The 126,194-nt window shown below is 27.9% G+C and overlaps 5 protein-coding genes and 1 non-coding gene across 6 annotated transcripts; 3 read left to right on the top strand and 3 right to left on the bottom strand.

The window, feature by feature from the left end:
• Window positions 1-6,611: 6,611 nt before the first annotated feature.
• On the bottom strand, window positions 6,612-18,850 carry LOC113367660. Its single transcript, XM_026609247.1, has 2 exons — window positions 18,730-18,850; window positions 6,612-7,400 (listed from the first exon to the last, which is right to left on the bottom strand). Exon 2 carries the CDS (start codon window positions 7,362-7,364, stop codon window positions 6,612-6,614), a length of 753 nt encoding a protein of 250 aa, XP_026465032.1. The 5' UTR covers window positions 7,365-7,400; window positions 18,730-18,850.
• Window positions 18,851-30,114: 11,264 nt separating this feature from the next.
• LOC113366437 (katanin p80 WD40 repeat-containing subunit B1-like) lies at window positions 30,115-52,868 on the bottom strand. The gene is given in 16 exon segments (XM_026608036.1): window positions 30,115-30,280; window positions 30,661-30,857; window positions 33,507-33,581; window positions 33,656-33,882; window positions 35,740-35,865; window positions 35,868-35,903; window positions 37,834-38,000; window positions 40,331-40,564; window positions 42,069-42,110; window positions 43,827-44,166; window positions 46,158-46,507; window positions 50,073-50,197; window positions 50,282-50,490; window positions 52,331-52,461; window positions 52,535-52,572; window positions 52,754-52,868. Coding segments are annotated over 15 exon segments (2,352 nt in total). The 5' UTR covers window positions 52,569-52,572; window positions 52,754-52,868; the 3' UTR covers window positions 30,115-30,221.
• A 3,920-nt stretch (window positions 52,869-56,788) lies between these two features.
• LOC113367659 (exonuclease 1-like) lies at window positions 56,789-68,595 on the top strand. Its single transcript, XM_026609246.1, has 13 exons — window positions 56,789-56,949; window positions 57,020-57,139; window positions 58,890-59,151; window positions 59,241-59,456; window positions 60,548-60,707; window positions 60,769-60,899; window positions 63,311-63,432; window positions 63,557-63,663; window positions 63,731-63,799; window positions 64,212-64,298; window positions 64,363-64,446; window positions 66,441-66,673; window positions 68,371-68,595. Exons 1-13 carry the CDS (start codon window positions 56,789-56,791, stop codon window positions 68,593-68,595), a joined length of 1,977 nt encoding a protein of 658 aa, XP_026465031.1.
• A 3,261-nt stretch (window positions 68,596-71,856) lies between these two features.
• On the bottom strand, window positions 71,857-71,928 carry Trnad-guc. The gene has a single exon. It is a non-coding gene; the product is annotated as a tRNA-Asp (tRNA).
• A 3,004-nt stretch (window positions 71,929-74,932) lies between these two features.
• On the top strand, window positions 74,933-99,255 carry LOC113367928. The gene is made up of 5 exons (XM_026609499.1): window positions 74,933-75,111; window positions 90,462-90,705; window positions 92,769-92,884; window positions 96,160-96,418; window positions 99,028-99,255. The coding sequence occupies exons 2-4, from the start codon at window positions 90,472-90,474 to the stop codon at window positions 96,407-96,409; spliced, it is 600 nt and encodes a 199-aa protein (XP_026465284.1). The 5' UTR covers window positions 74,933-75,111; window positions 90,462-90,471; the 3' UTR covers window positions 96,410-96,418; window positions 99,028-99,255.
• An 8,206-nt stretch (window positions 99,256-107,461) lies between these two features.
• Window positions 107,462-120,142, top strand: LOC113367658 (uncharacterized transporter slc-17.2-like). Its single transcript, XM_026609244.1, has 9 exons — window positions 107,462-107,523; window positions 107,710-107,878; window positions 111,476-111,706; window positions 112,150-112,333; window positions 113,555-113,682; window positions 114,293-114,442; window positions 114,501-114,633; window positions 116,776-117,020; window positions 120,014-120,142. Exons 1-9 carry the CDS (start codon window positions 107,462-107,464, stop codon window positions 120,140-120,142), a joined length of 1,431 nt encoding a protein of 476 aa, XP_026465029.1.
• Window positions 120,143-126,194: the final 6,052 nt, after the last annotated feature.

Raw genomic sequence — 126,194 nt, 5'->3', positions numbered from 1 at the left:
AAACAAAAATCAATACACGGAGACGTGAAATAGGTCACAGATTCGTTAGTTATTCAATATATATCTTCGGGACAGATAAAAGTTTAACAGGGGAAAAGATAATGAAAATTTATATTTATATATATATATATATATATATATATATATATATATATATATATATATGGTGATAGTTTTGTCGACGTTGATACATATTTGTAATATTTTTGCAGCCCAATCGTCAAATTAAAAAAAGATTAAATAACAAAATAATTTATTCCATTAAACGTTTCGACACTTGATGTGTGTCATCATTCAGTAATCTAAAAAACATAACATAAATACAAAGTCGATAATAAATATAAAAAAGAAGAAAATTATACATACTAAACCAGGAAAAACAACAGAAAAAATTAATTATGATGTAAAATTGATTGTACACTGAATTTGTTAAATATTAACAAACGAGAAATTGAAGGAGCACATATTGCCCTCCTATATTTTATGTTATTGATAGCGGTGCATTGTGGGCACTGATCAAGGTTACAAAGCAAGTGTAATGAAGGAGTGGGAGCGGGTTGTGAGAAACGAAAGGGGAAAGAAAAACAGAGAAGAAATATAACGAACGAAAGATTCTAAAACTGTATAGAATTACTTTTCATGAAATTAATGATGACTTTGTAACTGTCATGTAAGAGATGAGAAGAATTACGTTTGTTTACCCAAGAAGCAGGGATGTAAGTAAAGACTCAACTATCTTTCTAAGGTCACTTTTTTTTTCAATGTAAAGGATGGAAGGATTCGACATGTTAAAAGTGTGGTCAAGTTTATTATATGTTCTGAAAGCATTGTTTTGAATAGATTTGCATTTCTAGAATTATATATATGTTGATTTACCCTTTTGTATATATATTAGGAACTTTCACCAATGTAACAACTATCGCAATCATTGCAGTCCAACCTGTGTATATATATATATATATATATATATATATATATATAATTATTTTTCTATTTTCTTATTGCTCAATTCGATTTTAATAATTTATTAACGTTTGTTCTATTTTCCAACAGACGTCGCCGTATTGATTTCAAACAAAAGGTCACTCAAAATGAACCAATTGATGTGTAATATAAAATTAATTATGGTTACGAAAGGTTGACAAGGGACTAAGGGACAGAAATCGATATTTAGAGATCATCATCGTATTGTTATACGGTAGTTATAGAGATGAGAATTGAAGTCATATGACATAATCATAAGTCATAATTTAGACTAAAGTTAGCAAATAAATTATATATAATTTCTATGTATGTATGTACACGTAATATATTTCTTACTGATTAAAATTATCTGAATTTATTATCTTTTCTATGTCTATTTGTGCAATGGAAGTGTAGACTACACAAAGTACTAAATAAACATGAATATATATTTCATTTTATTCTGCTAATGAAATTAAACACCACATCAGAAATATCAAATAGTTAATTGCGTAAATAAAAAAACGATTAGATTTTTATTAGTTTATATAAAGACTAAAATTTCTTAACAAATTTTCCAGTTTGTAAAACAATTAAAATTTGATAAAATTATATTACTATAAGAATTTCAACAAACTCCTGAAGATTGCACAAACTTTCAAAAGTTGTTTAATTTTTTGTTTGGTCAATCTTTTTGATACCATATTTACGTTTGTTTCGGAGATTGCAACAATTTTTTCGGCGATAATGGCATTTTCTTTCGAAGATTACAGCATTATTTCGACAATTACGCATTTCAACATTTTTTCGACAGTTTCAACAATTTTTCGACAACCTGAACATTTTTTTCCCAGGATTATTATTTTTATCATTTTTTCTTTAAATCTTTTCGACCAATTTAGTATATTTTTGTAACATCTTTTCGACGATCTGAACATTTTTTTCCAACATTTCTTACGGCAATTCGAAAAAATTTCTCCAACTTTTCTTTCCGCGATTCCTGCATTTTTTTTTAAATATATTTTCCGACTACTTTTTTCCGTTCCTTTCGAAAATTACATTTTTTTCGATGACCTGAATATTTTTTAAATAACATAACCTGAACATTTTTTCGACGAATTGTAATTTTTTTCCTTAGTTTTTGACTATATAGAATTTTTTTCCAACGTAGTTTTCAACAATCTGAACATTTTTTCCCAAAATTTTTATCCAACATTTATTCGACAAATAGTTCATTTTTTCCTAATTTTTAACTTCCCGTATGGTAAGTTATTGTAATGGGCCGAAAATCGGAATTGAAAATTTTTACATTTCTCGACGTTTTGAAGGTTTCTGAACATTTTGGCATACCTCGTGTGTGTATGTGTGTGTATGTATGTGTGGATACAAATTTTCGCCTACGTTTTCGGGCGTACGGATCAACCGATTTGAATGGTTCAAAAAACATTCGATTCCTATTGATAGGGAAAAGAGCTGATTAGTTTTTGGCAAAGGCAGGTCCAGCCGTTTCGGAGATACGGAGCAAAGAGTGCAGAAAATAAAAATCGAATTTTTGAGAGAACAGAGTATCCGATTTGAATGATCTAAAAAACATTCAATTAGTAATGATTCAGAGAAGTGTTTATTAGTTTTTGGCAAAGGCAGGCCCAGCCATTTTGAAGATACGGAGCTAAATATGTAAAAAATGGCAATTTTTGAGAGAACTAAGCGTCCGATTTAAATGATTCAAAGAACTTTCTGCTTGTCTTAACAAAATAATTGATTTTGGAAAAAAAATTTGTTTCAATTTTTTTTTTTTTTTATATCGAAAATATTTCAGATTTTATTACTTTACAAATAATTTCAACTCTGCAATTCAGTTTATATAATTCTTATAAATATTAGACAATGTTACAATATTCATAATAATCTATTTGAAAACATTCAGTATTCCACGAACATTTCGTTACGGTATGGGAAGTTCCAGCAATTTGCCTTAAGGCACGATGCCATAATTGCCTCAAGACAGAATTCCACTTACAGCTAGTTTTTTTACTATTTAGAATTATTTTCCAACATTTTTTGCAACAATCTGAACATTTTTCCCAACATTTTCTTCGGCGATCTAATTTTTTTTCAACTTTCCTTACTGCAATTCGAATATTTTTTCCAACATTTCTTAAGGCAATTCGAACACCTTTATCCAACATTTTTTCCAAGGATCTAAACATTTTTTCAAAACATTTTTTTTGGCGATCTGAACACTTTTTCCAGCATTTCTTACGGCATTTCGAACATTTTTTCCCCCAATTTAAACATTTTTTATCCAACGGCCATTTAAATATTTTTTTGACGATTTGAGCATTTTTTTTCAACATTTTTCGAGGATCTAAACTTTTTTCCCAACATTTCTTTCAGCGATTTCAACATTTCTTCAACAACATTTCTTTCCGCAATTTGAACACTTTTTCCCCAACATTTCTTTCAACGATTCGAACATTTTTCCCCAACATTTTTACCGACCATTAAAAATTATTTTACGACTATTACAACTTCATTTTTCCATTTTTTTCGACGATTGCATTTTTCTTCTCGATTTTTGCTCAAAATTTTAATTTTTCCTAATTCTTTTCGACGATTTGAATATTTGTTTTCCAACATTTTTCTTGACAATTTGATACATATTTTTTTAACATTTTCGATTATTAGAACTTTTTTGCCAACATTTCTTTTAACAATTTAAATATTTCTCGAAGAATTAAAACTAATCTCATATTACTGTATGAAATTTTTCAAATTTATCAAAATTTACATCGTATCAAATTTTTATAAAATTTAACAAATTTTCATTAAATTTTCAACGATATTGATATCATGGTCTTAACTTACTGAAATATTACGGCCTTACGACAAGTAGTTTAATTTTAAAAATTCATCAAAGTTTGAGAAAATATGTAGTTTTGTTGACGTTTGTTAAAATTAAAATTAGACGATTTACTTGGTATAACGATAGAGTACTTGGTCTTAATAAACATACTAAGCCATTAAAGTCCTACGGAAACTGGTTCAATTATAAAAATTATTGATTTTTGAAAATTTGCTTTTAGAAAATACTCCGGGTTAACGTGTTCGTTCGTTTTCAATTATGTGTAATAAATCCACTCATGAATTAATTTATTTTTTATTGATCAAGCCGATTATTTGCACATATCGGGAAGTTCATGTAACTTGCCTCAAGGCAAAATACCAAGACCAACTAGTTAAATATTGAATTAGAAAAGTTATAAAAAAATATAGATGAAATATATGTTTTCCATTGAAATTAGCTTAAATGCATTTTGGGCACTGCGGTGTGAAATGGCAATGGAAAATCTCTCACAATATTCTTCCCTCGGGAATGGAGTTGGAGTTTGACTCAGTTCAAGGACTATCTATTAATATTATTATTGCTAATAATATACCAAATAGTAGTAGTTTAATATTTTTATTCTTTTATCTATATCTATGCCATAAATCTATATCTGTCCAATTTTAAAATCGTTCCCGACCGCCAAATTGAAAATACGACCACCGAGATCTAGTTCACGGCTATAGGCTACAAATACAGCTATAGTTTTGGCTATCCCACTATACTAATTGTGGGCTATTTCTATTTTCGCTCAGACAATGTTTTCAATGTTGTCTAAACACTATTACACTAATGTAATTAAACACTACATCAAGGAAATTGACGAATTAATTAGCTCGTCTTAATTAAATGGCACGGTTTGGATACGTACTGAGAAAGACAAATATTAAGAATAAATAAATGAAACTAGTGGTGTATGGCATCGTGCCTTAAGGCAAATTGCTGGAACTTCCCGTACCAGAATACAATATTCTAGGGGAATTCAATAAATATTGATCAATGAATGATTGATAACTATTAATAACTTCCGTAGGGTTTTGCATTTCTCGACGTTTTGAAGGTTTCTGAACATTTTACTGGCATACCTCAGAAACTAAATGGATGTGTGTGTGTACCAAAAAAATTTTTTTCTCAAAATTACCCAGGCTAAGCACAGTCTAAGCGCCACTCGGATACAAATGCATTACCCAAGTGCGTTTAGACTGTTTATGTACTGGAGCACTTTTCCAATTTTGTGAAAAACGATTGAAAAATGTGAAAATGCCGCCAAGCTAAGCACAGTACAAGTAAAAATGTCGCACAGGATAATTTGCAAATGCGTTTAGACTGTGACTATACAGGAGCACTTTTTTTAATTTTGTGTAAATTAGGCAACTTTTTTTTGAAATTGAATTCGAAATGAAATGACGATTGTTAACGTTCTTTCTGGATATAAATAAAAAGATAAAAACTAAATAAATTATGTATATAAAATAATACATTAACAAAATATTTTTTCCAAATTGAATCAGAAGTCATTTTAATGCTCAATTAAATTTATTTTGACAAAATTATGCAAAAAATACAAATCCATCTTTATCTTTTAAGAAAATTATTTTCAAGTAAAAAAAATGTTAGAAAAACAGGCTTTTAGTTCAAAAAAATAAATTGTTTATTAATAAAAAATATTTTTGTAACAGAAAGCTTTTCTCTAAATTTAATCTGTTGAAATTTTAGTGTCATATATAATTAATTTTCAAGTCAAAATTTTGCAAAAATTTCATATTATTATTTTTAGAACGACACTATTAGGTACTAAAAATTACAAAAATTGTGAAAAAATCAAAATTGAATTGAATTTATTTATTGCAAAGTAATAAAATTAAATAAAATGTTTATTTCAACAGTTTCTGAAGAAGGAGACAATCTTTATCTTCAAAACGTAGAAATAATTGTAAAAAAAAATATAATAAATTTGAACACCAGAGGCTTTTTATGTAATTAATACATATTACTTATATTATGTAATTAAATAAATATAATTCATTAACAAAAAAATTCTAATTTAATCAATTGTCATTTCCAAATTTAATAAGTAAATTAATTTTATTTTTATTATTATTTGCTTTTATTTTATATCAAATCATCATACTACGGATGTTATTTTAATGTAAGTTGTATCCTTTGCACTCTTATTTATTTAAATTTATGTTATTGCTAGATGTTAATTATCTAACAGTTGTAATAAATAATGTAATTAAAAAAAATTAAGTAAACAAATTTTGTTAACAAAAAATTTAAATATATATTTCTTATCAACATTTTCAAAAAAAAAGCATTTTTAGTAATAAAAATTACTGTAAATTTCAAAGAACTAAGATTAAGCAAAATATGCATCACCATGGTAATAGATAGATCCTCCTTCGATTTTTCTTCATGACAATGCAAAGATCAAAAATAGAAATAAGTAGAAATAATTACAAAAAAAAATATAATAAATTTGAATACCAGAGGCTTTGTTATGTAATTAGTACATATTACTTATATTGTGTTATTAAATAAATATAATTTTCTATCCAAAAAAATTCCTGATTTAATATCTATTGTCATTTCAAAAATTAAGTTAATTTTGTGGAAAAAAAATTAAAATATATATTCCATATCAAAGTACTTTCAAAAAAACATTTTTAGTAATAAAATTATTATAAATTTAACAAAACTAAGGTTAAACAAAATATGCATCACCACAACAATAGATAGCACTAGTATTTTCTTAAATCCATTATTCCTCCTTCGATTTTTTTTCATAACAATGCAAAGAACAAAAATACAATCCATCCCCCTTCTTATAAATCCCTGGATTTTGACAATTTTCACATTCATTATACTTTTCCAAACCGTTAAACTCAAAAGTTTGTGAAATCTCACCATCCATCAACTCCGAAATTTTTTTCTGGTGCTCCAAAATTCTTTTACCCAAATTTTTAGGCTTCAAATCCTTGGCCAACTTGGTAATAAATTTATTATAAGAATTAGGGTCATTTTGGTGGTAAAATTTTGATTTCATAAAAGCTGATGTATGGTTGGAGACTATTGATGGTAAATTGCGTTCGGGTACCTTTGGTGGTAATTCAGGAATTGACACGTCGTCGACTGGTTTTGCTGTCTGGTTTTGTTCAGAAAATTTTACTACCATGTCAAAAGGTTTTTTTAAATGTAATCCATGTATAGCAGCAGCTGCACAGTCCAGGTGCTCGTAAACCACAAAACCAAATCGGGAATTTGTGTTGGTTTTTATACAAGCTTCTAGAACTTCGCCGTAACTTTGAAAGATGTTCCTCAAGCCTTTTTCGGTGAGTTCTCGCGGTATATTGGCGATGAAGAGTTTTATTTTTTCCTCGGTTTTGTATTTGTGCAAGTCCCCGATGTTGCCACTTGGTCCTGGTTCGAAGGAGTTGGCTTGGGAGTAGTAGTGCTCCGACATTGGGTCAAAAAAATCCGAAGGACATTCGGGCAGGTGTTGTGGTTTTTCCATTTTTAAATGGTTTTTAGATGGAATTGGTGGTTTAGTCTGGAAAAAATATAGAATAGTTTGATGGATATATCAAAGTTGGATTGTTGGTAAGTTTGGTTTGCATTTTTAAGAGTACTGGGTTCAGAATTGTTATGGTGGAAATTATTTTTAGGTTCTTGATTTTCTAGATGCCAAATTTGACCAATTTAGTCTAGTGTCAGTATTTTGGGAATACTGGATTAAAATTTAGAACTGGTGGTGTTTTTCAATAGATTTAAGTAAGTAAAGATTTTGTCGATTTTTACATGGATTAAAATACTGGTTTAAAATGCTGGAAATAAGTTTAATTTGAATAGTCAAATTTAGTCAAAAAGTCAAAAATTAGTTCTAGCAAGCATTTTGTCTTGTAGCAAGTTACAGGAACATTGAGATATGTGTGAATATTTGATAATATGATAAACAACAAATTATTAGATTTGTTTATAATCAAAATGTTTTTCTGTTTTCCTGCTTACCCGCCTATCTTAATCTAACTTAAATTTTAGAAAAAGCCAGTTGTTTCTTAAAAAAATGAAAAGTTGTTTCTCAAAAAAGTCAGATTTTTGAAAAAAAGAGCAACTGTTTCTAAAAAAAGAAATCGACGTTTCTAAAAAAATTGGCGTTTCTAAACAAAAAAAGTCAAAGAATGTTTAAAAAAACGTCGAAGATTCTTAAAAAAAATCGAAATTGGCAGTTCTTTCTAAAAAATATAAACAGTATTTTCATAAAATAATAAGTGTTTTGAAATATATAAAGTAGTTTCTAAAAATATATAAAGTTGTTTCTAAAAATATATTAAGTTGTTTCTAAAAATATATAAAGTCGTTTCTAAAAATATATAAAGTTGTTTCTTTTTAAAAAAGACAGTTGTTTTTAAAAAAATAGTGTTATTGTTTCTAATAAAAATAGTGTTATTGTTTCTAATAAAAATGGAGAGTTATTTCTAATAAAAATATAAAGTCGTTTCTAAAAAAATAGAAAGTCGTTTCTAAAAAAAGGAAGTCGTTTCTAAAAAAATAGAAAGTCGTTTTAAAAAAATAGAAAGTCGTTTTTAAAAAAATAGAAAGTCGTTTCTAAAAAAATAGAAATAGAAATTATGTCGAAAAATAGAAAGTTGTGTCGAAAAATAGAAAGTTGTTTCTTAGAAAAATAGAAAGTTGTTTCTAAAAATATACAAAGCCGTTTCTAAAAATATACAAAGCCGTTTCTGAAAATATACAAAGTCGTTTCTGAAAATATACAAAGTCGTTTCTAGAAAAATAAACAGTGTTTCTAAAAAATAAAAAGTTGTAAAAGACTAGAAATAACAACAAGCCTATGGTTTCTAAAAACAAAAACAAGACTGAAGTTTCTAGAAAAAAATAAGTCGACTTTTTTAGGATAAAAAAAATGAGTCAGTTGTTCCTAGCAAAAATAGTCGTTTCTGGAAAAAATAGTCAGTTGTTTCTAAAAATAAATAAAATTAGATTCCTAAAAAACGTCAGTTGTTTCTAGAAAAAAAACGAGCCTAAGAAAAACTATCATGGGGTTTTCAAAACAAAACTAATGGGGTTTCTAAAAAAAAAAGCTGGACTAGAGTTTCTAGAAAAAACAGGTCTAGAGTTTGAATAAAAAAAAGTTTAGAATTTTTAGAATAAAAAACAGGCCTATGGTTTCTAAAAACAAAAACAAGACTGAAATTTCTAGAAAAAAATAAGTCAATCTTTTAAAGAAAAAAAATGAGTCAGTTGTTTCTAGAAAAAATAGTCGTTTCTGGAAAAAATAGTCAGTTGTTTCTAGAAAAATAGTCAGTTGTTTCTAAAAATAAATTAAATTAGATTCCTAAAAAACGTCAGTTGTTTCTAGAAAAAACAAGCCTAAAAAAAACTAGCATGGGGTTTCTAAACCAAAACTAATGAGATTTCTAAAAAGAAAGCTGGACTAGAATTTCTAGAAAAAACAGGTCTAGAGTTTCAAGAAAAAAAAAGTTTAGAACTTTTAGAATAAAAAACAAGTCTAGGGTTTCCAGAAAACCAAGCCTAAGGTTTCTAAAAAACCAAGCCTAGAGTTTCTAAAAAACCAAGTCCAAAGTTTCTAAAAAAAACAAGCCAAGAGTTTCTAAAAAACCAAGTCCAGAGTTTCTAGAAAAAACAAGCCTAGAGTTTCTATAAAAAACAAGTCTAGAGTTTTTATAAAAAAATAGTCTTTCGTTTCTAGAAAAAACAGTAGTCTAGAGTTTTTAGAAAGAAAAAACAAGCCTATAGTTTCTAGAAAAAAAAAAACAAGTCTAAAGTTCCTATAAAAAATGGTCAGTCGTTTTGAGAAAAAAAAACTAGTTTCTAAAAAAAAATGGGTCACTCGTTTCTAGAATAAAGTCAGCCAGTCGTTTCTAGAAGAAAAAAAAATATCAGTCGTTTTTAGAAGAAAAAATTGTCAATCCTTTCTAGATTTAAAAAATGTCAGTCCTTTCTAGAAGAAGAACATGTCGGTAGTTTCTAAAAGAAAAAAAAATGTCAGTCGTTTCTAGAAAAAAAAATTCAGTCGTTTCTAGAAACAAAAGAAATAAATTTTTCATTATAAAAGTCTGTCGCACTAGAAAAATGAAGTTAGTTGGTGTACTAAAAAATTAGTCTGATGTACTACAAAAAATCTGTCGTTTCTAAAAAAAACCTGCGTACTTAAAAAAAGTATTGTTTCTAAAAATAAAGTGTCAGTTGTTTCTAAAAAAAAAGTCTCTCGCTTTTTTTAAAAAAGTCGGTCACATAAAACATAAATGAGTTTAAAAAAGAGGATTTAACCGTTTCGACCAATATCGAATCAGAAAATGAAAACAATTTAGGCTAAGCACTAAAACAGGGTAAAATACATTTGTTCTGGGTTTGTTGAACCCTCATGATAATCGTAAGGAAAATTTACGAAAAAAATATTTCACCTTTCCCCATTTCAAAAATTAAGTAAATTCAATACACCAACACCATTTCCACTCCATTTATTTTAAGAAAACGAATAAATTTCCTCAAAACGTGCATTCCTGTTGTCGAAATGTTTTCATTCCGTTTGCCAAAGAATTTTATTGTAAAAATTCTTAATGGAAAATTATAAATTTAGAGACGATGCGGCAAATTAAATCACATAAGAAACACATACAGAAAGTTTTTGCTGTAAAATTAAATAAAACGTCTAAACAAATATCCATTAATTTAGAAATCTCTCAGAACTTTTTCATAACTTTTATGTGTTTGATCTGTCGGTCAGCGTAAAAATGTTTTGATGGAAAAATAAATGAAAATGGCTTTGTGTTTGTTTTTCTTATGAAAAACTTTTTTATAAATTTATCAAGTGACTTGATTATATAGGTTATTTTTAGATTTTTATCCATTTTAATCGTTGCCACTTGAGATGTTTATTTCAAAGGATGTTTTTCCCTTGAAGAAGAAATATGTTTTCCTATATCGAATCAAAGGGAACAACATTTATGTTGCCCTGTTTTGCCCCAAAGCCTTTGCAATCAGATCAAAAACACACATTGGGCAGAAAATAAATATAAATATACCTTTGGATACGAATATTATATATATATATATATATATATATATATATATATATATTTATATATATATATATATATATACCCATACCAGGAGTGGTCAATCTTGTACAGGTGAAATTTAATTTATTTTAGATTGATTAATAAAAATATATTTATTTTGTTATAAACGTTAAGTAATCCAATGAAACTTAAAATTATTTAATATTAGAAATAAATTTCAGGGTGGTTTAACTAATTTTAAATTAAAATTAAAATAATATATATATATATATATATATATATACAAAATATAAATATGTTGCATCGAGGGTTAGAAAACTCAACAATTTATTTACACCCTTAAAGGAATAATTTTAAATATTGTATATCGCATATTGAAAAACATCATTTTATGAAGTTAAAACTAGTAAACATATAAAAATAAAGCACTATTAAATATAAATCTTATTACTCATTTTCTATCTATAGATAGATTGTAATTTTTATTTAATTAAAAAAAAAACATTTGTATTATATTTAATATGAAGTTAAGTATTCCTAAAAACGTTTATAACTACATTCTTAAAAATTGCATTACTGTTTTCCTTATTATTATTATTATCATTATTATTATTATTATTATTATTATTATTATTATTATTATTATTATTATTATTTTCTTTATTACATATATATTTTTTGTTGTTAAATCATAGCAAAATATATTATAGAATTATAAGTAATCTTGGTGATAAAAAATACATAAGAAATCCAAAGAATTTTTCATAATATATGTAATCATAGTATATATAATATATATGTAATATATTTTTTAGAATCTAATCTTATGATTGGAATTTTTAGATCAGTTTTAAGTATAAAGATATATTTTAATTCAGAAAATTTTATTCCGTCTTAAACGTTACCCTATGATACAGAATTAATTTAAGTTACAAAGAATTAATTTAAGTTACAAATTTTGGTAAAAGTCTGCAAAAAAGTTGACGATTTTTATGAATCTTGAAAATAAAAATCATAAAATATTATAGGCCTGAAAAAAATGGTCCAATTATAAAAAATCATCAAAGTTTAAAAGGAATGAGCCTGAAATATTTGAAAATATTGAAGAAGATCTAATTATAAGAAGCCATTGACAAATATTCCAAACCAAATATGTGGAAAAGTTCATGCAACATGCGTTAAGGCAAAATGCCACTTACAACTAGTTTGTATTTAGTTTATAAATTTAATTCCTTTTTTGTCAAAAAATGTTTCATATGTTGTCTATCCCTGATTTTAGCAAAAAAGGTCATTCTGGAAAACTGCGTTTTAGTAAACAGAGAAAAAGCAAACGAAACATCGAGTGGATAAATTTATATATATATATATATATATATATATATATATATAAATGGTATACCGTTGAAAGAACTTATTTGTTTCATAAATACAAAAATTGTGTTTGTTCAACTCGATATTTTTAGAAAGAACTACCCAAATAGAAAAGTGCTTTGCAGAATACTATTTTTAATACAGTATGATCAAAAAACCCAAAAAATTTTTCAATCTAATATTTATCATAGGACTTCACTTTTTATAAACAAATGTTATACAAAATCAACATTAATTAGATGCAACAATCAACATTAACTGGTATCTCGATTTTTGCTAAATATTGAAAATTACTGTATGTATTTTTAAAATGAAGCTTCACCTTAATTACTGTCTTTAAAAGATAGTTTGTAAGTTATATTGTAATAAAAATTTAAAAAACTCTAAGGAGATATCTCAAATTAATACTTGGAATTAAAATAATTAATTAAAATAATAAAATAAAATTATAATATAGTAGAATAATACAGATAATATAGTAGTGATTTGATGTATAAAAATCTAAAGTCCTGAGAGCAACTACCATACAAATTAGCTTTATTGATATTATTAATGAATTGAATTTTCAATTTCAAAATCGTAAAATAAAAATTTAGCTTAATTAATTTAAAACTATCAAATATAATATTAACAAACAATCGGTTGCACGTCGCATTTTTTTAGGCGATTCTTGAATAAAAACTGTTTTATGCTTTATTTATTTGTAAGTAGATGCTGGCAAACAAATATATATATATATATATATATATATATATTTTTAAAAAAGACAACACTTTTAGTAATTTTGATTTACAAAAGTTAACTATTCGGCGGAAAAATAACTCACAAATTCATTTTTTGTTTAAAAATTCTTGTTTAGTGAAAAAGTGCTAATGTATATTCAAACATACAGGTAATTAATTCAATTTTATCATTAATCTTTTCTTAAAAAAATTTTCCATAACTTTCATAAAGAATTTCTATCATTTTTAATATCCTGTTCTGATAATCCACTCATTTATTTTTATCATTTTCATTTTGATCATATTATCATATTTCTGTACATTATTATTTGTTACAATTAATTTATTATTTAAGAAAAATCTATTTTCTATTCCTAAACATATTGTTTGCTTAAATCTCATCAAGATCATGTTTCTTGACATTATGTCCTGAAGATGGAACGTACCTAGTTCCGAAACGTCGACAGTAAATAAATAAATAAATAAAGAAATTGTTTATTAAAAACTTTTCTTGTTTTTTTATTTTTTATTATTTTTGGATTCTTGTTCGAAACTACAAAATATACACAAATCCAAGATTCTACCATTCAATATATATATATATATATATATATATACATATATTTCTATATGTATGTACATTTCAAATAAATAAATATATTACAAGAAGGAAAAGGTAAAAGTACTTTATTTTCACACCTGAAAGCATTCGCGTTTTTCCCATACGCATTCTACACGCAATAAATATCTCATAAGATACTACCCTTGTAAAAATCGATATTTTCCACAAACGTCGTTTAAAATTAGACAAAGAGAAAAGTCTATTCGTGGCTTTATAGTAAAAGCTACAGCCTTGCAATAACCGATTCCTGGTATTACTTAAAGTGTCACAATTCCAATCAGACTGTATTGTCGACATTGTAAACAAATATTGGCGTTTTTGTTAAATAAAATGAAATAGTAAATAAATGAATTTTAATATACGCAGCTAACGTATAAGATACTACCCTTGTAAAAATCGATATTTTCCACAAACGTCGTTTAAAATTAGACAAAGAGAAAAGCCTATTCGTGGCTTTGTAGAAAGAGCTACGGCCTTGCGATAATGGACTCATGGTATTACTTAAAGTGTAGCAATTTTAATAAGACTTTATTGTCGACGTTGTAAACAAATATTGGCGTCTTTGTTAAATAAAATGAAATAGTAGAATAAATGAATTTTAATATACGCAGCAAACGTATAAGATACTATCCTTGTAAAAATCGATATTTTCCACAAACGTCGTTTAAAATTAGACAAAGAGAAATACCTATCCGTGGTTGTGTAGCAAGAGCTACGGCCTTGCAATAACAGACTCATGGTAATTACTTAAAGTGTAGTAATTTTAACAAGACTTAATTGTCGACGTTGTAAACAAATATTGGCGTCTTTGTTAAATAAAATGAAATAGTAGAATAAATGAATTTTAATATACGCAGCAAACGTATAAGATACTATCCTTGTAAAAATCGATATTTTCCACAAACGTCGTTTAAAATTAGACAAAGAGAAATACCTATCCGTGGTTGTGTAGCAAGAGCTACGGCCTTGCAATAACAGACTCATGGTAATTACTTAAAGTGTAGTAATTTTAACAAGACTTAATTGTCGACGTTGTAAACAAATATTGGCGTTTTTGTTAGATAAATATAAAATAGTAAAATAGATAAATTGAAAATAGTAAAATAGATAGCAAGGAAAAATGTGGAAAGAAATTGACTTTAAAAATACCAAATTTTTTGATGATTGTCAGAAATTTTGTAAATTGACAAATGTTAAAGTAATAATGATTTCTTTTATAATCTTGGATGAATTCAAAATTTTCAAAATATTCCAAAGTATATTTTCAAGAAAGCTAGATTTTTTCAGAAATTTGAAAAATCTCTTTAATCGATTTTTTCAGAGTTCTAAAAGAAAATTGAATATTATTTAAAAATTCGAATTTTTGATACGGGAAGCCTTAAAGCACGATGCCATGCACCACTAGTTTTTCAAACATCTAAAAAATGTATAATATAGTTAAATTTAATACAAAAAATCACATTGGTGACCCCGACATAATTCTTAAATCAAGCCTCATTCGAATTGGTATAAAAGTAAAAATGACCTTTGACGGGACAACCATTGGGTTGCTTTATATCAGTACCAAGTTGTAAAAAAAATTCTTCGACAGCTTGCAGATTCGTAGAAAGAGTTATTAAACAAAGAGAAAAACATGTCCGTGATTGTGTAGTAAGAGCTACGGCCTTGCAATAACAGACTCATGGTCCTATCCTTAGGAACTTGGAAATATAAATTTAAGTATTACTTAAAATGTAGTAATTCCAATCAGACTTTATTGTCGACATAGTAAACAAATATTGGTGTTTTCGTTAAAAAAAATATAATAGTAAAATAAATTTTTGTACCGGCTCTGAAATAAAAAACAAGGAAAACTGTGGGACAAAATTTACTTTAAAAATGCGAAATTTCCTGGTCATTGTCAGAGATTTTGTAAATTGGCAAATGTTAATGTAACATGAATTCAATGGATTTTCTTCTTAATATTGGATTTATTTTTAAAACATTACATTCTAAAAAATGTTTAAGATAGTTAAATTTAATTAAAAAAATCACATTGGTGACCCCGACATAATCTTTGAATCAAGTCTGATTCGAATTAGTTCAAAAGTAAAAATGACCTTTCGGGAAGTATAGACAACCACTGGGTTGCCTTATAATAATACCAAGTTGTAAAGAAATGATCCGGCATCTTACAGATTCGTAGTCAGAGTTACGTTTTTTTTAATTTATCTACCACAGGAGTGTTTTATCTTTGTATCTATTTATCTGATGGCCAAAGTATGTATATTTACTGATGATGAGACTAATGATGTTGGCAAATGCCCAAAAATAGAGCGAATTTAAATGCGTTTAAAGATCTCCCGTCGCGATTGAAACCGAAATAGACATTTTGTTTTGACACTCGCTTTGAACAAAATAAAACATATCGGATAATAGACAGGGAGTCGGTGGTACATTAAAATTATCTTCCGTATAGTACCTGGTATATTTTGAAATTATACTGGATCTGATAATTTACCTAGATTTTTATGTTTTATACTAAAAGTATATACAATTACGATTATTACTTTACCAAAAAATTACTAAAGCATGTGTATAACCAAATAATTTATTAAATAAAAATTAATGTATGACTTCTATTTCTTCGTGAGGACATTCAGTTTCGAAAAAACTACTCTAGAAGTGCCGAATAATTAAAGTTTTGGGTTTTGGTAAACAAAAAATTCGAACTAAAACAATCTTTTTGGCGCCACTTTTGGGTTAGCATGAAAAATTTAAATTAGAATTTAATAAAAGTGTTAATAAATTTTTTTTAAAGATTACACTGATGTTAAAATAAAATTTGATACCAATTTTTGAATAACAACAAATAATTTATCTTTAGATGATATAAATAAATTGAGATGCATTCAATTATTCAAGAAATAATACAGGCGTCACGAACAAAAATCTTTATAAATTAGTACTAAAAATTTAGGATTGTAATATGATTAAAAAAATCGTAATTTAATATACAATATATTGAAATGATATATAGAATCTTAGCATACAAGTATTTGTTATAGGTAGTTTCTATATTTCATTTCAATTCATTATTTTATTAAATAAATTTTATATGTTAACTTTACTTAGGTGTAATTTTTTCAACTCTTTTTTTTTACTTATTTTATAATATTTTTGTTACTTATTAAATATTTTTCTTTGTTATTTTTTCTAGTTTTGTTTCCACTGAGGAAGAGTCAAATTTGGGACCCGAAACGTATGTATGAGTGTCTGAAATATTTTTTATTTTAATATCCGTCGTTAAAAAAAAGTAGATTTATTAAAGAAATGTATATATTTTTAATAAAATTGTGTTCGTAAAGACTGATTTTTAGCAGCATTTAGAGTCTTTATGAAAGAAAACCTGAAGATGGAGAATATCTAGATCCGAAACGTCTTCAAAAAATTATTTTCATAAAATGCATAATGGATTTTTCAGTAAACATTTTTAATAAAATTTTAGTGAAATATAACCACCATTCTAATTGCAAATAATATTATCTAAGGGGTGTCCATTAATCACGTGATCAATTTTTTAGGAATTTTTAGACCCTCATTCCCCCTTGGTGATACATTGTAATATTTAAAATCAACCCCTCTCCTACCAAATATCACGATTTTTAGTTTTAGTTACGAGAAAAAAATTTTGAGAACCTTTGGTTTTTTTTAAAGAAATTCAGAAAAATTGTAAGTAATTTAAATCCCTCACTTCCCCACGTAATATTTTGTAATTTTTTGACAAACCCCCTAAAATCCTCTCGTGATTAATCGACGCCTCCTAAAAATTGTCTCAAATGTAGTTAAAAATCAAAATCATAAAACGAATTTAAATAAAAAAAATTAAATGTTCAAATAAAATTTAATAAAAATTTTAAGATGTTCAATATAAATAAATATTGTATGTACGTATGTATGAGCATCCGATTTGAATGATTCAAAGAACATTCAATTCATAATGATGGGGAGAAGTAGTGGTTAGTTTTTGTCAGAGTCAGGTCTAGCCGTTTTGGAAATACGGAGCTAAATGTGCATAAAAGGGTAGTTTTTGAGCGAAATAAGCATCCGATTTGAATGATTCAAAAAACTTTCTGCTAGAGCTGACGATTGCTTTTGGGAAAAGCAAAGAAAAATTTTTATTCATTTTTTTCTAATTTCCAAAAAAAAATTCTTTAAATATCAAAAATATTTCAGATTATCAAAAGTTTAATTCGTTACGGGAAGACCCTGAAAATTGCCTCAAGGCACGATGCCATACACGACTAGTTGTATATATTTTGTGTGTGCATGTATGTATTTTTGTGTGTGTGTGTGAATGTGTAAGTATGTGTAAGTATGTGTACGTATGTGTATGTATGCGTATTTTGTATCGTGAGTATGTATGTATGTATGTTGTGTCTGTAAGTATGTATGCATGCCTGTGTGTACAGGTATGTATGGATTTGTGTGTATATATGTATTTAAGTCTATTACATATGTATGTAGACTATGTGTGCTTTGTTGTATACGTATGTAAATGTATGTATGTATGTACACATGCTATGTGTATGTATATATGTCTATGTGTATAATATATGTTATGTAAATATGCGATAGCTTGTGAAAATTGTATTTTAGATTGCTGTTTAATAAATATTTGAAAAAAACGAAGAAAAAGTGTATAATATATGTGCGTATGTATGTCTATGTGTATAATATGCGTATGTATGCATTTTATATCTGTAAGCAAGAATGTACACATGTATGTATTGTCGTGTGTATAGGTATAATGTATGTATTTCTGTTGGTTTAAAATTATGTACGTAATATATGTAAATGTATATGAATGTGTGTATGTATGTGTGTTAATAATTTTTGCAAATTATATTGGAAAAACTATTTTTTTCCAAATACAAATTGCATATTCACTCTTCGCACTCGACATAACGGAATTATTAACTTCCCAAAAATTTGCGTAACAAAACTTGTACGAAACTAAATTTTTTATAATACACATATATATATATATATATATATATATATATATATACATACACATATATATATATATAGATATACATATATAATATATAATAACAAAACCTTTTATGCGTACAAATCCTCGCCGGTCGCCGGTTGTCTCCAACACCACTTTTTGCACAACCGAAGTAGTACTTTGATACACTTTACACAAAACACAAAAATCCAACTTTTGAGTACTTTTTAAACCACAAATAATAATCAAACTTCGTAACAATATAATAAATATATATATAACGTTTAAAACGCGCACTCACTCTTATTTAAAATTTAAATTTTAAATTGGCCCCATTGGAAAAGAAAACAATAACTAAGATACTTGGTGGTCCCAGACAATAACGAAGTTACTTGTAAATTTGATATATAAGGTAATTGATATTATGTTAATTTAATATTTTTGATATTTAAAAGTGTTCCCGGAGTGAAACCTTTTTGGTTTAAGTACAAAACACTAAATTTATCGTTAGTAAGTACAAAACACTAATTGGACCGCATGGCGTGCAAAATGTTTGAAGTCACTTCAGTCAACAATAAAACACTAAACAGCACTTTTAATTAATTTAAATGTTATTATAAATATCATATTTATATAAATATTTATTTATTTAAAGTAATTATATGCACTATGATATATTACCAATATTGGTGTTACAATCTATCCACTAATCCTGGACCACATGGTACAACTTAACTACTAGGTATTAGTATTATTATTAAATTATCTCTAGTATCTATTTTATTTTATCTATTACTATTTCTATTACCTTTTGGTCCGCGGCACCGATATGCAACAAATGTAGATAAAGTTTTTTTTTTAAATTTTTTCAATTTTTTCGTAATATTTTACTGCAAAACCCGATACGACTTGCCCGGCGCAAGCATCGTTTGGCGACTGAATTCAATTCCTCCGACAATTTCATGAAGAGAAAAGACGGTGGATGCGCGCGCATTCAAAGGTGTAGGACTATGTTTGATGATGGATTTGATGGTAAGAAGGTGGTAAGATTTTTTTTTTTATTCAACAATATATTTACAACAGTCCTACATAACTATTAAGTAAATCTTTTGGCAATTATATGTAAAAAATGACATCGATATATAAATAGTGAAAAATACACAGTTGCATTTTTCCTTTATAAGAAGTAATATAATGTGATACGAGTAATTACAAGCTAATTACATCACTAAATATAAAGGTAGTAGGATTGTTGGTGCAGAAATAGTGAAATATGTATACAGTCGACCCGCCGTTAACGCGGTTATGTGTACACGGTTTCCATACAACGCGGAGGTAAAAGTCCCATATACGTCCGATAACACGGACTTCCTATTACAAGGTTTTTGTTCATAAGTTTCTTGCGCAACCTATGAGTGATTCTAGTAACTTGATATCAAAAAGGGTATTCATGTAAGTTTTTTATCTACTTTTATATTTTAGACATGTCTGATTATATAATAGCTGTCTAAGAACACGTTTGAGCTGACTACTGCATCGCGCCAATTTTTGAATAAGGTGTCAATGTCATACATGTCATTTCGTCCGTATTACTCCTACTTCAAGTTGTATTTCTTGGTCTCCATACAGCACGATAAAATGGTGCAATTTGTACTAATTCTGAGTCTCTCATAACGCGGTTCCCATACTGCACTATATAAGTTTCCATAGAACGCACTACGAATAGCCTGAATTGTATAAGAGTTTTTTATAGCACGGTACGCACTTGCCGCGTTTAACGGAGGGTTGACTGTATATAGACATCAAAATTATAACTATAACTAGTGCCTTAAGGCAAATTGCTAGAACTTCCAGTACCACAAATAAATATTCGAGCAAAAATTAGTTGGATTGGTATTTTGCCTTGAAGCAAGTTACATGGAACTTCCCGATATGTGTAAATAATCGACTTAATCAATATAATTAATTTATGAATGATTAGAAGTATTCCGACTGAATTTATTACACATAATTGAAAACGAACGAACACGTTAGTAATCGGAGTAATTTCTAGAAGCAAATTTTCGATTTTTATATTTGGACCAGTTTCCTTAGGACTTTAATGGTTTAGTATGTTCTTTAAGACCAAGTACTCTATCGTAATACCAAGTAAATCGTCTAATTTTAATTTTAACAAACGTCAAAAAAACTACTCATTTTCTCAAACTTTGATGAATTTTTAAAATTAAACTACTTGTCGTAATTCAATAAAAATCGTCTTTATTATTTTCAACTGTTAATTACAAGAAAACGGCTCGATTTTCAACTAAAACTAATCAGTATCATTCCCAATAAATATCTTTCGAACAGTTTTTGATTTTTTAAAACCGATTCGGTAGAATGAGCTTAAATGTGGACGCAAAGTTTAACACTTTTTTCCAAATTACAAAGAAACGGCTTGGCAGATCGTAGCAGAAAACCGACAAACGCTAGTACACATCAAATAGCATTTAATTTTCTAAAATCGGTTCAAGCGTTTTTGAGAAAACGTCGATGAAAGGTCAAAAATCTGTTCACACACACACATACTTTTCCCTTAAATTTGGTCTCATTCGATTCAGAATGGCTTAAAACGTCGAGAGAACATGAATACCGAGCAAATCGGATTTTTTGATGAAAACATAAATTTCTCCTTATATAATTGAAAAATAAATTACAATACAAAATGCCTAACATATTCTTCTGTACGTTTCATCACTATATACGTGCCATCAATTCAGCAGTTCTGAAATATCGGAAAAGATGAATTATTAATATAAACTAATAATAATGCATGAATAATTTATAAAAAAATACATACCTAGCGAAATTGAACTAAAAAAATATAACATTTCATATAAACATAATTAAAAAAAATTATAGGATTAAAATATTTGTAACAAAATTATGTTTGTTAAAAGTATTCAAATTTGACTATTGCAAAAAAAAAATTAAATGCAAAAAAGTGATTAAATTAATAATATAAAAATATAGAACTCGATAATGGAACATATACGGATTCGAAACGTCTAAAACATTTACAAATATACATATGTATATGAAAAAAAAATTAAAGAAATACATACCATACCAAACGAAACTAAAAATATAGAAAAAAATTAAAAAGCAACCAAAATTTAATTCAAAAAATTAAAATTATAGTATAAAAAATATTTAATAAAATTATGTTTGTTAGAAGTACTTAAATTAGACTTTTAGAAAGAAATGATTAACTGCACAAACATGAATAAATTATTAATATAATTTTAAAAAAAACTTGATGGAACACATGAAGATCCGAAACGTCGAAAATTATAACTTATTTACATAACCAGTACAAGTATATACACTATTATGAGTAAAATACTCACTTTTTAGTAAATGATGATGTTGCAAACGTTTCGGCACTATGTTTTATCCATCACCAGTGTGTACTTGAATAAATTATTTATTTTAGCTATAAAAAGACATCAGAACTTTAAATAGTGTTTAATTCGATGAATGAACATCGAAGAAATAAAAAACATGAAAAACCTGAAGATGGAACAAATCTAGATCCAAAACGTCGATAATTAGAACTTATTTACATAACGAATACAAATATATACATTATTGCATTAACATATATTAATTGAAAAAAATACAAATAAAATACTCACTTGTTACTAAATTATGTTAATGTTGCAAACGTTTCGGCACCATGTTCCATCCATCACCAGAGTGTGTACTTGAATAAATTATTTTAGTTATCTTGAAATATTGTCTTGATGATACATCTTGAAATATACACTACACAAATAAACAAATAAAAATTAATAAACTCATTAAAATTATTAACAATAAGTTGTTATATAAAAGTATTTATTCCAGTCAAATAAAAATAAATACAAATTAAATAAAAATCATTAACAATAATTAGTTATAGTTAAAATGTTCATAAGCATATAGATACTCATACATATATTAGGGTGGTCCTTGATATGGACATTTTGGAATTTCTTTGTTCCCAAGGGCTCAAATACCTCCAAAGTAATAAAAAAATATTGTCTAAAAATGTAAGCTTTTAATATTAACATTTAGACAGTCCGCAAATCAATTTAAAGTTTCGTATATTTATTACTACAATATATCCTTAATATTTATAAAAACACTTAACTTCTAATTAAATCTATGTGGACTGTTTAACGAAATAATTATTCATCATGGCATCAAAATTAATTTTGCATCAAAATATTTATTTAATTGATGATTTTGATACTCAAGTTATCAGTAATAAATTGCCATCAAAACTACAAGTCTGCAATCACAGATGGCGCAAGAATTTACTTAATGACATATGTTAATAATGAATATACGAAACTTATAATTGAATTGCGGACTATCTAACTAAATGTTAATATTAAGAGCTAAAACTTTCAGAGAATTTTCTTTTATTAGTTTAGAAGCATTTGAGCCCTTGGGAGCAAAGAAATTCCAAAAAGTCCATATCAAGGACCACACTAATATATGTATATACATATATCTTTTACTCCGTCTTTTAGTCAGCGTCTTTTACTATTATTATTATTATTTATAATATATACAAAGTTAAAATACTTAAATCTAAAATCACAAATTATATATACATAACACGTAGATATGAATCTGCATATAAATTAATAAATTAGAGTTTTTATAATGGCAGGATAAAATAATTTCGATAGAATAAATTTAATTAATTAATTAATTAATTAATTAATACCTAATATTAGTAAAATAATTCGAAACCAGTTACAACAAATTGCAGGTACTGGTAATAAGGGACGTACAAAGGTAAAAAATATTATATCTATTATATATATATATATATATATATATATAATTAATATATATATATATATATATATATATATTTGCTCTGTGACGTCACAAACCAACTTAAAATTTTATTAATTTCAAATAATTTTCACTATTTTTTTAAAATAGAGTTTATATTTTTATCAATTTTCTTATTAAAAAAAAGAGTTTTTATTCTAATACTTGTCTTTTAATGTATTTAAATTAAAATTAATTTAGTAAAAACTTATGCCTATAATAAATATGGTTAAAAACAATTTTGTACGTCCCTGTCTTTTTTTTTCTTTAACAATTCTAAAATTCAACACAATTTTTTTTTTGAAAATTTTTGATCGACACGTTGGTAGATATGATAAGAAAATATATATTAATAATATATAATAGTAATAATTTATTATTATTATTATTATTAAAAATAACAAGTGCTCTAAAGTGTTTTTATACAAACAAAAAAGTATGAGAGCTAATAGTAAAAATACTCTTTTTATTTTGTAAATTATTAAATCAGAGATATTTATGTTCATCTGTTAAGATAAAGAATATACATTTCTTAAAAATACTCTCTGTTGTAAAATTTAACTAATAATTAAAATTTTGTTTCTAAATTTGCTATTATATTTTTAAACTCTGTATAGAATACTCTTGTTTAGTAAAATTTAAATTAAACTTAATTTCTTCATTTTGATATAAAATATAGTTAAAATACTCTTTGATTTATAAAATTAAAAGCACAATTTATATTTTTGTCTCTAATGAATATTTTTAAAATGACATTAAAAATCCTTCTTATAATGTGAAATTTAAATTATTTTATTCCTAAACACAAATCCAAAACTGTTTATATAAATTTACTAATATCAATAAAAAAATAAATTTAAAACGTTAAAAATAAAATGAACTGATTTAAATTTAAACTATTACTTTATATAATATCAAAATTAAATATGTTCATCAAAATCGATGACAAAATTTTTAAAATATTTAAGATTCTTTTTACCAAATTTCAATTTAAATAAATAATATTTAATATACTTTTTTCTTCGTTAAATCATTTAAGATTTCTATATATTATAATATTTATAATTTATTTATATATATTGAAGTTTTAAAAAAATTATTTGAATTATTTTATTTTGTCATTGAGTTTGATGAACATATTTAATTTTGATAATGTACTAAATATTATTAATTTAAATTTAAATTTACTGTTATTACATTTTTTTAAAATATTTTAATTTTTTTTTATTGATTTTAATAAATTTATACAAAAAGTTTTGGACTTGTGTTTAGGAATAAAATAGTTTTTATTCCTAATATTAAATATATATTATTTAAAAATCGCTTGAGAAGTCAAAAATATTTTGATTTCATTACTACTTCAGTAAAAATTGATTTTTTAAAGTTTTATGCACATAATTTCATTTTCAAAATTTTGCGGAGTTGGATGAATTTAAAAACTTCACAAAATATAATTTTTAAATTGTCTTGTTAAATAATTCAACACGTTTAAAATATTCTTCCAAAATTTTAGACTGGTCTGAATAAAATTAACTAACTAATAATTTTGAAAAAATCTAAAAATTTGTCTAGAATTTTTTATATAAATTTGTAAAATCATAGTTAAGAATTAAATTTAATAACACTTAAAATTTTAGCTGTCTGTTATAAAAATTGAAATGAGTTTTGAAATTATAAACAATGCAACTAAAAATAAGCACTTTTAGTCTAATTTGCAAAAAATTCTAAATATTTCCAAAAATTGGTGTAAAATGCATAATTATTAATTTAATTCAATGGCACTTAATATTATAAATAAGTTAAATTAAACAAATTTTGAATTTTAAAAGCAACGCAATCAAAAAAGAGTATTTTTAGTCGACAATATTTACACAAAAAACGTTAAAAAATGTAAAAATTAGCCTAACCAATTTTGTATAAATTTAGAAAATGCATAATTATACGTAAAATTTAATAACACTTAAAATTTTGTCTAGAAATTAGAAATACTTAAAAAAAAAAATAAAATTAAAAAATATTAGAACTAAAAAAGAGTATTTTCAGTCCAACAATATTTACACAAAAAATGGTTGAAAAATCTAAAAATTGGTCTAACAAATTTTGTAAAAAGGTAGAAAATGCATAATTATACGTTAAATTTAATAACACTTAAAATTTTTAATAGAAATTAGAAATACTTCAACAAATTTTGAATTCTCAGAAATATTGCAATGAAAAAGAGTATTTTAGTACAACAATATTTTCATAAAAATACTAAAAAAAATCGAAAAATTGGTCTAATAATTTGTGTATAAAATTGTAAAACACATAAATACGAATAAAATTTAATATAACATAATATTTTGCTCACCATTATAAATATTTTGCAAACTTTTCAATTTTCAACCAAAAATCAATATTTTCCATCTACAAACGTGTCGATCCAAAATTCCCAAAAATTTCCTTAAAATTTAAATTAAAAAAAAAATTACAACTTGTATGAAAATTGCACATTTTTGCTTACACAATTATTGCATAATTAATTAATAAAAAAATATATAAAAAAATTGTCAGTGTCATTTCAACAATTAGCAAAAATATGTATACGTCCCTGAGACGAAAAACAATTCGCAAAGGTAAAAAAATATTAATAATAATCGACTCATATTAGCCCTAAAAAAATATTATTCAAATATATATTAATAATAACCGACTCATACTAAACCTAAATTTTGTTTTCTAAATAATAAAATAATTTTATGCCCTCAGTACTATATATAGAACAGAAACACCTCTCGAATCGAAAATCGATACTACAATGTATTTTTGCACGCTTGGGGAAAAATTTTCATTCCGGAATTCAATTTAAGGGTATACCGAGTTGTCGTAGGGTGTTTTTGTATTAGACAATATTATAAATGGTTTAATTTTGTACAAATTTGTCGAATACACCAATAATTTTGCACCAAATATTTCAAAGTTATAAATAATTTCCTGAACAAACGCGCGCTTGATAAATAGTCACAGAGTACTATCAACGGTTTATATTGGAACTTTAAATCTATTCGTCTATTTTCAAATGCGATTTTAAAGTATACCGACTTGCTGTAGAAACTTGGGTTACTAGAAAAATTTGTTCATAATTTAATCTCAAACAATCTTGTCTTGTACACCATTCATGCTAAACGAATGGTTTTGGTTGTAGAAACGATTTACGTACCGCAAGCGCAACAATGCACTTTTAAAGCACCGATACCAAAAGTCTATTTTCAAATCTAATTTTAAGGTATACCGAGTTGCTGTAGAAACTTGGAATTACTAGAAAAATTTGTACATAATTTAATCTCAAACAATCTTGTCTTGTACACCATTCATGCTAAACGAATGGTTTTGGTTGTACAAACGATTTAAGACCTAAATGTACCACGAGCGCCTTTAATTTTACAATCGTTTTTAAAAGTATATAAAAATCAAAAATAATATTACTTTTACCCTAATATGAGTCCATTACATGTGCAGTCCGATTAAAACCTAATTTATGACTATCACTAATACTAATTTTATTAAAGCTTCATTATGCTTTTTTTTTTAATTTCCATATTATATTAAACCTGGGGGCTTGGACGCCACTGCTTTACTAATATTGTTATGCTAAATTGTTAATATATTAATAAAGTGCTGCTAAGTACATTTTTTAGTTCTAAGGAGACTATTGGCATAAAAAATATTTAGGTAAAAAATATTTTATTTAATTTTATACTCGGCAAGACTGGGAGAAAATATTTTTTTGTCAAAATATTTTGTTTATATAAAAAAATGTTGTTAAATTATTATTTGTATACGATGATGCTATATGAAACAATAAATATTATATAATGGGTTTATGATATATTTTTTAGTATCCATAAAATAGTTTTCCGAAATTTTTATATAACAAATGATAATTGCATCAGTTTGCTGTACGAAGTTAAAAATATTTCATAAAATTTTTAAAATTATATAATAATTTATATATATATATATATATATTTATATATATATAAATAATTATATAATCTGATATTTTTAATATATATATAATATTCAATCATGCCTATAAAATATTTTTGAAACAAATTGCAATTTCTGTACAAAGTTAGTTGTACAAAGACTATTTTTTTTACTGTGTTCTAATTTATAAGTTATTTAATGATATATAAAATATCTAAGTAGTTTCTGATATCAAAAGTCTCTCAAACAATTCAATCCACTCCCAAAATTAATTTTTATTAATTTTATTTATTAAACTTTAACTTCTCGAATAAAAATTTTGCTTGTTTTAGTAAAAGTACATTTATCCATGAAATTGTTTATAACTTTTAAACTATTCGTGCTATATGAATGGTATTTTTGGTAAATTTGTTCATAATTAAATAATATATTAGGTTTTCCACAAAAAAACGACCTTAAACAACTAGGTATACTCATAAATCAATTTTTTGGGGTATTATTTAGGATTTTAGTTTTCTGAACAAAAAATCGTCATTTTGATCGACAATTTTAAAGTGTATTTATTCCTTAAATTGTTTAAAACTTTTAAACTATTTGTGCAATATAAATGATACACCATTTATTAATTAAGTGAATTTGTTCAAAATTAAATAATATATTAGGTTTTCCACAAAAAAGACCTAAGACAACTTGGTATACACAAATAGACTTTAAATATTAATATTTTTTTGGTATTATTTAACTAGAAGTCTCCTTTTTTCCTTCAAAAAAATATTTAAGTTTTAATTTATATTTTTACGTTTCGGGGATATGGAATGTCACCTTCTTCAGGAACTATTAAAAACAAACATTTTTTTATTTATACACTACTTTTTTAATTTAAAAATAAAAAAAATGTTAAGAACGGTTAATTAGAAAATTACTCATTGAACTGCTTTGTACTATACATTGGAAATAATATTAGTTTCATTTAAAATCATATATAACAAAAGCTTTTTCATTATGTTTTTAAAAAATTAAATAATTTAGATTAATTAAAAGTAAATTCTTTCAATTTATTATTAAGAAAGTATACAGAAATATTATTCATAAATGAATCATTTATAGAAAAAAAAAAACGCTTAAAAAATTATTATATTAAATTAATTTTATATATTTAGAAAAAAAAACTTTTTACTTTTAAATTAAATATAATTTATAATTTTTTTTTTAAATAAAATGGACGCTTTTGGTACAGAAAAATATCATTGCAAAATTTAATTATTATTATTAGTAACAGTTCAAAACAAATAAATTGTTTTTATAACATTTAAACACGATTGTTTTAATTATTTGGAATTTAAGAAAGAATTCACTTTTTACCTTTGAGTTACTCAATTCTCAAATTCGAAACTAATTTATTAAAAAATATGTACAAAATAAAGATAAAACATTTATTTTTTTTAAAAAAAAAGGAGACCTAGTTCAGAAAATGCAATATTAAATTTTATTTTATTTTCATGTATTTTTATTTTAGTGTAGAGTGAATTGTTTTAGACTTTTGAAATGTAAAATTCAATATATTGTTCAATTTTGCACAAAATATTGACGCACACCGTTTATATTAATCGAATGGTTTCCAAAATTCAAAAAAAAAGAAAAGTTTAGACAATTTATTAGCAATAATACTTATAATGGCTTTTATTTTTAGAGTAAGTGAATTGTTCTAGTCATTTTGATATGAAAAAAAAAAAATAATGCATTATATTTCATTCTAGAATCAATCTTTGTTCCGGATTTTTAAAAAATTCTAATGTTCAACGTTTAATTTGAATATACTTCAACTAGAAGTATTTTTTAAACAAATAAAAAATTGATTTTGTATTTTCAAATTGACTAAAATTGACAGTCTTCGCAAAGAATATTTTATAAAAATATTATTTTATATAAATTAGAATATTTTTAAAAGCTTGCTGAATTTAATTAAATTCTTTACAAAATTTTATGTGAAAAGTATCTATTGTTCAGAACAATATAAGAAATTATGTAATCAAAAAGTTTGGCTCATTTTAAGAAACTCATTTTTCTAGATTTCTTAAATAATATTTGTTTTTTTTTTTAAATATTTTCGTAAATCATGTTTGTTATGTATAATTTTTATATAAAAAAAAACAATTAAAAAAATCATATTTAAGATGTTTAAAAACCCGTTATAAATATGGTCACCTCAGTTTTAACAAAAATTATTTTATTTTATTACAAGTTGTAGATTATTGAATTTCAAACAATATTTTATTTCTTTTAAAATATTAAAAATAGAGGCACTTTTAACACAATATAAATAACATATATATAAAAATTAATTATTAAATAATTATCCAGCTATCAATCCTTTTATATCCGATTGTTTTATATAGCAAAATCGTACAAAAAAAAAACATTTGCACCTAATAAAAACACTAACGAGCGTGTATCAAAATCTTGTACAAAAATATTTATTTAAACCGTTTAAAAAAAAAATCTTCAATAAATTACTAAAATCGTGACGGTAAAATTCATACTAATTAAGTTCATAATAATTATTATTTGATAAATCCACTTTTAGTTCATAATAATAATCATCTATCCTTGTTTTAGTTCATGATATAGGAAGTGTTCTGTTCAGGGTTGGTTTTTGTTTTGTGTTTCTGTTTTCTAACGACTAATTATTATTTGATAATATAAGTAAAAAGGCACTAATATAAATACTCATCCAGCTCCACAATTGTGTTCACCAATTTCAACTGTCGATACCCTGTAACATTGTTTGGAGCTCTCGAAATATCACACCTAAATCACCTGAAGGGATAAAAAAATATTATTAAAACTACTGAACCGATTCGGCCGCACAACAGATCAATGTTATGAAGAATTTTTCATACAAAATATTGACAAAAGCCATGTGGTTGCTGTGGAATCAGGCGTAATTTCTCACATTGTCAGATAGAAAACCTAACCTAGAAACCGCACAACGATCTTAGATAACAGGGTCTTTCTTACACAGCTTCATAACATACGAGTAACGTTGCAGTTTATGTTTAAAACGCCTGAATGCACAGCAAATACATGACATTGTGACAGTATTCAGTATGATTCAGTAGCATAATGTATGGAACATGTCCTTGCCATAACATTAGTCTGTTATATTGCACCATAAGTTAATTATTTTTATCCCTTACCTTGTAAAGTCTGTCGCTTCAGCAAAAAAGCCCTAATTTGCAAAAGGCTGTCATGACATTTGAGACATTTAGCATATCTTTCCTCCCGAGGAATGTCCACACCGTGTGAACCAACAGGTGCAGTGATATTTAGCCTGATCACAGATGAGAAGTTTCGCAAGATTAATTTCAGAGTTTCACAACCTGTTTTGACGTATCTGTAAAAGGAATTATTTTGATATAAATATTTCTTGTCAAGTTTTATTAAAACGTTTTGTTTCAATTGGTAACAAAAGAAATGATGCCGGAAAATGTTGCAAGTTTCTGAAATATGTGAAAATGTTGTAAGTCCTTTGAAAATCTACCAAGTCCTTTGAAAATCTCTCAAGTCCTTTGAAAGTCTACCAAGTCCTTTGGAAGTCTACCAAGTCCTTTGGAAGTCTACCAAGCCCTTTTAATACCTACCAAGCCCTTTGAATATCTACCAAGCCCTTTGAAAATCTACCAAGTGCTTTGAAAATCTACCAAGTCCTTTGAAAATCTACCAAGTCCTTTAAAAGTCTACCAAGTCCTTTGAAAATCTAGCAAGTACTCTGAAAATGTTGCAAAAGATCTGAAAATATTCTGCAAGTTGTCTGAGAATCTTGCCAGATATTGTAAGACATTGTCGCCAGAATTTGCCTATAATTGTCGCCAGAAATTGCCTATAATTGTCGCCAGAATTTGCCTGAAAATGTTGCCAGAAATTGCCTGAAAATGTTGTGAGATATTTTTTAAAAATCTATCAAGTCGTCAAAAAATCTAGCAAGTCGCCTAAAAATGTTACTATTCGCATGAAAATATTGCAAGTCGCCTGAAAATATTGCAAGTCGTCTGAAAATCTAGCAAGTTGTGAAAAAATCTAGCAAGTCCTTTGTAAATGGTGCAAAAGGCCTGATAATGTTTTGCAAGTCGCCGAAAAATCTGGAAAGTTACCGAAAAATCTGGAAAGTCGCCAAAAAATCTGGAAAGTCGCCAAAGTCGTCTAAAAAAATCTAGCAAGTCGTCTAAAAGTATTGCAAAGTTTCTAAAAGTGTTACATGGCAACAGAAAAATTTATCAAGTCGTCTAAAAGGGTTGCAAGTCGTCTAAAAGTCGTCTAAAAGGGTTGCAAGTCGTCTGAAAATGTTGCAAGCCGTGTGAAAATGTTGCAAGTCGTGTGAAAATCCAGCAAGTCGTCTGAAAAATCCAGCAAGTCGTCTGAAAAATCCAGCAAGTCGACTAAAAAATCTAGCAAGTCGTCTAGAAAATCTAGCAAGTCGTCTAGAAAATCTAGCAAGTCGTCTAGAAAATCTAGCAAGTCGTCTAGAATATCTAGCAAGTCGTCTAAAAAATCTAGCAAGTCGTCTAAAAAATCTAGCAAGTCGTCTAAAAAATCTAGTAAGTCGTCTAAAAAATCTAGCAAGTCGTCTAGAAAATCTAGCAAGTCGTCTAGAAAATCTAGCAAGTCGTCTAGAAAATCTAGCAAGTCGTCTAGAAAATCTAGCAAGTAATCTAAAGATCTAGCAAGTAATCTAAAAATCTACCAAGTCGTCTAAAAAATCTAGCAAGTAATCTAAAGATCTACAAGTTGTCTGAAAAGGTTAGTAATCATCTAATAACATACTAAATCGTCTGAAAATGTTACTAAGGTGTCTGAAAATATTGAAAAAAGTCATTTGAAAATGTTACTAATTGTCTAAAAGTGTTGCAAGTCGTCTGAAAATGTTACTAAGATGTCTGAGATTGTTGCAAAAGGTCTCAAAGTGTTCGAAGTTGTCTAAAAATGTCACTAGTGCTCTGAAAATATTGCAAGTCGTCTAAAAATATTGCAAAATGTCTCAAAGCATTGCAAGTCGCCAGAAAATGTTGCAAAAGGACTCAAAGTATTACTAAACGTTTGAGAATATCGCAAATCATTTGAAAATGTTGCAAGTCACTGAAAATATTTCAAAAGGTCTCAAAGTGTTACTAATCGCCTAAGAATGTCGCAAGTCGTCTGAGAATATTATCAATCGTCTGCAAATGTTGCAGTCTGTCTAAAAATGTTGCAGGTTGTCTGAAAATATTTCAAAAGGTCTCAGAGTGTTGCAAGTCATCTGAAAATGTTTCAAAAGGACTCAAAGTATTACTAAACGACTGAGAATGTCGCAAATCGTTCAAAAATGTTGCAAGTCGTCTGAAAATATTTCAAAAGGTTTCAAAGTGTTACTAATCGTCTAAGAATGTTGCAAGTCGTCTGAGAATATTATCAATCGTCTGCAAATGTTGCAGTCTGTCTAAAAACGTTGCAAGTTGTCTGAAAATATTTCAAAGGGTCTCAGAGTGTTGCAAGTCATCTGAAAATGTTTCAAAAGGACTCAAAGTGTTCCAAAAAAAAACTCGAAATGTAGCAAGTCGCCTGAAAATGTCGAAAGTCGCCTAAGAATATCGTAAGTCGTATAAGAAAATGTTACCTATTGTCTGAAAATGTTGCAAAAGGACTCAAAGTATTACTAAACATCTGAAAATGTCGCAAATCGTTTGAAAATGTTGCAAGTCATCTGAAAATATTTCAAAAGGCCTCAAAGTGTTACTAATTGTCTAAGAATGTCGCAAGCCGTCTGAGAATATCATCAATCGTCTGCAAATGTTGCAGTCTGTCTAAAAATGTTGCAAGTTGTCTGAAAATATTTCAAAGGGTCTCAGAGTGTTGCAAGTCATCTGAAAATGTTTGTCGCAATGTCGAAAGTCGCCTAAGAATATCGCAAGTCGTATGAGAAAATGTTACCTATTGTCTGAAAATGTTGCAAATGATTCGAAACCCTTACAGGTCATATCTAATTCATTAAACAAAATATTCTACTCACGTTTCATATTTGCTCTGCAGCAACTCATGAACTTTTGGCAAGAGAAGTCCGCACATTTCCAAGTCCCACATCGTTCTAAAAAAATATACACAAAATAATTAATCAAATAAATATTAACAAAACTATCAATTATCATTCATTGAACTTACGGTTTATCATTAAAAACAGATAAAAGATCCACCAACAGTGCCAAATTATCCCTGAGAGAAAACAAATATTCCATCGCTGATTTTAAATCTTTACTCCTCCACAGTTCATAGATCATATCCAAATTTCTTTCTCGGGTTTGCAAAACCGCCATCATCTTTTCGTGACCGCTCATTATCATGTTTAGAACTTCTTGCTCTGACATGTCATCGAATTTGGAGAGAGATTTCTTAAAGAAAAAAGAAAAGATACTCTAGATCAGTGATTCCCAACCTTTTTTGGGCCCCGCCCAACCTTGAGGTTTATAAAAACGTTATGCCCCCCCATACAATTTTTTTTTGTTCCTGAAAAAATGTGAATGATAACTTTTAAGATGAAATCGATATTAAATTGTTTTTAAACATCATATGTAAAATTTCGGAATAAGCCAACATACGGAAATTTCAAACTAATTTTATTACTGTTATTTTCGAAATTTATTTAATGCAATACTTAAGCTAAAATAAAGATTTTATATCAGGTTCTAGCTTACTAAGTTTTTTCTTTTTTTCAATAAATTATAGCAAATTTTTGTACATATGATTACATTTGGGCATCTGATTTCAGTTTCTTCATAAAGCAATTTCTTAACGAATATACTTAAAATTTTCTTAACTCAGAGCGGAATTATATCTTAATTTTATATATTTTTTTGTTAAATCTTTTTTAGTTATCAGATTGGCAACTAAGTAAGTGCGCATATTTTTCTAGAAATTAATAGTTATCGTTGCAACTAAGTAAGTGCGCATTTTAGTTAGAAAATCAAAGACAATTTTTGCGTGGAATTAAATAACTTTGTTATGTATACCAATCGATGGCCTTTTGTTATTTTCCAAGAAGCATCATTATCCCAAGTTTATAAAACTTCTAGTTTTTATTAGCAAAAACTAAATTAGACACAATTTGACACCATCATGATTTTTTTTTCAAATTCAAGGGTTTTAAATCAGATGGTTTGTGGTCAGGAACATTTGGTGGATGTGGAGAAAATTTTTCACCAACCCCCAATAATTTTTAAACATAGCCAAATTGTTTCTATTACCCCAATCGATTATTACTTTGATTAGTTTGTCCAAAACTTTAACTGGACAATCAGAGCAGCATTGAGTGGAAAATTAATAGAATGACATTTTCAAAACCGATTTTAACATAGCTGTTTTTTAAGGCTTTAACACCATAAACAGCACCTATTCTTTGAGATGATCGTTTTATTATTTGCGGAAATAAAAATTCAAAATTTGACTAAAATGTTTGTTTTGATATTCCATCTTTCAACAAACACTCTACATAACCAATCAAAAAAGTATTTTCTACTAAATTTCTCACTATACATTACTACCTCAACCTCAATAAACCTAAGAATCATTTGAGGCAAACTAACAATAAGAGTAAATAAAAGCCGCACTTAGTGCCGCTTTTGAAGCTTGCAATTAACTTTAGTATTAAATATAAGGTTGTCAAATATCTCCCTTCCGCCTTTTTGTATTATAAACCAGTAGCAAAAAAGCGGAAGGGAGATATTTGACAACCTAATATTACTTTTCTTGTGCATATTTCAAGTCGAATCTTGTCACTGACCTTAAAGCATTTATGTCAAGTAGTCAGAAACTTGATTTACCTATTTTTCGGTAATTTTCGTAAATTGGAATATAGAAGTTTAAAAAAAAAAGAATTGTTGCATTCCGCAACATTCTCTTTCATAATGTTTTTGTTAGATTTATATAAAGTTCATTGCATATATCATTTTCAGATTAATATCATTAATATCATTTCCGGCAGAAAAAACATAACTCCGGCACTAATAAAGCAAGGTTGAAAACTAAAATCGTGGCGGCCAAACCGGGACACCTTATTATTCTAAATCTAAGAAGCATTTTTTTTTTGTTAATGTTTTACCGATACTATACTACATTGCATTAAAATCACCAAAATTTTCAAATTGCTCCCCTGAAATTACAAATTGCCCCCCGGTTGGGCGTGCGCCCACGTTGGGAAACACTGCTCTAGATTCTATTTTAGTCATAAAATATTTTTTATTTCCACTTACTGGTAAGAATTCATCCATATCTATCCCTACAGGCCTATGAGTAGTCGTTGGTATGAGTTCAGGTTCATTTTGTACTTTTGGTGGTGCTTGAATATTTTTTGGTGGTGCAGGAGTCGTTCTGGATCTTCTTGTTCGGTTAGGTTGGATTTAGCACGTTGCATTTCCTGGAAAAAAAATTTGGTTGTGGAAACAGCAAAATTGGTAAAGGAATTATTGGCTAGGGTCACATGTCCGAGATTATACCGGGTAAGACTAAGAAAATAGCCATTTTTGACTTCCCTTAGTTATTGTAATCGTCAAAAAATCAAAAATGAAATTTTTTATATAGTTTTACGTTTCATATGTTTCTGAACATTTTGGCATACCTTAGAAAAAATCGATGTATCGATACAATTTTGGATTTTGTCAACGATCTCGTGCGCACGGATCAACCAATTTGTTGGTTAAATATGATCTTTACAACGTTGTAAATAGGTAGAAAAATAAACAGGTACAAAAGTAGATGTATAAACTGGAAGGTTTATAGATTTTTTGGACAAAACCCAAATACGATATTTACAGTTTCGAAACACACACTTTTTTAAAACTAAAAATATCTTCTTGTACGTATTTTAATTTAAACTGGATACCAAAAGTCATTTTTTTTCAAAAATTCTCAAAAATCTCATTTTTCTCTAAGTTTTTAAACAAAATCTAAAGCTTTGTAAGATTTTCAATTTTCTCTACGAGAAGTTCCAGCGATTTGCCTCAAGGCACGATGCCATACACCACTAATTTTATTTTTAAAATTGGTCGTGATATCCAAAATATGATTATTAAGGGTAGTCAGATTATCATATTTTAATCGTTATATAAAAGATAAATGCTATAGCATCCACGTCAAGTATTACTCGTCTAATTCACGCAATTTGCTTGGCCAAGGTAAAAAATATTTTAATCGTTATATACTAGATGAATGCTATAGCATCCACGTCAAGTATTACACTTTTATTGTACGCAATTTGTTTGGCCAAGGTAAAAAACATTTTAATCCTTGTATAAAAGACGAATGTTATAGCATCCACGTCAAGTATTACTCTACTATTTTACGCAATTTGGTAAAAGATATTTTAATCGTTATACAAGATATGAATGCTATAGCATCCACGACAAGTGTTACACTTCTATTTTAAGCAATTTGCTTGTCTGAGGTAAAATATATTTTAATCCTTATTTTAGAGATGAATGTTATACCATCCACGTCAAGTATCACTCCTCTATTTTACGCAATTTGCTTGGCCAAGGTAAAAAATATTTTAATCCTCATATAAGAGATAAATGCTATAGCATCCACGACAAGTATTACGCTTCTATTTTACGCCAAGCTAATTTATGACTACGGAAAAGGATATGCTAATACCAAAATACCAGAAGAATTAGTTAGTCATTACCTTAACAAGTATAATGATTACAAAAACGTAAGGTTATATAAAATTAAATTCAAAATAATTGACTTCAAAATGTGAATGCTATAGCATTCACATCCGCGAACGCGTCGATTACTACTACATAATATTCGCAGAGTACGAAGACATCATTTCTTTTGTTAATGCTGTTTTTATCAATAGTAATAAAACAGGATTCGGCAAAACGACTTCGTTTAGTGTTCCATTTTCGGGCGCACGGATAAACCGATTTGAATGGTTCAAAAAACATTCGACTCCTATTGAGGGAGATGTGCTGATTAGTTTTTGGCAAAGGCAGGTCCAGCCGTTACGGAGATACGGAACAAAGAGTGTAGAAAATAGAAATCGAGTTTTTGAGAGAACGGAGCATCCGATTTGAATGATCTAAAAAAACATTCAATTTGTAATAATTGGGAGAAGTGGTGATTAGTTTTTGGCAAAGGCGGGTCCAGCCGTTTCGGAAATACGGAGCTAAATGTGCAAAAAATGACAGTTTTTTTCTTAAAAATATTAGGCAATGTTACAGTATTTATAATAATCTATTTGAAACCATTTGATATTCCTCGAACATTTCGTTACGGTACGGTAAGTTACAGCAATTTGCCTTAAGGCACGTTGCCATACACCACTAGTTACATTTTTTATTTACCTTATAAGGGCTCCTTTCAGCAGCCACCGAATTTGCATGTTTACTCTTGAGTGAAACAGGCGTATCATCGGTATATTTATAATTTTGTTTAGGGGTTGTAACTGGGGCAACTTTATTTGGAGCAGGCTGATGCTGAGGTATCAAATCTGGAGACGAAAACCTTGAACCTATTAAAGAAAAATTGATTAAAATTATTCTAAGTGCAAGAAATGTTTTATAGAAAGAATTTGTATATGAAATTAAATATTTATATATTTATAACTTACTGTTTAATGTGTTTTCTAATTGTGTAGCCGGGGTACCAGTCCGCTGGAACAAAACAAAATATTTTGAGGAAAGAAGAATTATATAAAATTCTTCTGTAATGATGTATGTAAATATACTTCTCCTAAACGATTATTCGGATTTTGATAAATCTTTCTGAAGTTTGTTAAGGTTTTTTTTTTAGAAAGTATGTGATTATAAAAATATAGTAATTTTGTAGCAATAAATGGAAAAAATTGCAAAAAACGACAAATCATTGTTTGACATTAAAAATATTTTGACAAATGAAAATATTACTTATTAGCCTAGACAATATTAGAATATGTATAATAAATTCATGATTATGAATAAGAAATATGGAATGTCCACATTATTATTGCCAAAAAGCAGCTGAAATGTGCCAGAAATTAAAATAATATAAGATACAGTATATGGCAGATTGATTAATAGACATACAACTTTTTAGGATGTGAGTTAAATTATAGTAATATTGTAGAAATAAAGAAAAAAAACATGCAAAAAACGACATGTAATTGTTTGACATTGAAAATAAATGAAAACTGTCACCTGCCAGAAATTTCAATTCACTTACGAGTCTAGACAATATTAGAATATGTATAATAAATTTATGATTATGAATAAGAAAAATAAAATGTCTACATTATTATTGCCAGAAAGCAGCTGAGATGTGCCAGAAGATTAAAATAATATAAGATACAGTATATGTATGGCAGATTGATTGATAGACATACGAACAGGATTTGACAAATTAATTCACTTAAAATGTAAAATTAAGTATTAATCGGGGCCGGTCCTACTTTTAATGCGATGCATGCGAAAAAATACAAGAGCACGTCTTAGGGGGCGCCAACACAAGATACAGATATGAAATTTTCAATATAGTTTTTTTTTCAATATAATTTCTTTGCATCTTTTACTAATCTTTCCACAATATTTTTCAAATTCGTAAAAATTACACTTTATAACAACAAATGGGAAAGTAAAGATGAATAAATACAATTCGGCCCTTACGATATCAATTGGGAAAAGTTTAAGATGCAATTTTGGATATCTTAAATAATAAACATAAATTAAAATAATACAACATGAAGTACCAGTGTTATGTTTATTAATAAAATGCTATAATTTTTTTTGCTCTTTATGTCTTGCTCAATAGAATAAATCGCATAAAATGCCCAAAATAAATAAGTAAAATGTTCCAAAAGCCAAATATTAATTAATGATAATACTTTTAATAATAAACTTAACAGGTAAAATAAGGAGCATCCATGTACTAGAAAAAAATGGCATGCGGGCGCTGAGGACCCCAAGAGCGTCCCTCATAATAATGTATATTAAATTAATACTAAGAAAAATGTAATTTAGATATCATAATTACTAAAAACCAGTTAAGATATGGTACGAGATTTATAAAAATTATCGGAGGCAACATTATCGGAGTAATTATTTTGAGTGAAAAAATCGAAGGTAATATTAGTACTTTTACCGCGGATACCTACATATGTATTGTTTTTTTCTGAATTTTTTATACCTGTTTAAAAGACTTCAATTTCAATGTAGTGTGAGAATTGAGACTAATCATTTTATTTAAAGCAGTTCTACATTTAACATCGCTCATATTGTAAATGTAATGCATTTTGGTGTGAAGAGTAATTTAAAAAACAATAATTATTATTCTTAGGTAAACGGTGAATATTAGTATAGGATATTAAAAATTGTAGACGTGGGTACAGGACAACATGTGTCGGGTCATCTAGTTATGAATAAAAATGAACAAATGCCATTTGTTTTTTTTTTTCAAATTAATTATGAAGAAAATTGTATAACATTTATACCAGGACTCAAAAGCGAAAAAAACATGAAATACATATATAAAAAGAGTAATACATAATCGAATAATAAAGCTCTACTAAAAGTCCGCTATTCTCGTCCCGGATTAGCATAACTAAAAAAATGCCGTCCCGGTTTTGACTTAAAAAAATATGTTCACCTTAGTAATAGGGTTGATGAGTGTGAGAGAAAATCCATTGCTAAGATATTTTATACACACACACAATACAATATATATATATATATATATATATATATATATATTATTAGGTTGTCAAATATCTCCCTTCCGCTTTTTGCTCTTGGTTTATAATACAAAAAGGCGGAAGGGAGATATTTGACAACCTTATATATACAATTATCTATTATTTATTATTTTTACCTGTTGAGCTATTAGAGTACGTCCTCTGCCTCGGGGCCTCATAAGACAACTGTCTATTGAAATTAATATGTTTACTTTTGACTGAAGGCACCGATGTAGGTGTGGGCATTGGAACAGGTTCCGGACGTTCCGGTGGAGACATACGAGAAGGTTCATACTCCGGTGAAGGGCTATCCGATATTGTGAAAGTCCGACTTAGGTGAGATGAATTTAAATTTTCGGTCAAAGTTGTATCTGGAGGATAAAGATAGTTGTATTAAAATTTTATTAATCTCCTGTTATACAGGATATCCCAGAACTCAACATCAATCCCAAATGAGGTGATGGTATTGACTAGGGAATGCAATACCGATGGACAATTTCAATACCGGTATTTCGGTAATTTTTCATTTTAAAACCGAAATACCGGTATTTTTATTATCTTAAACAAACGTAAACAAAATTGAAAGTTACTAGTACAAATATAAAAAAAATGTATATACAACTACAACTGTATTCAACTAAACAATAAAACCAATAAGTTTATTTTTTTAAATAATAATTTAACAAAATTATATCCAATTTAATTAATTCATTATCACTATAGAGTATGAGTACTTTTCACCAAAAACAAACTTATGAGTAAGAAAGACCAAAAACTCATAAAAGATCATATTACATTATTATAATAAACTGTATTGTCTGTATCCGATGTGTTAAATTAGCACAATCTCCAATATTTAAAAAAAAATTATTTTCTACACTAATTTAAGATCGGATTCTTTGTCGAGATAAATAATAGGTTACTATAATTGTTGAATATTGTTACTTAAAACAATGAGGTGCTTCTATAGTATTTTCAAACTTCGTAACGTTTTCGAAAGATAATATTTTATAATTGTAGTAAGAAGCAAAAATATTTAGTAATTATCATAATTATTATGTATAAAGTTAGAAAAAAATAAGGATTACGCAGGGGTAATCTGTATGATATAAAATATTTTGGGGAAAATATCACTTAAAAAACCGTTACATTTTTACATAAGATGAAACAAACATAATTATCTATCAGTCCAATTCTATTTATTTTAACACGATATGAAGCCCTTAGTAAAGCAATAAATATACAGTTTAATGACGAGTTGAGATAATATTTGACATTTGTTTATCATATAGAATCACTTAAAGATATAGCTGTTTATGCGATTATAGAATTTAAAGATAATTTTGTTCTGAGAAATTTAAACTGCAGTGTATTATGTATCAAATAGCGCTTATGTAAAAATACCGAGAACACCGGTAATTTTGGGGTAAATACCGATAAAAATACCGCCGAAAAATCGGTCGGTTTATCGGTAATTCGGTATACCGGTATTGCATTCCCTAGTATTGACCATAACTGTCTTAAAAAAAAAAAAAAAAAAATGTTACGTTGTTTGTAAATTATGAGCTTTTGAGTACAACCTGGAGGTTTGTTGAAATTGTGATCATTTTTCGGTTCTTGTGGTTAATTTTTGTTATTCACGGTTACGGTGCCAAAATTTAAATAAATAAACAGAAATAGTACAAAATTACCACAATAACACAAAATGATCAAAATCACCAAGGTTGCATTGAAAAGCACATAATTTCCAAACAATGTGAAATATTTTTTTTTTATTTTTTTCAGGTCAGTTATTGTCAATACTGTCACTCCGTTTCGGCTGGACGTTGAGTTCTGAAACACCCTGTAAATTGAAAAAAAAAGTAAAATAATTACCTAAGTCTTCTGGTTCTGGTTCTGGTGGCGGTGTTCGATTCACTGTGAAAAAATATTTATAGATCAAAAACAAGTGACATTTTTTAACTAAACTATTTTAAAGTAGGGGGCAAAACATGTGTAACTCAACATCGCCTTAAATCGGTCAACGATGTGAATTGTCATTTTGTTAACGAAAGTATTTTCTTTCGTTGTAAGTATTTTTTCGGTTTTGAGCACTGTTGTTTAGTTTACGGTACCAGATTATTTTTAATATGACATTTTTTAATGATACTATTTTAAAGTAGGGGGCAAAAAATGTGCAAAACTCACCATGGCCTTAAGTCGGACAACTTTGTAAATTGTCAATTTTTAACAAAATTATTTTTTGCATTGTTATTTTTTTTGGTTTTGAGCACTGTTGTTTAGTTTACGGTACCAGATTATTTTTAATATGATATTTTTAACGATACTATTTTAAATTAGGGGGCAAAAAAAGTGCAAAACTCACAATCTCCTTAAATCGGACGACGTTGTAAATTGTCAATTTTTGTAAATTGACAATTGTAAATTGTTACTTTTTTTGGTTTTGAGCACTGTTGTTTAGTTTACGGTACCAGGTTATTTTTAATGACAATTTTTAACAATACTATTTTAAAGTAGGGGGCAAAAAATGTGCAAAACTCACAATCTCCTTAAATCGGGCGACGTTGTAAATTGTCAATTTTTTAACGAAACTATTTTTTTGCATTGTAATTTTTTTTGGTTTTGAGCACTGTTGTTTAGTTTACAAAACCTCAATATAATTTTTAAGTATACGTTATTTAATTGTTTTATGAAATGTATAATACATCATGTATTGTTATTTTTAAGTTAGAAATAATAGTTTTATAAAACAAATGAAGTGTGGTACTATTTTAAAGTAGAGGGCAAAAATACTATTTTAAAGTACAGGACAAAAGATGTGTAATCAGTCATATCTGGCGACGTCGCTATCACGTATATGTTATCTAATTGTTTTATGAAATGTATAATACATCATGTATTGTTATTTTTAAGTTAGAAATAATAGTTTTATAAAACAAATAAAGTGTGGTACTATTTTAAAGTAGAGGGCAAAATTACTATTTTAAAGTACAGGGCAAAAGATGTGTAATCAGTCATATCTGGCGACGTCGCTATCACGTATAAGTTATCTAATTGTTTTATGAAATGTATAATACATCATGTATTGTTATTTTTAAGTTAGAAATATTAGTTTTATAAAACAAATAAAGTGTGGTACTATTTTAAAGTAGAGGGCAAAAATACTATTTTAAAGTACAGGACATAAGATGTGCAATCAGTCATATCTGGCGACGTCGCTATCACGAAATAAACCGTCAACATTGTCGAATTTCTAATTTAGTTACGTAAAATTTTCCGAACATTTTTTTCAAATTTACAAAAAAAACGTAAACTGTCTGTTTTTGTTTGAAAATTTAGGTAAAAAATAAATACGCGTGATATCTTGCTAGACCCCTACCTACCCCATGTAATTTTTCGTGATTTTTGTCAAGCACCCCCTCATGCTAAAAGCGTTACGTGAATAATGAACGCCCCCAAAGGTGTAAAACACAAAAAATAGTAAATACAATAGTAGAACCAGGTGATATTTTTTTGAAAAACAGTAAAAAAAACACATTTCTACAATGGTGATTTAGCTGGGAGTTTTACTGAACATAGTCAGATAGTTGTTTGTTTGATATGTGTTACTAAAATTTAATTTTTTCTGCTTACACGATCGTGCCGGTTGAAAAATATTCATATAATTTGAAGTGTCCGGTATTTCATTATTACTAGGATACTCCTCCTCCGTACTGGACTTCTCGGCTTCTTCTATTGTCTTAATAACTTTCACAGGCCTCGAAGATAGCCTCTGAGGTCTGTCTTTGGAAAAACTTTTTCTAACACTCTGACCATACCCAAAAGGACTAGCCGGCGACCCACTATCATTATTAACACTGTGAGTATTATTCAACCGGGGCGAGGAATACTGACCCATTCCTGTTATTGGTGGCAATTTTTGTAAATCCAAGAGATATACGGAGATGTTGACTGACATATGAGATGCAGCAATCTAGAAAGAAAAATACAAATATATATCTAATCTATATACGAGTATATATATAAATCTCGTGTCACGATGTTGGTTCGCGAAAGACGCCCAAACTACTGAACCGGTTTTAAATTTTATTGGCCCATCGTGTGCATATATATCCAACTTAGGTTATAGGATATATTGAAAAGTAAATTTGAAATATAAATATATAATTTTTATAAATTTCTAAAAATTTTGACAGAAAATGACCAAAAAAAAAACAAAACACTAAAATGACAGTCAAAATTTAAGGAAATTTCGATATATGATTTTTGAAAAAAAAAATTGACATTTCAAAAATTAAAATTCAAAAACATGTGTATATATAGAAATATCCAACATTTAAATCCAAATTTGATGAAATGCTATATTCAAAATCACTGTTTATAGTTTTAAATCTAATTAAAAATCAATGCTTAAAAATTTGAATGTTGACATGTAAAAAAATTAAATTTGTCATTATTTATGAAAACAATTATATAAATAGATTTACGATTTAGATTTAATTGATTAGCTTACCAAAATTATTTCGGAAACCAAAACTTCATCAAAACATTATAGATCAGAGGTCACAATAAAAAAGCGGCATATTGAATTTAAAATTAATCAAACAAAATTTTGACATTTCACAAAAAAATGTTTAACGTTTTACTTCAATAAGAAGCAAATAAATTAATTATTCCAAGTTATGTTATAGGCAATATTGCAAAGCAAATTATAAATACAAAACATTATTGTAAAATAAATATTATCATATTATATTAATTATGGACCAAGAAGGAAATATTTTGACATTTATAAATTTAGTGCATATTGGATATATGAAATTGAAATTCACTATTTTTCAATTAAATGCAAATGTAAAAAATCAAATATTTTATATAAAAAATTGTATATTTAGATAAATTTACTGCGTTGATTTAGACTAAAATTCAATTTATTCTTTAATTAAAAAAAAATTGACATAAACGAAATTAAAATAAACAAAACACTATGATGCGTTGGAATTATTTATCGGAGTGTAAAGAAATTTGTGTAATTAAAATAAAATATTATTATTAATATATCAGTTAAGATATATTTTGATTGCCATCGCAAATGCTAATCTTACAGGAAATTGTAACCTCTTAAATGGAATAGTAAAATCTGAGGGTATCATTGACAAACAAACTAGACAAACTAAATATTATATCATATTATATTAAATTTTGACCGAAAAGAAAATATTTTGATAGTTATAATTAATTTTAAATAAAATGCAAATGTCAAAAATCAGATCTTTATGTAAAAAAATATTTATTTCCACAATATTCCAGTTGATTTAGCCAAACTTATGAATTTAACGATTATTTAATTATTCATTGATGATTTAAAATAATTATTAATTTATTAACAAATAAATAATATTTAAAGGAAAATTTTATGACAAAAGTATAATAAACAAAAAACTATGATGCGAGTGAATTAATTTCGGAAGTATGAAATGTCAAATAATTTTGAAAATTATAACAAGTTTTTAACTATTTGTCAAAGAATCAGAGTGCAAATCTATTAAATATTTGATTTTTGGCACATTTATTAATTTTTTATCAATTTAGGCATATTTTTTATGGCAAAACAACGTTTGCCGGGTTTTCTAGTATATATATATATATATATTAAATTAAAAAAAAATGAAAATTTAAAAAAAATGTTTTAGGTATAAGTTAGCGACAAATGGATGAGTTTTATTCATTCATTTGTCGCTAAGTTATACTTAAAACATTTTTTTTATTTTTTAAAAATTTTTTCATGCTCTTTGAATACAAAGTTTGATTGAATTGTGCACTATCTAAACGTTAATTAAGAGCTAAAACTTTCAGAGAATTGTTTTTTTAACTATTTGGAACCATTTGAGCTCTTGGGAGCAAAGAAATATATATATATATATATATATATATATATATATTCATATAAATCAATTATCTTACCATCTGGTTATCGGTCAAAGCTAAATCATTAACACAGCCCCATTTGATCCTCTCCCTGTCCAGCAATCGAGCAGGTTCCCAGGCGTAGACTTTCAAATAATCGTCGGTGGCCACATACAAACATTCGCCGTTTTTGCTAAAAGCCATCGTCGATATATTTCCTACGTTATTGTCCGTTTTACAGACAACTGTTAATTTTTCTAAATCGTAAAAATTTAAGACACCGTCAGTTCCGCCGCTGCACAAAAGATATTCACTGGGATGAAATCGTATCGAAGTCACCGGGAAGATGTGTTCCGAGAATTGTTTCAGGAGCTTTCCTGTTCTGATGTCTATTAATCGAATTAAACCTGAAAAAGGTAATAGAAATATATATATATATATATATATATATACTAGCAAAACCCGACGAACTCCGTTTTGCCACCAGATGGTTTCGTGAGAAAGATGAAGAAATTTTTTGTTTGTTTTATATTTGAAAAGGAAAAATTTGATTTTATTATACAACAGTAATAAATTTATTTCGATTACAAAAATCGAAGTGTTTTTTAGTTAAACTTCTCTAAATAAATGAAACTGAATCCGCAAATTATCTGTTTAATTGAAGTGCTCTTTGGTAAACCACATTTTTTGTTTTTTGGTCTGACGTTAACACAAACAAAGCGAATGGTTTTCCAACTCGCGAACAGGCAACGTATAACTGTCCATGTGAAAAACAATGATTTTCTAAATAATCTATTTGAAATTTATCCCGCAAACACTAAGCGATTGGCCTTGCGACTTGTTATTGCGAACGCAAGGCGAACTGGAAATTGCAATCGTTTGAAGTCAAACGGAAGACCAGTCGGAATAATTGGTATGTCACCAAATCGCCAGCAATTTTTGATTGAATGGTGAAATTCAGTGCGTATACATCATTATTCTTTGCGGCAAGAATTGCTCGTTGACTTAACCAAGCATAATTCTGATAATTTTCACTAATGTCATTACTCGAATTTTTAATTACGGTTCGTGAAGTTCCCGCAATTTGCATTAAAGCCACTAATTTTCTTAGCTATAAACCTTGCGGAGCCCGAGACCTTTCCAAAGAATGCAAAATTGTCGAAATCGGTTCGTGCGTTCTGGAGTTATTTCGTCAGGAAGGAAAACCCGACTTATTTATATATATATATATATATATATATATATACTAGCTGGTCCGGCAAATTTTAAGCATTACTAGTGCATGGCATTGTGCCCTAAGGCAAATTACTAAGACTTTCCGTACCGGAAACTAAATTATTAAAAAAAACTTTGCAAATCTTTGAAAAAAAACTAGATTTTTGAGACATTTTGAAATTTTTGAAAAAAAAAAGATTTTTTTTTTAATTTTTGTATCCGCGATATTTTGAAACTTATTTGTTAGTTATAACAAAAAAAAACATAATTCTTCTGTAGTACATTACTTCTTAAAAAAAAAATAACTAGTGGTGTATGGCATCGTGCCTTAAGGCAAATTTTTGGAACTTCCCGTACCGTAATGAAATATTCGAGAAATTTTAAACGTTTTCAAATATATTATTACAAATACTGGAACTTTAATTATTTTTGCTATCTTTTGTTATATCTGAGCAAATCAAATGTAAATCATAAATAAATTTATCTCCAGAACATTAACAATCGTCATTTCGTTTCGAATTCAATTTCAAAAAAATAGTCTAATAATTTACACAAAATTGAAAAAGTGCTCCCGTATTGTCACAGTCTAAACGCTTTTACAAATAATTCTATGCGACATTTTCACTTATGCTGTGCTTAGCTTGGCGGCATTTTCACATTTTTCAATAGTTTTCACAAAATTGGAAAAGTGCCCCAGTACATAGACAGTCTAAACGCACTTGGGTAAACATTTGTACCAGAGTCGCTCTTAGACCGTGCTTAGCCTGGGTAATTTTTTGAATTTTTAATCCGAAATTACAAAAATATTTTATGGAAAATAAAAAAAGATGTAATAATTTTTTATTCTCAAAAGCAAATGTTTTGTCAATACAAGCAGAAAGTTTGTTAGATCATTCAAATCGGACGCTTAGTTCACTCAAAAACTGCCATTTTTTTGCACATTTAACTCTGTATCTTCGAAATGGCGGGACCTATCTTAGCCAAAAACTAACCACCACTTCTTCCCATCATTACGAATCGAATGTTTTTTGAATAATTAAAATCCTTCAACCTTCCTTCAACAAGTTTTACGTTTTTGAAAGATAATCTTCCCTATTAAGAACAAAAGTGAGATTTCCTCTGTTCTCTCTCGTTACAATAATATCAGGATTATCCTTCAAAAATCTTTTACATAAATTCAAATCTCTTAGAATTTCAAAATTCATTTGAATGAAATTTTTATTTAAATTTTTCTTTATGAAAGATAGAAGGTTCTTACAGCAAACGGATTTAAATTTAGATTCTTTTTCAACTTCTTTCAACTTTAAAATACCATTCTCTAAATTACTGATAATTTTTATAAAATTAAAATTTGATTTAGATGGAGAAAGAAAAAAATTGAGGCCTGAAGCAAAAATATATTTTAAGTTGGAAGGAGTACGTGTATTGGAAAAAAAATTTAACCACTTATCAATTAATTTAACTTTTACCAGTAGAACGGATAATTTGTTATGTTTTACTAATAATTTATAAAAATTTTTAATATATAAGCGTTTAAGATTCAAGAAAATTCTGTCATACTTGATTTTTTCTAACTCAAAAAAATTATTCAAAACTAGTTGGATTGGTATTTAGCCTTGAGGCAAGTTACATGAACTTCCCGATATGTGTAATTAATCGACTTAATCAATAAAGAATAATTTTCTTAATCTTTGATTAATTTTTAGAATTAAACTACTTGTCGTAAGACCGTGATATTACATTAAGTTCTATAAGACCATGATATACATCGCCAAAGAATGTTTCATAAAAATCGGCTCAATTTTTTTTTTCAACAGTTAATTACAAGAAAACGGCTCGGTAGATTTTCACCTAAAACTAATCAGTACCATTCCCAACTAATATCTTTCGAACAGTTTTAGATTTTTTAAAACCGATTCGGTAGAATGAACTTAAATGTGGACGAAAAGTTTAACACTCTTTTTCAAATTACAAAGGTCTAATTTTGACAAATGCCAAAAGAACGATACTAATTTTTATAAACTTTGATGAATTTTTAAAGCTAAACCGTAGTTTAAAGCTGTCGTAGGGCTGTAATATTTTAGTATGATCTAGAAGACTATGGTATCTACCATCAAAAAAATAATAAGAAAAATCGTCAAATTTTTTTTTTTAAAAAACTTTATTACAAGAAAACGGCCCGGCCGATCTTAATCAAAAACTAATCAGCACGATTCCCAACCAATATCTTTCAAAATCGATTGAGAATTACGGGCTAAAACGTGGACGAAAAATTTTTCACTTTTCTGCGATTTCCGAAAGAAACAGCTCGTCCGATCGTCACACAAATCGAATGGCTTTTAAATTTTTGAAATCGGTTCAGCCGTTTTTGAGAAAACGTCGATTTACGGCAAAAAATCTGTTCCCACACACGCACACACACACATTCTTTTTCCAAATTTGGTCTCATTCGATTCAGGATGGCTTGAAACGTCGAGAAAACATAAAATTAGCGAATCGGATTTTTTGATGAAAACATAAACTTCTCCTTCGAGAAGTTAAAAAATAAAGGATTCAACTATAGGATTTAAACCTTTAATCATATCCTCGATTTTGAAATTAAGAAAAAAAATGTTGGAAAAACAATTTTTAATTTCCAAAGACATAGCTTCAAAACTTACACTACATAGTTTTTTGTTAAGAGACAAAGAAGATAAATGATTAATATATATATATATATATATATATATATAGTATATATATTAATCATGTACTTACCATCATCACCAGCTGAGGCAATCCAATTTCCATCAGGACTAAATCTAATACTATTAATAGGTCTCGTATGTCCTCTATATACACATATACAACCTTTTTTCCTAAAATCCCACAACTTTACTGTCCTGAAATACAAACAATCACAAAGTTTAATTAAAAACAAATCAAATATTCAATTAATAAATTTAATTATTCCAATTACAACTTACCAGTCAGATTGACCAGATATTAAAAGATCTCCATACGGATGGAAATCCGTGCAAGTGACTGCACCTTTTTGGGTAGTCATATTTCTGACTAATTTTGCTGCATTTAGGTCCCATACTTTGATGATTCCTCCTAATGATCCGGCACATACTATTTCGTCTGTGTTACCAAATTGGACACTCTTTACTTCTGTGGCGTGGCCACTTAAACTCTTAAAAAAAGGAAAAAATATATACATATTACTAGCTGACCCGGCAAACGTTGTTTTGCTAAGCAAGGTATATTCTAAAAAATTTCTAGAGAATCAAAAATATTAATACTTCAAGGGTATGAGGATGTGTTGTTTGAATGCTGTATACAATTAGGTATTATAAAAACAATAAACCCCATTATTTTGTCTATATTTTGTCAATACAATCAAACTGGAAGATTTATACACTTTCTATAGAAAACATGGTATAATCCAATCCAAGTCGTTTTTTGGACTTTCGACTTATTGATTACGTTTCAAGTTTTTCAGATTCTTTTTGGATTCTGGATTTTGTGTATAATTGTAAATAATACTACTGAGCTTATAAAAAAAATTCAAATTTCTGGAGTGATAGAAAATGAATTAAGTAGTTCTTCTTTGACCCGCTTTTTGAAAAGTTTCAAGTAACATTCGATGAATTAAAGTAAATTTAATAAAAAAGTATATATGTAGAGCAGGACGAGGCACAAAGGTCCAATTTGACTTTGAGCAAATCTTAATTATATTATAAAAATCAAACAAATTATATCACAACAAATAACACATTTCAAACAAACAATTATCTAATTATCTAAATCCAGCTACTTCATCATTGTAGAAATGTGCTTTTTATGCTGTCTTTAAAAAAAATTGTTGTCTAGACCTTTTTACCCCATAGACAGGGTAACTTGGAACGGCCAGGTGGCAAACAGGTTTAATGTCTTATTTTAATTTTTAAGGTATTTTACAAAATAATTACATTTTTAACTAATGCTAAAAAACTACCAACGGAAGAAAATACTTTTATTATGGATTTATAAGAAGAATCAAGGTTATAGCTGGTTATACATCTTTTTCCCCTACTTTCAAATATTTTTGTTAAACAATGCTTAACTTTACTGGTTTTTGACACATCGGTGATGGACCTTTTTAACCTTCATTTATTACTATCTATTCTTCGATAAATTCTGGGAAATTATAACTGGGAAAATGTTATTTGACAAAATGTCCATTTGATCGATACCAAATTTAAGTTCTGAATTTAAATAATATAAATAAAAAATAATATAACCTAGAAAATGTTTTATAAATACCAATAAGTATATAATTATACAAATGAGATCTTTCAGAGCATCGTGATTGAGAAAAATATACCAAAAAGTGCATTTTTATATTAACATTTCAAAAAAGTTGATATTTTGAGTCTCTAGTAATACTTGCGGCCCGTTTACTAACGTTTTTATGTATAAATAAAACTACAAACAAAACTACTTACTACAAATTTATCATAAATAAATAATATTCGCGTAAAACATCCTATTAAATGTAATTGAACATCATCTGTCAAAAACGTTTGACATTTCACGTATTAGCCACCGTCCATTGTTTCATTTAAATTACGCTTCTACAAAAAAATTCAAATTAAAAATGTGAAGTTTCTACGCAATTTTGAAATATTATCTCACATTCCGACCTTCTCTGGATTGGCACAAATTTTTCAAGACTAAGACTGGCCAAATCGGTTTAGCCGTTTTCGAGTTTTACTTGGACATTTGAAAAAGAGCTCCATTTTTATATATAAGATATATATACTAACGCTCAACTTATCACAAAAACAAAACAGACTTGACTGAAAGCAATTATGTAAACTTGTTTAAACAAACATACTACATCTTTCTACCTTTGGACTATATATCAAAACCAGTATAGTTTATCTGTTATGACTTCTGTCACTACCAAACAGTGTCTTCCTCATTATATAAAACTTTTAATACCATTTAAATTTGAACATAAACAACAATGATTGTCGATTTATTATTACCATAATACACGTGTCCTTCCCAAGGGCCCACAGGTTAACTTTGCTATCTTTGCCACCAGTGACCATTACTCGGCCAGTCTGATGGCCTAAAGCAGCACAATTTACATTGGATTGATGTGCAACAAAATCTTCTAAAAAGGAAAAATAAGACACATGAATATATATAATAATATTTTATTATTTAGGTTATTTTTATCTACTCACGTAGCTTCCATGATCTCTTCGAGGAGGAGCTCATATTTCTGCAACAAAGATTTTATTTGTTGTAATTTACCTTGACACAAAATAATGCACCAAATAAGACCATATAAATAAACATCGCGTGGGGAATGGGAATAAAATTATTTTTAGGTATGGTATGGATTTTTTTTATATGATACAAGTAAAGAAGGGTTTTTGGAGGGTTTTGGGACAGGTTCTTACCTTAAAACTATAATATTGTATCATTAATATCGCTAAATTATTGCAGTAAAATTATGACAGTTAGTTGTAGGTGTCAAAAGTTCTTCTGTTCGTAAATTTATGCACATGAAGTGCGATACAGACCATAAAGACCAAAACGCTTTGCATAGATGGGAATGTCTGACTGGAAGTGAAAACTGTCAACTATTTGAATTCAAATTCAAAAGGAATAATTGTTTCTGACTGAAATTTAAATTGATAGGTGATGAACTCAAATCCTGTCTTTATAATAATGTCCAAGTCTTTAGTTTGACTAAAAATAATTAAGAAATTAGTAAATTAAATTATTATTTACTTATTCTATTGAGAAAATATTGTTATCATTATTACAATTTAAGATTTATTCCGATATTTTGTTGGAAGTTTTAAGTAACTCAACCTTATGAATTTTTACTGCATTTCTTTATTTATTTTATCATCATCACATCAAACTATTTATGTATTTGAAACTTTATGTGTGTCATCGTTCAGCAGGTTTTAAAAATTCTTTAAAAGTATTTTGCAAAGTTTAAAAAAATTACTAAATTACTAGATGGTAATATAAATAGAAATATCAATTCATACAAAACCAAAAAAAAAACACTATACAAAATTTTAGTAAAGACATTGTTTTAATAAAAAAATAATAATAAACTAGAAATAACTTACCCTAAGGGAAGTTAATAAAATATAAAAACTAGGGGGTTTACAAATGTAGATTCAGGATCCAATTTTGAGAAACGTCAGCTGGTTGGTGATAATAAGTGATAAAAAATGGGTAAAATAAACAAAAATACAACAATATAAATAATATAAAAAAAATAAAATTTAAAGAAATTTTAGAAAAACTGAGATTATTATGTTAACTATCTATTCCCAAAAATACAGATTATTGTTTATTCACATTACAGAGGACTTAAACTTGATAAAAACAGATTCAGCAAATTTTTAAAGATCACGATATTTTGTCTTTATGCAAAATAATAAAATTTTAAATATTAAAAGAACGATTTAAATTAATAATATGTCCCGTAAATAAATCTTATTTATTAAGGGAAAAAATTTATTGAAATTAAAAATTTGAAAGCTAACTGAAACCTTATCATTATTAATATAATTGTGAGCAGGAAGAATATTTAAAAACTTGTACTATTTTTAATACACTGTTTATTAAATGTGACATATAGAAATTTATATAATTTTAAATTTAAAATAAAGTTTAGATTCATTATATCTTATATATAAAATTCTTCTGTACGGGTGTAGATTTGATACTTCTCCTAAACGGTTATTCGAATTTTGATAATTCTTTTTAGAGTGTGTCAAAGAAAATGTTTAAGATTTGATGAACGATAAAACTATAGTAATATTGTAGAAATAAATAGCAAAAAGAGTGCGCGTAAGGATCACACGCGATTGAAGTAAAACTTTTAATATTGTATGAGTAGGCAATTAAGATAAAAATAAAAAAAAACATCATATTTGAATTTTAAAAATCATTTATTAATAATCACATAACATCAATAACACAGTTTAAAACAACATCGATAGATTAATTGCTATCATATTTTATATATGATATAATAGGTTTGTGATAACTAAAATGAGAGACATAAATTTTGCTTTGTAAACTATGTACATTTCTGGAGAAAACTGCATCAATAGTCGTGCCATATCTTGTGGTTGATTCAAATGGAGAATTATTCATTGTTAAATTAAATTTATTATTTAAAAAATCAATTAATGGTTGAGATAGGGAAAATTGACATTGAAATCTCCAGCAAGAATTAATGGTATCTCGTTGTGATTAGTGTTTGAAAGTTTTGCACCCTCATTAGACAAATGAAGTAACTGCCGATGAAGAAATTTAATGATATTTGATATGTTTTTATTGGGAGAAATTTAAAGGACGACTATAATTAATGTTTGATTCTGTGTGTGTAATATCACCTACTTGTGTAATTTCATTAGGAATATCCAGTAATATCGTTGGCGCAAGAAACTGCATAGGAGTGGCATTATGAACAGTATCTGAACATGAATGATGGACATTAGACAGCTACACCACCTGCTCTTGAGTCCGATCGTTTGTATTGAGTAACGCAGTAATAGTTCTGAATATCAATTCGTTCTTCATTATTAATCCAAGTTTCCGAAAATAACAAAAACGTACAACGTTGTAGATCAGGCAAATGCAGATCAGGCAAATGAGCTCGTAAACTTTGGCAGTTAAAGGAAAACAATGAAATGTCGTTCAAACTTATTATCTCACTCAATTTTTCTTCTTGTGTTATTAATCTACAAGTTGAAAGTCTTTGGAATTCAGTTTTTAAGTTCATTAATCCTGCTGGCCGTTTTCTTCCATGATAAAATTTTTTGAAATGATGAACAATCCATTAATGCTGGTAACTCGTGATAATGCAACATATAGAAGCTGTTGATTATGTGTTTTATTGTATTCATATACAATTTCATCAAAAGTACCACCTTGTGATTTGTGTATTGTGAGTGCACAAGCAGACACTAAAGGAAAATGATTTCTTTTGGCAAATATGATTTTATTTCTATTCATTGGAATAGATGAAGATCTCCTGAGAATCGGCACAGCTGCCCTACTGATATTAAGAGTTTGAATATGATGTGCAGCTTTCTTCCTAATTTTGTTACTTATCTTACCAGGAAATTCAAACCATAAACGTAGAAGTTCATCATTATCGCCACGTTCTATGTACACTAATTTTCCTACACAACCATTAGCTAAGCCATCACTTACATCAATATTAGTTATTATGTAAAATTTATTCAGAACTAAAATTATTCAGAACTAAAATTATTTCATACGGCAAACCCCCGGTATCAATAACCGATTTTTGTGAAACTGCTGACGAATGTATGATTGTTGATCTGTCGCATGGCAACCTACATAAATATCCGTGGCAGTAGATATTATTTTGTCTTCAACGAGATTCAGTATAAATTTATTATATTCCATGACACATTTATTCTCTAAGAAAAGTCTTATTCCATGAGGACATAACATAAAAAACGTGATTCAATTAATGCAAGTTCATACAGGGTTTAGCGCTCGACTTACGCATGACATGACGGGAGTGGATACTCGCGACATCAGCGCTTACGGCGTCGTAGTGTTCAACTACACGTTGGCGTTTCGTTGCATTTGTACGGATTTACACCCGTGTAGCCTAAAGAAATTTTTACACCCATATCGCGCCTAAAGAAGTTTTACTTCAAAAATTACAAAAAACTACCTATCATTGTTTGACATTGAAAATATTTGAACTAGAAATGTCAATTCACTTGAAATTTGAATTTAGCTGAATCTATGAGCCAAGATAATGTTGGAATATGATATACAAGATGAATGTAATGTCTACATTATTATTGGCAAAAAGCAGCCAGTCAACATAGTATGTGTTTTGGCAGATGAATTATATAATTCAGTTTAATAAGTAACGCAATAACTACTCAAAATTGCATATACATTATTTTTTTAATTTTATGCATCTCGCATTTTGATTTACTTTACTAAATTATTTAATAGTATATAAATAAGCATTTTGCTCTATATTTACAAACATTTCAAATTTAACAAACATGGCGACCACATGAAGTTGGTTACAAATAGAACGAAGTCTAAATAATATTTAGCTCTGCTCTGGCGCAAATATTCAAAATCGCTAATATATTTATTAGAACGTATATTCTAGATATTAAAGATTATTATAAACATAGATAAATAAGTATAATTATGAATAAGTCCATTACAATTTTCTGCTAATTTTTTGACAACCTCTATGACACTTAATACCCAACCAACTTCACACCGCTTTCTTTGGCGGTTTTTGCCCAAAACGTCAAAACAAACAACCTCAATGACAACTGTCGTTTAAAAGCATTTAATAAAATAAAAAATATAAACATTACAACAAAGTACCTGAGTTTAATACAAAGAATGATATTACATATATATAATTTAATTAAAAAATAATATTAGTGATGGGTATAACAGGTTTATTACCTTTCCTAGAAAAGGCTTCTAAGAAGTCTCATTTAAGTGAATTTAGGGGCTGCACAGTTGCAATAGATAGTTATTGTTGGCTTCATAAAGGAGCTTTTGGTTGTGCTGATAAATTAGCCCAGGGGATTGATACAGACTTGTTAGTTTATAAATGAAATATACATTGTTTGGGTATAATGTGGTATTTAATGTTTTTTATATATTTACAGGCACATACAATATTGTCTTAAGTATATTAATTTACTGATCTCTTATCAAATTAAACCTATATTGGTGTTCGATGGTAAACATTTGGCAGCTAAGGAGTTGACGGAGGTGAAACGGAGAGAGTAAGTGTCTTACAATCATAATAATACATAAGTAATAATCATACTTAAAAAAAAAGAGTGTGCATAAGGTTCACACGCGTTTGAAGTAGAACTGTTTTGCTATTGTATGAGAAGGCATTCAAGTTAAAAATAAATACATTGCATAACAATTTTAATTCATGTTTATTAGTATTATGGAAACACTCGTGATGCACACATTTATTAGTGCATCAAACATTATAAACATTTATATAATGATAAATTATAAATTATATATTTGAATAGCATTAAAAATATATATGATATTTAAAAACAATAATGTAATTGAAGTCATACTTCAAATATCATTGTAATTATCATTGTAATTATCATTTAGAAATGAACCTTCATTAGAGAAATGAAGTAATTGCTGATTAATAAATTCTATAATATTCGTTCACATAGTGAACTTATAACAAACTTGAATAATTTCACTAACACTAGCAATAAAAAAATTGCATAGATGTCGATTATGAAGTATATCAGTATATAAATGTTTTCTCTTTTTCTACTCGTTGAGACCTTTCAAACGATACCCCACATGTCATAAAAGATCCAATCTAAATTTTTTGAAATTTTGAAGTAAAACTTCTTTAGGCACCTAAGTACGAATTCGTAAAAAGTGTGGACAAATCACATAGTCAATTTTAGTATTCACTACAACAGTGTTTTATCTCAATTTCTTAAAAAATCTAATATTTTTTGCAATTAAATCCTGTTATATATATAACTTTTTTATTACAATATTATCATTTTTTATGAAAATCGTTTTCTACTCGACGAGACCTTTCAAATGATACCCCACATGCCATAAAAGATACAATATAAAAATTTTGAAGTAAAACTTCTTTAGACTTGAGATGCTACTAACATATCAAGGACCACAGTCAAAAATAATGACAATTGCATCAAGCATTAAGATTTTTTGTTAAACTCGAAAATTTCTTTATTTTGAGAGACTCTCTTTCAAAAAAAGATATAAAATGGTGAAATACTTGATAATTTTATAATAAACATTTTGTGTAAGAAAATAAAAACCTTTGCACCCTTTTCGGCTTGACGTTGAGTTCTGGGACACCCAGAATGTTAAATAAATAGAATTAGAAGCTTAAAATTTTTTTGAATTTTTTTGACAATTCAGTTGTAATACTTTTGTTGCAAATACTAAAATCAACCACTTTTTACGAATTTTGGCTGAGGTGTCTAAAGAAGTTTTACTTCAAAAATTTTAGATTGTAACTTTTGTGGCTTGTGGGGTATCGTTTGAAAGGTCTCGACGAGTAGAAAACGATTTTTACAAAAAAATATTATATTGTAATAATAACGTTATATACAAAACCATATTTCAATTTCAAAAATGGTAAAATTTATTGTTTTTTTTTTTTAAATAATTTAGCTGTAAAACTTTTGTAGCGAATACTAAAATTAACTATGTGATTTGTCCACAAAATATACATTTTTTACAAGTTTCTACCTTAGGTGTCTAAAGAAGTTTTACTTCAAAAATTTTAGATTGTATTTTTTGTGGCTTGTGGGGAATCGTTTGAAAGGTCTCGATGAGTAGAAAACGATTATCATAAAAAAATTATGTTGTAAAAAAAATGTTAGATTTTTTCGCAAAAAATATTAATATGCTAAAACTTAATGATTTATTTTATATTAATTTTTTACAATATTTTTTAATTATTAATTATTATTTAAATATCAATTATTATCAATTATCATTTATTAGGGCGAGAAAAAATGCCAAAAAACGTGCCCAAGAATTACTGAAACTGGGAAAAGGTTACGAAGCTCGTTCGTTCCTCAGAAGATGCGTCGATATAACACACGAAATGGCCTTAAATTTAATGAAAGAATGCAGGAAAAGAAATATAGACTGCATTGTTGCACCTTATGAAGCCGATGCCCAATTGGCATTTTTAAATGTTAATAATATAGCACATATTGTCATTACTGAAGACTCTGATTTGACATTGTTTGGATGCACCAAAGTAAGGATAATGATAATAGATACATGTATATATATATATATATATATATATATATATATATATATATATTTGTCATGTTTTATTTATAGATTTTATTCAAATTGGATCTAAATGGTAATGGTACATTAGTGGATAGTACAAAGTTCCATCTTGCAATGGAAATTCGTCCAGAACGCTATACATTTGATAAATTCCGATACATGTGTATTTTATCAGGTTGTGATTATTTAGATTCTCTTCCTGGTATAGGTCTTGCAAAGGCTTGCAAATTTATAAAGTTGACAGAGGATCCTGATATTTATAGGGTAAGGACTAAAATACTTTATTTCAGAATATATTAATAGAAACTAGGGTTTATACAAAAACCGACAACGGTTTTCGAATTTTAATTTTACTAAAAAACCGGTTTCAACCGGTTTTCGAATTTTTTATGGAAAATAAATTTTTGCTCGAATATTCTGTAATTTATCCGCGAATTTAGTGAAATTTAGAGCAGTATTTGACTGAATTTATTTATTGTTCAATTTTATAGATAGCAAACAAAATTATTTTAATTTTAATTAGTAGAACTAAAAAATAATAGTTTATCTTGATTAAATAATCATTTTCACATATAAGAATGAAAATATTTTTATGATAGTGAAAGGAAAGTTTTCGAATAAATAAAAATAATACATTAATAGATAATAAAAATTCATAAAATTAAAAAATAAAAGTAAAGAAATATTAAATACATGTTGATACATACTTGTTAATATCAATTTTAGTTTTAAAAACAATTAAGCTAAACTCAGGTATTGTTTGTTCCGAGCTATTTCAATTAATTAATTTTAAACATTCTAATTGTTTTTTTGTTTAATAAAATATGATCTAAAAAAACTGAGAACGCCTATCGAATTGCTACTTAGACGTGTCCTTTGTTTACTCACAAAATTTCCTGAAATAGAAAATACTCTCATACTAGCGACCAAATTATGCTTCATTGTTTTTAAAGCTTGATTTAATAATTCCAAGTTTTTTGTTCCTTAATTTGTAGCTTCTGGGGTTTAAAACTCTTTTTTTTTAAGTTTGAGTAGAGGAAGTTACTTCTTCAAGAAGAAGTCACACTGATTAAAATTAACATATACACTGGTATAAAAATCTAAATTAATATATACATTTTCTGGGAACCATTGCAGGCTGATAAGATATCAAATGCTATAGAAATGATATGATTTCAAGAATCAAAATGCTTTCATCTATCTTTTATATTTGGCTATATTTGTCATTTTCCATTTATACAGCGAACACCGACTTTTTTCGCTAAAAAACCGGTTTTCGAATTCCATAATTTTCGCCGAAAAATCGGTTTTTGAAAACCGACAAACCCTATTAGAAACTTATATTCATCTTCTAGGCTTTGTTACGAATACCAGGTTATTTAAATATGAAAAATCTAGTCGTTACCGAAGAATACAGAGAAGGTTTTATGATGGCCGATGCAACATTTCGTCACATGTTTGTATATAATCCGATGAAAAGGAAAATGATGCCTTTGACTGATCCTACAGAAGCAGGTATAACAAATTTTGTATTTGTGAAAATTTTTGGTTACCTTAATTTATAATTTAACTTTAGGTACAGATATTAAGTATTGTTTTAACGCCGGTGAAAAACTGGATGATGATATCGCGTTTCAACTGGCTTTGGGAAATTTGGATCCTTTTTCTATGAAAACTGTTGATCATTGGAATCCTGATTCGACACTGGTAAAAAAATATAAATGAACTAACTTAATTTTTAATAATTTATATTAACACACACCAATACAGTGGTTTCCAACTTTCTTGAAAAAAAAATTTCTTTGCATCCCTTTTAATTTTGTTACCAATTTATTATTTTTTTTTAATATTTAACTGATATTATCAGACTACAAATTGATATGTAAAATTATAGATAAAAACTAATTATTTTTGTTTTGTTTGTTTTTATTAATTTTCAAAATTTTGGGTTATAATTAGTCAAACTGATATTAAATCTATATTGTACATTTTTAATCGAAATTTGAAATAAGCTGATTTAAATTATATAAAAAAAATATATAAAAAGTTTAATTTTCGAAATTAACTTGAAAGTCGTACAACGCAATCGAAGTATAAAAGTGCCTCTTTAATGCTATTGTAACTCATTTTATTCAAAATTTTGATATACCCAAGTGTATATAACAGTTTTTATTAGATTTTAGTAAATTTTATCTAGTTTGCACTAATGTAAACAAATTATAATGTTCGAGAAGAAAATTAAAAGTTATTTGAAGAAAAGCTAAAAAAATGTCCTAGTTTCATATGAAGAAAAAAAAAGTTCTAATTTCATATAAAGCATATTCTCGAAATACTAAAATTCGCATTTTGAGTACAAATTATTCAAAATTTTTATATGCAAGTGTATATAACAATTTTTACTAGATTTTAGTAAATTTTATCTAGTTTTTACTAATGTAAACAAATTATAAAGTCCGGGAAGAAAATTTTAAGTATTTGAAAGAAATGCAAAAAAATATCGTATATCGACATATTAATTATCGAAATTTTAAACACCGTATTTCAATCGCAAATTATTCTAAATTTTAATATTCAAGTGTATATAATAGTTTTTACTAGATTTTAGTAAATTTTATCTACATTTTACTAATGTAAACAAATTATAAAGTCCGAGAAGGAAATTAAAAGTTATTTGAAGAAACGTAAAAATATGTTCGAAATCCATATAATGCAAATTATAGTAATACTAAAGTCCGCGTTTCAACTACGAATTATTCAAAATTTTAATATCCGAGTGTATATAACTGTTTTTATGAGATTTTAGTAAATTTCGTCTAGTTTTTACTAATGTAAACATGTTATAATGTCCAGGAAGAAAATTTTAAGTATTTGAATATAAATTTGAATTTAAGTATACGAAATCAGAAAAAATATTATATATTACATATTAATTATCGAAATTTTAAACGCCGTATTTCAATCGCAAACTATTCTAAATTTTAATATCCTAGTGTATAATAACAGTTTTTACTAGATTTTAGTAAATTTTATCTAGTTTTCACTAATGTAAACGAATCAAAGTCCAAGAAGAAAATTAAAAATTGTTTTAAGAATACAAAAAATTTCTACATTCATATGTAAATTATGGAAATACTGAAGTTTACATTTCAAGTACAAATTATTCAAAATTTTAATATCCAAGTATATAAAACAGTTTTTATGAGATTTTAGTAAATTTTATCTAGTTTGTACTAATAATGTAAACAAATTATGAAGTCCGAGAAGAAAATTAAAAGTTACTTGAAGAAAAGCAAAAAAAAATTCTAATTTTATATAAAGCATATTCTCGAAATACTAAAATTCGCATTTTGAGTACAAATTATTCAAAAATGTTATATATAAGTGCAGTGGCGTCGGAACCGCGTGGGCTGGGTGGGCTTGAGCCATATAATTTCAAAAAATTATATGGGCTAATATCTCTAAAAAAAAAACGAGGCCACTGGCTGTCTATCTAAAAAAACGAGCCCACCCATCAATTTGGTGCCGACGCCACTGTATAAGTGTATATAACTGTATTTACTAAAATTTAGTAAATTTTATCTAATTTTTACTAATGTATATAAAAACAAAGGGTCCGGTGCAAAATTTCCAAGAATTTCAAAAAGATATTTTAAAAATGTCTAAAATTCACGTATTGCTAAATATATTACCAGAAAATAAATGTACCGACAAGTTTTATTCAAAATGTTCTTATGTAAGTGTATACAACAACTTTTATTAAATTTTAGTAAATTTTATCTAGTTTTTACTAACGTAAACAAATTATAATGTCCCAGAAGTAAATTAAAAGCTATTTGAAAAAAACGTAAAAAATGTCCTTCAGTCCTCGAGACGGGTATTTTTACCCGCCCCGCTTACAGTGTGTTAATAATAATGTTTTTTCAATGGTTGTTTGATTGAATTGCTTTTTGATGGACCAATTATGAAATACTTTAAATCAATGTTGTTTTTGATAACGTATTGTTTGACTTGATTTTTTATATCATTTTGGATTGATGATATTTTGTTTTATATCAATATAAATCGCACCCTTTGATATGGCGCGAACAAATAATTATATATTAATATTTTTTTAATAGAGTTTTCAAACAAGTAACAGCATCTGGAGTAAACGTTTTATCCCTAAAAAAGCCCCTGTAACAGTTGATGCGAAAAAAGTTAATTTTCCGTCGACGTTTGGGAAAAGTTTATCCGTCGATTCGTTAAAATTGGTAAAAAAAGTTTCTAAGGAGAAAATTGAAATGAAGATGAAGGGTAATGATAAATTAATAATGAATTTTATTTTTGTTATAAATTTCAAATTGTTAATTGTGATTAATTTACAGGGTGTCTGTAGCAGATCTTAGTAAAATTTACCGAAAACCAACCAAAACCGACGACGTGCCTTACATAGAAGTCGAGGAATCACAATTGATCGAACCTCCGACAAACAGTACGTTTACAACCCTACAAACCTATAAACCAAATATATTTCTATTACCTTATCAATATATTTTCAGATCAAAATATCACCAATACTAACCCTAAAAAATCAGAAATCCCGTTCGCCAAAACCAACGACGATGACCGTGCGAAGAATCTCCCAAAAAACTGTTCGAACAGAATCCCGAGATAACGTCTCCTGTTTTTAAAATGAAGTTAACTAAAAATACGTCCCTGATCAAGACTGTCACGAGCCCTCAGAAAAGTGGTAAACGCAAACGACTGAGCAAATTCGATTCGACTTCTGAGCCGACGGGTAGTGTCGTTAGCAAATTTTTCAAGGGCGATTCGAAAGAAGACGATGGTAATAATATATAATAATAATAAACTTTTAATTGAATTGCGGACTATCTAAATGTTAATATTAAGAGCTAAAACTTTTAGAGAATTTTTTTGTATTAATTTGGAAGCATTTGAGCCCTTGGGAGCAAAGAAATTCCAAAAAGTCCATATTAAGGACCAACCTAAAGTTGTAATATATTTTTTGATATTTTGCAGAAGTGTTTGACGATTCAAAAAAATCCACATCAGTCATCGAAATAAGTGAAGAAAGGGAGAAAAGTACAGATTTAGACCAATCCGATGGTAAGATATAAATGTAAATTATAAATAAATGATTTTTATGATTTTTGTATTTTTTTTGTTTCAGAAGTTTTTGAAAATACAAGAACAACACGATCGTCGAGCAGAAATAGTTTAGATACTAGTACGAGTAAATTAGATGAATCTGATAGTAAGTTTTTAATTTAAATTCATTATTTTAACACAGAACAAATGTGCTTTATTTTGTTTTAGTGTTTTGCGCACTCTACAGATGGCGCTACTGTCCTCAAAGTACTGATTCTTTTATTAAAACATATTTGTGATTTAGTTAAAAATATATTTTATATGCGTATATTTTGTTCTCATTTTAATTATTAAAATTAATCAGGTTTATCTTTTCTATATTATATATTTATACAAAATCTCATCTAGAATTAATCTCAAGGGTAAATTTACGTGCTGCAGTTAGTAGCGCCTCTGTAGAGTGCGGAAACAATTAAAATTGTTATAAATTTCTGATTTTATTTTATTATTATTATTATTATTAACTTCCCGTAGGGTAAGTTATTGTAATGGGCCGAAAATCGGAATTGAAAATTTTTACATTTCTCGACGTTTTGAAGGTTTCTGAACGTTTTGGCATACCTCAGAAAAAATGGATGTGTGTGTGTGTGTGTGTGTGTGTGTATGTATGTATGGATACAAATTTTCGTCCACGTTTTCGGGCGTACGGATCAACCGATTTGAATGGTTTAAAAAACATTCGATTCCTATTAATAAGGAGAAGAGCTGATTAGTTTTTGGCAAAGACAGGTCCAGCAGTTACGGAGATAAGGAGCAAAGAGTGCAGAAAATAGAAATCGAGTTTTTGAGAGAACGGAGCATCCGATTTGAATGATCTAAAAAACATTCCATTAGTAATGATTGGGAGAAAGGGTTATTAGTTTTGCGCAAAGGCAGGCCCAGCCATTTCGGAGATACAGAGCTAAATGTACAAAAAATGGCAGTTTTTTGAGAGGACTAAGCGTCCGATTCAATTGATTCAAAGAACTTTCTGCTTGTCTTAACAAAATAATTGATTTTGGAAAAAAAAAATTTTGTACCATTTTTTTTTTTTTTTTTTTAATTTTTTGTATATCGAAAGTAATTCAGATTTTATTTTTAATTCTGACTATAGTTCTAATATACTTTAAACAAATAATTTCAACTCTGCAATTCAGTTTATATAATTATTATAAATATTAGACAATAATACAATATTTATAATAATCTATTTGAAAACATTCAATATTCCTCGAACGTTTCGTTACGGCACGGGAAGTTCCAGCAATTTGCCTTAAGGCACGATGCCACCCACCCCACTAGTTATTTATTTTATTTATATAATTATTATGCATGTTGTAAAAAAGTTTGACCATATTTTTATAATTTTTTGCCTTTCACGAATCCAATTTATCTCCAATCAAAAAAAAAAATGTTAACTAGAGGTGTATGGCATTGTGCCTTAAGGCAAATTGCTGGAACTTCCCGTACAGTGATGAAATATTCGAGAAATTTTCAACGTTTTCAAATATATTATTACAAATACTGTAACTTTCATTGTTTTTGCTATCTTGTCATATCTGAGCAAATCAAATGTAAATCATAAATCAATTTATCTCCAGAACATTAACAATCGTTCATCATTTCATTTCGAAATCAATTTAAAAAAAATATTGCCTAATTTTACACAAAATTGAAAAAGTGCTCCCGTATAGTCACAGTCTAAACGCATTTGCAAACAATTCTGTGCGACAATTTCACTTATATTGTGCTTAGCTTGGCGGCATTTTTACATTTTTCCACAAAATTGGAAAATCGCTCCAATACATGAACAGTCTAAACGCACTTGGGCGAACATTTGTACCAGAGTGGCGCTTACACTGTGCTTACCCTGGGTAATTTTTTGAATTTTTAATCCCAAATTACAATTACCGCGTTTTATTTAATCTAATATCTGATACTTTCAACCACCGACTTGATAATTATTTTATAAACTCGACTGCGTTTTGACGCATCGACAGAGCGATACGACGACCCGGAACGTGTTGGCGCCGGGTCGTCAGCCCTGTACTGTGTCTGCAAAACACAGAAAATGTTTTAATGACTGTGTTTGCAATTTATTTACTTTAATTTTATTTTCAGAAGAGTTAGACATGGAGGCGATAAAATCACATTTAGTCAACAAATATACTCGAATAAAAAAATCCCAATCCGTCAGTCTTCCAGTATATCACTCGTCGTTTAAAAGCGACAAATGCAATCGCGAAATATTCAAAGGACTTGTGAATGAATCGTTTATTGATAAAACAAATGTCGTCGATACTGAGTATAAAAATCCTGTCGTTGCTGAAGAAGATACGTCTGATATTGTACTAGTAAGAATAAAAAAATATATAAATATTTTATGGACATTTTGGAATTTCTTTGCTCCCAAGAGCTTAAACGCTTCCAAAGTAACAAAAAAATATTGTCTAAAAATTTTAACTCTTAATATTAACGTTTAGATAGTACGCAATTCAATTAAAAGTTTCGTATTAATAAAATTCTTGCGCCATCTGTGAAAGCAGACTTGTAATTTTGATGGCAATTTATTTCTGATAATTTGGGTGTCAACATGACCGATTAAATAAATATTTTGATGCAAAATTAATTTTGATGCCATGTTGAATAAATATTTTGTTAAACACATGAATTTAATTTATTTCACGTTAAGTGTTCAATAAAAGTGGACCAATGGGTTGCGGAATTATAAGGGTCAATATGTTATCACGTCAAATATGGCATGTGGGGTATCAAATGAAAGGTCTCAACGAGCACTATACAAAAATCATAATAAAACTACAATAAAGCAATAAGTTTCCGTACAAAGCATTTATTCGATACCTAATATAATTTTTTGCAAATTTGCAAGTATACCGACTTGGTGAAAGGTTTCTACACAAGACAGTATTATATACAATGAAATTTAGCACAAATTTGTCAAATATTATATTTGATTTAGACGTACAATTCAAAAGTTACAAGATATATAATAAAAAGTGGACCAATGGGTTGCCAAATTACAAGGGTCAAGATGTTGTCATATCAAATATGGCATGTGGGGTATCAAATGAAAGGTTTCAACGAGCACTATACAAAAATCATAATACAAACTACAATAAAGCTATAGAGTTCCGTACAAAGCATTTATTCGATATTTAATATCGTTTTTTGCAAATTTGCATGTATACTGACTTGGTGAAAAGTTTCTACACAATACAGTATTATATACAATGAAATTTAGCACAAATTTGTTAAATATTACATTTATTTTAGACGTACGGTTCAAAAGTTACAAGAGATATAATAAAAGGTGGACCAATGGGTTGCCAAACTACAAATCACGTCAAATATGGCATGTTAATCAAATGAAAGGTCTCAACGAGCACTATACAAAAATCGTAATAAAAACTACACTAAAGCAATAGAGTTCCGTACCAAGCATTTATTCGATACCTAATATCATTTTTTGCAAATTTGCAAGTATACCGGCTTGGTGAAAGGTTTCTACATAAGACAGTTTCATATACAATGAAATTTAGCACAAATTTGCCGAATATTACATTTAATTTAGACGTACGGTTCAAAAGTTACAAGAGATATAATAAAACGTGGACCAATGGGTTGCCAAACTACAAGTCTCGTCAAATATGGCATGTGGGGTATCAAATGAAAGGTCTCAACGAGTACTATACTAATATCATATTCACAAACTCAAAAAAATAATAGGGTTTCAAACAATGTATTTTTCTGTATCCAAAAACTTGTTACTAACATTGTTATATTAAGAAACAAATAATAATTTAATTTTGATCAATTAATTTCTATCACAGATGGCGCTAGAATATACTTAATGATATATGTTAATAACGAATATACGAAACTTTCAATTGAATTGCGGACTATCTAAATGTTAATATTAAGAGCTTAAATTTTTAGACAATTGTTTTTTATCACTTTGGAAGCATTTGAGCCCTTGGGAACAAAGAAATTCGAAATATATTATATATTTTTATTAATGTTTTTGTTTCAGATTACAGATGATGATGAAGATACATCAACTACCACTTTGTCCCAACCGCTCTCTAATTTAGCAGTCAGTCAAATTCTGAAAAAATCCTTTTCAGAAAAAGTTACATTTGTGAAACCTGATGCGAAAAAAACGATGTGCAAAAGACCTGGTTTATCGAAAAATAAAAATTCGACGACGAGTTCGGGACAAAGCAGATTGAGCATGTTTGGGTTTACCAAAAAGTAATAATTGGAACAAAATTTATTTATTTATTCCAGCTACTGAATCATAATACTGAATACTGTCAAAATGTCACGTATTTGCTGTGCATTTAGGCGTTTCACGCACAAACTGCAACGTTACTCGTATGTTATGAAGCTGAGTCAGAAATACCCTGTTATCTAACATCGTTGTGCGGTTTCTAGGTTAGGTTGTCTATCTGACAATGTGAGAAATTACGCCTGACTGCATAGCAACCACATGGCTTTTGCCAATATTTAGTATGAAAAGTTCTTTATAACATAGCCTTGCCATAACATTTTTCTGTTAAAAATAATTAAGTTGCGGACCCTATAGTATAAGAATTTTTTTTACTAATTTGTATTTTGTTTTTGCAGAGAACAAATTTCCTTACGCTGATTTCTTGTGATTTTAAACTGCCACTTTGAAGCTGCCATTTATATGCATTTTAATTTTAAAAGTTTTAAGATACGAGAATTTAGTTATATTTTAATTAATATTGTGTATTATTTTTTATATTTTTTATTTCTACTAATTTTATACTGTACTTGTGAATTGTCTGTGATTAACAATGTATTGAAATACTGTAAATAAATTTAGCTTAAAATCAAATTATTTATTGAATTTAAATTGTTAAACTAGGTGTAGGTGGTACTTTGCCTTAATAATTACCGTAATCAATAATAATTGGCGGTCAAACATTATTATTAGACATATGCACATCAAATTATAAGATATTTTATAAAAATTTCAATAATGTGTATAAATTTTGTTTATATTTCTATGGGTTCCGTACCAATTTGTTAAATAAAATAATTATATTGAAAAGTATTGTAAAGCTTATTAAAATGTTTATTAAATTTTTGAAAAATACTTGTAACAAACAAACTACTTAGTTATATTTAAAAATAATTAAAATTAACTAAATATAAATAAGTTTATAATAAATAAGTTAAATAATAAATAAATAAGTAATAAAAGAGTTAGTAGTTAATTAATTTATATTAAATCTGTAAATATTGACTTGGGCCTTATTATAATATTATTATACCGACGGCTTGTAAAATAAATAAATAAATATTCGTTATACTGCGAAGCCGCGCCCACGCGCTTCAATATTTTGTTTCTACGCAGATAACGTATCGTGATTGCTTTGAAAGAAAGTTCAAAAGTTCCAAAATATTTCAAAGTAAAAAAAATTAAATTTTTCAAAAAGCTCAATTATTTTCAAAAATTTTAAAAATCCTAAACATCGATTTTTTTCAGAGTTCTAAAAAAAATTGAATATTTTTAAATTAAATTTTTGAACACAGCTAACGTATCGCGATTGCTTTAAAAAAAAAGTTCAAAATTTCTAAAATATTTTAAAGTAAAAAAAAAAACTAATTTTTCAAAAAGGTCAATTATTTTCAAGAATGTTAAAAATCTCAAAAATCGATTTTTTTCAGAGTTCTAAACAAAATTGAATATTTAAAAAATAGTTCAAAAGTTCTAAAATATTTTAAAGTAAAAGAAATCCATTTTTTCAAAAAGGTTAATTATTTTCAAAAAAAATTAAAATCTCAAAAATTGATTTTTTTAGAGTTCTAAAAAAATTAAATATTTTTAAATTAAATTTTTGTTACGGAAAGTTCCAGCAATTTGCTTTGAATTTTGAAAACCTTAAAAATCGATTTTTCCAGTACTAAAAAAAATTGAATATTTTTAAAAATTAAATTTTTGGTACGGGAAATTCCAGCAATTTGCCTTAAGGCACGTTGCCATGCACCACTAGTCAAATTCAAAATGTTAAACTAGGTGTGAGTGGTACTTTGCCTTAAGGCAAGTTGCATGATAATGAAATAATTAACAAAATCAATAAGAATCGAGATTTTTATTATAAAATATAAAGACATTTTTATAATTTTTGATTCCTGGTTTATTCCATTCAAAAGTTTAATTAATTTATCGTATTTTTACTCACTTATCTATTTTTATTATTTTGCAAAATATATCAGGTTTTTATAATCTATAACGATTTTTTATAATTTTTGAACACCTGGTTTATTTTTAATTAATTTTATAAATTTATTGTATTTCTACTCACTTATCTATTTTTACTATTTTGCAATAAATATATCAGGATTTTATAATTAAAACGATTTTGTGTATATTTTTACAAACTTGGTTTATTCAATTCAATTAATTAATTTATTGCATTTTTACCCACTTTTATAATTTTTTAATTTTGCAAAGTATATCAGGTTTTTATAATCTATAACGATTTTTTTAAATTGTTGAACGCCTGGTTTTTATTCAATTAAATCTATTTATTATATTTTCACTCACTTATCTTTTTTATTATTATTTTGCAAAATATTCGTATAAGACTATCTCAGTTTTAATTAACAAATTTTTAATTTAAATTCTTTAATATTATGTGCACATGTTGTTTATAAACTTAATCATATCTTTCAATGATAATGAGAATATTTCTGAAGGTGTATATTTAGATAATAAGATATAAAATAATCTGAAGATAAGATATAGTATTATATAGTATAAACAAACTGCGTACGTAAAAATTTTACCAAGGGCGTAGGGACAGTATAAATTTTACGGGGTCACCAATGTGGATAAGTGAAATTTATTAAAAATGCTCAGAATTTCCAAAAATTATTTTTTTTAAAGAGACAGAAAATTTGGAAAATCTAAAGTGATATCATCAGGTGTTAAGATTGATTTATTAAATCAGTTTGCAATAAAAAGGAAAAAATAGAGTATATATTTAATTATAATAATTAAATAGAGCCTCCAAACAAATTTTTCCCCAGTAAGGTTATTATCGTCCTTTAAAAACCGATTTCTTAAAAAATAATTAAGAATTTTTACAAACCGTTTTTAGTAGAAAATACCACTAGAAAACGAAGGAACTCTACTAACAGAAATACTATAAACTTCGCCATGAAAAAAAATTAAAAAGATTCTATTAACGAGTAAGCTAAGAAGAGAAAAAAAATTATACTAACTATCAAAATTAAAAAATAATGTTAAGTTTTAGATATTAATCTTGTTATAAGAGAAATAAAGAATTCTACTAAGTACCAAATTACATATCCTCCTAGAACAGAAAAAGAGGAACAAAAGAAATCTACTGGCACTCGATATTTATATTGTATTACTCGTAAACATGTGCAATAGTGCAATATTTATTGATTAATATAGTTTGTTATTAACGAAATTGTTAAAAATAACAAAAAAAACATTTAATTTGTTCAAAAAAATATCCTCCCCGGCGGGGAATCGAACCCCGGTCTCCCGCGTGACAGGCGGGGATACTGACCACTATACTACCGAGGACTTGATAGTTCAACTCGCAAATCGCTCATGTAACGGACTAGTAGTAGTAAACAAAAGCACTTATCAATGGTTTCCTCGATGTATTTAGTCATTCTGAATTGTTTGGGACTTTAATTGAACTAGTGGGGTGTATGGCATCGTGCCTTGAGGCAAATTGCTGGAACTTCCCGTACCGTAACGAAATGTTCGAGAAATATCAAATGTTTTCAAATAGATTATTCTAAATACTGTGCCTTAAGGCAAATTGCGGGAACTTCCCGTTCCCGCTTTCAAATAGATTATTATAAATAGTGTAACATTGTCTAATATTTATAAGAATTATTTATAAAATGAATTGCAAATTTAAAATTATTTATCTAGAGCCAAAATGTTCAGAAAGCCTGAAACGAAAAGATATGCAAAAAATATCATTTTTGATTTTCGGCCTATTATTATAACTTATCCTAGGGGAAGGTAGAAAAATAAAAACATTATTATGTAATATCAAAGACAGGGGCGCAGCTACCGCCGTATCAAAAATACGGGGCCCTCGACCCAAGAGGGCCCCCAACGAGCGTAAGCAGAAATTGATAACAATTTTGAAGCAAAACAATGGTTTTTCAAAAAATTAAACGCTTTAAGAAAATTTATTTCTGCTGCAAAATATTTAAAATTTTAAAACTTTGTGTGCACTGAGACAGAAACTTTAGAAAATCTAAAGATCACTTAATAACTAAGTTTTTCTAAAAAAAGCACGGAGAGAGAGATATATCTGAAATGTTTGCAATCATTTGTGAAAAATTCAGAAAATTGAAGAAAATTAGATGGATAAATAATTAGAATGATGAATGAATATCCCTTCAATTTTATGTATTTGTTATATTACTCATTTTTTTCTTTTTAAGGGGGCTCCCAAAGAAATTTTGATACGGGGTCCCGTCAAGGCACGGTACGCCCCTGGTCAAAGAAGTTTATATGCGATAAGAATATATCATTGCATTATATAATTTTTTTATCAATAGGTACACATTGACAAATAAAATCAGGCTCATCAAATTAGTATTCAATTATCCCTTAGAGTAAGTTATAGTAATCGCAAAAAATTGAAAATGAAAAAAATATGTAAATCTTTACGTTTTAGGAGTTTCTGAACATTTTAGCATACCTTAGAAAAAATTGATGTATGTATGTATGAATACCATTTTTCGTCCACGTTTTCTAGCGCACGGATTAACCGATTTTAATAATTCAAAATACATTCGATTTCTATTGATAGATAGATGTACTGATTGGTTTTTGGCAAAGGCAGGTTTAGGCGTTACGGAGATACAGAGCAAAAAGTGCAAAAAATACAAATCGAGTTTTTGAGAGAACGGAGCATCCAATTTCAATGATCTAAAACACATTCAATTCGTAATGATGGGAAGAAGTGGTGGTTAGTTTTTGGAGACACGGAGCTAAATGTGCAAAAAACTGCAGGTTTTGAGGGAAATAAGCATCTGATTTAGAAAAAATAATTGATTTTGGAAAAAATAGCTTTATTTAATTTTTTTAAATTTTAAAAAAGTAAATAGTTCAGTTTTTTTAAATTTTAATTCGGTGCGGGAAGTTCCAGCAATTTGCACTAGTTTGTTGTCCATTTAAAATTTGAAAAATAATGAAATAAATAATAAAATTGAATTGCCAATTGTTGGATAGTAAAAATTATGTATTATTAAAAACAATGCTGTAATATATATTAATTTAATAAGTAAAATTATTATGAAAACAAGGTGTTTACATTAATAAGTAAAATTTTGCCTTAAGGCAAGTTGCATAAACTTCCCATTAAAGGTGTAAAAAATCGATTAGCTTTCTATATAAAATTTTAACTGTTTATCCCAAAAATAAACGTTTTTACTAATAACTGATTAATCAAATGAATATCTTTCAAATAAACTTATCATATCTGTAATTATATTTCAAATTTTGAATTAAATTTATTATTAAACATATATTAACCTATTATAATAAACCTCTAATTTGATATGAATATGTAATTATAATTAATTTATATTTATGCATAAAAATGTATTAAATTATAATTCGTAATGATCTAGTGCATTTTTTGTATTTTAGTCTTTACATATATATTTTATTTTTTGTGCTTATTTTACAAGATTTTTACAAAATTTCCATGATACATATAATTTTATAAACTCACCATGATACGTATAAATAATCGACTTAATAATATTTAAAATTTAACTTTTTATATAAATATTTAACTGTTTATTCAGGAAATAAAGGGAGCGCCAGCAAAATATATAATGAATTGCCAAACGATGTTCAGGTGACCAATGATGACAATAAATTTAAAAGAAAAAGTAAAGAAATATTATAAGGAAATTGAAGACAAAGAAGACTGAAGAAGAGTTATATAAAGATATTTTAAATATAATAGATAATATATTAATGAAATAGTCAAATGAAATGTATATATAAATTATGTAAACTGTTTTCATAATCTCTCATACCTGGCAATTCTGTCTGACTGAGATATGAAAATAATGTATAAATAAATAAAAAAAAATAATAATAAAAAATTAAACGTTTTCACTAATAACTGATTAATCCAAGTAATATATTTTAAATAAACTTAAAATATCTATAATTATATTTCTAATTTCAAATTTCAAATTTCAAATTAAACTTCACCAAACTTCACTCCGCTACCAAAGAAAAAAAGGTTGGACATCACTGCCCTGCTACATATTTACAAACACAAAGCCATAGAGGATACTCCTATCTATATATAAACAAACTTATGAAAACAAACCGAAAAACTTACAAAACCCTCCAAAAACAACAAAAAACAATAACAAATTAACCACAATTTCTCAAAAACACTTCACAAAACCATTTTATAAAACTTTTAATACAAAAACATTAATTTTAATCTCTACGACGCAAAAGACGTAATGGCGTCGTCGTGTGCGAACTGTCAACACAATTCAGTCTAGCTTCTGTCGTGTAAACGAGTGGTCAGATATAAAGCAGCATATGCATTAAATATCTGTTAAATATTTGCTAAATAATCTGTGTGTATATATAAAACGAACAAGTGCATTAATAAAGTGACGATTTAAATATAAATCCAAACAAAACAAAGTTCGTGTGCGGTTTCCTTTTGCCGGACGGAAAAATCATATAACCTACTTTAGAGTAAGTTCGATCGCCATTTTTGTTAAAAAATATATATGGTCATAGGAATAATATAAATATTTATGTTTGTGATGTGTTTATGTTGATATTTGTATTTATATCAATGTTTTGTGTGTGTGGGGGTATGTATTTTCATATTATATATAAAGTGTATTATACATTTTTCAATCGTTGGGTCTTTTGGTATTTTTGTATAAAAACATCTGGCCATGTGACGTCGTCGTCAATAATGGTTGGTGTTAATAATTTCACCGGGTACTTTCTAAAATATTGATACAGATTGATAATGGAAATCGGTAAATTGTTATTGAAATAAATAATTTTGCTTCAAGATATTTATTGAAGGTATTTTTGGATTTTTTACGAAGGTGATTATCCATTATCTGCGCGTACACAAATCTTTTGTTCCAAAATGTCAACAAAGTTTGTGGCCATAATTTTATTAATTTTATAATGCAAATTGTTTTATAGCAATATAATTATTAATATTAAAAATTGTTCTCAAAGTTTTGTTCGTTTTTTTCAAATGGATTTTAGGTAATACGTAAATCTTTTGTTCCAAAATGTCAACAAAGTTTGTGGCCATAATTTCACAAATTTTGTAATGCAAATTATTTTTTAGCAATATTATTATTATTATTGCAAATTGTTCATAAAGTTTTGTTCGTATTTTCAAAGGAATTTTAAGTTTTTTTTAAGGATTAAGGATTTGTGCATATAAATAAATCTTTTGTTCCAAAATGTTTATTATGAAGTTAATTGCAAGTCCTTTTTAGTTTCACACGTAATCGTTTTTCTCTCAAAGCAAATTATTTTGTAAAAAAATACTATTTTTTCATTTAATTATACATATTATTGTTATTTTTCTGAAGTAGTTTGTTTTGTACCAAAATGAGTGTTTTTAACTTCCCGAAGGAGAAGTTTATTTTCATCAAAAAATCCGATTCGCTAATTTTATGTTTTCTCGACGTTTCAAGTCATTCTGAATCGAATGAGACCAAATTTGGAAAAAGTATGTGTGTGTGTGTATGTGAACAGATTTTTTTATTTAATTTCACATATTTAAATCTAATTTCACTTCATATTAGCAAAATTAAATGTCACTTGTCAAAACTGAAAGAATTACTACTAAGTAACCTTTTGGAAATTTAAAATTAAAAAAAAAATAATTCTAAATGCTAAAATATTCTCAAAATTACTAAATATCTTCTTATTTTATTGTGTAAGGACATATTGCAATTAATAAAGAGAATTCAAAAAAAAAAATAATAATTAAAAGCAAATTATTTTGCAACAAAAAGAGTTCATCCAATTTTACAACACATTTATGAAGTTTTTTCAAAAGCTAAATTTTTGTACCAAAATTAGTGTTTTTGTACTAAATTTAACCAACATAATTATACTAACACATATTCAGTTTTATGAATTTTTTGTCCTATTTTATTGTTATATTATATCACATGACCTTTGTTTTTAGTAAATTTACTATTTTTTAAAGTAAATTTTGTAATAAAGTTTCTTCTTACATTCCTATTTTTCTTTTAAAATATTTTTACCTGGTCTTTTACTGTAAAGAGTGTTTTTGTAAATAAATTAGTTTACCCAATCAATATAAAATTTATAAATTTCTTTATAATGTATATTATGAATATATTCATGCTTCAATACTAAACAAAAATAAAATAAAACTTATGTTTTAAAATTGATTTTAATGCAAAGAATGTCGTGGAAAAAGTTTAGAATTGATTTATATATATATATATATATATATATATATATATATTTATAAATGCACATATGTGTATATATAAATCTCTGTTCTAAAATGCTTTGTTTCTGTTATTTTCCACTTAATTTCACAAGTTTTCTTTTAAATTTAAATGCAAAATATTTTGTAGCAAGTTATTTCAATGTATTTTTCATTTTTTCCCCTGGCATTCTAATAAAGTAATTTTTTATATTTATGTTGAGTCATGTTTTGAAAATAATATCAAAATAATAATTTTACGACCATTTTTAGTTTTCTTTTAAAGCAAAATATTTTGTAGAGAAATTAGTTTTTTTGTGGATTTTTTTTTTCAATTAGCAACACATTTTTGTGGTTCTTTTAAAGCTAATTTATTTGTAGCCAAATGAGTTCTTTTTTTAACTTACATGATATTATTATACTTTTAACAACCAAGAGAAAATCTTAAATATAATATACTCTACTAATAAAATTAAAAAATATACTACAATTTATATGAAGAAAAAAGAAATGCAAATTATTTCGTTGAAGTTATATTCAATCATATGATGCTTATGCTTGAATTTATTTGTTATTGTCTTATTTCTAAACAATTTCTTGAAAAAATGATGCAACTATTTTGTTGCAAAATAAGAGCGCCCCGTTTCTTTAAAAATAATAATTTTAATTTCTATTCTCTCAAGTTTTTACCCTAGATGTTAGTTAAAAAATGTTTTTTATACAGGCATGGTCAAAAAGAAAATAAACTGCTATTTTCTTTATTATATTTTAATATGTTTCAAAATACCACTTGCTTTTTTCAATCTATAAAACCCTCAAATATTTATAAAATAAAAAAACACAGACAATGATCCAGTGATTTTCAAAACAGTCACATTTATGAAATAATATTATATATTTAATTTGAAAAATCACTCTTAAATATTTTGTTTCTTATTTATAAATTTATCTCTTTGATTTACCCATATTTTGAACAACTTTATTAAAGTTTGCATGATTTTTGGCTTTATAATTATTTCAAAGAATTTCTTAATTTTTGGTCATTTCTTATGATCATTATTTAAAATATTTTCTATTCGACGATTTACATTTACTAAATTAAAATATATGGAACATGATTTGCTTCATATTTAGATAATATTTACATTTAATTTTATTTGGTTCAAATAGTCTAAAAAGTTAAAAAAAATAATAAGTAAATATTTAATGTTTCTGTGTCTATTTCCATCTGCGTCGTTAATAATTTTGTGAATTAAAATTTAAGATTCTGATAATACAATTATCAAATGATAAACTTGTTTTTAACGTGGTTTATCTAAAAAACATGTTTTGTGTTTATTGGTAAATAAACAAAATGTAAAACTCACTACAAGGACGGTAAAATTATTATAAATTTGATATCAATAATACATATTTAATTTTTGTAAATACCTTATTTATAAATTTATTAATTGAGAAATAAAATTTTGAGGACCCAAATTATTTATTTAAATCTAAAAAAATCGACTGATGAATTAATTATTAATATGTAATTATAAATTTAATAATAATACCTTTAGTATAATGTATTGGTAATTTTATACATAAAGCAAAGAAACAGTTTCAAAAATTATTCCATTTTTTCATATGCTGCATTATTTTTATATTTGTTCTATTTCATCTATTTATTATAATTTTCTGGAACACTTTGTATCCGATTTATGAAATATTTATAAAATCTTTTCTATAAATCATTCAATAATATTACTAAACAATTTCACCATCAAATTAAATTTATTTTATCATTTTTTATCAAACAAAATCTAAATATCCACCCACTAGATTGACCACCAACGTCACAACCGTTCATCAAGGTTTTCAAAAAACGATTTTTCAAAATTTTCAGTACCAAATTTTCGCAAAAATTGCATTACGATGAAGTCTATTAGAATAGTTTAATTGGAAATTCAAACAGACCGCCATCATGTAAAGAAAATTCAGGAAAAACGAGATGATCACTAATTACTTTGAAATAATTACAATAACATCTACACGAACTGAAACTTGGCAAGATAGAAAATTTTAACAAGGTTTAAGGACATAATTATGTCCGTAAGTAATAGTAATATTAGATTTATTATATATATATTAGAAATATTAAGGAATTTTTCAGCCCACTGTACTGTTTATAGTACAGATTTATAAATAATATTTTATTTTTATATCAAATAATATTTGAATAAAAAATGTGTATGATGATGAAAACACATGCAAGTACTCCCTTAATTGCAAATGAGTTTTTTAAAAAATTATGGAATGGCAAATTCATATAAAGCTTCTGTATGAATTTATTTTTTAACTCAGGAACTTTTCGAACGAGAAATTTATTTTCACCAAAAAATCTGATTTGCTAGTTTTGTATTTGGAAATAACTGTATCTATTATTATTTTTGACTTTTTCCATTAAATTTTAGATTTTTTAGAGATTATACTTTTTCTTAAATTTCTTATTTTTATAATCTACATATGCCAATGATAAAAAACTAGTAATATTTTTGCATACTACTATTTTAAAAATCAAAACTAAAAATGATCCGATATAGCAAACGTTGCAGTCGTTGCAGTTCATTTTTTACATGGAGTCTAAAATTTTTTAGGTGTTTATTATATATATTAAAAATATTAAGGAATTTGCCAGTTCACTGTACTATTTATAGTACAGATTTATAAATATAACATTAAATAATATTTTATTTTTATATCAAAATATATTGGAATAAAAATATGTGTATGATGATGAAAATTCATGCAAGTACTCCTTTAATCGCAAATGAGTTTTTTTTTTTTAAATTATGGATTTGCAAGTTTTATATGAAGCTTCTGTATGAATTTATTTCTTAACTCAGGAAATTTCTGAACGAGAAGTTTATTTTCACCAAAACATCTGGTTTGCTAATTTTGTATTTGGAAATATCTATTTCAATTATTTTTTACTTTTTCAATTAAATTTTAGATTTTTTAGAAAATATAGTTTCTCCTAGATTTCGATTTTGTATAATTGACATATGGCAATGATCAAAAACTAGTAATAATTTTTATACTACTATTTTAAAAATTAAAACTATAAAAAATCCGATATAACAAACGTTGCAGTCGTTGCAGTTCATTTTGTATAGAAAGTTTGTAACTCTTTAGGTGTTTGTTCTTTTAAGTCATTTTTTTAAATTAGGCCTTACATTGGGAAACACTGACGACATTTTTGCATTTTTTAATTATTATGTTTCACAATTTTTTTTATTACATTTATTTTTTTCAAATCGTTTACTGATGACTTTTTTTCAATTGCCTAATTTTTTTATGAAAATATAGTTTCTCTTAGATTTCCTATTTGTATAATCGACATATGGCAATGATCAAAAATTAGTAACATTTTAGCGTAATATTATTTAAAAAATTAAAAATATATAAAATCCGATTTACACTCGTTGCAGTCGTTGCACTTCATTTTGTATAAAGAGTTTGTAATTCTTTAGGTGTTATGTTCCTTCAAGTCAATTTTTGAATTAGGCCTTACATTGGAAAACACTGATATATACGTTTTGTACTTTTTAATTATTATGTTTCATAAAAAAATTATTGCATTTATTTTTAAAAATCCAATATAACACACATTGCAATCGTTGCACTTCATTTTGTATAGAGAGTTTGTAATTCTTTAAGTGTTTGTTCTTTTAGGTCAATTTTTTTAAATAAGGCCTTATATTGGAAAACACTGATGACATTTTTGCATTTTTTAATTATTATGTTTCATAAAAATGTTATTACATTTATTTTTATCAAATCGTTTGCTGCTTCTGATGACATTAATGGTAAATAATTGAACAGGATGATGTCTCTATATTGTATATTTTTATCAAAAACTATTCAAAAAAATTAAAAATATAAAAAATCCAACATAACACACGTTGCAGTTGTTGCACTTCATTTTGTATAGAGTTTGTAATTCTTTAGGCGTTTGTTCCTTTAAGTCATTTTTTTTAAATTGGGCCTTACATTGGAAAACACTGATATATGCAATTTTTGCATTTTTTAATTATTATGTTTTATAAATTTTTTATTACAATTATTTTTACCAAATCGTTTTTTGCTACTGATGACCTTTTTTTTCAATTGCCCAATTTTTTTTAGAACATTTATAGTTTCTCTTAGATTTTGAGTTTATTATAATAGACATATGCCAATGATCAAAAACTAGTTATAATTTTGCATACTACTATTTTAAATATTGAAAATATAAAAAAATCCGATATAACACACGTTGCAGTCGTTGCACTTCATTTTGTATGCGGAGTCTGTAATTCTTTAAGAGTTTGTTCTTTTAAGCCAATTTTTTTAAATTAGGCCTTACATTGGAAAACACTGATATGACATTATTGCATTTTTTAATTATATTTGTTTCATAAAATTATTATTACATTTATTTTTATCAAATCGTTTGGTGCTACTGATGACATTAATGGCAAAGTAAATAATTGAACACGATGATGTCTCAATTGTATATTTTTATCAAAAACATTACCGATGGATGCGTCATTAAAATTATTGTGCGTCTGTAATTTTTTTTTTATTTGGAAAATTTTGGATTGTAAATAATAGGCGATATATATTTTGTAAAATAAAATAAAATAACAAACGCAGAATGATTTGAACATCATCGTATTCAAATATTTACTTTGCCATTAATGTCATCAGTAGCAGAAAACGATTTGATAAAAATAAATAATAACCTTTTATGAAATATAATAATTGAATAGATTTTTCTTCGTAATTAATTGATCAAATATTTGTTTGGGGATTTAAATGCAACTCTGCATAGTGGTGGTCTTAAAAAACATTTCAAAGTATCATAGGCTTTAGAAAATTATTTAATTATAAAAATTCATTATTTGGAATGACTGATCGTGGTTTTAGGGCATACACAGGCACAAACTTTATTTTCAAAACAAAACAGTTCAAATTTTTATTCCAACAAGTACCTGGGTCTGACTATTTTTCCATGCAACTTACGCCTTAAGCCAAAATGCCACTTACACCTAGTAACTTTCCGTAGGGTAAGTTATAGTAATCGCAAAAAATCGAAAATGGATTTTTTTTATCTTTACGTTTTAAAGGTTTCTGAACATTTTGGCACACCTTAGGAAAAATGGATGTGTGTGCGTGTGTGTGCGCGTGCGGATACAATTTTTTCTTCATCGATTTCGGGAACACGGATCAACCGATTTAAAAATTCAAAAAACATTTGATTCGTATTGATGGGGAGACGTGTTGATTAGTTTTTGGTAAAGTCAGGTCTAGTAGTTTCGGAGATATGGGGCAACGAGTGTCAAAAACGGTAACTTAGTTTTTAAGCGAACGGAGTGTCCGATTTGTATGATTGAAAAAACATTCTATTTGTGTTGACGAAATGAGAAACTGATAAAATTATTGGGAAGGCAGGTCTAGCGGTTTCACAGATCCAATAAAAAAAGTGACAAAAAATGCCATTTGGTGGAAAATGATCATTAGACATATGCACATCCAATTATCACATATTTTAATAATAACATATTTTGTTCACATTTCTATGGGTTCCATACCAATATCTGTAATATTGCGATGCGGCGCCTACGCGCTTCTATATTTTGTTTTTACGCAGCTAATGTATCGCGATTGCTCTGAAAAAAGTTCAGAATTTCCAAAATATTTCAAAGTATACAAAATATCAAATTTTTTAAAAATCGAATTTTTTAGAGTTCTAATAGAAAATTGTATCTTTTTTAAAAAATTTAATTTTTGTTACGGAAGTTCCAGCAATTTGCATTAAGGCACCACTAGTTTATTTATTTACCGAGTCGTATTTACCTCCATTACTTGCAAAATTTTCGTTTCAATTTTATTTTGGCAAGCAACTCCGAAATGTTATCCTAATGCAAAAATACATTCATTCTGCCTACAAAGTATGCAAACTTATTTGTGTGATGTAAGTCAAAGTGAAAAAGTACGAGACCAAAATAACTTCGACAAAGAACTCAAGAATACATTGAATAAAAAATAGCCAGGCATTCGAATTGAACATATATCATCTCTAAGGTGAGAAACTTTAAGGTGAAAATTAGGGTTTATACAAAAACCGATATTTCAGAAAACCGGTTTTCAAATTTTAATTTTACTAAAAAAAACGGTTTGAACCGGTTTTCGAATTTTATATAGAAAATAAATTTTTACTCGAATATTCTGTAATTTATCCGCAAATTTAGTGTAATTTAGAGCAGTATTTAACTGAATTTATTTATTGTTTTAAAATTAAAATTTAAACATATTTATTGTTTTAAAATTATTTTAATTTTAATTAGTAGAACTAAAAAATAATAGTTTATCTTGCTTAAATAATCATTTTCACATATAAGAATGAAAATAGTTTTATGATAGTGAAAGGAAAGTTTTCGAATAAATAAAAATAATACATTTTTAAATAAAAAAATGCATCAATTTAAAAAAAAAAACAAATTATATACATGTTGATACATACTTGTTAATATCAATTTTAGTTTTAAAAATAATTAAGTTAAACTTGGGTATTGTCTGTTCCGAGCAATTATAATTAATTAATTTTAAACATTCTAATTGTTTTTTTGTTTAATAAAATATGATTTTAAAAAACTGAGAACGTCTATCGAATAGCTACTTAGACATGTCCTTTACTGTTTCTAACAAAATTTTCTGAAATAGAAAATACTCTCATACTTGCGACCAAATTATGCTTCATTGTTTTTGAAGCCTAATATAATAATTCTAAGTTTTTTGTTCTTCAATTTGTGGCTTCTGGGGTTTAAACTCTTTTTTTAATTTGAATAGAGGAAGTTACTTCTTCTAGAAGAAATCACACTGATTTAAATTAATATATACAATAGTATAAAAATCTAAATTAATATATACAAAACTTTTCTGGGAACCATTGTAGACTGATAAGATATTAAATGCTATTGAAACGATATGATTTCAAGAATCAAAACGCTTTCATCTATCTTTTATGTTTGGCTATATTTGTCATTTTCCATTTATACAGTGCAAACCGCTTTTTTCACTATAAAACCGGTTTTCGAATTCCATAATTTTCGCCAAGAAACCGGTTTTTAAAACCGGTTTTTGAAAACCGGCAAACCCTAGTAAAAATCAATTAGATGGTGATAGGCCAACCGGTGGCTCGGCAACTATGCAAGAACGTTAAGATTGAGGAACGATTGTTTTTACTTTTCTATTTCTGTTTTCATGTTTTGATATTATTTATTTAATTTGTTTATCTATTTATCTGGGACCTTAATTCGAAGGTTGACACAGACCAGGTGTAGTGTATGTCAATGGGATCAGCACAGAATTTTGAGACCTACTTTCTATTTGCCTCGCACGTCCGCACGTTGCTCCACGTCGAAGACCAAGCCAATTGCAAAATTTTTAGAATATACAATCACTTTTTGAATTATTTCATTTGGTCAAATATATATATATATATATATATATATATATATATATACTAGCAAACCCGACGAACTCCGTTTCGCCGATGGTTTCGTGAGAAATATGAAGATATTTTTTGGTTGTTTTATATTTGAAAAGGAAAAATTTGATTTTATTGCACAACAGTAATTAATTTATTTCGATTACAAAAATGAAGTCTTTTTTAGTTGAACTTCTCTAAATAAATGAAAGTGAATCCGCAAATTATTCGTTGAAGTGCTCTTTGGTAAACCACATTTTTTGTTTTTTGGTCTGACGTTAACACAAACAAAGCGGATGGTTTTCCAACTCGTGAACAGGCAACGTATAACAGCTTATGTGAAAAACGATGATTTTATAAATAATCTATTTGAAATTTATCCCGCAAACACTAAGCGATTGGCCTTGCGGAAATTGCAATCGTTTGAAGTCAAACGGAAGACCAGTCGGAATCATTGGTATGTCAGCAAATCGCCAGCAATTTTTGATTGAATGGTGAAATTCAGTGCCTGTACATCATTATTCTTTGCGGCAAGAATTGTTCGTTAACTTAACCAAGCATAATTCTGATAATTCTCACTAATGTCATTACTCGAATTTTTAATTACGGTGCGTGAAGTTCCTGCAATTTGCATTAAGCCACGATGCCATGCACCACTAATTTTCTTAGCTATCACACATTTTATTAGGTAATTACAGACGTTTCGAGACCATGGTATGTCTTATCTTCAGTGTAATTTCAAAAACAGTTACTTATATACTACACATTCCTTAATATTATATTTAAATTATATTTAATTATTGATAATACAAAAAACACGAAATTCTCTTCAATGAATTAATCTGTTTTCACATTTGTTGATTTTAGTATGCGATCGCGCACTCCATTTGTTTACATAATAATAATACCTACCTGTTTCTCCATCTCGATACTTAAGATTTGTTTAAAATATTTCACATGCTTTACACTGTGTCAAGCTTTGCATTATAGTTGGTGTTTTTTGTGTTTTCAAAAATTAAATGTAATTTAAATAAAATATTAAAGAATGGTCTTGAAACATCTGTAATTACCAAATGAAGTGTGTGTTAAAAAATATTCAAAAATCGTTCCACTCATATCACAAAACTCTATATATATATTGATAAGTTGATTTCTATTATTGTTTAAAAATATATAAATAAACAAGAGGGGATCAAATTTGCAAAAGTTAATAAATGTAAACATGAAATGAATCTAGAGAAGTCAATGAAAATGATTTTATAATGAACCAAATATTTAGACCAAAATAATCTAGGCATTTGATCCAAAAGCCAATAAAAGAATCTACAAAATTACCAAGAGCTTACAATAAAATCTAGGAATTTTTATCAAGAATTTGGAATAGATTTTGGAAATTTGAACAAAAAAATTAAAATGGCTCTTGAAAATTTGATAGCCTCGTATCTCCGGCTGGACCTGCCTTTGCCAAAAACTAATTATTATCATAGACATTTATTATTATTGATTATGGGGCTTATCAATAAATAAATAAAAACGTTTTCTTTAAAATAAATATTTTTAAAAATTCAATTTTCGGACTCACTTAGTATTTATTTTAAAATTTCACTTCATTAACCACGCCAGTAGTGAAATATTTATCAAAATGAGCAATTCCAAAAACCGTAATTATTATTGTATGAGATTAGGGTCAATCAATGACTAATTAAATCAATTATTGATCAAATCATGCCAAAAACAGGCCTTTAAACAAAAATTTAAATTTAATTTTATGAAGCTATTAAGGCCTAGAAAATCATGGTTTCTGCACATGGCTCTGAAGATGAACCAAATTAGGTTTCGAAACTTACAATTAAATTATTAACTTCCCGTATGGTAAGTTATAGTAAGGCGCCAAAATCGAAAATGAAATTTTTTGCATAACTTTATGTTTCAGAGGTTTTTGAACATTTTGGCATATTTTAGAAAAAATTGATGTGTATGTGTGTATAGGCACAATTTTTGTCGACGTTTTCGGGCGCACGGATTAACCGATTCGGGTGGTTCAAAAAACATTCGATTCCTTTTGATAGAGAGATGTGCTGATTAGTTTTTGGCAAAAGCAGGCCCAGCCGTTTCGGAGATAAAGAGCAAAGAGTGCAGAAAATAGAAATCGAGTTTTTGAGAGAACTAAGCATACGAGTTGAATGGTTCATAAAACTTTCTTCTTGTGTTCACAAAACAATTACCTTTGGAAAAAAATTATATCAAATTTTTTTTTCTTTCAAAAAAAATTTTGTATATCGAAAATAATTCAGATTTTAATTTCAATTCTGGCAAAAGTTTTAAAGCTCACTTATATACATTAAATAAATAATTTTTCTTTGCAATTTTCAGTTTATATGATTCTTCTTTATAAACATTAGACAATGTTACAATATTTATAATAATCTATTTGAAAACATTCAGTATTCCTCGAACATTTCGTTACGGTACGGGAAGTTCCAGCAATTTGACTTAAGGCACGATAGCATACACCACTAGTTAATTGATTTAGTTCATTTTATAAATAGTTATTTGAAAATTAACTAATATTTTTAATTAAATTTTTGTACATTTTTGTTTTTTGTCCAATTTCTCTAGTTGGCCCTGCAATTGAAATAAAATGTCATCTTGGACAAGTCACTTTTTTGAATACATTTTTTAAACGTCAATTCCTTATTTATAATCTAGTTTTTTTATATCATTTTATACATAATAAAGTGCTTTTAATTATTATTTTAATAATAGTTCATAGTTCTTCTTATGAAGTTTGTTGAATTGTTTTGGAATTGAAATTATGCGTGCAAGTGATTGGGTGCTTTTTCGAATTTTTCACACGACGCAAGTAGAACACAAGGTAATTAATTATTTGTGGGTAATTGATGGTTAATTTTGAATTTTTCGATTAACCTGATTTAGAAGAATTAGATGTATTTATTATTGACTTGGTAAGTGCGGGCCCTGGGGTACAGGGACGAACTCTGGAAGAATAGAATCTTGAAATTGGGTCTAAGGAGTTTGGATTGAGATTTTGGAATAGAATCTGCAAAATGTGGTTTAATAGGAGTTTATACTAAGAATTTGTAATTACCAAATAGAATCTAGGTATTTAAAATGGATTTTAGAAATTTGTACAAAATTTTTAGAAGAAAATTTAATAATTTGGGCCAAAAGTTAGTATAGGTTCTAGAAATTTTGATCAAGAATTTTGAATAGAATCAAGGAAGTAAGACTAAAAATTTATAAAAGAATACAGGATTTTGGACCAAAAATTTTAACTAGAAATTTGGAGCAAATGTAAGACAGTAGTTAGAAAAAAATCTAAATCAAAGAAATATTTTCTTCCATTTATTTACTAATCGGATGTTTAGATTATGATATAACAATTTTGATACCTGATCCCTTATACAAATTATTGTTTATGAAATGTATACATTGTCACAATTCGAATCAAATCATAATAAAATAAGATACAACAATTTCCATTTGACACCACCACATTTTTTCTTAATCAGATATGTTTGAATGGAAAATTTTAAGCACAACAAAGTTTACAACACAATTCAAACAAACAATTCAAAGAATTTCGAAGTTGCAAAATTGTTTAAAAATTTATAAACAAACAAGAGGGGAACAAATATGCAAAAGTTAATGGAATGAATCTAAAGAAGTAAATTAGATAATTTATAGTTTTTGTGAAATTTCTCGTATTGATAGAATTTATAATGAATCAAGAACTTCAAAATAATCTAGGCATTTGGTCCAAGTGTTTACAAAATAATCTACAAATTTACCAAGAGTTGAGAATAAAATTTAGGAATTTTTATCAATAATTTGGAATGGATTTTGGAAAATTGGACAAAAATTTTCGAATGGTTTTTGGAAATTTGGACAAAAAAAATAAGAATGGAATCTGGAAATTAGGACAAAAAAGGACTTAAAAACAATTTCATCAACATCAAATCATTCACGCAATCTTTATAATATAATTAATTAACTATTTAAATAATTTTAAAAATTTTAGTATGGGTTTTGGAAATTTGGACATTTATGTTAGAATAGATTTTGGAAATTTGGACAAAAATTGTAGAATAAAATTTAGGGTTTCGGCCCAAAAATTTAGTATAAGATCTAGAAATTTGGATCAAGAATTTTGTATTGAACCTAGGATTTTTTTTTAATAATTTAGGAATAAAATCTAGGATTTCGACTAAAAATTTAAAATAGAGTCTAGGAATTAAGACTCGTTGCTGGAATGGAATTTAGGAATTAGCCCTAAAAATTAAGAATAAGATCTAGAAATTTGAATCAAGAATTCGTAATAGAAATGAGGAATTAGGAGCAAGAATTCATAATAAAAATCTAAGATTTTTTTTTAATAGAATTTAGGAATTCATGATACAATCTAGGAATTTCGGCCATGAATTTTTGATAGAGTCTAAGACTTTTGAAAGGACAATTTAAATTTAAATTGTCATTCACTACATTTTGCTAAAATTATTTTCTAAATATTAGTTATGTTTGTCATTTTAGGTTCATGTTTGAATTAACTTTTCTACTAGTTTGCTTGTCAGTAGAGTTCCATTTCACAGTCTTGGCTGATGTTAAATTTATTTGACAAAATTTTCTTTTAGCTTACTGGTCAGTAGAGTCCACTTTTTTACATTTTAGAATTTTTGCTCAATTTGTTTGTTAGTAGAACCTTAATTTTCTTCTAGTTTGCTTGTCAGTAGAGTCCTTTTTTACAGTATTGGTTGATGATAAATTTATCTAGTAATATTTTCTTCTAGTTTGCTTGTCAGTAGAGTCCTTTTTTACATTCTGGTTGATGTTAAATTTATTAGACAATATTTTTCTTCTAGTTTGCTTGTCAGTAGAGTCCTCTTTTTACAGTTTTGGTTTTTCTCAATTTATTTGTCAGTCCAGTTGAACTTTAATTTTCTTTTAATTTACTCGTCAGTAGAGTCCTCATTTTATGTTCCAGGTTGATCAATTTATTTGCTAGTAGAATCTCAATTTTTTTTACTAGTTTGCTTGTCAGTAGAATTCTCATTTTACTGTCTTGGTTGATAATAAATTCATCTGATAATATTTGTTTCAGTTTAGTCAGTAGGGTCCTCTTATCTTTGTTGATGTTAAATTTATTTGTCAACATTTGTTTTCCAGTTTGCTTGTCAGTAGTAGAGTGTACTTTTTCGACACTTTCTTACGAAAATCAAAATTAATCCAATCCTGTCTAGAATTATCTTTAAGATAGAGAATTGTAATAGTTTGAAGGACATCTGATATAGTTTGACTATTGTAGTACGCAAATTTTTGCAAAAAAAACACGTTTTTAGAAAAAAAATCGAATTTTTGCAAAAACCACTTTCTTTCAGAATGTCTCGATAATTATGAAATATACGTATAAAAGTATAATCACAAAAGTATAGTTTTGTATAATGTTTTCAACAACCATGAATGAAATTTGACACCAAATAAGGGGGAGTCCATTAATCACGTGATCGATTTTTTAAAGATTTTATTTGACTCCCCCTCCCCCACAAACATCCCGTTTTTAGTTACAAGAAAAAATTGTAAAATTTTTGTTTTTTTTTTGAAAACGTTTGTTTTTTTAAAAAAAAAATTCAGGTAAAAAATAAATACACGAGGTGATATCTTACTATACCCTTCGTGCCCACGTGTTATTTTGTGATTTTTTGTCAAACCCTAAAAACCTCACGTGATTAATGGACACCCTTAAGTTTCCTTAGGGTGCGTCCAGAAATCACGTGGAGTTTTTAGGGGAAGGAGGGCTTTGACAAAAATCACGAAATATTACCTGGGGAAGGGAAAAATGTAAGGTTTTATAAAATTATTGATTTTAACATTTGAATGCTATAGCATCCACGTCATTCTGCACCACAATAAAAGATAACAGAAACATAATGATTACAAAAATGTAAGATTTTATCAAACTATTAATTTTAAAATTTGAATGCTATAGCATACACGTCCGCAAACGGCTTAATCTACTATTTACTCTAAAGTGTTTCCACTGACCTTTATCCTGATCTCTGTCTTCTCTTGCAGACAATAGGCTATGAAAATGAAGATACCTCTAACACCCCCCGTAGGCAATAACAACGGCTATTACAACAACGGCCTCGACTTCGGCGACCACCACCAGCACCACCAGGCCGTCAACAACCACATCAATAACTCTGCCCTGCACCAGCCGCAGCCGCCGCAACTAGACGAGTTGGGCTCGCCGAGGCTCGATGAAGACTTCTCCGAATACCTGTGGATGGAGAACGAGGAAGAGTTCGATAAACAGGTGAGGGAAATAAATTTATTAAATATATATATATGGACGAATGTTATGGCAAGGCAATGTTAAGCTCCGACTTGCATACATTATGCTACTGAATCATACTGAATACTGGCAAAATGTTGTGGTTTGCTGTGCATTAAAGCGTTTTGCACGTAAACTGCAACGTCGCTCGTATGTTATGAAGCTGAGTCAGAAAGACCCGTTTATTTAACATCGTTTTTCTAAAATTTGTGTGGTTTCTAAGTTCGATTTTCTATATGACACCCTGAGAAATACGTCTGACTGCACAGCAACCGCATGGCTTTTATTTTTGTTAGTATGGAATGTTCTTGATAACTTGGCCTTGCCATAACATTGGTCTGTTATGCAGCAGAATCGGTCCATTAATTTTAATAAAAAAAATGTATCTCTAGCTACAACCTAATTAATGAATATCGATTTTTCTGACAATAATGAGATCAAAATACACATAACGAACGCTCACCTATTGATAGAAAAATTGTTCGATGATTACAAATATTTTTTGAAAAATTTTACTAGTATCAGAAAATACTTCATATGTATGACAATAGTAGGATAAGAGATAGATTGATTAGATTGTAATTTATAGCGACGACTAAGACTAACTTACAGAAACTACAGACATTACAAAATAAGACACTACGAATAGTACTTAACAAAATAAGGGACCCACTGACTAGACACATTACTACTCTTCAAAATACATACACAAACAGACTGACGTACCGACAATACTCGACTATATAAAAAAGCTCACTGAGAATTTTTATCTAAAATGTGGGGATCATCCTAATATTAACATCGCGGGCCTCGGCCAATACACAAGAGACGATATTTGGTATGGCAATCACGCCATGCCAAAATATATATTGATCGACCCATATCGCAATTAATACTTGGATGAGAATAAATCTTTTATTTTGTTTTTATTTTATTTTATTTTTTTTTTGTATAATTATGTATAATTATAAATATTGCTCTGTGGCTTTTTTTTGAGGAAAAGTTTTCTTACCTCTTTTTTTGCCACTCAATTTGTAAAACATCTCGCTGTAATTATAATCAACATTTACTGTATATATTAAGATCAGATATGATGTATAAAGTACCCAAGGGTAAAAAATATGCACCAAAAATAGCAATGCAAAATGTATAATTAATTACTGTAATAAATACGTTTTGTCTGTCTGTCTGTTGTAATTTATATGGAACTAGCAAACCCGACGAACTCCGTTTCGCCACCAGATGGTTTCGTGAGAAAGATGTAGAATTTTTTTGTTTGTTTCATATTTGAAAAGGAAAATTTTGATTTTATTATACAACAGTAATGAATTTATTTCGATTACAAAAATGAAGTGTTTTTAGTTGACCTTCTCTAAGTAAATGAAAGTGAATCCGCCAATTATCCATTGAAGTGCTCTTTGGTAAACCACATTTTTTGTTTTTTGGTCTGACGTAACACAAACAAAGCGGTTGGTTTTCCAACTTGCGAGCAGGCAACGTGTAACTGCCCATGTGAAAAACAATGATTTTCTAAATAATCTATTTGAAATTTATCCCGCAAACACTAAGCGATTGGCCTTAAGACTTGTTATTGCGAACGCAAAGCGAACTGGCAATTGCAATCGTTTGAAGTCAAACGGAAAACCAGCCGGAATCATTGGTATGTCACCAAATCGCTGGCAATTTCTGATTGAATTTTGAAATTCAGTGCGTGTACATCATTATTCTTTGCGGCAAGAATTGCTCGTTGACTCGACCAAGCATAATTCTGATAATTCTCACTAATGTCATTACTCGAATTTTTAATTACGGTGCTTGAAGTTCCAGCAATTTGCATTAAGGCACGATGCCATGCACCACTAATTTTCTTAGCTATAAACCTTGCGGAGCCCGAGACCTTTCCAACGAATGCAAAATTGTCGAAATCGGTTCGCGCGTTCTGGAGTTATATCGTCAGGAAAGAAAACCCGACTTATTTTTATATATATATGTAGATTAATGATTCTTATTTGATGGTTTATTAATTGCTTATTAATTTGGTTTAGGTAATGCAACAACTAGAAGAGGAGGCTCTTATGGAACAATGTATCGAAGCAATGTTAGAAGATGAACGCGAAGCTTTATCCACCACAGTGAGGGCGACTTGGTCTAATGGAGTCGAGTAAGTTGAAACATAATATTTATTATGGGGTTATAAAAGAATAGGCTCTTAATATATATATATATTATGTATATATTATGTATATATATATATATATATATATATCTTATACTAGCTGACCCGGCAAACGTTGTTTTGCTAAGTAAGGTATATTCTAAAATATTTCTAGACTCTAGAATCTAGAGTCTAGATTCTACAGAATCAAAAAAATTAATACTTTAAGTGTATAAGAATGTGTTGTTTCAATGCTATATACAATGAGGTATTATAAACCCCATTAATTTGTCTATATTTTGTCGATACAATCAAACTGCTGGAAGTTTTATACACTTTCTATAGAAAACATGGTATAATCCAATCCAAGTCTTTTTTGGTCGTTCGACTTATTGATTATGTTTCGAATTTTTCAGATTCTTTTTGGATTCTGGATTTTGTGTATAATTGTAAATAATACTACTGAGCTTACACAAAATTTTCAAATTTTTGCGAGGAGAGATATAAAATGAAATAAGTATTTCGTCTTTGACCTGGTTTTTGAAAAGTTTCAAGTAACGTTCGATGAATTAAAGTAAATTTAATAAAAAGTATATATGTAGAGTAGGGCGAGGCACAAAGGTCCAATTTGACTTTGAGCAATTCTAAATTATATTGCGAAAACCAAAACAATTATATCACAGCAAATGCCAGCTACTTCATCATTGTAGAAATGTGCTGATTTGATGTCTTTCAAAATTTTGTTATTTAGACCTTTTTACCCCATAGACGGGGTAAATTGAAATGGCCAGGTGGCAAACAGGTTTATAGTCTCATTTTAATTTTAAGGGTATTTTACAAAATAATTACATTTTTAACTAATGCTAAAAAACTACCAACCGAAGAAAATACTTTTATTATGGATTTTCAAAGATTACCGTTTATCTCTCAATAGCAAAGTCATTAAGGTTATAGCTGGTTATACATATTTTTCCCTCTACTTTCAAATATTGTTGTTAAACAATTTTTAACTTTACTGGTTTTTGACACATCGGTGGTGGACCTTTTTAACCCAGGACCTTCATATATTGAACAAATGTCCCTTTGATCGATACCAAATTTAGGTTCTGAATTTAAATGACAAAAATAAAAAATAATATAACCTAGGAAATGTTTTATAAATGCCAATGAGTATATAATTATACAAATGAGATCTTTCAGAGAACCGTGTTTGAGAACAATATGCTTTGCATAAAAAGAGTGCTGCTACGCCAAAAAATGCATAAATTCCTAGTAACACTTATTGCCGCCCGTTTACTAACGTTTTTGTATATAAATGAAACTACAAGCAAATCTACTTACTACAATTCAATCATAATTGAATAATATTCACGTAAAACATCTTATTAAACGTAATTGAACATTATCTGTCAAAAACGTTTGACATTTGACGTATTAGCCACCGTCCATTGTTTTATCCAAATTACGCTTCTACAAAAAATTTCAAATTAAAAATGTAAAGTTTCTTCACGATTTTGAAAAAATATCTCACCTTCTGGACAACCTGCTGATTAGCACGAATTTTTCAAGGCTAAGACTGACCAAATCGAGTTTTAGCGGATCATTTGAAAGAGAGCTCCATTTTTATATATAAGATAAGGAGAACAATAGCAGGTAAATAAGGGGCCAAAGGGTGAACGACACAAAATAGTTAGGGAACCTTTGTTAGATTCTAACATATGTTAAGCTAATTGTGAATCAAATTGTAAACAATTACAGGACAACTACTTACACTATTTTAAAACAAATAAAAACAAAAACCACTTTCCGTCTTACAAATCTGATTTGTCGAATTAACTGTTTAGACTGCGACTTGATTTATATAAGTGAATCTAGAAAAAGTTTAATAAATTTTGAACGAAGAAAAGGAAATCATATAAAGTATTGCACTTTGATAGATTCTTAGTTTCTCTCCTATATATCGTAACTTTGTATTTCGAACTGTTCGGACTATAGGCGAGTCACACTCCTGAAGTTTAAGGAAAATTGGTAAAGCTAAAAAAAATATTTGGACAAACTTATTGAAATATTTCATTGTTTTATTCATATTTTGTTAGATGTGTATATGACAATAGGTTCATTTATATATATATATATATATATATATATATATATATACTAGCTGACCCGGCGAACGTTGTTTTGCTAAGTAAGGTATATTCTAAACAATTTCTAGAGAATCAAAAATATCAATACTTTTAGTGTATAAGGATGTGTTGTTTGAATGCTATATACAATGAGGTATTATAAAAACAATAAACCCCATTAGTAGTTTGTCTATATTTTGTCAACACAATCAATCTGGAAGTTTCATACACTTTCTATAGAAAACATGGTAGAATCCAATCCAAGTCTTTTTTGGTGTTTGACTAGCACGAATTTTTCAAGACTAAGACTGGCCAAATCGGTTTAGCCGTTTTCGAGTTATATATATATATATACAGTAGAATCCGATTAGTATGACGCCGGATATATTGACAACCGCTTATTATGACGTAATTTTAAAGGCAGTTTGGTGTCCATATAAAATTTCTCAAAAAAACAGCTGTCTAGTCGGATATGTTGACCTCGCTTACATTGACATTTCGCTTATAATGACCCATTTTTGAAAAAAAATTTGGTCCAAGTATAATGACCGACATGATTTTACACCTCCGATAACATAGAGTTCATGTTTTTCATTGCACATTGTTATGGTATGGCACCACTGTGAACTACCCTTGTGTGTCAGGTCGCTACATACCTACCCACATACCCACAGGTCTCTATGTTGCACGAGTTGCATGGACGACCTCGTGCAAAAAATAAGTAGGCTCATTCTTGGTGTTCGAAATTTGGAAGCGATAACATCTGCTATAATTTACTGAATTAGTAAAGTTCTATATTTTTTACTATTTTTATCTAGTAATTAAAATTCAAACGAAAATTACAGATTTCTTACATTAAAAAATGCATTGTTATGTCATATTTTTAATTAAATTTGTCAATTTGTTAGTATGTGTCATTTTTTACCTTAATTTTTGTATTAAATTACTGAAATTAATAACATATTCGCCAAAAATTGTGTTTTTTTTTTCAGTACGCTTAGTATGACGACCGCTTAGTATGACGATTTTTCGCCGTCCCTTGAATGTCATACTAAGCGGATTCTACTGTATATATATATATATATATATATATATATATATAAATAAATAAATAAATAAATAAATAAAATTCTTACCCGTATATTTCTTCTCTAGTGCATCAGATCTCTGCGACGAAATGTCGGCCCTGCGCGTCGCCCTCGGCCCCGAGGCGGTCGCCAATTCGACGCTGAATCCGCTGGCGGCAGAATTCGTCCCTGCTCCGTTGGCCTCTGCAGCAGCAGCAGCGGCAGCAGCAGTGAGTAGTGCATCATCCACCGCCGCCACAGCAGCAACGGCAGCGTCCATCGTGACGCCACCGCCGACGGCTCCGCCGGCGCCGCCTGCTGTTACCGCCAATTCGTAACCGCCACATGTGAGTAGTTTGAGTCTGGAGGAGGAGGAAAAGATTTATGAAATATGATTTATATGTGTGTGTGTATATATATATATATATATATATATATATATATATATATAATATGTATATAGATAATAGGAATTTTTTTTAACAGCCCTTTCATCATAATAAAGAATTAAAAAAAATTTTTTTTTATTGATATACGTCTCGACACTTGATATGTATCATCATTCAATAATCTAAAATACAGACATATAAATATAAGTTATTGAGAACAGAATATAAAAAAATTAAATAACAAAATTTAAACATTATAAAAATATGAGAAACATATACATACCACTGGGTGCAATACTTATACATTTTGATAAAATATATTTATTTTTAAATTAAACGAAAATTTAACACCAATTATTTGTTTTATATATTTGTTATATATATTTTTTTATATTTTGTTCACAATTACTCATATTTATATATCTTGCTTATTGCCTTGAGCGTTGAATAAATAAATAAATAAATATCTGTGTTGGATGATGGCACACATCAAGCATCAAAACGTTTAACACTAAAGAAAATTATTTTTTCTTAACTTATTCTTTTTAATTTGATGAAAGGGCTGTTACAACATTTTTTCGAATATGCTTCAACATAAAAAAATCTATCAAGATATATATATATATATATATATATATATATATATATATATATATATTATAAGAAAAATGCATTGAAAGCATATATGTAAGTGTAATATGAAGGTTATTCATATTATTCTTATTAAAAATAGATTTTTAATCGAGTCTTCTCATAAAACAAAAAATGTTGTTAAGTTGTAAATTTATATTTTTGTTATTATTTAACATATATTACAGTTCCAAATTTAAGAAGTATATACTTAATATTTATACATTAATAAAAGAAAAATGGAACCAAATATCAGGTTCTATGATTGGTGGCCCCGACGTTCTATATATAAATATTTTATCTTGGTAGACATATTAGGGTATAAAATCAGAATTACAACATTATAAAATACCCAAAATTATTTTTATATAAAAATAAATAAATATGAAAATAAAATATTAATGAAACATACAAACAAAGAAATATACATAAAACTTTTATCCTTAGACTTCCATTAACATTTATATGCTTTGATGCATTTTTCCTCAAAATTCTAAATATCTCAAAAATTTGTAAGAGAGCTCATCAATTTTAGTATTTGTTTTTATAATAGACATATTAAAGTAAAGCATACTAAAATAACAACATTCTAAAATATCTAAAACTATCTTTAAAAAATATTAAACTTTTGTTCTTTGACTAACACTTGCATTTACATATATGATTCTTGATGCATTAATTCCCTAAAATTCTAAATATCTCAAAAGTTTGTTAGAAAACTCATCAATTTTAGTATTTGTCTTTATAATGGACATATTAAAATATAACATACTAGAATTGCGACATTCTAAAATTTCCAAAACTATTTCTAAATAATATTGAACTTTTGTCCTTCAACTTACATTAACATATATGTAGTATATGCTTTGTTGATGCATTTTTCCTCAAAATTGTAAATATCTCAAAAATTTGTTAGAAAACTCATCAATTTCAGTATTTGTTTATATAGCAGACATATTAAAGAACAAACAATTTTTTTTAATATAATTTTAATAGTTTAATATTAAATAAATAAATTAATGCACAAAAATGTGCAAACAAAGCACCTAACTATTTTCAAACTCTGATAATTTTAATATTATAATTAAACAAAAAAATCTGTCTAAATAAAGATTTAGTAAGAAATTTAATCAGCTACATACTGTTAGAATACTATTTTGAGCTAATTTTTATAGTTTTCGAAGAATTTAGCAAAATACAAAAATATGTAACAGCTTCAAAGTGCATGAAGAAATCGTAAAAGTGAAACTTGCCAATAGGAATTTTTCAAACACTAATTTGCATGTGACATATCATTGAAAAGAGCTCGAAGAGCTGAATTTAGTATTTGTTTTGATTTAAAATTTTGTATAAAAAAGTTTTGTGCATATATATACAAGCCGGCCCGCCAAACGACGTTAAGTCAAAAGAAAAAAAGTTCTAGTATAGAAAAATTTTGTTATAAAAAATAACTAACAGATTCTGAATGTTGAAGTTAAGGTATATATGTGAAAGGAGCAGCTAACACAAAATTAATGATGAATTTTACCCCCTGCAACGTATGCCACATATAAATATCGGCAATTATTTGTATAATATGATAATCAGATCTGCTCCCAAGGGCTCAAATGCTTCCAAATTAATAAACAAAAATTCCCTAAAAATTTAAGCTCTTAATATTAACATTTAGATAGTCCGCAATTCAATTCAAAGTTTACGAAACTTTTGATTGAAATGCGGACTATTTAAATAAATGTTAATATTAAGAGCTAAAATAGAATAGATTTTAGACCATTTTTTTATTACTTTGGAAGCATTTTGAGCCCTTGGCCGCAAAGAAAATCCAAAATGTCCATATTAAGGACCACCCTAATATATATATATATATATATATATATATATATATATATATATAATTTTATTTATATTTTTCTAATGTATCATTTTTTCTCTTTCAGATGAACACTCTCGCTTAATCGTAGCCTACTTACTAAACGTGAAAGGATGTTAAGAATGTTTAATTAATTATTTTACTTAATTAGTTCTCGAATATATAAAAATTTATAATATCATGTACTAAGCAAAAAAAAATTCAATACCATTTTCTAACCACACACACACACAAACAGCGTAGCCGCTGTTTTTTCTCCCGAAGATATAAATAATAGAATTTTTTTTTTATATTTGTAAAAATATTTTATTTTAACATTTCGGAATTGGTGATTATTATATATATAATTTTTATAAATATATGAAATATATAGCAAAAAAATGTTAAAATAAGATATCCTGTGTATTTTTTTCTTTTGATTCACTCAGTTTTTTGTAGTTTTTTTTTATTTTAGAAAATATAGAAATTATATTTATAAGTAGTAGGTGGTTCACTTGATAGTTTTATGTAGTTATAAAGTTTGAAGGTCGTAATAAGAGATTCTGAATATTTTTTGTAAATAATATTTGATATAGTTTTTTTTTCTTTTTTGCTTTTTTTTTTAAAATATATGTACATACATACATGCGTGCGGACGAACTTTTAGAAACTAATTTATATATTCATAATTTTTTATGACTTTATACTTTTTTATAATTTTTTTTTGTTTTTGATTATTTGAGTTTCTGGAGGTTTGTTATAAAAATTAAAACTTGTGAATAAAATTTAAAAATCTCAAAATTTATTCATAACTTGATATGTAAAAGTTTTTTATGTGATATTTTTGAATAAACTATTAGTTGAATTAAGTTAATACTCATTTATGCATTTATTTTAATCACCAAAACATATATATATTATATATATATATATATATATATATATATATATACACACACACACAATTATTTATTTGTACGTTTCGGCACTAAATGTGTGTCATCATTAAGCAAGAGAAATCTTTTGAAATGTTAAAATTTAAGGAATACAAAATTATAGAACATTTTTTATTTTTTTAATTAGAAGCTTGTATAAAAAGTTTTAAAGCTTTGAAATTTTTGATATTTTAGTTTTTCAAATTAAAAAAATATATTGAAAAAGATTTCATACTAATTGTTGAAATATTAATTAAGTTATCAGTTCTGGATTTTAGAGAAGCAATGTGTAAAGAATCGATTTTTAAAAGCTCAAAAAAATTAAGAAACAAAATTATAGATCATTTTTTTTGTTTTAAAAAAAGTCTTTAATGTTTAAAGTTTTGAATATTTTTTTTCAAATTTAACAAAATAATTTTCTAAATGACATCATGCTTGGTTAAATTATTTTAACAATTTATCACTTTTTGATTTAAAAAAAAAAGTTATAAAATAGATTTGATTTTGATGACACACATTTAGTATCGAAAAGTATTTTACCATCTAAAACAAATCGTTTTGAATGGAAAAGTAAAAGTCTTGCAGATAAATTATTATTTTTAAAGATGAAAAAAAAAAGATTTTTTATTATATTTGCTTTTCTCTTATTTATATTTCAGTATCACTTTAATCATTATATAAAAAAATGCTTTAATTTAAATGTAATATCATTTAGTTTATTTTTAATATCAGGTTGTGAATGTGAGAAATGTTAAGGAGACAACTGTTAATTATATATATATATATATATATATATATATATATATATATATATTAATATATATATTAATAAAAATAAGCCAAATCTGTGTTAATTTAAAAATATTGAAGTTACATGTGATACAGATTTTTGTTTATTTAAAATTTGTAATTAAAACAATTCAATTGTCAGCATTGTCATTCATTTAAAATTATTTAGGATTTTTGGAATGGTATTTTGTATATCCAAAGGCATTTTGTTTAGTTTCTCCAATATAAATTAAGTTACAGTCTGAGCAATTGATTTTTGTCAATTTTTAAAGTATTTGTTTATATAAAATTGATCATTTTTAAAAATGCAAACTTTGGAAGAGTTTTTTTCAATTTTTTTTTGAGTTCTGTGAGCACATTTTTAAGTTAATTAGAATTTTTGTAATTGAATGTTGTATATCCAAAGACATTTTGTTTAGTTTCTCCAATATAAATTAAGTCACAGTTTGAACAATTGATTTTTGTTAATTTTTAAAGTTTTGAACTGGAAAACTGTATAAAAGTTGTCTTTGCTTTATTATCTAGCATATCATTCTTCTATATTTTATTTGCCAGATTTGATTAAATATATATTATTATTTAATATATAATAGTTATATAATTAAATTTTACAAAGACATTTTTCTTTCAATTCATCACATGACTTTTTTTTATTAAAAACTATTTTAAGTCCTTGGACAATATTATTCTTCACTGAAATTTTCTTATGGTTTAAATATTTTCTATACTTTTTTAAGCACATTATAAAATGTATTCTTATAAAATATTATTTATAATTCTTGTAAATATTTTTATATAACTCCTAACACACTTGAACAAAATTAATAGTTGTCTCCTAAATTATAATTTATATTTAAACATCACATGTTTTTTTTAAAATAAATTGGTGTACTTATAATGTTATTAATTATATATATATATATATATATATATATATATATATATATATATATATATATATTTGATATTGTTATATTAGGCACACCAAGAAGTCCATCACAAATTTAAAAGCCATTATTATTTAGACAGATCTAAATATTGTAAGATGATATTTATGGCTCAAACAATTTTAAAAGTTGATTTTTTCTGACAAAAGAAAAAGAGTCACGACCGAGAGAAATATTTAGTGATTATTTAGAGATATCAGGTCATCAAATAAGATTATTTTTTTAAATTTTTTTTATTACCCCAGAATAGTCTTTTACCAAACCAATGTACATTATTATCCTGTTACATATATCTATACGAAGTGAAGAGAGAAGCTAAAAGATTTGATTGATGAAGCTTTATTATGAATTTAGAGAAAAAAAGAGTACAATATTTCTGCTAGATTTTTTTTTTACACCCAAACAAACCAACAATAAATATTTCTATTATTTTTGTTGCTGATTTGTTTGTGTTTATTAAAAAAAATCGGCATATATGACAAATAGTGATTGGTACAATTTTGTTTATTGTCAATATAAAATATATTTAATTTAATAAAAAAAATTATATAAGTAGATTTAGTTTGTATGATTATTGTGTAGGGAGTATTTTGAATGTCTTGCATTGATTTTTTTATAAATGAGGTAAATGATTTATGAGTAATAGCTTGTTAATGGATATAAATATATACACATATATATATATATATATATATATATATATATATATATATATTTGTATGACTCACACGGCATTTTGCAGAGAAAGGAATAAGAAAATCAGATTTACAGAAATTAATTACATTTTGATAGCTTTCTAAAAGTAAGCAAGAAGAACTATGTTTATTTACACAATTTGAATTTATAAAGATAAAACAAGATTCGGAAAATCTTCTAAGGTCCACTTTTTTTTCTTTTATATAAATATATAGGATGGTCAGTATTGAAAGAGTGTTTGAAGTTAATAATGTGTTCAGAAAACATTGTTTTAGATTGTTTTGGATTTTTTGAGTTATGAATATGCTGATTTATTCTCTTGCTGATATATTGGGAAAAATAAATTACAAATTTAAAAAGATAAAACAAGATTCGGAAAATCTTCTAAGGTCCACATTTTTTCTTTATATAAAAGTGTTTAAAATTAATAATGTGCTCAGAAAACATTGTTTTAAATTGTTTTGGATTCTTTGAGTTATTAACTTTTTTTTGCACAATACAAGACTTTGAAACATAGTTTTTGATTAAGACGTGTTTTTGGTCTCTAGAAAATCGTCTTAACGGGGTCATAGTGTATATATATATATATATATATATATATATATATTACAAGAAGCTATTACTGTTATTTTGTGATTTTAAATTTATAAATATCAAATAAAAAAACGCTTAAACAAAAAAAAATCAATGCAAGAAAAAATCGCTGCCTTTCTTAACTCTTCTTTATTCTAGTTGCTCTAATTTTAATATATTTAGTTTTATAACTTTATCCTTTATATTTTTGCGAAAGGTTTATTTATAAATTATTAATAAATAAATAATTTATGATAAATATTTTCTTATTTTTAAATGTGCTGTGCATTGTACGCTTTTCGCAAAGGGAAAATGATAAATGATAAATATTTCTAAGTTGGAATTTGTTGGGAAGAGCCATATTTTTTGGGTATAGTAATTGAATTACAAATTTGAAATTTATAATATATATATATATATATATATATATATATATACATATGTGTATATATAATTTTTTTTATTAATATCTATTTTCATGAATTGTGTAAAATTTGCTTAAAGTATGAGCTCTCTATATATGAATTTTAATGTTGAAATGTTTTTAATCTTAGAAATATATGGAGTACATGATATGTAAATAAAATGCAAAATAAAAATTATAATACTTAAAAATAAACTTTTTGTTAATTTCATTTTTAAAACGATATCTTGGTTTTTCTTTGTAGAATCTCATTTGTATTTTGTACCATTTTGAGTTTTGTTTAAATAGTTTTGAAAATGTGAATTATTGAGTGTTCTGGATCCAGTGGCGTACCTAGAACTTTTGCCGCCCGGGGCGATCTCCAGATTGCCGCCCTTTCTATTACAAATAGTGGTTTTTATAAATTAATATAAATAAACTAGTGGTGCATGGCATCGTGCATTGAGGCGAATTGCTGGAACTTCCCGTACCGAAACATAATTTTTTTAAAAAAAGATAAAAAAAAATCGAAAACTATGAAAAAAAAGTGAGAATTTTGGAAATTTTGAGAAAAATTGACTTTTTTGAAAAATCTGTTTCTTTTATATTTTGAAATTTTTTTAAAATTTGTAACTTTTTTTCAAATCAATCGCGCTGCGTAGCTGTTTTGGAGACGAAATATCGAAGTGCGTTGCAGTCTAACGGATAGACATTGATACGGTACCCATAGAAATGGAAATTAAATTTATTCTTATTATTAAAATCTCTAGAAAATATCAGATAATTTGACGTGCATATCTGAAATATCTAATGATCATTTTGGATCGCCAATCATTTTTACTTTTTCTTATTGAATCTTTGTAACCGCTAGACCTGTCTTCCCAAAAACTGTTCTTCGTTTAGTCAATACAATGAATTGAATTGAATTATTTAAATCGGACGCTTTGTTTTCTCAAAAACTTTTGGCTTTTTTGTCCAGTATCTTTGAAACGGCTGGACCTGCCTTTACCAAAAACTAATTAGCACGTCTTATCAGTACGAATCGAATGTTTTGTTCAAATCGATTGATGCGTGTTTCTACAAACACCGACGAAAGTTTGTATCTAAACACAATCCATTTTTTTCGAAGGTATGCCAAAAGTCAGAAACCTTTGGAACGTAAAGATATATAAATCAATTTTTTTGCGATTACTATAGTCTACTTTCGCTACGGAAAGTTAATAAATTATTAAGTTATTTAATCAATATTATTTAATTAATACTCAGAGTATCTTTTTTAGACCTATTTATATGCACTCGTTAACATATTTATACTAGTGGGGCGAGGAATGAAAATAATTAATAATTGTTTTGAATAATTTCAAATAGATCATTTATTACATACTGTAAATTTATAAATGCTTTTTAAATTGGGCGACGAGCGTATTTTATGAACAACTTATGTGCACGTTTACAAGAGTCCATTTTTTTAAAATTTGATATTTTTTATAATTTAGAATTTTTTTTAGAAGTTTGAAATTTTTTGGAATTAAAAAAAGTTTTTTCTAAATATTTTGAGAATTTGGAAATTTTTGAAAATATTCGATTTTTTTTTTCGAAATTATCGAAATATTCTCAAATTTTTGTAAGAAATCTTTTTTTTTTTAATTTTCAAAATTTAGTATTTTTTTTTTGAAAATGATAAAAAATTCGAAAATTGAACTTTTTTGAAAATTTTCAAAATTATTAAATTTTCTGTAAATGCATTTTTTGCACACTGTCTACTCCAGCAAAATGTTTTTTTGAATTAATCTAATCGGATGATCCGACTCCGAAACGGCAAAATTGCCTTTTGCAAAAACGCCACGCGATCGAGTACGAACCGAATGATTTTTCAATTTTATAAATCGGTTATTTCATACTGTCGAAGATGTGGAGGACATTTGTTTGAACCATATAAATAAACTTCAAAATTAAAAATCTGGGTACGGAACCCAAAAAAATACACAAAATATGTACACAATATTAAAATTTCTGATAATTTGATGTACATATGTCTAATAAACATTTTTGTTTGCCAAATGACACTTTTTTTAACTTATTTTTATTGAGAGTCCATAACTGCTAGATCTGCCTAGTCAAAAATTTAATCAGTTATTCATCTTGTCCATACAAGTAAAATGTTTTTTGAATTATTAAAATCGGACGCTCCGCTCTTTTAAAAACTGAGTTACCATTTTTGGCACTTTTCAGAACGGCTATACCTGCTTTCGCCAAAAACTAATCAGCATGTCTCCTTATCAATATGAATCGAATGTTTTTTGAATTATTGAAATCGGATGCTTAGTTCACTCAAAAACAGATATTTTTTGCACATTTTGCTCGATATCTCCGAAACGATTAGACCTGCATTTGCCAAAAACTAATCAGCACCATTCATCTCCCATTAGAAATCGAATGTTTTTTTAACCATTCGAATCGATGAATCCGTGCGCCCGAAAACGTGAACGAAAAAATGCGGACACACAAAACACACACATGCATTTTTGAGGTATACTATAACGTTCAGATACCTTCAAAACGTGAAGAAATGCAAAAAATTTCATTTTCGGTTTTCGGCTCATTACAATAACTTGAAGTGAATAAGTTGCTTTTTACAACTATAAGTTAATTAAAAAAATGCCGCCCCAAAATAAGTGCCGCCCGGGGCGGACCGCCCCCACCGCCCCCCCCCCTAGGTACGCCACTGTCTGGATCTTTTAGGTCATGAGTATATGTTGATTGTATTGAAAAATTAGCAAGATCTTTTTTTGAAGTAAAACTTCTTTAGGCGCACTAGAGAGTAAATATGTGCAAATGCAACGGAAGAGCGTTACGGCCGAGTCGAGTGCCAATGATTCGTCATTCGGTCTTGATGGGTCATATCATTTCTATATGGGTCGATTGTGATTGGTCGTCGTGTCACGTGAGCGTCTTATTATTAGAGTAAAGCAAAGTTTAGCAATATTAGTTTTTTTGTATCAAATCTAATTCGAAATTTTGTTAATAATTTAAAAAAAAAATCGATTTTTGTGGATTTTTTTCGATAATTAATTGTATGATATACATATTAACTGAACTTGTTTCGTCCCTTTTTTTAAATGATAAAGGACCAGTTTTCCAGTATTTTTTGGGTATGCATATAATATATTTATTGTCAATCAAAACATACATTATTTTTTAAACAATATGCTGGGTTATTCTAGTAAAATAGATGACTTGTTTTACTTGTTTCTTGGTACTAAAAACTGTGAAATGTCTACCTTGTTACCGGAAAATTGGCCTTTAAATTTGCATATTTTTTAAATATTCACAAGACCTAAACAAAAATCCTTTCTAGAACTTCTTGCTAAACTTTTATTTTTAAATTTAAGTTTTTACCATAAAATTTATTATTATCAACATTTTTATTAAAAATTTTCTAAATGACACCAAATTTTTATTTCACTCACACAGTTTAGTTATGTTTTATTTCATAAACAATCCAAAATCATTTATAATTTCAAACGTCACAAGTGACATTTTTTTTTCAAAATAATGTTTGTAATTTTTTTTTTATTTAATTTATGTTTATATTGTAATTTGTATTTGACTTTGCGACTGATATTTGCCGACGTAAGTAGAAAATAGAAAGAAAACATTCTTTTTGTTAAAAAATTAATGAATAGATATAAAAAATAATATATATAAAATATAAATAAATATAAAATAAGAAATATAAAATATAATATAAAAGATATAATAATAAAATAGTAGCAGGCACAAATTTTGGATGTAGAAAGGAGAAAATTTATAATTTATAAATAAGAAGTAGTTGCATTTTACAAATATTTATACAAATGCACATTACTGCAAAAATTATTGTAATTCGATTTTGTCAAAGTCTTTTAAGATAAAATTTTATCCATAAACTTTTTGAATTTTCCATAAATTCAGCAAGTTTTAATTAAATGCATCCTAAAAATTTACGCCAAAGTTTCTAAGAACTTTTTTTTCAGTCTTTAAAAATGCTTTTGGAACGAGAAGTCGCATTTGGGCCAAAAATGTTTATAAGAAACGATAATTTTATTCATTCTATTATTGTATACAATTTATGAATTTATTGACTAATTTATTTATTTATTTTTTAGCATGATCTCATAAACTTGGATTACAATTTTGATGGATTCGCAACCTTCATCGAACGTAGAACACCCTAAGTCGCCACTTTGGGGATCATGCAGGTATAAAAATAACAGACATTTATATATATTAGGGTTGTTTTTCATATAAACATTTTTGAATTTCTTTGCTCCCAAGGGCTCAAATGCTTCCAAATTGATAAAATAAAATTCTCTGAAAGTTTTAGCTCTTAATATTAATTTTTAGATAGTCCGCAATTCGATTGAAAGTAACTTAATTTTTTTTAGGTTGACGCTGAGCGTCTGCGCGTTTCTGGTCCTGGTCAACATGATTATGACCAGGTATTCTTTGGCCTTAACTCTGATCTGTATGGTGAGAACACAGGATGCCGAAACCAGTCTGGTAATTCTATCGGATAACAACAAATGCCCGAATTGCAGACAGGAATATAGAAAGGTAAAGAACTTAAGGGGGTTGTTCTTTTTTTATTTTTCTTTGTTTCGGTTTTGAGATTTTTTGATATTATGAAAGATAAAACCCTTAGAATCATTTAAAAAAAAATCATCTCAATATCTATTTTTTTGACGAAGTTATAGATATATATATCTCTATATGTATGATCCTCTGAAAGCGTTTTTTTATCGCTCCGCGAGCTATTGTATGCCAGATTCCTCTTTTTCATTATAATACCTCATGCACATGACCTTTTTAATGTGTCAGCATCTTTGAACACCATGGTGTATTTAGTACATTAAATTAAATGGTGTATTCAGTACATTATATTAAGAACTTTAAATACGTTTTTCTCAAATTGACTTTTTTCAATGCGGTGCCACAAATTAAGCAAAAACTACAAGTCGGATCGACTTGCATTTTTTTTTAATTTGTTCACCACTGCAATACCGAGTCCCCCTACCTCAAACAACTTGATAACATTACGCAAAAAAATTTTGCGAAGCTTCTCGTCCCAAAAAAAGGCCTTTTTTGACACTTTTTTTTTAAATAGCTGTCATTTTTTTCCTTCTTGCTTTTTTTCTTTTATTTTGGTAGGGGGACTGGAAACAAACTTCTTCTTCAACGTAATTTCTTTTTTTTTTGTTTTGGGCGATGCGCAACGGATTTATCTGTGGCACCGCAAAAGAGATCGTTTTTGCAAGACCGACTTTGGCGCCCCCTGGTTAAAAAATGACGGCGCAAAAAGAAAAGAAGAAAATCACGTAATATTCTATGATTTTGTAATTTTTGTTTAAAAAAAACCGCATGTCTCTATGATAAATACATTTCGAGAAAAAACAAAAACAAATACCTTGCATTTTTTGTAACGAAAAAAGAACAACCCCCTTAATAGAAAAAATCATAATTAAGGTAAATGTACACTATTCCGGGATCGTACATTATTACGGGAGTTTTTCATTTTGATCGTAAAATAAGAAAACGGTCAATAAATAACAATTTTCGAATTTAAATATTAGTTTTTAAGCCGTAAAAAGCTTTTGAAAGCATCGGTCGTAACCCGATCGCCATTTCGTACTAGCTTGTTAGCGAGTTAAGTTATGTGACGATTCCATTGCTTATGTTTTTATTCCTTTCCGATAAGCTTAATCGATTCAAATGTGAAATTTTTTATCAGTAATAATAAGAGATTAGTTTTATAGTTAAATCGAGCATATATTTGTCAAGAAATTGTCAATTTCATTCCGTGAGGATCCCGCAATTACGAGTAGTAGACTTGAAATAGTTTTATCTTTTATTTTCAGTAGTTTCTGGCGTCATTAAGTTTGTTAATGACTACAGAATACTGTAACGTAATTACTGTATATGTTTTTTTTTTAATTTTTAACCATAATAATTGTGTTTGAAATGATTACTCCACAGTACACGATTTTTTTCACTTATTTGCATTGTTCCAATATACCTAGAATATTGTAGTAATGAGAGAATCATTTATTTCTACCATTTCATCTATGATCAATTATTTCTATTATATATATTATATATAAAAATGGAGCTCTCTTTCAAATGTCTTAGTAAAATTCGAAAATGGCTAAACCGATTTGGCCAGTCTTAGTCTTGAAAAATTCGTGCTAATCAGTAGGTGGTTGGAAAGGTGAGATATTATTTCAAAATTGCGTAAAAACTTTACATTTTTAATTTGAAAATTTTTTATAGAAGCGTACCTTGAGTAAAACAATGGACGGTGGCTAATAAATGAAATGTCAAACGTTTTTGACAGATGATGTTTAATTACTTTTAATAGGATGTTCTGCGTAAATATTATTGAATTATGATTAAATTGTAGTAAGTAGATTTGTTCGTAGTTTTATTTATATACAAAAACGTTAGTTAACGGGCCGCAAGTGTTACTAGAAACTCAAAATATCAATCTTTTTTAAATGTTAATATAACTAGCTGTAAGTGGAATTCTGTCTTAAGGCAATTATGGCATCGTGCCTTAAGGCAAATTGCTGGAACTTCCCGTACCGTAACAAAATGTTCGAGGAATACTGAATGTTTTCAAATAGATTATTATAAATATTGTAACATTGTCTAATATTTATAAAAATTATATAAACTGAATTGCAGAGTTGAAATTATTTGTAAAGTATATTAGAACTATAGTCAGAATTAAAAATAAAATCCGAAATATTTTCGATATACAAAAAAAAAAAAAAAAAAAAAAAAAAAAAAAAAATTGAACAAATTTTTTTTTCCAAAATCAATTATTTTGTTAAGGCAAGCAGAAAGTTCTTTGAATCATTTCTCTCAAAAACTGCCATTTTTTACATATTTAGCTCCGTATCTTCAAAATGGCTGGGCCTGCCTTTGTCAAAAACTAATAAACACTTCTCCTAATCATTACTAATTGAATGTTTTTTAGATCATTCAAATCGGATACTCCGTTCTCTCAAAAATTCAATTTCTATTTTCTGCACTCTTTGCTCCGTATCTGCGAAACGGCTGGACCTGCCTTTGCCAAAAACTAATCAGCTCTTTTCCCTATCAATAGGAATCGAATGTTTTTTGAACCATTCAAATCGGTTGATCCGTGCGCCCTAAAACGTGACTGGAAATTTGTATCCACACATACATACACACACACACACACACACACACATCCATTTTTTCTGAGGTATGCCAAAACGTTCAGGAACCTTCAAAACGTTGAGAAATGTAAAAATTTTCAATTCCGATTTTCTGCCCATTGCAATAACTTACCCTACGGGAAGTTAAAAATGCACTTTTTGGCGTTGTAGTACACTTTTTTTGCAAATCATATTTTTCTCAAACACGGTGCTCTGAAAGATCTCATTTGTATAATTATATACTTATTGTAATTATTTTTATTTGTTAGTATCAATCAAAGGGATATTTTGTCAAATAACATTTTCCCAGTTATAATTTCCCAGGATTTATCGAAAAATAGACAGTAAAATATGAAGGTCCGGGGTTAAAAACGTCCACCACCAATGTGTCAAAAACCAGTAAAGTTAAACATTGTTTAGCTCAATATTTGAATGTAGAGGGAAAAGAATGTATAACCAGCTATAACCTTGATTCTCATGACTATGCTCTCGGGAGATAAACGTTAATCCTTGAAAATCCATAATAAAAGTATGTTCTTCCATTGGTTCGAGCGCTATCACGGAATAATGTACAATGACTCCCGGTATTATGTTCACTAAGCGAATTTTATCACGGAATTAGAGACAAACGCGTGGTTCAGCAAAATGCCGATTATTTTTATAAATGACGTTCTACGACAAAAAATTCTTGTTTTATAATAATCTTAAAGGTCTAATTAATAAAATATAACAGATTTAGTTCGTCCACTTTTCTATTTTCTCTAAAATTCGTCTTCGAAGACAAACGTTCCTTAACATCCCGTAATATGGTACGTTTACCTTATGTCCATGGACATAGATTAGATTGCAATCTAATCTTGACAAGAGCCTGAAGTAATATCTATTATTATTGATTACGGCTGGCTTATGAATAAATAAATAAATAATAGTTTTTTGTCTTATATTTGCCAATGATTTTTTTCTTTCCCAGTACGACTTCGATTGGCAACCAAACGTCCAAGGGCGCCTGAACGCAGCAATTTTCTACGGCTTCATCACAACGCAACCATTTGCAGGTTACTTTTGCGACAGATTCGGCGGCAAGTTGCTCTTTGTAATTGCTGCAGGTATGCAAGGCATCTGCAGCTTGTTTTGCCCGGTTGCAGCAAGATTGCATGTGGAATTCTTGTTTGTTTTGAGAATTATTCAAGGGTGCTTTTCGGTAAGGGATAGAAGACTCACAATTTGTGTATTTTTGTTACGTAGTTAGAGAATTTATTAAAGCTCTCCTTCGATAATTCAGGTTGTTGGGTTATAATTTAACCCTTGTAGCTGTGGACTGTATTAAACACTGATTTGTTTGTATATTATATATTTGTTGCAGTTCTAATTACAATCACTGATTTGTTACTAAGTTATAATGAAAGAAGATATATTTATTCCTATTTGGTTATTTACATGTTGTTAAGCGGACTTTACTTTTAAAAGTGAATTACTAATATTATTACTATTAATTACCAGGGGTAGCAACTATTCCCTGTAATGCCCTGAAGTTTGTCACCTTCATGGCCAATATAATAAAACGAAAAGACGTCCGAACAACTTGATTGACGAATATATTTATCATGATAAAGTATATAAACTGGTTGATTTTTATTGTTTTAGGGTTTTACGATTCCGGCAATGTACGCCTTGTTTTCCAAGTGGACGCCTCCAAAAGAAAAGACCCTGCTTTTGGGTTTTGCCTACAGTGGTTTTCCAATGGGTAACATTATTGTTTACCCATTGTCGAGTGCACTTTGCAGACTTGATCTGGATGGAGGTTGGCCCTTGGTTTTTTATTGTATAGGTAAGAAGGAGATCAATTAGTGATAATCCTTATCATTGGCGCAGTATCATGTCGATAATTAAATTTAGGAGGCGTCTATTAACCACGTGATCGATTTTTTAGGGATTTTTGGAGCCCTCATTCCTCCACCAAACATTATGTGTATTTTTAGTAACGTAAAATTTTCCAAACGAATTTTTAGAGTTTACGAAAAAAACCTAAAACTTTTGTTTTTTTTTTTGAAAATTTAGGTAAAAAATAAATACACGTGATATCTTACTAGACCACTGTTTTCCCCACGTGATTTTTCGTGATTTTTTGTCAACTGTCCCTCCTTCTAAAAAGGTCACGTGATTAATAGACGCCTCCAAATCCTTTTACACGAGAATAGAAAATTATAAACTTGTTTTTGGACAAACTTGTTCTAATATTTAACCAGAAATTGGGTATATAGAGCAAAACTTTGATGTCCGAGAAGATCATTACCATTATCTAAAAAAAACAAGTAAAGGATGATATTTTTTAAGAATACTATTTTAAAGTAGAGTGCACAAAAGATGTATTACAAGCCATCGCTTTAAATTGATCGACGTCGTTTTCACGATATAAACGTTGTCAACAAAATACAGAGTTGTTGGTGTTTATGTATAAGACATGTCGTGATTTTAACAATGCTATTTTAAAGTAGAGTGCACAAAAGGTGTATTACCAGCCATCGCTCTAAATTAGACGACATTGATATCACGAGATAAATGAATACGTTGGCAGTTTTATAACATGATTTAGAGTTGTTAGTTTTTCCATCACTTTATGTCGAAGACAAGTTAGGTTTTAACAATGCTATTTTAAAGTAGAGGGCAAAAGATGTGTAATCAGCTGTGACCTTAAATCTGGCGACGACGACATCATGAGATAAACAACCACGTTGTAAATTTTATAACAAAATTTAGAGTGGTTAGTTTTTCCATCATCAAAAACAAGTTAGATTTACCAATGCTATTTTAAAGTAGAGGGCAAAAGAAAGGTGACTAACAATCGCCTCCAAATTGGGGTGACGTCGATATTAGGAAATAAACGACTACGTTGTTAATTTTGTAACAAAATTATTTTTTAGCCTTGTTAGTTTTTTCTCGTTTTGAGCACTGTTATTTAGTTTACAGGACCTGAATATAATCTTCAAGCGCACATTATTTGTTTTACAAGACATATTGTTACTTTTATTTATTTTATGATTTCTTTCAGGAAGCTTCGCCATTATATTGGGTATTCTCTTGTACTTCTTAACATTTGACGATCCAAGTGATCATCCTAGAATTTCAGAAGCTGAAAGGAACTATATAAAGTCCTATCACATGAAGAAGTTCTCAAAGGTAATAAGTTAATAACACAGATTAAAAGACAACGTTGATCTGTTCTTCCACTGGCTTTCTTTAACGCAAAATTTTATTCCATCAATGCCAATAATTGTTCCTTTTTTACTGGTACTCCTTTTCGCTAAATTTGATTCCATCAATGGTGTCAATAATAAGACAACTGTGTTCTGTATTTTCACTGGAACACCTGAATGTAAAATCTAATTCCATCTGATAAAACAACTTTGTTCTTTCTTTCCACTGGAAGTCCTTTTCGCAAAATCTGCATCCACCATTACCAAGTTGATCTACTTTAAAAGTTTGGCCTTCCTCACTTTTTTCCTTCACTTCAATTTTTTTTTTGAAATCACCTGGACGAGAAATTATTTACACTCCAGTAATTTTTTTATTAATCACTAATTTAGTTCAACAATCATCTACTTTAGCAGATACTGGAATCACCAAATAATAAATCAACTACTTCTTCATCACTGCCAAATTTACATTTATCCATAATTTTAAAAAAAATCCTGGATTCAGCAATTAATTATTCGACTAGTACCTTGTCCATCTCGAGGTTACATTTATGATCCTTCTATCATTTTTTACCAAAATTCTTTTTTTCCAGAAACTAAAGACACCCTGGATATCGATGCTAAAATCAATGCCAATCTACGCCTATAACGTTGCCCATTTTGCCCAATCCTGGAGTTTCATCACATTGGCCACCAGTATTCCAATGATGCTCAAAGATATGCTGGGACTTGATATGAAATCGGTATGGCGATAAAAATTATTACTAATAATATGTTTATTGCATTTTTGTTTTTTTCCAGAATGGTTTTTTGTCAGCTCTGCCCTATATCTGCAGCTACATCTCCAGATTCACGATTTCCGTCACTTTTAACCCTATAAAACGACTGACCAGGTTGAGTTTGACGAATATGAGGAAGGTTAATCATGTATTAGGTGAGTACATGATTTGAATGAAGAATTTTGAACTATGACAAATTTTTTTAATTCAATATTGATGTTGATATGATGTTATAATATATTCTTTTACAAATCGCACGGACTTTCGGAAAAATAAAATGTTACATCTTAGAATCGTCTGATTTTTTTTACAGATATTATATATAAAATCATTCGACAAAATCTTTATATTTAATATAATCTAATCCAATGGAGTGTATTATGAAAAGCAGACTAACAAAATTACAGAATTTTGTATTTGCAGATTTTCGTAAATCTCAAAATTGCAAAATTTTAAAATTGTAACAATATAAATTTGCATACTTATGCAATTGCATAAGTCTAAATTGCTGAATTTTCAAAACTGCCAAATCCAAGTCCATGGTGACAAAATGTCAAAATTGCAGAATTCTAAAATTGCAGAATTTTAGATATGCACAATTCCAGAATTGCAGAATTTTAGAATTGCAGAATTTTAAGAATTGCAGTATTTTAAGAATTGCATTATTTTAGGAATTGCAAAATTTTAAGAATTGCAAAATTTTAGAATTGCAGAATTTTAGAATTGCAGAATTTTAGATCTGCAGAATTTTAGATCTGCAGAATTTTAGATCTGCAGAACTTTAGAGTTGCAGAATTTTAGAATTGCAGGAATTTAGATTTACAGGAATTTAGATTTGCAGAATTTTAGAATTGCAGAATTTTAAAAATAATAAAATTTTATATATTGCAGAATTTTAAAATTGCAGTATTTCAAGAATGACGGTATTTTAGAATTACTGCATTTTCAAAATTGCAGAATTTCAAAATTGCAGAATTTTAAAATTGCAACATGTTAGAATAGCAAAAGTCTAAAAAATTGCTGAACTTTAGATTTGCAGAATTTTAAAATTGCAGCATTTTCAGAATTTTAGAATCGCTGAATTTTAGAATCGCAGAATTCCACACTTGCAGAACTTTAGAATACAAGAATTCCACAATGACAGAATTTTAGAATAGCAGAATTGCACAATTGCAGAATTTTAGAATAGCAGAATTCTACAATTGCAGAATTTCTTGAATTTTAAATTCTGCAATTTATGCAATTGCTGGATTATGCCGTTCTGCATTTTGTGATTTTATTGAATTTGGAAATATGCAATTTAATAAATTTTGAATTCTGTAATTTGTGCAATTCATCAAGTATGGAATTCTGCAATTTTAGAATTTATTAAATTCAAATGTCTGCAATTTATGCAATTTTTCAAATATGAAATTTTGCAATTATTCTGTTATTTTACATATGTAAAATTCTGCAATACTAAAATTCAGCAATTGTAAAATTTTGCAATCGTGAAATTCAGCAATTGTAAAATTCTGCAAGAGTGGAATTCTGCAATTGTAGAATTCTGCAAGATTGGAATTCTGCATGTGTGCAATTCTACAATTGTGAAATTTTGCAAGACTGGAATTCTGCAAGATTGGAATTCTGCATGTGTGCCATTCTACAATTGTGCAATTCTGCAATTGTGCAATTTTGCAAATTGTGAATTTTTGCAGATATTTTGCAAAATGCAGAATATCAAATTCAATATATACTGTTATTTCAGAATACCATAAATTGCAGAATTCCATAAGTAAATGAATTCTGAAAATACAGAATTTTATAATCGAATAATTTCATAATTTGCAAAATTCTACATTCATAAAATTACACAATCGCAAAACTACAGTATTTGAAAACTGCAGAAATTTAAGATTGTAAAATTCTGGAAGTCCTGAAAATGCATAATTTTGTGATTGGATGATTGCATACATTGCAGAGTTTCAGAACTGAAAATTACAGAAATTTTAAATTGTAAAATAACAAAATTGCAAAATTCTAAAATTCCAAAATTTCATTAATTAATTATCTCAAATTGTAATTTTAAAATCCCAAAATTACTTTAAAATTGTAGAATTTTGCACGTTGGAAATTTAAAAACTTAGGATTGTAAAATCCCTGTAATGTACAATTCAACCAAAGATCCTTATTTCCTTTTGAAAAACCAGAAAATCCAAAATTCCTTCAAACAAAAATTCAATTATCCAAACCAACAATCCACCACCATCTTTCCGACTCCAATCAACCAACCACCAATATCCATCCTCCATCCCCAGGCACCGCCATCCCAGCCTTGAGCCTACTCTGTCTCGGCCTGATAACCAGAGAAGACAAATTCTGGGCAATCCTTTTGATATCCTTATGCACAACCTTCACCGACGTCGGCCTGACAGGCTCATACCTGATGAGCTACCTGGAACTGGCACCACCTTTTGCCAGTTTCCTTACAGGATTTTCCAACACTGTCGGATCATTACCTGGATGCGTTTCTAACACATTGACTGGATACTTAACCACAAATGTAAGTAGATAGATGAATAGATAAAGGATATTTATGTTGGAGTTTGAAGTTGTTCTGAATCGTTTGTGTGTAATAATAATAATGTAATAAAGGATATTTGTGCCCATAATTATGAAATTGGTCTAAGTCAAAATTTAAAAAAATGAGTTTATCAGTTATTTCATACCACATTAGTTTAAACTAAATGTATTCAATGTAATTTTCACGAAATTGTCAAAAATGAACCATTAGATAGTGGTTGTAATTTCAACATGATATGGAGTTCATTTAGTGGTAATTATGAAAGTGGTCTAAGTCAAAACTCTAAGTCTAAGACTAAGTCAACTGGCACGTGGTCTTCTTTGACTCGATTCTGAACTACATAATAAAAAAATAATAATCGTGATTTTGGGTTGATAGAAATGAAAACTAGTTGGTTTGGTATTTAGCCTTGAGGCAAGTTACATGAACTTCCCGATATGTGTAAATAATCGACTTAATCAAAAAAAAAAGTGTAAATAATATACTTCATCAATCCTACTTTAAAAAACGATAATAATTTTAGTAAAGTTTGACAAATGTTTAAAATTAAACTACTTGTCGTAAGGCCGTAATATTACAGTAAGTTCTATAAGACCATGATGTATATCGCCAAAAAGTTCCATGAAAATCGGCTTAAATTTTTTTTTCAGCAGTTTATTACAAGAAAACGGCTCGGGTAGATTTTCACCTAAAATTAATCAGTACCATTCCCAACTAATATCTTTCGAACAGTTTTTGATTTTTTAAAATCGGTTCGGTAGGATGAGCTTAAATGTGGACGAAAAGTTTAACACTTTTTTCAAATTGCAGAGAAACGGCTTGGCAGATCGTCGCACAAAACGACAAACGATAGTACTCACTGAAATACATCAAATGGCTTTTAAATTTCTCTAAAATCGGTTCAGGCGTTTTTTGAAAAACGTCGATCAAAAGTCTAATTTTGACAAATGCCAAAAAGACCATACTGTATTTTGCAAACTTTGACGAATTTTTAAAGCTGAACCAGTTGTCGTAGAGCCGTAATATTTTAGTATGATCTAGATCTCTAGAAGACTATGGTATCTACCGTCAAAAAAATAATCATAAAAATCGTCGAAATTTTTTTTTTAAAAACTTTATTACAAAAAAACGGCCCGGCCGATCTCTACCAAAAACTAATCAGCACGATTCCCAACCAATATCTTTCGAACGGTTTTTGAATTTTCAAAATCGATTCAGAATTGCAGAAAAATTTTCACTTTTCTGCGATTTATAAAGAAACGGCTTGGCCGATCGTCGCACAAAACTGACAAGTCCTCATCGAGATACATCGAGTGGCTTTTAAATTTTTGAAATCGGTCCAGCCGTTTTCGATAAAACGTCGATTTACGGCAAAAAATCTGTTCTCATACACGAACACACACACACATATTTTTTCCAAATTTGGTCTCATTCGATTCAGAATGGCTTGAAACGTCGAGAAAACATAAAATTAGAGAATCGGATTTTTTGATGAAAACATAAACTTCTTCTTCGGGAAGTTAATAAAAAAAGCAAATTACTTGTACAACCCTAAGCATTATTATGAATTGATAGAAAAGTGCAGAAGAAGCAATACATTTTCGATAAAGCGAATGTCGCAACCGGATTTTATTTCAACGAAATCATTAGAAGATACAATAACAACAAGAGTAAAAAATACCGCGGGCGAATCTGTCTCTTGGCTACAAATTCAATGGATGAGATTCTTGAAAAATGAACCTTATAAATTTTTTTATGTTTTATAAAACTTCTTTAGATGATTCTACATTTTACGTTTTGGATCTTTCACCTAAGAGGAAGACCAAAAATATACGGAAATATTAAATTGCATTTACTACCATTATACACCAGCATTAGACCAGTATCGGAAGAAAAACATGAAGATATTATGAGTTTACTACCGTACATCCCTCCAGTTTTTCAGAAACATTTTAAGAATCTTAAATATTCGAAATAATGATAAAAATGGTTTACCGTTTAAAAATAATTAATAAATGCTCACGAATAATTTCAATAAAATTATTGTTTCAAATAAAACTCAAAGTTCTTTATTGCTTCAAGTCATTTATAGGACATTCAGTTAATTTTGAAAATGGTCTAAGTCAATTCAAACTTTAAAAACAATATTATCGTATGAAATTCACACAAAATTTCATGTTCATAATAAATTTCCATTAATTAAGACTAATAAAAAAAATTAAAATGTCGCATAATGTAAAAATATTTTTTAATTTATTCAAATGCAATTCATTAAATATCTTGAAACAAGAAATATATGACTTAAACCACTTTCATAGTTATGGGCACATTTATGTTGGAGTTTAAAGTCGTTCTGAATCGTTTGTGTGTATACAAAATTTATCTCGGTGTTTTTTCACAAACTGCTGAAGTGATTTCAATAATAATAATGAAATTAAAGTCATACTTCAAATATGACATGATCGGTTTGTCATTGTAATTAGCAATTAGAAATGAATCTTCATTAGAGAAATGAAGAAATTGCTGATTAATGAATTCTATAATATTCGTTCACACAGTGGATTATGTTAAACAACGCCTAAACAAATATTGTTTTGGCAACTTCACTCATCATGTAATAATTGTGTTTGAAGAACTTCATGTAATTAAAATTAACAAGCATTCATTGACTGCTTGTATTTTTTTTGATTATTTCGCTGGCGCTACAGTTTCATTCTTTGAATGGCTGTAATATCTGTCTTGCCTAAAAATGATTTCCATTTTAATAACTTCAAAGATTTATAGAAACTACGAATAAAATAGAAATTAATTTTAATCAATAAACTTACGTTTTATTATTTTCAAGGAACAGGGTAAAATATTCTTCTGATTCAGTAGTACAAAATTTGTACTACTGCTTAACCGATTTTAAAAATTTAAAAGACATTCGATGACTTTAATAATAATTTTTCTTATAATTTTTTTTTCCCCAGGGTACAAGAGAAGAGTGGATGGTTGTGATTTACATTATGGCAGCGATGTACCTTGTCGGTGGTATTTTTTATGTAATTTTCGGCACTTCGGAGTTACAAGAGTGGGCAATCATCGAAGACAACCCTTAGTTATAAAGTCGCTTTTATTTATGTAATTAAATTTTATGCAATTTTTATTATTAAATTTATTTACGATATGATAAAATTATGTACGACTGAGTTAATTAGTATTAATTATTAATAAGACGATTGGTTAAAAATGATTATTGGAATTTTGAGAGTGAAAATTGAGGGTTGAATAAATTAGGAAAATTTCTTAAAAAATTAGGAATTGATCCAATTTAATAAAAGATTATATTTAGACCCGGGCAACCCTCCATTAAATTAATTATTAACTTTCCGATAATCGATAATGAAAATTTTCGCATTTCTCGACGTTTCGAAGGTTTCTGAACATTATACTGGCATACCTCAGAAACCAAATGGATGTGTGTGTGTGTGTTTTGTATGTACGCATTTTTTCGTCCACGTTTTCGAGCGCACGCATTAACTGATTTGAATGGTTTAAAAAACATTGGATTTCTATTGATAGGAAAATGTGTTGATTAGTTTTTGGCAAAGGCAGGTCCAGTCCAGAAATAGAAACCGAGTTTTTGAGAGAACGGATCATCCGATTTGTATGATCTAAAAAACATTCAGTTCGTAATGACGGGGAAAAGTGCTTATTAGTTTTTGGCAAAGGTAGGCCCAGCGGTTTGGGAGATACAGAGCCAAATGTTAAAAAAATGGCAGTTTTTGAGAAATCTAAGCGTCCGATTTAAATGATTCAAAGAACTTTCTGCTTGTTTCAACAAAATAATTGTTTTTGGAAAAAAAATTTTTGTTTCTAATTTTTGTTTCTAATTTTTTTTTTCAAAAAATATTTTTGTAATTTTGGATTGAAAATTCAAAAAATTACCCAGGCGAAGCACAGTCTAAGCGCCACTATGGTACAAATGTTTAACTAAGTACGTTTAGACTGTTTATGTAGCATTTTTCCAATTTTGTCGTTGAAAAACTATTGAAAAATGTGAAAATGCCGCCAAGCTAAGCACAGTATAAGTGAAAATGTCGCACAGAATTATTTGCAAATGCGTTTAGGCCGTGATTATACGGGAGCACTTTTTCAATTTTGTCCGGATTATCCGGAATTCGGATTATCCGGACTTCGGATTATCCGGACTTCGGATTATCCGGACTTCGGATTATCCGGACTTCGGATTATCCGGACTTCGGATTATCCGGACTTCGGATTATCCGGACTTCGGATTATCCGGAATTCGGATTATCCGGAATTTGGATTATCCGGAATTCGGATTATCCGGAATTCGGATTATCCGGAATTCGGATTATCCGGAATTCGGATTATCCGGAATTCGGATTATCCGGAATTCGGATTATCCGGAATTCGGATTATCCGGAATTCGGATTATCCGGAATTCGGATTATCCGGAATTCGGATTATCCGGAATTCGGATTATCCGGAATTCGGATTATCCGGAATTCGGATTATCCGGAATTCGGATTATCCGGACTTCGGATTATCCGGACTTCGGATTATCCGGACTTCGGATTATCCGGACTTCGGATTATCCGGAATTCGGATTATCCGGAATTCGGATTATCCGGAATTCGGATTATCCGGAATTCGGATTATCCGGACTTCGGATTATCCGGACTTCGGATTATCCGGACTTCGGATTATCCGGACTTCGGATTATCCGGAATTCAGATTATCCGGAATTCGGATTATCCGGAATTCGGATTATCCGGAATTCGGATTATCCGGAATTCGGATTATCCGGAATTCGGATTATCCGGAATTCGGATTATCCGGAATTCGGATTATCCGGACTTCGGATTATCCGGACTACGGATTATCCGGAATTCGGATTATCCGGAATTCGGATTATCCGGACTTCGGATTATCCGGAATTCGGATTATCCGGAATTCGGATTATCCGGAATTCGGATTATCCGGAATTCGGATCATCCGGAATTCGGATTATCCGGAATTCGGATTATCCGGACTTCGGATTATCCGGACTTCGGATTATCCGGACTTCGGATTATCCGGACTTCGGATTATCCGGACTTCGGATTATCCGGACTTCGGATTATCCGGACTTCGGATTATCCGGACTTCGGATTATCCGGAATTCAGATTATCCGGAATTCGGATTATCCGGAATTCGGATTATCCGGAATTCGGATTATCCGGAATTCGGATCATCCGGAATTCGGATCATCCGGAATTCGGATTATCCGGAATTCGGATTATCCGGAATTCGGATTATCCGGAATTCGGATTATCCGGAATTCGGATTATCCGGAATTCGGATTATCCGGAATTCGGATTATCCGGAATTCGGATTATCCGGAATTCGGATTATCCGGAATTCGGATTATCCGGAATTCGGATTATCCGGAATTCGGATTATCCGGAATTCGGATTATCTGGAATTCGGATTATCCGGAATTCGGATTATCCGGAATTCGGATTATCCGGAATTCGGATTATCCGGAATTCGGATTATCCGGAATTCGGATTATCCGGACTTCGGATTATCCGGACTTCGGATTATCCGGACTTCGGATTATCCGGACTTCGGATTATCCGGAATTCGGATTATCCGGAATTCGGATTATCCGGAATTCGGATTATCCGGAATTCGGATTATCCGGACTTCGGATTATCGGGACTACGGATTATCCGGAATTCGGATTATCCGGAATTCGGATTATCCGGACTTCGGATTATCCGGAATTCGGATTATCCGGAATTCGGATCATCCGGAATTCGGATCATCCGGAATTCGGATTATCCGGACTTCGGATTATCCGGACTTCGGATTATCCGGACTTCGGATTATCCGGACTTCGGATTATCCGGACTTCGGATTATCCGGAATTCGGATTATCCGGACTTCGGATTATCCGGACTTCGGATTATCGGGACTACGGATTATCCGGAATTCGGATTATCCGGAATTCGGATCATCCGGAATTCGGATCATCCGGAATTCGGATCATCCGGAATTCGGATTATCCGGACTTCGGATCATCCGGAATTCGGATCATCCGGAATTCGGATTATCCGGACTTCGGATTATCCGGACTTCGGATTATCCGGACTTCGGATTATCCGGACTTCGGATTATCCGGACTTCGGATTATCCGGACTTCGGATTATCCGGACTTCGGATTATCCGGACTTCGGATTATCCGGACTTCGGATTATCCGGACTTCGGATTATCCGGACTTCGGATTATCCGGACTTCGGATTATCCGGACTTCGGATCCGGAATCCAGAATCCAAAAACAATATGAAAAACTTGAAACGTAATCAATAAGTCGATCGAAAAAAGACTTGAATGGATTATACCATGTTTTCTATAGAAAGTGTATAAATCTTCCAGTTTGATTGTATTGACAAAATATAGATAAACCAATGGGGTTTATTGTTTTTATAATACCTCATTGTATATAGCATTCAAACAACACATCCTTATATACTTAAGGTATTCAAATTCTTTAGAAATTGTTTAGAATATACCTTATTTAGCAAAACAACGTTTGCCGGGTCAGCTAGTATATATATAATTTTACTCTTTCTCTTTTTATAAAAAACAAAACATTTTTGGTCTAATTTTACTAATTAACAATTCGCCTCAATTATGTTCGAGATATTTTTCTTTATTTTTAATATATATTTATATTACAAATTAATTACATCCACAAGAATGGCTATAGTACTTGTAAGTATTTGTAAATATTAAATAAAGTAATTAAATATTTTTTTTACATTTTTTGACAGTTGACGTACGTCAAAAATTTTTCAATTGAGAACATTGAAAAAATTATTAATTAAATTAGGTGTAAATTATTTGCTATATTTTGCTATATAATGAAAAATTATTGTTCAGAAAGATTTAAAATTTCTTGAAACTAAGTTATATAATTTTAGACTTAATTTATCTTAGATAAATCCCCAAAATTCTTATAACACAAGCCCTATGATCTACTATAATTCATTTAATTAATTTGATGTTACTATTAAATATTATTAAAGTCATTTTGGAATATAGATTTAAGGGTCAATTTTTTATGATTTTGGATAGTTGACGTATGTCAAAAAATTTCAATTTAGGATAAATGATATTGGAAATTTTAAATTAAAATTTGTGAATTAAATTGCGTGTAAACTTAAATATTTAAAGAATTTAATTTAATTTCAAAGGATTAAAAATGATTTTTTAGGAAGATTTAAAATTGTTTTGAAGCATTCATGTATATAAATTTATTTATAAGTGCACAACTAATATTAAGATTGTTTTATAATTTTTTGAAATTTAAGTAAATGAAGATATCCATGTAACTGGGGAAATGATTAAAAGATTAAAAGCCGTAAATAAATAAAAGAAAAAAAGATTTAAAATACCTCTAAACCAAGTTATGTAATTTTAGACTTAATTTATCTTGAAAAAATCTTCAAAATTCTTATAACTCAAGTCCTATGATTTAACATAATTTATTTCATTACTTTGATTTAATAGTAACTATTAAATGTAATTAAACTTATTTTCAGATTGTAAATTTAAGGGCTAATTCTTGGATAAAATAGAAATGTTATGATAAATTAACAAATCATACATAATATAAATAAAATTAATAAAACATGTTACCAAAGTTTTATGCAAAAAGTGTACGTATATTCTCTTATATTTATATGCTAGTATTCAAATTCAATATTAGTACATTTTTAAGTTATAAAGTTATTAGTGTGATGTTATAAATTTACGTACGTGGTCTGTTCAAAAAGTACCCGGAATTACTAATAATTAAATTTCGCGGGTCTGGAGTGTCTGATTGTCAAAATTTTTTTTTTATTGTGTTGGTATACATGCCCCTAAAGTATGATGAAATTTTCAGCTATATTCACCGTTTACTTTGTCTGTGGTAGTCGCTAAGGTTCGACGTGTTTTTCTGAGCTCGGCGATTTTTACAATGGAAGAATTGAAAAGTCAAAGAATTTGTATTAAATTTTGCGTAAAAAATGAAATAAAGTGTTGCAAAGTGCAAAAATTCACCAGATATGGCTCCGTGTGACTTTTTCCTATTCCCAAAGTTGAAGAGACCCATGAAAGGACGGCGGTTTTCCTCGATTGAAGAAAATCGCTGAGAGTGCTCAAGGACATATCAAAAAGTGAATATCAAGGGTGCTTCGAAAATTGGAAAAAACGCTGGCATAAGTGTATTATATCTGGGGGGGACTACTTTGAAGGGGACCACATTAATGTAGACGAATAAATAAATATTTTATATTTATATACGAAAATTCCGGGTACTTTTTGAACAGACCACGTATATTCTCTTATATTTATATGCTAGTATTCAAATTCAATATTAGTACATTTTTAAGTTATAAAGTTATTAGTGTGATGTTATAAATTTACTGTACATAGACGATTGGCATATACACGTATAAGCAAATAAATAAATAAATAAATAAAATCTCGTGGAAACTTACTGAACTTATTTTTAGTACCGCAGGAAAACTTAAAATTATTTATATATAAATGTCAGGTTCTTCAAAACCGAATTATACAAGTTTTGACTTAATTTGTTTAAGTGAATTCTCAAAAACTGAATTTTCATTTCCCAGTACAATCCCAATAATTTAATTTATCTATTCACTTTAATTAATGATACTCCTATTAAATTTACTTGAATTAATTTTAAAATCCGAAATAAAATTTAGGGAAATTATTTTAACCATAAGTGAACAAGTTTGTCAAAAAAATGTTCATTTATAGTTACGTTACAATAATTTTATTTGTGATCCATTTTTAGTATCAACAAACCATGTTTTTACACAATTAAGTTAACAAATTATATAAATGTTGTTTTTTATCTTGTAATAATTTTCTTAAATCTTTGTTTCTATTTTTCAGCACAATTCATTTGATCTAATAATAACAACAACAAACAATACTAATAATGAATCAACTGAAGATCCTATCGACCAACCAACAACTCAGATTTAAGTTATTATCTTTCTACAAACTGATAATTCTGTTCTGGCCATAGCAAATTTGGTTCTGGCCAGATATTTGACGCAGATTTATATGATAAAACAAC

This window comes from Ctenocephalides felis, unplaced genomic scaffold (assembly GCF_003426905.1).
Source record: "Ctenocephalides felis isolate EL2017-DRISC unplaced genomic scaffold, ASM342690v1 CF-g0.4_SCAFFOLD_01170, whole genome shotgun sequence".
Taxonomy (NCBI): Eukaryota; Metazoa; Arthropoda; class Insecta; order Siphonaptera; family Pulicidae; genus Ctenocephalides; species Ctenocephalides felis.
Note: the sequence above shows the minus strand (reverse complement) of the source record. Positions and strands in the feature narration are given on the sequence as shown.

Excerpts from the sequence above, each read along its gene's own strand:
- LOC113367660 (XM_026609247.1), bottom strand. The coding sequence starts at position 7,364 with ATGGAAAAACCACAACACCTGCCCGAATGTCCTTCGGATTTTTTTGAC.
- LOC113367659 (XM_026609246.1), top strand. The coding sequence starts at position 56,789 with ATGGGTATAACAGGTTTATTACCTTTCCTAGAAAAGGCTTCTAAGAAG. Across the intron at positions 63,800-64,211 it reads CAAAACCAACGACGATGACC|AAGTGTTTGACGATTCAAAA; the intron begins GTGCGAAGAATC and ends GATATTTTGCAG. Across the intron at positions 66,674-68,370 it reads ATACGTCTGATATTGTACTA|ATTACAGATGATGATGAAGA; the intron begins GTAAGAATAAAA and ends TTTTTGTTTCAG.
- LOC113367928 (XM_026609499.1), top strand. The coding sequence starts at position 90,472 with ATGAAAATGAAGATACCTCTAACACCCCCCGTAGGCAATAACAACGGC. Across the intron at positions 90,706-92,768 it reads AGGAAGAGTTCGATAAACAG|GTAATGCAACAACTAGAAGA; the intron begins GTGAGGGAAATA and ends AATTTGGTTTAG. Across the intron at positions 92,885-96,159 it reads ACTTGGTCTAATGGAGTCGA|TGCATCAGATCTCTGCGACG; the intron begins GTAAGTTGAAAC and ends TTTCTTCTCTAG.
- LOC113367658 (XM_026609244.1), top strand. The coding sequence starts at position 107,462 with ATGGATTCGCAACCTTCATCGAACGTAGAACACCCTAAGTCGCCACTT. Across the intron at positions 107,524-107,709 it reads CCACTTTGGGGATCATGCAG|GTTGACGCTGAGCGTCTGCG; the intron begins GTATAAAAATAA and ends AATTTTTTTTAG. Across the intron at positions 114,443-114,500 it reads TGGGACTTGATATGAAATCG|AATGGTTTTTTGTCAGCTCT; the intron begins GTATGGCGATAA and ends GTTTTTTTCCAG.